We start from the raw sequence: 126210 nt of genomic DNA, 5'->3' as shown, positions 1-126210 counted from the left end.
GGAATTTACCAAAATGTAAAGAATTTCTGTAAATGACTTAAATTGTTATGTTATTTGTGTTTTATTAATAATACTAATGAAGTAGAAATATGCCTGCCTCTTCCAATTCCATAAGTTGCTGAGTAATCTCTTAATGATATCTTGTTACATCATTTGTGGTAATTACATCTTGACGATGTTTTTCATACGTCCTGTGTTGTTGAAACAACGTGATCTTCAAGCATTTGTCATGGTTTATATTGATTCATACAAGGATGCTACCCACTGAGGATGCAGAAATAAAAAGTGCATAAAAATAATAAAAAGAAATTACAAACTGTGTTTTGAAAAAGGAATAGAGCTTTGGAGTGAAATTTTTAGTGTAATTTAGGAGATGGAAAAGATTTTGCTTCCTTGTAATATCCCATGAGACAATTTAGGAAAATGTTTTTGAGTCTTCTAAACTGTTTTGGATTGTTGATGGAATGGCCTGTGACAGTGAGAGGCCACTGGTCATCCTGCTTGGTTGTGGAGAAAGTGTTGATGAATATTTGCCAATCCTTTTTTTTTTTGCTACACTTTGTCGTTGGGATGGTATGAAGTGTGGAAATGTATATTTAGTTCTTTACACATTCAAATTTTTTTCCATGTGAACCACTTGCTAAATTCACTTGAGCTTCTAATGCCTTTGTGAATGTGAAGAAAGTGTTATTCTCACTGGCTTATTAAAAAATGTCTTGCAAACGTAGATCTAAAAGTATATATATTAGCCTACATAAATTTGATGTATACTTTCTTAGATTTTATATACATTATTTTAAAATTATCTTAAGAATAACTATATAGATAATTATATATTCAGTGAAAGTTCTGAAAAACAATAATGATGATAGGATTTGCTAAGTTGGTCACTGTTTGTGGAGATCTAAGTCCTCATGTTTGGATTCTGGATTTTTAAGAGGAAGTGATAGTAAGGCAGGAGCCAGATTTGCGAGGAATCAAAGGTTGATTTGGTAAAGTTTGCTTCATCACTTGGGTAGGACTTCTATAAATCTATCTGGAGGATGAGGATTTAAACACATGTGTATGTCTCTGGAAAGTCACTGTTGACACATGATGTCTTCATGTGTGTTAAGGCACAGTTTGTTTAATGATTAGCACAGTTAATTAAATCACCATAGGCAATGTAAACTGTCAACCAAACAAAATACAATTAAATGGAGTGTGGTTTAAGTCCTCCAGTTAGATCATTGATTTAGCATCCTCTAATGATATTTATTGACCTATGAAGTACATTTGCATAGATACTGAATATGCAAGATATCAATCCATGTTTTATTTGCATAATCACAGTCAGTATTTTAAAGTATTGAGCAAGTAGTATATGTGAAGTTAAGCTATTCATAAAGTTATCTACTATATAGAAAACATCTATGAATGTTTTAGTAATATAATGGCCAGTAGACTTAGCTGGAACTGAGTAGCTCTTGGATGCTACTGATTATGTACAGAACTCATGTGTAGTTTATTTATTTGAGCTTGACCAATTTTGGCAATGGTACTTACTACTAATTAACTCTGTTCAGATTAATTGATTGTTCCCATTTGTGGTCTGGCTGATAGTCATAATTTTACATTAAATATGATCTTGTGATTTTTGTCACAAGAGGTGAATGACTTTTTAATCCATCCTAATCTATTGCCCAATTAACTTCTGCTTTTGGGGTTTTTTCTGTGCTTTAGTTTTCCTATTGTCATTGTACAAAGGGTATGTGTTTTGTCATCTTTCTTTCTTTTGTCTGTAGTAGTTTCTTCCACCCCCCCTCCCTTATAACTTAGTTTTTAATTTGTCATGCTATTTTTCAATGTACTTCTAAAGACTGGCTCTTGGTTCCTGACTTTAGGTCTTTGAGAAATTACAATTGCAGTGGTGCTTCTGTGTTGAAACAAGAAGTTCCTGGACATCTTAAGTGCTACTGTATCATCTCCATGTGTACAAAGAGTAGGGTTTGTGTCTTAAATGCTCTATTAGCTTAAAATATGTTTATTTTCTTCATAGTTTTTGGAGACTTAGCTTACAGTACTGTTTAACATAACTGAAAAAAACCAAAGTCTGATTGAATCATTACTTTTATTCCTGTTTGTTATGACTAGAATTTGTTATATATTTGTTCAAGTTTCTTGTGACATCTATCTCCCTTCTTTATCCTCACAGAACAGCAGAAACCGGGTGCATGTTAAAGTTTAGTTTATGTGCTGGGATTCTGCATGGTGCAAAGCATTTCATGGTCTTAATTGTTTTCTTGCCTTAAAAAAGGCATCCATGTGAACATTTTCCTTTTTCATAGGATCATTAAGGTTGGAAAAGACCTCTAAGATCATTGAGTCCAACTGTTAACCCAGAAGCACTGTGTTCTCCACTAAACCATGTCCCCACGTGCTACATCCATGTACCTTTTGAACACTGCCAGGGATGGTGATTCTACAACTTCCCTGGGATGCCTGTTTCAATGCCTGGCCACTCTTCTGGTGAAGAAATTTTTCCTAATGTCAAATCTAAGCCTTCCCTAGTGCCATTTGAGGCCGTTTCTTCTTGTGTTGTCATAGATTACCTGGAAGAAAAGACCAATCCCCAGACGACCACACCTTTTTTCAGGTAGTTTTTGAGAGCAGTAAGGTCCCACCTGAGTCTCCTCCATGCTAAAAAAACACAGCTCCCTCAGCCTCTTCTTGTAAGACTTGTGCTCTTTTTCTTCTGATGGTGTGTATGGAATAATGCTGGATTTTTGAAAACGTGGTGGAGAACTTCTAAAATATCATTTATAAAAAAAATAATAGAAACTGTCAGCTGAGTCTGTTGAATCTCAAAGATGCTTTGAAAGAATTTCCTTCTTTCAAAATGCTTGTCTTCTTAGACTGTTTTCTTTTGCAATCCGCTAAATCTATAAAAATGAATTTTAAAAGCTTTTTGAAATTCAGTCATTGAATATCACATCACTGGCTTATGGATTTTCATTTTCAACATGTTGTACATAGAGCTGGCCTTGAGGCTGTTGTTCTTTGCTGTTACTGTCGTCTTCTTCCATGACAGAAGTCCACTGAAACAGCTGATGTATCTAATGTGAAATCAGAGACTTGCATTTGGTTAGAATCACCAAAACACCTTCCCCCCCGCTCCCAAATAAAATCCTAGATTCTACTAAGTGTTCAACACAGATTATTTTGATAAAGCTAGGTATGCACAGTTTTATTGGCAGTCCAGAAGAACAGGAACTTCTAGCAGTGGAACGTAATGAAGTTTTACTTAGGTAATTGAAGTTAGAACTGTTGTACAAATTTGCTTAGCATTGAATTTTCTTTTTTTTTTTTGAACGATAGGTTTTGTTTTCTGCTGTTTATTTTGAATGGTTTTTGTTTCTCTCAGTATTAGAAGCTTTATAATTCTTATAATTGTTTATAAAGCTTTATAATTCTTTATCCTTTATGTTCTATTTCTTAGAACCTTTTTAGAATTATTTTTGACCCTGTAAGAATAGGTGTATTAATTCTCTAGAAAATGAAGTCCTGTTAATTTTTTTCTGTAATTGTGAGAGGGATAAGCTGTGTACATCCCTGTCTGTAACCTTGGCTGGCTGTTAGGTGCTAACACTGCTGCTCTCTCACTCTTCTTGCTTAATGGAACAGGGAAGGAAATAAGAAAAATGCTCATGGGTCAAGATAAATGCAGGGAGATTGTTTTCATTCTTCACTAACCTTGGTGGCTGCAGGTTTTTCACACTTTTCTTCCTAGTAACTGCTATGCAGCATTTTTTGTCGGTTCTTAAATGCACTATCACAGAAGCACTGCCAGCATCACTGATGGCTCAACTTTGGCAAGGGGTGAGTCCATTTCAGAGCTGGCTCTGTTTGTTATGGGGGCAGCCCCATGTCTCTTCCCATAGGGGCTCTGCCTTCAGCCTCCCCCAGTACCAAAACTTTGCCACATAAAGACACTACAGATGTTCAGTTTCATGCAGACTTTGGATGCCACTGAAGCTTAAAAGCTTGTTTGCATGGCTGTTGGACATGTTGGCTGCACAGTTGAACTTGACTGTAATGTAAGAGTTTCAGTCTTTGAATTATTTCAAAATGTGCTCCAAATGGGACTACATCATCATGTTCTAATCAAGTTTCCACTGCATTTGATCTGATCTGACAGCTATCCACCACTGGAAAATGGAGTTTTGTTTCCCAGTTCCCTTAGTTCCTGTTCTTTCCCTTGAGTTAGCTTTGATGCTTGTCACACGCTTTTCAAAAACAATTAGGCTTGTTTTTTCACTTGGTGAGTTTGATTGGTCCAACAAAGCATCTGATGCTTTTGTACATTCTCATAGTCAGGCGAGCAAGGCTCCCTTCTGCTGTGATGAGCTGTTAAAATGAATTTAGGTGTAATATATAACATCATCCCATCTGAAAGGTAGAGTGTAATATCTGTGTCATATGGCAAGAAGAGTGAACTTCATTACAATTTCTGTGTGCTTTTGAGGAGTCCTAGACTTGACATGGACTTGTCATGGCAATGCGTTAAAGAAATATAACGGGGATAAAAGTGGCATCATATTTTAGTATCAGAAAAACTTACTTCAATAAGCTTTGTTTCCTCCCAGCTTTGTCATTGTCAATTTTTAGTGCAACTGCAAGCATGTGGCACTGTTCCACTGCTGGATGCATGTAGGTGCAGAGAAGATGGCAGAAACTGAGTTGACTTTCGTGTATCTGTTGAAGTACATTGCATGTCATACCTGTTGAATGAAATCTGATTATGTTCATTCTATTCATGTTTTCCCTATTTATAAAAATAAAATTTGTTGTGCTGTATGTGTTCTTTGCAAAAAAAAATTAAAAGCCAATGTTTACTTTTTGTTTGGTAAAAGATTAGGTGAAGATGAAGCAAAATCTGTGACTTTGGATGTTTTCATTAAATATGAACTGAAGAATATAAATCCTGATGCTTGGGATTCACAGTTCAGAACAGTCATGACTGCTAGAAGTGGATCATACTTTTAGCTAAATAAATAAAAATATCAAGACAATGACAAAGAAATTTGCTTCTTTTGTTCCATTCTTCATTTGTAACTGCCCTGGTACATTCTTTGTCTAAGATCCTGATTGTTCCCACACATGCCATCTAGATTTTTTCACTGTCTTTTGTATTGATTGCTTTTATGTAAGTAAAGATTACAGTTCAGCTTCCTTCTTTAAAGCAATGAAACTCTGCATAACTTAGAGTGGATTACATGGTAGTTTTCATTTGCATCAGTTTAAAGAGACTGAGAAACCAAGTAACTGAGTTGTGTTCCTAGTTGGAATTTAGGAAGAAGATACCATTGGTTATCTGCAGTCTTTCACTTGAAAACTTGGCTTTAATGGCATAGAGGGAAGACTTCTGTTTTTCATTCTCTATTTACTGCTTGCCTGGCAGTATTGGGGAGTTAGAACTGGTGATGTGTAACAATTAACAGCACTGGTGTTTAGACATTTTGGAAAATTGAGTTTTCCAAAAGAGTAAAAATGAACACAGAGTCAACTTCAGATGTCTGCTAGCTAGGATCTGTTATTACCAAGAGGTGGAAACAGATCATACAGTACAGTGAGATTCTTGGTTGCATCTTGTTAGTGTGAAGATTAGTGACATTCTGAAATGAGGAGTTTCAGCTTTCTTCTGATGTGCACTTCTTGAAAGCTTTGTTGTGTCATAGGACAATCTACCTGGATATCAAAACTGTTGCTGTTTCCCACAGTATAGGTTACTGAAACCAATCAAAATATTTTGCCTTTTTTTGTGTTTGTATGGGTTTGTTGGTATATTTCTAGTTGAATTTTGTTTGTCAAAATGGGACACTTATGGTTAAGCATGAACTAGTTAAACAGCATTGTCTTGTTAATTTCTTTCCACAGTTTTAAAACCGTGAAATCATGGCTCATTCAAAGACGAGAGCCAATGATGGAAAAATCACATATCCTCCAGGAGTCAAAGAAATCTCTGATAAAATATCTAAAGAAGAGATGGTGAGAAGGCTAAAGGTTAGTAAGCAACTAATTGCTTGCAGATTAAAGTTTCTTGTAAAAGATGTTCAATAATCCTATTCATGTATTTTATATCTGGAAGGGTTTTTTTCCCCTTTGGGATTTACCTTTTCTATGCATAAAAGGAGAAAATAGTTTGCTCTTGTGCCTTCTCTTCTACCATGTTCTTGAAATTCCTTGTTCAAAAAAGGTTTAAATGCATTTAAAAATCACAAATAGAAATGAGCTGCCTTAATATAAAATGCTACTTAAATTTTATTTTAGCTACTATGCTAAGTCAGTACTTGCATTGTTTTCCAGTATTTTCCTCTCTAAAAGGGTGATAATTTTGGAAATAATTTGGATACCTGTCAGTACATTCTTTTTATGCCTTCATGCGCTTTGGTTTGTTTGTAAAAACCTTTATTCTCATTGTTTTAGCCTGTATCATGATGAAGGTAATTTTTGTTATACTTTAGTGTATAAACTTTGACTATACTTGCAGTCTTTGATGTATTTCTGTCTTGAATTTCTTGACCATTTTATTTGGCCTAAGCATACAGGAAAGTTGGACAGATTTGGAGGCTAATTTTGTTACTACAGTTCTGTATCTACCTATGTACTCTCGCTAAAAGGGAGGCCTGTATTGTGGAGAAGGAGTGTCTGCAGCTTGGGTCTGCCCTGTGAAACAGGAGGGAACAGATGTGGGATGGGAACCTGAAGTATTCTAACAGATGAAAGAGCTTAATTTGGAGTTTTCTGAAGAAATAGTTTTAAGTCAGTTGGAACTATGGGTAAATTAACAAAAACCAATAAAATCCCAAAACATGAGGGTTGCTTCTTGTCTTCCCCCCAGTAACTTGTCTAGGCTTTGGGATTTGGTTGATGGACTTCAGTGAGTGTATTGCGTTCTATGATACTGAATAAAAGACAACATTTATAACTTAACATATGATTCCTAAGAGAAGGAATTCTTTGTTAGCAGTTGCATTTTTTTTCAGCTTGTGGAAATGCAGCACCACAGTTCTTGCTAATCCTTTTTCTCCTGTAGTTTAATTTCATTTCTGTCTGTGAATGTCTAGTCCCTTCTGTCATCTCGATCTGTCTTGCAGAATAAGAGGACCTTCTAAGATGTCTTGTGTTTCTTGTTAGTTGTTTATTCTGGCTGTGAATTCATTGGTGCTCAGGCAGGGAAAAACCTGAAGTATTTCTTTTATAAGAGGTTGGATGTTCCATGCTACACCACAAGTGTACAGAACTTCAGTATAAACACAGTTGCAGGTGCTAAAGAACAGTAGTTGATAAATAAGTGAACTATTAGCCTCTTGATTTCTCTGACTGCCAAATTCATGCAATTATTAGGGAAAAACACTTTTCTGTGCACAAGCAGACATTCTGCTGTTTGTTGATAATGATATATTAATATAAATGCAAATTATTGAGAAATCTGAGAATAAAATGGAAAATATGCAGAGTGAATTTCTGTATTAGCATAACTTACGTTGGACATTTGATGCATTTTGAATTGATGCCCTCTTGAAGTTTGTAATAGATTTGGAAATGAGATAGAAACTAAATGGTGACAGTTGTGAACTAGCACTGAAGACAGAAAAAAGGTGATAAACTCTTGGAAATGATGAACAGTGTGAGAAAAGCATTTTTCCACATTTTTTTTTAATACACAAGAACCAAGTCATCATCTAATGAAATATTAATTTTAGACCAACAGTCTAATAATGCACTTCTCTGTCAGTTTCATACAAGTAAATTCCAAAGCTTGTTTCTGTGGAATGATGTAAAGTTGAATGGGTTAAGAAATATGTGCCACATCTGGAAGATGAAGCTCCAGGAGTATAAATTGTGGTGGTCTGGGTGTGATTTCGGGCTCTGGAGTCCTCTAACTTATTCCTTTGCAGGAACCTGGAAAACCATTCTAGAACAACTAGCTTGTTGTCATTTGTGTTTCCTTAAACACTGTGATGGGTTGCTCTGCAGACAGGATGACTGATCTTTGTTGGCCTGACTTGTACAGATGTTCATGTTATCAGGGAAAAAACATGAAAGGTTCATTTCCAAAGTAGAAAAAACCTATACTTGTTGCAAGAAGTATAAAAAGACAACTTTACATGGAAATGAAAAGAGGTCTGACTTGTAAATTAATTAGTGCGTGAGGGCACCAGTGCACTTCAGGTGGTTCATCTTGTGCCTGACTGGGGAGGACTTTTTTTTCTTGCAGTGGAAGTTGTGTCTGCCTAAGCTGCTGATCTTCTGTGCCTTTTTGTAAAGGATTCTCATATGTTTGAAAACTTCACAGCTTCTGTGATCCTAATTATGCAGAAGTTTGGAATTTTTTTGAGTTGGGCTTCTTGCTCCGTGGCCAGTTATAGTAAATTTTTTGGAGGGAGAAAAAAACCCAACCCAACAACAAACTATAGCAAAGTAATGTATTTTGCAGTAATGTATTTTGCAGTTAGAGGATTCTGGGACTTTACATTATTATTCTTTGAATAACATCTCTTCTTGCACTGAAGAAGTAGATGGGAGTTTTGGCTTTAATTCTCAGGATTGTGTAATTAAGGCTGTAGTATAATTTTGTTAATTTTACAAGAGCTGAACTCCTTAAAATAACTCTGCCTATGTGAGTCAGATAAGGAATTTGTTTTGTCAATAAATTTCTCTCCTTCAGAAAGTTTTTCAAATATAAGAGTTCTCACCAACTGACAGTTACTAAGTATAGCTTTTCCTGCATTTGTTTTATTCAGCATGTTAAATATTTGGTGTCCCAGACTCTTTTTTTTCCTCCATGACTTTAGTAACTGGATCCTCATAATCCTAGTGGTCATTTTAGTCTTATTGGACAACATGCTTGCTCCTGAGCTGCCTGGATTTATGTATGCGTTTGCTGAAAGTGTAGGCTCTGCTTCTGGACAGCACAGGGAATAAATAGAATTTTCCTCAGAGCAGTAATAGGCAAAAACCTGAAACTGGAAGAGAATAGGAGGAAAAAATCATTGTTGAATAGATGAGAGAGAAACAAATATTTTTAATAAAGTTTTGCCATTGTCTGAATTTTTAAGTATCAGTGTATTTTTAAGTAACAGTAACAAGCTGTAACAGTGAATGCTGTTGCAATTCTTCAATTGTCAGACTTGATTATATGGTTTCTCAAAAAGATTTGGGAAGTCTACAACTAGGCTTTCAGTATTTCTGCTGAGACTATGTGTTGGTTCAGTTGATAGAGGACTTGGCCAGGTCTTTCCTGTGCCCTGAAAAATGAAAACACTGATTGCTCAAGTACTACTGCATAGCTAATAATGCTTCTGACAGAAGTTTCAGAAAACCAGAAAAGTAACTTTTAGTAAGGATTCTGTTACACAAAGTATTTAATTTTATGTACTAATGTGTGTCTGTCTATTTAGATGGTTGTGAAAACTTTCATGGATATGGACCAGGATTCTGAAGAAGAAAAGGAGCTCTACCTAAATCTTGCTTTACATCTTGCTTCAGATTTTTTCCTCAAACATCCTGATAAGGATGTACGTTTGTTGGTAGCATGTTGTCTTGCTGATATTTTCAGAATTTATGCCCCTGAAGCTCCATACACTTCACCGGATAAACTGAAGGTAAATAAAATTAATCTCTTTTTCCACACCAGGGTTTTACACTCAGTGATTAATATAATTGGTCATGACTGCTTTTTGCTTCCTTTTATTTCTGGTTCAACCTAAACAGTTCAAGGTTTTCACTTGATTTTGGGATGGGATTGGTCAAGTCAGTTGTCCATGACATAAAGGGCTATATATTACATCTTCCAATAACTTGCAGAGTTTTGGATTTGTTTTGAAAAGAATTATTTTGTTGAACTGTTTTGGAGATTTGTAGGTTACTTTACTTTAGAAATATTGATTATATCTATAGCTTTTATCACAATCTCTTGCGAGATAGCTAATAGCTTCACTTGGGAAAATACCCCTGCATCTCCAATTAAACTACCAAGAGGCAGGTACTTGTATATTTATAGATAAAGGCTCTATTGAAACAAAGACAAAGTACTTTTGTACTGAGTTAAATGATATTTGATGTGACTTGGGGAATTCTGCAATTACAAACATCACTGATCCCACTAGATGGAGATGGTTGATAGAGAAATGTCAGGTTTGAAAAGGAAGTACAGATCTGACTAATTTGTTCCAGAAAGAAATAAATTTTATATTATTTTGTGGGTTCTTTTACTTTTTAAAGTAGAAATCTAACTTAGTTCCCAACTCTCAGAATCAAACTGTTTCCCTTGTGCAGTCAGAATCTACAATGATGAACTGGGTTTTGGGGGAAATCTGCAAAAAGCCAGGTGAAAGTAACACTGAAAAAAATGTGTGCATTTTTGTCTTCCTGATTTAGAAATGTGTGTGGTCTTTTTTGTTGAGTTTGGTTTGGTCTTTGTTTATTCCACAGTAGGGTAAAAAGATGGTTGTGGTGGATGGTCTATCTATTATCACTTAAGAGGAAATAACTCCATTTCTCCTCTAGTGGTTGTGCCAACAGTGCTTCCTAATTAGGGAAACAGTGCAGTTCCAACTGCTCTAGTACGTCTTTTGTTAATAGACATATTGGAGAGATATCTAGGGACTTTTCTTAGTTCTGTTTTCTTAATTCTGAATTAGTGTGTAATCAGAGATACAACATCTACTTCCTGTACTTATTGATTGCACCATCTTCATTCAACTGGAGATGAGTATTAGCTTTCTCTACTGTGCCGTATTTAAGTCTGGTGTCCTGATTCCTATTTCAGTTTTCAGTGTATGTTTTCATTTGCTTGTTAGGCTTAGAACTTTAATTTATCTTTCTGAGTTGGGCTAACGAAGTTCCTCCTTAGAGTAGTTGATTTACCAAATGCTGCTAAGCTTCAGATTTCGTAGTGTACAATATTGGAAGGTTTACAGTACTGATCTCATACCTGAAGTATCAGAATACTACAAACACTGCTGGGACAGAACTTGGAATGGATGAGGGACTTCCATTGCCAGCATTGAGTTCTGTAATCTGTGTGGATTTCAGAATTCAGTTTCTTGATGCAGTTTTTTAAACATATTTTGAGAAATAAAGACAAGCCAAGCAATAGTGACCTTGGCCTAGGGCTGCTGGGGTAGGTTTCTTGCAAACCCATTTCTTCTGAACTCAGCTTTTGTGGTTGCAGGACAAGCTCTGATAGAAATGTCGAAGAGTTCCCTCCACTTTATGACAGAGGTAAGAGGAAGAATGCTTCCTCTTGGGTTATATCTTGGCACTATTTTTACCCAGTATTTAATATCAAATCCATACTGCAGCTGAGTCTATTCTTGTATGTGTAACACCAAAGTTAAAAATGGCAAAGAGGAGTGCTGAAAAGGCTTAATTTCTTGAGAGGAAAAGACTTAAATCTTAAGTTTTTGCCCTTGCTTCAGACTCAGTGGATCTCTTTGTAACTTAGATATTGTGCAAATGGGATGCTGAGGAAAGGGATAAGAATCTCAGGTTTTCCTCTTTTATGTGTATCATCAGTGTAAATCTTAGATTCCTTGCTGATCATTGAAAGAGAGTTGATAACAGGGATGGAAAAAGGCCATGAGTAGAATGAAAACAGAGCTGGATTAGGTTTGTTCTGCTGCTCTGGTTAGGTTTGCAGAAAACTTCTAACTTTGAGCCCTCCTCAGTCCGTGTAAAGCCTAGAGCCCAAATCTAATTTTCTGGTGGGAAGATAATCTAATTATTTATATGTGTCAATTGAAAAGTACTTAAACAGAAGGACTGTCTACCTGTCTCTGCTGAAATGTAGATTTTAAAAAGGGTAAAATGGTAACAGAACTCCAGTTATCTGAAGGTGTTCTCTGGTGAGAGCCATGACTCTGATGATTACTGAAGCCATTATGTAGTTAATTGGCATCACGACAGCAATCCACAAAACAAAGAAAACCAACCGCCAAAAAAAACCCAACCAACCAACCAAAAAAAAAAAAACCCCACGAAACCAATAAAGAAATATTCCTAAAATTGAAGTGTGAGAACTTTTGTTTTTGAAGTCTGGATTCTAATGTAGACTTGCTTTATGCACTCTCATGTGAAAACCTATTGTCCAGTTGTGAAATTATTGTAATTTTTTGGCTGCAGCCAAAGTTTATTTTAGCCTGTGTTTTCAATTTATAAATGCATGTTCAAGTAGTATGTTGTGTGTGCTTAAAAAAGGGAACAATATGCTTAAAAAATGGAAAAATGTTTGGTCATAGTACATGAGATGTTAAAAATTAGTGAGTACTTCTGAGTTTAGTGTGTGTTGCTTTTTTTAAATAGGAATAGGAAAAAATAGTTTAGGATGCTTACTTTTTCAAACCATGCTGTTGTTTGAAGCATTCAGGTGTTGGACTTACTGTGCATGTATCCTATTCATTAATGTCTGTAGTTATATACAGCACAATGATGAGAACTTTCTTTTGGAAAGTTAGTAGGATCTTTGAATTAGATTCAGTAGATAAGTATTGCATACTGAGCTGTAGTTAAATGAACTGGTTAAATGAACTGATTGAGATTTACCTCTACAAGTAAAGTTTAACACAAAATAATTAACACAGAGCATGGGTTCTAAGATTAAGTAGTTTTTATGTTTGGCATTGGTCAGTCTGTCATGTGCCCCCTTTCTTCTTCAGTTCATTCTTATTCTTCCTGAGACTCAGTTTGTATGTCTTCTAAATTTTACAGAACCTTCCAGTGTTTTCTATAAGACAGCATTCCTTTTGGGTGAGGACTGATGGCCTAATAGTGTTCAGGCACTAATTTTTAAAGCAGGGGTTCTTCAGATGAGCTTTTGGATGGGAACGGAATGCTTCTGAGTGGTTGGAGACCATTAGATGTGTCCTTTGTGTCTTTTGGTTTAATTTTAGCTGAAGAGTCTAGATTGTGTGCTCTGTAAAGGATCCTGAAGTGTGAACCAGACAATGATCCTTCTCATCGTCCTAAACTCTTCAAAATCAGTTTCAAACCAAATTAAAACATGAATGTAGCTGTAGCTTTGAACAGTGTGTTTGCTGTGCTGTTTTGCCAAGAGTTGGTGATGTCACATGTAATCTAATTGATTTTATCTAGATCCACAGTAAGTGCTCAGCTTAATGATTAAGGCTGGATTTTGTGTTTGTAGTGTTGGGAGAAAAGAAACAATATTCTTGTTGTTTGTCTGTGTATTATTCTTGGGGGACTTAGGGGAAATGGTGATTTTGAAAGTGTTACAGAAATGCCTTATGGGCTATTTCTAGGATAGATTTTCAGGATTAAGCGTAAGGCTCTATTGTATTTATTATGGCAACTTTATACCTTTTGGAATTTATTTGATTTACACCTAGGTTGTTAGATGAAACATAGATATAGTTGAGGCTGTGAAGAGTGTTTCTTGTGATACTTATTTCTAAATATTTTGATTTAATGTAGTTGTAATTGTGAATTTCCAGGTGTTAATTATCTGAATGTGAAAAAAAATTTAAGAAGATACCTTCCTGTGTGTTTCTATTTAGTTAATAATTGACAATTTGTTCCTTGTAACCTGCTTCAATTTACTGTGTGAGACTTGTTCTGAAGGAGTCTTCTGGTGCTGAAAGTTGATAGAGGAAGCAGGAGTAACTTGGTTTATTAGTTTTTGCAAGAGGTGTTATCTGTGTCAGTATCTCGATGACTGAGAAATGCACAAACAATACAGAGTGAACATATAATATCTCTTAGGAAAGATGTAGTTCCCTACTGCTATTTTCTCCTTCTTTTGAAACTGATTGTAATATGAAGTAAAAATATTAAATTAATTGCCCTGCTGAATAATAAATTCTTGACTTCTGCAGCCAGACAGTTGTAGCTGTGTTTGTCGAGTGGTTTTTTTGAAAATGAAAAACATTTGTTTCCTTAGGAAAAGGTTACTTTCTCAACCCTTTAAAGAAATATGAAGTATTTTTAAATTACTCCTTGACATTTTCCTTGATGTTTTTGTAGATGATCTTTTTGATAATGAAATAATGTCTGTCATTTCAGCATATTTTGTAGTGACTAAATAATACAAGTCATTTTAAAAGGTAATTATTCTACATTGAAGGTTTAATTGCAGTTTATTGAATAACTAGCACTTCTTTCTTTTCAGGATATATTTATGTTCATAACAAGGCAACTTAAAGGTTTAGAAGATACAAAAAGCCCCCAGTTCAATCGATACTTTTATTTGCTTGAGGTAAGGTCCATAACTTATTTCATAATAATTGTTAAACATAATCTTTCAATTTAATCTTGTGTTAACTACTCCTTTTATTTTTTCCTGTTCCAACACAGAACATTGCTTGGGTCAAGTCTTATAACATATGCTTTGAATTAGAGGACAGCAATGAGATTTTTACACAGCTGTATAGAACACTGTTTTCAGTAATAAAGTAAGTATTTTCACCCCAGATTTCATGCTATATTATTGCATGATTGAGGTCAGCGAGTTCTAACTTTTAGCATTAATGAGTTTTGTAATTTAGTTTAGCTAAAGGTAGCAGAACTGTCAGCTTTTTCTGTTTTAATGAAACAAGACACGCTGCTCATCATGTTTTTTTCCTAAGAAAATTAGCTTTAGTTGCCACTTACTGCATTTATTCTGTTCTTGAAATTGAATGGTGTAATGTGGAATTCTAAGGAATTTGGAGGGTTATTGCTATGAAAACATGAGTCAGAAAGTAGCAGACACTGGAACGTACTGCTAGAGGTAGTCCAGTCTTTTCCCTTTGCTCAAACCAGGTCAGCTTGAGCAGATTGCCCAGAACTGTAGCCAGTTAGGTTTTGGGCATTTCCAAAGATGGAAAGGCTGTGCCATCTTTGGGCACCCTTCTAGTGCTCAATCACCCTTTTAAATGTCTGAATGGCATGTCTTGTATTTCACCCTGTGCCCACTGCCTTTTGTTCTGTGACTGGACGCCACTGGGCATGTGGTGTCAAGACAGTCTTGCCCTGTCTTCTCAACTCCCAACATGGGGTATTTAAATTTATCATTAAGTTCTTTCCTAAGCCATCTCTTCTCAAGGCTAAAAAAAAGATGTCAGCTCTCTCAGCCCCTCTTTCCCTGAGAGCAGCTCCAGGCCCTTAATCATCTTTATGAATCTTTGCTGGACTTAGTCCATGATGTGTGTGTCCCTTTTGTGCTGGGAAGCCCAGAACTGGACACAGCACTCCAAAGGAAGTCTCGCCAGTGCTGGGCAGAGCAGAGGGATGCTCTAATACACTCTTTTCGTGGTAGGGACAGATACAGTCTTACTGTAGTAATGAATGAGGAGAGCATGACATTTAAAAATGATGGTATATATAATGAAGGAATCAAAGTATTTTGATTTCTAAGAAAACTTGTGATTTGCTGATTTTCTTCCTTGCTGTTTGCCATCACCACAGGGAATATTCTGAACAGAAGTTTTACTTTACATAGATATTACACTGAGAATTCTTGTTTTTAATTTCAGCAACGGTCATAACCAAAAAGTACACATGCACATGGTTGATCTAATGAGCTCTATCATTTGTGAGGGAGATACTGTGTCACAGGAACTTTTGGATACAGTGTTAGTTAATCTAGTGCCAGCACATAAGGTAAGACTTAATGGCTTATGTTTTGGTTTTGTTCTATTGTTTTTTTTTTGTAATCATGATTTCTTAGATGTATGTGTTCAGATATGTGGATCTAATTGAAAGAATGGCTGTAGCAAATGTCTTGATATTATCTGGATTTCGTTTAGCAAACAAGTAATTTTAATAGACAGAAAATTCAGTCAAGTTTCATTGCTCTGGTATACTTTCCATAAGCAAAGTATCAGTAATCTAAAAGGTTGAATGTGGATTTGAATTTAAACACAGGTTTCTTTTATGTCCTATCAATGCTGGTAGCATGGAATAGAGAAGTTACATACATCCTTTGGAAAGTTTTTAATTCATGTAATGCTGTATCAACAGTTCAAACTAAGATGCTGCCCTAGTGGGAGGGAAAAGGTTGTTATGACTGCTGATTTGTAATTGGCTCTGTTGTATTTCAGAAATGTTGGCTTGGTCTTATTGTTATGTTTCTGATGCAGCCATAGAATCAAAACTATGTGCAGAAATGGTGGTTCAGGAAGAGCCCAAGGAATGGCTACCTTACCTTAACAAATCATGTCATGTTTAAAAAAAAGTCTCCTGTAGATGAACTAAAGGAAAAGCTTCAGAACTGTGCTCGTGTTGTGATACTTAAATGTTTGAAAAGCATGAAAGTCTGACTCCTTAGTTCAGGAATTTAGCTGTGACCTACTGAAATCTTATGGGCTACTCACTTGTAAGTTGTGCATGACAAAAAAAGATTGTGGGGGATTATCTAGGAAATGTATCCTTTAGCTGTATTTTGGACACTTCTAGTAGCTTTTTTTTTATTAAAATATGTTCAGGAAGGTGCTAACTGCAGTTAGAAACTGTAGTTTCTAGAAAGTGTAGGGTTAAGTGGTTATTAAGAGAGATACTTTGGAATGCCTCCTAGCGTGCCTTTACCACTAGCCATTAATTTCAGTAAATAAGTAGCACATAAATTATTTTTTACTGACAGTGAAAGACTAAATGCTTAATATAGGTCAGTAATTTTTTTTTGCCCCGCTGGATATGTTTTAGCTGTGTTCTTCAAGGAGTCTAATACTTTTGTGCCAGGACTAGACTGAAATTTGTGTGGCTAAAGTCCAGATTTATAAAGTAAAGCTTTGGAATACAAAATACAAAAGCAAGAATATGCAAAATACTTCAGTTTGTGTTCTCAGTTCTCAGTTATTAAGAATCTATTGTTTCATTGTGTCATCTGTGTTCAAATTGATTTGACTGTACTATTTTTGTTTCATGTTTAATAAACTGTCTTTGAGTTGAAGAATTTGTATCCTGTTAGGATGTCTGTAGCACTAAAACAATTCTGTTTCATAGTGGATTCAAAATTACTGACTGAATATTTTAATATGGGAAATATGTTTGGGGGTTTGCATTTTCTGCTGCTTTTCTTTTAATCAAAGTCTCTCTGTGGATAGGATGCTTGTTTATAGCCTGCTTTCTAACAAATAGATACCTAATGTCAGATTGTATTCTGAGTATATTTATTTTTTTCCATACTAATGGAAAGGAACTTCTCATATTTTTCTGTTGCATCTCAAAGTCTTCACATGGTGAATTTTTATTTAAAAATATTTAAAATTTGGGTCCTCTAACTACTTTGTGGCTACTGATGTCAAGTTGGAAAAGTGTAATAAATTCAGAGTTGAGAATTTTTTCGCTCTTCCTTTGAGCACAGAACTAGAAGGAGACCAAGGATAAGGTCCACCATAAAAAAGAACTGTGTCTTGGCTAACCTCCCTGTTCAACTGTGTGGGCGGTGGAAAAGGGAAATTGAATGATCAGACTGGTCACCAAAAATGGCATAAAGGCAGACATTGGTGTAATGGTCTGTAGGGAATTCCCAGATTTCCTAGGGACCAAAAAATATCTTTGATAGAGTGGAAGGAACATAGATCTTCTACTAGCTCAATTTGAAGATAATCAGATTGAGAGATTGTTGAAGACAATTATATCTATAGAAAGTGACACAGGCAAGTGGAGTATTTTTAATATGCCCAAAAGGAAGGTTATTTATGAGTGGGAGTTTTTAGTGGCCTTGTGAACTGAATGGGTGCATGGTGGAAAAGAGTTGTATTGGTAAAACAAGACTAAGCTCCTCAAATCTCAGTCTGTCTAATTTATCTAACCTGTGGTTTGTTAGTATGTGTTGGGAACAGAATGTTTATCCAGTGGCTGAAATTCAGCATTGGACAGCTTTAGGCAAAAATTACATTAATATTTTTAAGAGATGTAATAATTAGTTGAGCAGTTTACAAAAGATTAATTCAATACTGTTACTCCTTAAACTAAGACAGTATTTTTCCAAAGATGGGAAATAGTTATGGTCCGTGGTCCTGAAGTGTAAAAAGCAATGGTGCTCACAGGATGGCTGCAAAAACTCAGGCTTAAAGAGCATATACTGGACACATGATAGATTATCAAATGTCTGTACACCATAATTAGTAGTCACTGAAGTAGTGACAACTCCTCTAAACTACTCTATGTCCCTTGAGTTTGTCATCCATCTCACTTGGTCAGGATAAAAGCCATACTAATGTAAACCTGAATGAAAGCAGCTGACACCAATATCAGAAAAGAGGCATGCTGGAGTGTGCACAGGCTTGCTTGATTAGTACAGCTGTCAGATAAGCCAATAAAATGACAAACTTAACTTGTCTGACTGTGTGCTTAACTCTTAGTTTTGATGCTGAATTATGTTTTTCCTTTTGTAGTTTCTCTTCTAACAACTCAACTGAAATTCTTTTGATAGGATTATGTTAAGAGGGAATGAATTTAAGTGACCTAAACCCAGATAAGACCTAGAAGCAATGGAAGAGGTAGTTAGTATGAAAAGGCAAGAAAAATTAATAGCTTTCTTTCCCCCTTAATGATATTTTTGTATTATAATGCTTTTATGGCAGACCTGAAAACAATTTTGTGTTTGTGCAGTGTGTTAGAAGGCAAACTGTGCTTGATTTCCTTGGGTGTTTGCCAGTGTTCCATTTTCAGCCTCAGGACTGCTACAGGGAATCCCACATTGCACATCCCACGTGCTTTACATGCCCATGTTTTAGAAAAAGTTACATTGACAATTAAATTCTTAACTATCCCTACTAGGAATTTGCTTAATATTTAGTGTTATCTATCTTGACAACACCTCAGCTGAGCTTTTTCTTTGTCAGCTGTCCTTAATCTGTTTACCTTCCTGAGGAAAACAAGAGAATCTCTTGAAACTCTGTTAGGTGCTCTTGGATACTAATTCTGCTGCTGTGCTATTGATAATAACAATAAAACTGAAGATGCTTTTCAAATTCCAAGTAAATAATATGTGAAAAATATGCTTTTCAGGAATATTTGCACTAGATACAGACTTAACATTTGATTTTCCCCCCAAAACTACAAAATAAAGGCTGGATTGATGCTAGCTTAGTCATCTCCTGTAAATAAAATGTAAGGCACTTGCCTTTTCTTTTAAGGAGTGGGTAAAAATTATTTCACTCCCATATTTTTTTGATCTGTGTTAAATTGGTTATTGAGAGGTAACTGGAAAAAAGTAATTGAGAAAAAGTCAAGTTTGTATGAATTTCCATCACTTCCAACCCCCTTGTGCAAGAACAAATAATTTTGGCTCTGTGGCATACTCTGCTGGAGAATATTGTCTATATGAGCACAAAAATGTGTGTGCCGTACTGTCAGAGAGGTTGCCACTGCTTCTTCTGTCAAAAAATAGAAGTTTGGCATTCTAGAGAAAAGCAGGTATGAAAAATGAGTTGACAAAACTGTTACTGTTTTCCCAAAGTATAAAAACCTTGAAATACCAGCAAGAAATGGCTAAAAATCATGGTAGAAATTGAGACAAAGGAGAGAGCTTGTGGTTGACCAAGATAGCCTCTATTCAGATATTATTGCTTGAGGTCTCCCAAAGTTTTAAAAAATGTGAATGTTCTCCACTGTTTATTAACATTGTTTTCTGAAACAAAACTGGAAGTTTTGGGGGAAAAAGTCTGGTTCAGATGTTAAGTGTAACCTCAGTTTTCTTGCAGAAGATTTGTGTTCTGCCTTCTCAGGGATGGTTCTTTGGTTTCTGCTTATCAATCAATATTTTGGTTTTTTTTTCCTTCAAGATGTACTAATTGCTAATGATTATTTTAAACAATGTTGCCAACTGATGGCTTTTTTCCTACCCTGTTCAGGACTCTAAAAACCTTAGGCCTACTGGATGCTTACATGCTCCTAAAGCCATCCTGATTAAGATAATTGTCCCCATCATGAGGGCTTTCTTAAATCATTAAAAGGTCTTGAAATACATGTCAATTTTCTTTCCAAACACATGGAAATACTGTACAGATAATAATGGTAGAAGAGCGTATCTAAAAACAGAGAAGAAATTTGTCAAATTAGATGTTATCCTTGTAGAATTTCTCCTTCAAGAGAAGGAAGTTGAGGATATTTTTGTGACTGTTGAATTTGTCAGAAGGTTTAGTTCTGTAAAAGATCTTTGAACCTACTTGGTAAAGGCTGGGCTGCTCTTGTTTTCATTTCACCTAAGCAATGTCACTTTTGCTTGTTTCTGATTTCTTCCTGAAACTGGAAAATGAAGAGAAATGATATTGTTATTTTCAGATTTGATATTGTTATTTTCAGAAAGGGGGGCCTCTGGACCCATTTGTGGGTCATGACTATCGGCACTATTAAATCAAGTACATGAGGCATGAAAAAATAGCTAAATTTCCTTAGCCGCTTGTGCTCTAGACTATCTTTCCTCTTTAGAGCTTTTTTGGATAGATATTTGCATTACACTTCCTTCTTACTCAGGGTTGCAAATAGCCACTTCTAGCATTTATCTTGGGAAGCATTGAGCTTTGAAGTGAGCTGCTGTGCAAAAGATACAAGCTGAAACTGTAATTAATATGAAACAGAACAGTTCTGCCTGTTGGAACTCTCTTATGCTAGGTCTGCTGTTTAGACTTGTTTTATCCTAAACCAGATCTTGCTCATGATCCAGAGTTCCCTCTTACCCTGGTGAAAGTGGTTTTCTTTGTGTTGCTGGAGGTGAACTGTGAAGTCAAGGAGGATCAGAACAAGAATTACAAGTGGCATACGTTGCCTGTTACAGCCATTTGTGCCTTATTTGTGCCTTTTCTTTCCTGAACCATAACAATTTTGAATAACAGAAAACAAATTATTCCAGTGGAAATACCTTTTTTTTTTTTTTTAAACTTTTATTGTGACCATAAAGAACAATCCAGCATGCAGTGTTTTCTCTTTTCTGGGACATGGAACAACTGTACAGTTTTGTAATAAGATGAAAGTATTTTATATATTAAAGTACTTTTGCAGAATTGGAATTTTTAGTCACCTTCTCTATTGACTTTGAGTAAAACAGACGCTTCAGGCATGAGTCTTTGTAGTGTTTCAAGTTCACCTGACTTAATTCTATCAGTAGGCAAGTCAAAGACTTTTTTGTTTTATATTATCAGAAAATGTTAATCTGTTCCCACTGCTGTTTAGAAGCCTATAGTTCTATAGAGTTGTTTAAATTTCAGACTCATCTCTCTGTATCTTTGCAAATCCCCTCTTTCATTCAGCATACCCAAGTAAAGGAATACCCTGGGTTGTAGCATGACACCTTGTGTTTGCTTTTCATTGTACTACAAGAAATTTTCTTCGTTTTATGGTGAGAAATATTTTTAAAAAGCAACCACAAACTGCTCCTCTTTTAGTGTTGAATTATAAACTGAATATACTGGGTTTTCTTAAATTGCAAAGACGAATAAAAATTGTAGAAACTATTTTTCTAGAGTTTTTTTTAGCAATTAAAATACTGCATATTCTTGTGTATTGAAGACTTTTTTCTTCATTCTTCTGTGTGTTAATCATAAGGGCTGAGTTGCATTTTCTCCAGAAAATTTTTGAAAATTAATTCTTATATAGAAATTGGAGAAAGGACGTAACAACTAGAGCGTGGAGAATGTGTGCAGGGAAAGGGAGAAAACAATGATAGAGCAATAACCCATTTAGACAAATGGAAGGATAGGAATGTTGAAGAGGGGTTATGTTTTTTAAATTTCTTGTATTAGTTTAGTTTTTATTTTCCCATAAACTGAAATTCTAGGGGTTTTTTTCTTTGCTGTCTCAGACGACACACTATCTTTGCATGGTGTAGTGGAGAGGCTGTGGTGGTGATTCACAGGTGGCTGCTTGATGCAAGGGCAGAATTGCATTTTCTGTGCTCCTGTTCAGAGTCTCACTTCTGTGGTGACTCTAAATGCCTTTGTGTTGCTTTGTATCACTTTACTGGTTTTCGGGGAAACTGATAAGGAGGAGCAGTAAAATGCAGGCACTGAGTTCATTGAGCAACAGTTTTAGATGTGCAACTGAAAAGTAAGTCCTCATCTGCCTGGAGTTTTTTTTATTTTTCTCAGTAATATCCGTGAACACTACAAATCTTTGTTTGGAATAGCTTTGCTTTTACTATATTATTTTTATTACTAAAAATATAAAAAGAATGGGCTATTTCTGTAATGCATTTATCAGTACATGATGGCTTTAAATTCTTGGGTTTGTTTTCAGATAAATGCATGTGCTTATAACTCTTCTGAGTTTTTTGTTTGTTTGTTTTTCCCCCAGAATTTAAACAAGCAAGCCTATGATTTGGCAAAGGCTTTACTAAAGAGGACGGCTCAAGCAATTGAACCATACATTACTAATGTAAGTGAGGACTGCAAACAAACGTGGAAATCAATACTTTCTGTAACTGAGCAGTGTTATAAAAAGAATGAATTGCATGAAAAAATGAAAAGGGCTGAACAAGAACTTTTTACAGGTTGTCATTTTTCTTTGAGAGAATGATTGTATTAATGAAGCACTGCATAACCTGTCCTTTTGAGTCTAATTATTTACCATATATAAACTATTAAGTACTTAATACTTGAGATTTTGGAAATGCAATGGAGAATTTACTTCCAGCTGTCTTGGAAGACCTTGTAATTCAATCCTTAGAGTGACTGGAATACCAAGTGTATTTATATATATTGTTCTGATAAAAATACATAAGCACATTGTAAGCAAAATTTGTCTTTTAGTAAGGAGATAAGACAATTTAGAGTCAAGAGAATTGAAGATAGAGCAGAATTTTAGTGCTGTTATCACAGCAGTAGAAGAGGAAGCAGTCTAAGAATAGATAGTAAAGAAGAAAACTGAGTGAATTGAGGGTTGTAGCAGAGTTGAATGTAGACATCATGGACACTAATAGAAGATGGATGAGGGGAAGTAAAGATTAGAGAGGAGTATGCTCTAACTTGAGCTGCACAATAGGAAAAAGAATAACTCTGTTATTTTTTAAGCAGTTGAGGATTTAGCAAGTCTTACTGCATCTATCCAAAGCTTCAGGAGCTTGAAAACACTGGAAAACCTTAAATGCTTTCTGTTACTTTCAGACTTGCAACATTTAGAAAGTGAGCGCTTCCTAAGATTTTTAAAAATCCTCAATAAAAACTCTTACTCCAAACCTAGTGTTTGGGAAGGTGTTGGTGCATGGTAATGTGTTTTTAATTTTCTTCATCTGTAAGGTTAGATTGCAAACTGGGTGCCGTTTTCTGAGCTTTCAGGAAATCTGTACAGTAAGAATCTTCCTTCATAGGAAAAACGCTCGTGGAGTCCTTTCTTTCTCATGAGAGTTATTTTGTGGGTTTGAAAATTTTCTTTCTTGAGATACATTAAAAACACAGTATCAGTTAGTTTCCTAACCAGGATTATATACATTCAGGCAACTCTGTATCCTGAAAAGCAAAACAGTTCTTCAAGACAGTCTTTAACTTACAGTAAAATGCACATAATATATATATTCCTCTTTAGTTGCCTTTTACCTATCAGGGAGGATGTAGTTGAAAATAGTGTGGAAATATTTTCTTTCATGGGAAGTATGAAGTTTCCCTCAAATTTACCAAGAAGAAATATTTGCTTTACAGTTGCATTATGTTGCTTGTAAATACAAATTCTGGAACAATCAGTTATCAACTCCTGTGCTTTTACTTTCAACTCTTTAACGTGTCAGCTGTGTAGTGTAGTAATTAGCCAGTTGTTTCAGCCTTGCTTTAAATGTTAGAACACTTTTGAAATTATGGTTTTCGATAGTGGAATAACTCTGACTATAGTCCCACTATAAAAATATATGATGCACTGAAATTCCTTTAAAGTTGTGTTTCCTGAATTATTTTTAGGCCTGCTGGGGCGAACATCTTGTTTAATGTGTTTTCCTTTACATATAATACTTGATACAAGACAATGATATTTTAAGACTTCTGTTATGGAATTCTGATCTGTGTGTGCCACATTCCATCCTTTTTCTTTTAGAAGTGAAGTTAATGTAAGGTTAAAAGTGACTTAATGTTTTAGGATTTAGCATAGGATTTAGAAGAGTGTGTGTATACTCTCATTCTTGATTTGTAATCTGTTTTGTTTCCCAGTTCTTCAATCAAGTCCTCATGCTTGGTAAAACATCAATTAGTGACCTGTCAGAGCATGTATTTGATTTGATTTTGGAGTTATACAATATTGACAGTCATCTCTTGCTTTCTGTACTGCCACAGCTCGAATTCAAACTTAAGGTAAACACTTCCACCCTTTCTATATATTTGAAACATGTATGCTTTGACCATTATTGTTTTGGTTTTTTCCGTAACTGACAAGTTCTTCAAATTATTTGGCAAATAGAACTAATAACTATATGTAAAAATTATCTTCTCTGCATTGTTTAGAGGAAAACCCATACAGCTCCTCAGAAATGTAATTTAAATTGAAGTGTATTAACCTGCAGTGTGTGTGTGTGTATGTGTATATTTGGGATTTGGTTGCTAGATAGTTAGGGCTTGTATATTTCAAGCAATAACTCCATTTTTTTGGATGACTTGAGGGCTTGACCTGTTTTATTTCCAGGTTTACTTATTATTTATTGTGAAAGACCTCATATTTCAAATATATATACTAATAATTTTGTCCAAATTGTGGTTCTGTGACAGATGAAAGAAGACAGCTGGAATGCATCAGTATGTCTTGTAGCAATTGCTGCAATGTCGTATGATTTTTCAGGCTTGTTTCATGTGTCTGGAGAACAGCTGGTGCTAGCTCTATTTTAATGGGTATTTTTCTTTTTGACTTCCTTTTCAAAGTGTCTCCATCACTTGGACAAATGTGATATAACACATGAGTTGGTTCTCCCTTCATTTTGCACTACTTTTATTCTATGTGTCATTCCACAGTGTCTCTGTGAGGACTGTGATGATTAGATTAGTATTACTCTGTTTGTATGTGATCTGTTACTAAGCTTGAGGGGCTGATGTGCAATGGGCCTCTTGTAAGTTTGAATGTATTTATCACAGAGGACAGATTTTAGGTTTGTAGCATTTTTGCCCTCTTCTTATGGTAATATATATTATCACAGTGGCTTGTTCATGCCAATTACTTTGCCCTAATGTTTCTAGGCAGGCATGCTACACTTGCTGGATGAGGGGGTTTTTTAATGCCTTTGTCATTCTGTTCACATTTCTGAGAGAAATAGGGTTCAATTTACTGCTTGCTGTCTGTGTTTTCAAAGTAGACCTTTTTTCAGCCTTTAATTCCTGTTCCTACAGACAGCAAACAATTATCATTCTCACTTCAATAAAAATAGTACTTCTGCAGCTGAAGGTGTTATTCAGGATATTTGATCTTATCTGCTGCCATAATATATAATTGCAGTACCTTTCCCATCTGTAAGTCCAGTAAAATCTGCAGGTTCTTCAATTGTCGTCCTACTCCTTCATTGACTCATGTTTCATGATTTTCAATACTGATGTAATTCTTGAATCTTATTTTATTGGAATCAGTCTAGTAGCCAATGTCAACTTTTTATTTATTTGTTTTGTTTTGTTCCCTCTTTACCCAGGCCGGAAAAAATTCTTGTCTCTTTCTTCAGCTAGCTGATTTCAGCCCTAAGCATTTCCATGTTTTCTTTGAACTTCTTAATTTACAACACATTTTTTTCATGTTTGCATTTCTATTCTTTGTTTAGTGTGCTCTTTTCAGATGATGTACATGTATTTTGTTGCTTTCTGTCTCCTTCATCCTTAGTGCAGTTTTCTCACTGTGGTTTGAACCCTTAAAGGGTAAGTGGTTTATGTTTGATGTCTACAAGATCAAGTTTAACAATGTTTCCAGGAGATATGTAGGTTCTGATAGCCACATTCTTACCACTCTTATTCCTTGTTGGCTTCTTGAACTTAGTATAGTTTGTAGCTATGCAAAAGCACTGTAATCATTTGTTACTCCATGTGTGTGTTTTGATACTTCAGGCTACCAGAAAAAATAATACATGCCTATTTTTTCCCATTGGCTGTCAAATGACCCATGTTTTAAAGAAGAAAAAAAGCACCTCTCTTTGGAATAGGATACCCCTGGTTTAAAGTTTGAAATGCTGGAACCAGTTTCCCAGAGAACTTGTGGGTGCTTCACCTCTGGAACTGTTTAAGGCTGTGCTGGGTGGTGCTTTGAGCAACCTGGTCTAGTGGAAGGTGTTCCTGCCCACATCAGGGTGGTTGAAGGATGTCCGTAAAAGTTCCTTCAACCCAAATAATTTTATGGTTATAAATGAGTTGAGGGGTCTTTAAAATCTTTCTGTGGTGAGAAGAGTATTTTGAAGATAAGTGCTCTGAAATATGGTCAACCTGTGTTTTTTCTGAGATCAGCACAAGTTCATTCTACATGCAAACCTGACAGTGATGATTAAATACTTTCCACTCCAACAATAGCTTTAGCTTTATTCTGAACAGCAGCAGCTAGTGTCAAAATTTTTTAAAATTCAGTTCCAGGTAAATAGCTCATTAGTGTGTTGAGAATAAAGTGTGATTTCAATGAAACTCAGAGCGATTATGGTTGAAGACAGCCAGTTTTTTATTGCTTCAAATGAAAAGAAGCTAGACAGCAGTAACCCTGTTAAGTTTGATGAAACCTTGGTTTAGGTGGCTGGTAAAGGAAAAAATGTGCATGACAGTCCATACTGAAAACTGGGAGAGGGGAGTTGTCTTTTTCAATAAAGGTCAATTAAAATTAATGATACAATAGCCAAGAGCTTCAGTGAGTCCTGCATATCATTCAGAGCTGGACTCAGTGATTTTGTCTTTTCTGGATTTGGCACATAGTACTGTGTCTCTGTATGCCCAGTTAAGGTGCCTTGTCCTTCTGAGCTCGCTTACCATGGACTACTAGGTATTTAAGTTAAGGTTTGTACAGCATATTTAGATGAAATATATAGTGTCACTGGAACATCCAGTTTTTGTTCTATGAAATTATCTGATATGGCTCTTGAATACAGAGTTGTGGTTACAGAAGGCAAATATTCCAGTAGTGCTTAAGAGGTAGTGGGACGTTTAGTGTTTTCCAAGATCTCATATTGCTGCTTTGCTGCTTAGAAGATTTGTATTATTCCTTAGCAGATGATCATAGAATCATATAATACCAGGTTGAAAGGAACCTCAAGGATCATCTGGATAAAATTTTCTTGGCAAAAGCACAGTCTAGACAAAATGGCCCAGCACTCTGTCTAGCTGGATCTTAAAATGTCCTATATCAGGGAATCTACCATTTCCCTGAGGAGATTATTCCAATGGCTGATTGATCTAATGGTGAAAAACTTTCCTCTTGTGTCCAGTGTTGAAGGAAAGCTGTGATTGTCTGAACAACTGAGTTGTGGAGATGTGCCAGAATGATCTCATCTTGCATGCACTGAACACACAGAAGGGGACATAGTATTTTTACAAAGACAAATTGAATAATTTTCTCTATATTTTTGAAAATATGCATTTCTTTTTAGTTGGCTTCAAAAGCAGTAAGTGAAAACAAATTTTGGCCAGATGAAGTACACTCATGGCAGACTTACCTGAGAAAGATATCAAGTATCCTGGCTCACTTGCAAGCTGAAGTGCAAGCTTGGTTTCAGGTGTAAAACTGTCTAGTCCTGCATGAATTTGAATGGATTTCTCCTGGTATCAGCAATGTTATCTCTAGTTGCATATTCTGTACATGAAACAGACTTTCTATGTAATATCTTATTTCTTTGCTTCTAAACATTAAGCTTGACAAAAGGAGGCTCAAGGAGGATCCTCTCACTTACTCTACAACAACCAGAAAGGAGGTTGTAGCAAAGTTGGGGTGGTGGGGGTGTTGGTCTCTTCTACCAGGTAATAAGTGACAGAATCGGAGAAAATGGCCTCGAGTTGCACTATGGGAAACTTAGATTTGGTATTAGGAAAAATTTCTTCACTTAAAGACTTGTCAAGAATTGGAATAGGCTTCTTAGGGAAGCCTATTGGTGGAATCACTATCTCTGGAAGTTTTGAGAAGGGAAGTGGCTGTAATGATTTGTTCATAAACATGATGGTGCTTGATTAACTGTTGGGCTCAAGGATCTTAAAGATTTTAGTTTTTCAACCTTTATGACTCTATGATCCTATGGCTTTGTGGCATGCTTTGAAAATGAAGTGATGATGGTTTTCCCCTAACCATCAGGTGAGCTTCATTGAGCCATCTCCTCTGCCTTCCAGTTGATTTGTGCCTTGATGGGAGTTTGAGGATTTAAACAAAAATCTTTGAGTTTGTGACTCATTACCTGGCAGGATCCAAATCTCTTGCTCTTCATCTCCATGAAATTTTTTGTACTCTTTCTATCAGGAAGCCTTCTGGTTTATCTTCATGGGTTTAGGGTTGTAGACTTTCTCTTTCAGTAGGGGTAAAATCCAGGGACTTTTTCATCAGAGACCAAGTAAATTTTTGACCATGTGTAGAGAGGTTAAAAACTCTTAATATGAAACTTGTGAGAATGTTTAGGTGTCTCTGATACTGTTGAACCTACTCACTATTTGAGATGTAAACGATGTGGCCACCTAGTGTTCAAACACCTTGCCATTTTGGTACAACAGTGAAGGCACAGGTAAAGGCTTTCTCCCTGTGCCATTCCTCCTCCCCCCAGGTAGGCTGAGTAGAGCAGAAGGTTGAAAGGGGACGTGTGCTCAGCAATAAAAGGCCAGGGGAAGGAGGAGGAAAGGATTAGTGTTCATGCTGTTTGTCTTCCCAAGTGAGCCCTGTGTGAGACCCTGCTTTCCAGGAACTGCCAGGAGATCTCCCTGCCAGTGATAGGTAGTGAATGAATTCCTCTTTTTGCTCTGTTTGTACACATAGCTTTTTCTTTACCTCCTGAACTCTTGTTCACTTGATGTATGGGCCTTTTAACCTTCCTTCCCTTCCTCTGTCTGTTGGAGAGAAGGGACTTGGGTGAGTGTTTGGCTTTTGGCTGGGGTCAACCTGCCCTAGCGCTATAGATTTATGTAAATAAAAAGCTCCTGTGTTCTCAGGTGGCAGAACTCTGCTGTTAAGCTCTGTGAGAACTGTTGTGAAATCATGGTTGCATCTTACTAGTAATTTGCTTTTTGCCTGATTATGGAAAGGAGTCTGGGGAATTAACAGGAGAAGGAGCACTATATTAATTTAATTTAACCTCTTCTATGAGGGTCAATCATTTGTGCCTGATCTTGGCATTTTAAGGTGATGTGTTTAGAGATCTAGTACTGACACGGAAGCACTATGGGTTTGGGAAAGAGCTAAGTATGTATTATCGTATAGGTCAGCTTGTAGAAGAAACTGAAGGAAAGGAACTTTTTTCGAACTTCATACTTGAATTTTAGGAATTTCTGTTACAGAAAGCAAATAACATTTAAATGTTCAGAGAATGGAAAGGTCATGAATAGACTGTTTTGGAAATAATTGTCGTGGGGTTTAGGCTTTTATCTTACTGTTTTACTAAACCAATATGATGTAATGAATAAAATCAATAAAAGGCTGACTTCTTGTTTTACAGCTGCCTTTCTTCCTGGATATGGTAATTAAAATTTTCAAAAGTTTCAGGTTACGTGTCCACTTCTTATTCCCAAATCTCTCCAGGTCCTGAGTGCTGCCTATTCTTTTGGACTCAGTTGTGGTAACAATCTGACTGGCTTCAGCTGCTCTTACTGACAGACTCAAATGTCTAGGCCAAAGAGCAGCTGCCTGTGTGCTGGGACCATGTATGGGGAACTGAAAATATCCATGTTTGGTGCCAATTTGTATTGACAAGTCATGATGGAACACTATTAGAGTGCTGGATTTACTTAAGAGGGGAAAGATGTGACTCTTCAGAGTGTCTCATAGAATGGAGAAAGATTGAGATTTTTTTGGAGTTTGATGCCCTTTTTTTCATCCTCAAAAAAAGAGTGGAGATTAAAGTAGAATAAAGGAGAGATGCTGTAGCAGTAATGTATTCATTCAAAAAGAAGTACAGGTTTATTTTTGTTACCCTTTGGAGAGTATATAACCGTGTTTCAGGGAAGCCAACATCAGGGTAAAAAATTCAGAAAGGACCAAATAATTCTTTACCAAGGTCCATAATCACAAGTATTTCTTGTTTCTACAACAGGACTAGAAACACAAGTGGGTTGTCTTATAATTGGATTAGTGGCTGATACAGCAAAAGCTTCTTCTGCAACTAATTAATTAAGGATATTTTAGGGTTTTGTTGTTTTGTGCGTTTGTTTTGTTCTGTTTGGTTGTCATTTTTTTTCTCTATATTTCTAGCTGTATAATTAAGTAGTTGAATGTTTAGTGTGCTTCCAGCTCTTCCACCTGGCTCCTTCTTCCACATTCTGGAGTGTCTTGCTCTGAGTCTGTGTTGGTTCCCTAAAAAAATTCAGAGATGCTTAATATTTTAGCGTTTTGTTTAAGCAAGAGAGGATAGGATGTAAGTCATGAAGGCTGGACTAATGTTGCCCAAAAAAAGAAATTGCAATTTCTTAATCATGCCCCACAGAATATGTATTTGTAGTATAATGGGCTAAAACTCATTAAGAAAAAACTATTTTTTATTGCAGATTTAGAGAAGGTGGTGACAGTAATGTCAATGTAAATGTTAATTGGTAAAAAATTAGTCAAATGCAAAAAAGCATATTAATGGATTTGCTGTTGGCGCTTTGAATACTTAATACTAAAGTGTATTCAAAAGAATTAGTCTTTTGTAATGTAGTAATACATCACTGTTAGAAATTACTGCGTCCTTCACTTCCCTTGCTCTGTTACTTTAAGGATTTTACAAATGCTTTTACTGTTCTTAGGGTTTTGAATTAAGGACATGCTGGCAAATGTTTCAGCCCTTTTATGGTATTGAGTCAGGAGGAGTAGTTTGTCTCTAAAACTGTGGTGTCGTATAAAAGAATTCCAACAGCTATATTGTGCTCTTATTTCTTGTTCATGTTCAAAAGGGGATGCTGAACTAATAAGCATTCAGAGATGCTAGGAAAAAACCCCAGTACTTTACACAGTTCTTAACTTTTACCAGAAAAAAAACTGGAAATAATAAGGGATTAGTAATATCACCTAAGCAATAGTCTGGCCTAACTAATGTAAATTAATTTTAACTGCCCATTTTCAAGGAATTGTTGCACAAATTGAGTTTTTTCCCTTTTCTTTAATAAGCAAAGGAAAAAAAAAATATGACGAACAGTAAATACACGCTAATTGCACAAATGGTAACATACATTTCTGAAGTATGCATTGTGGTTCACATTCTGTGTGTTGAATTAAAGAAGGTAACGCAAAAGATAAAACAAGGCCTTCTCCAGTATATTTCCACTATCACTGTTAGTGCTCATTTTCAATATAAAACTATCTGTTGTACCTCAGCAGTTTTGAATATAGGCTCAAATACAGGACCACATCCTGTGGATCTCAGATCTTGGATACTTAATTTGATGTTCTCTAGAGACTTGTATCCTGGAAACTGCTATTTTTGACGAATATTTTTAATTAAGCAATTAAGCGCTGTTCTATAGAACTGTAAACCACACAAGCTTAGACTGACTTCTATAAGTTTTGTGTTGTGTCTGAACTTGTACAGGCACATATCAGATTTCCTAACAATCAGTAAACTGTAAGTAAGTGTTAAAAAGATGTATTTTTCACCAGGCTTCGTTCACAGCATTTTTTGTTTCAACATTGTTCTTCATTTTCAGTCTTTATTATTTTGTCTTCTCAAAAAATAAGGAAGTATCTTTGCCTCGAGGTAGACATTTGTATATAAGAGTAGTTTATTAATCTGTATTGTGAAATTTCTAGAAATATGTGTGTTGATATAAAAACTGTACAAAACAGAACTCTGTTTTTTGGGCTAGTTTTTCTTTTAACTTTAAGAAAAATCTGTTCATTTTCCAGAGCAATGACAACGAAGAACGTCTGCAGGTTGTAAAACTTCTAGCAAAAATGTTTGGGGCAAAGGATTCCGAGTTGGCATCTCAAAACAAACCACTTTGGCAGTGCTACCTGGGGAGGTATATTCTGGTTTAGTTTCCTGTCTAGGGAGGAAGTATATTCAATGAAGTCAAATGCATTTGATTTGGTTTTTTTTTAAAGTGACACATCTAAGCCTGAATTCCCTCCTGCTGCTTTATCTGAGATCTGGCAGATAATGCTAAAGCGATTTTACACATATCTTCCACATCTGTCATTCTGCAGAGTGAACATTTACAAATCATCACCTTAAATGCTCTTTTTTTTCAACTAGCTTTGTTGCCATTGTCAAGAAAAATGAATACTTTAATTTCTTCACAAGTGAAGCTATTCAATGATGGATTAAGTTTAAAACAGCATCAAAGGATGTTTTTAGTATTAGGTGATACTAAAACTGCTTTTGAGGCTTTTATGTACAGTCTTTGTGTATGAGTTTCAATTTTTTTTAATGGTAGGAGTACCTTAAAAAATAGGTGGTATTTATGATGCTGCAAACATACTTAGTTTTCTGTTTTTTGAAATATTCTGCCAGTTTGAGATAGAAAATACAGCTGAGCTTATAATTATGAGAAACTCAAGTCTGGCTACTATAAAGAAAATATTTTTGATTTGAGTAAAAGAGGATACATTCTAAAAGCTATTGCAAATGCCATCGTTTATGATGTAGCATTCAATCATCAAAAGCAGAGTTCTCAAAGAAATGCTAGTTTTAAGAATAGAAGAAACTTAATTGAAGCAAGGTATTTTGCATGAAAATATTTAGTTATTGAAAACATGAAATGTCATCAAAAATACCACATCTGATTGGGCCCAAAGGAAAATGCTTCATTGTGTTACAGTGTGATTATGTGTAGTTTGTTCACAATAACTGTTTTCTGCTAGTTATGGATCACATATATGCATTTACTACTTCTAAAGATTTTCACCAAGTTATAATATTCTAAAGATTTTCACAAAGCTATAATAGTTGTGTTATTGAAGTAAGCATTCATAAAAATCTCTTGATTTTTGAAAACATGACTAGCTTTTACTAAAGCAGGTATTCCTTAAAATCTATTTAAGATACCTATTTTGATGAACAAATATTTCAAAAGCAACAGTGTTGCTAAAATTACATTTTTAAGTTGTTTCATACCAAGGATTTTGAGGATAGCTTGAAAATGCATTTAATTTTGGAAGAGTTGTCTTCTAATTGCATCTAACTAATTCCATCAACAGTTTTATTATAAAATGACTTATATAATAATTAAAAATGTGAAAATACTAGTTTTCAAGCATTAAATTGAGTTCAGTCTTCCAAAAGGAAATCCAATTAAATGATCCATCTCAGAAGAAATTTGCAGCAGACTAAATGTGCATTTGTTTGTTGTCTGTCATGCAGTACAAGGAGGGGATGAATGTCACAGTCTTATAAAATTTTGAGTTTCTGATACATTTCTTGTGGTTAATTAGGTGTAGCATTACAGAAAAGGAATTAAAATATATCATACATCTTTCTAGTAATTTTTTGTCTGCCTGGGAGTTTTTAATGTGTACCAGGAGAAGATAATTCTTTTCATGTTCAGAACATGAATCAACAAATGAATATAAGAATTTTTTTTAAAGCTAAGACAGTGTACTTAATACTGTGAAGCTGGAGATGCTGTATGCATGTAACCATGCATGGGAAGCATAAAAAGCATTTTCAGAAGTATTTGATATTGTGTAGAAATTAACAGATTGCTTTGGTAGAAGTGGAATTTTTGTTGTAATGCCTTGTCTTGTTTCTAACTAGGTTTAATGATATCCACGTACCTATTCGCCTTGAGTGTGTCAAATTTGCCAGTCACTGCCTTATGAATCACCCCGATCTGGCAAAGGACTTAACAGGTATCAGTTTCATTATAACATTAAAATACCATTTTTAAGACTTCTGGAAGAGTCAAAAAGGCCAGCTGTAATCCCAAGTAATTCTGTCAGATTTTGTGCAGAACCTAATTGATTGTGGAGTTCTAAGTCAAAGTCCCTGCCTTCAGTGTTGCTTCTCAGGCTGAGGGGATTGTACACAAAGAATGCTTCCTCTAGGGAGATCTCTCTCCCTCTCATACAGTAGCATTCCCATTGCATTCCCAACTGCTGCTGAAGTTAAGCATGGGATCGGGTAAAGACAGCCTGCCTAACCTAATGTTCTTGGTGTTTATTAATTAGGGTGCATAGGGGAGACTTAAGTTCCACAAAGCTGAAATGTTTAAGTCTTATACAGTCACTGTCTAAAACATAACAGTCCTTATAACTGACCACAACTTCACAGTTCCACCTCCTTCAGATCAAACACAGCCTGAAATTCAGGAGCTCTGTAGGAAGAAGGCAACTGGCATCAATGGAAGCCTTTAGTATTTGCTGCTTCCCATGTCTTAATAAAAAAATGTGTAATTAATGAGAATTGGTTGGTTTGCTTTGTAGACTGTATCTTCCCCTGATCATCAGACTCCTGCATGTAGTTTTTTTGAGTCAATATCTTTGCCTAGTTGGTCTAAGGAGGGAGTTAAAAGGACTGTCAAGTGCATGGGATTGCTCTTCTGCTTGCTGAATATTTGTCAAATTGGACACAAATAGAGACAGGCTGGAGTCACCCTGTAGTTACAGCGTTATCCAGAGATTAGCTCAGTTAGTTGGAGCATGGAACACCATGGTCATAGGTTTGATCCCCATATGGACCCTAAGGGTTGGACTTGATGACCCTTGTGGGTCCCTTCCCAACTCAGAATATTTTGTGATTCTGAATTAAGCCAGTTTAAAAAACCCAAAAGTTCTGTGTCTTTCCTTAATAGAACGGTGAAAATATTTTCATTTTTAATTATCAGAATTGTATTTTCAATTTATTTTATTTTTACATTGCAGAAAGACTTTGTGCCCCCTCTAATGGTATCCTCTGGGAAATATAATTTTGCTTGCCCCTCCTCTCTCTCAACACAGTGCTTATCAAAGCAAAATAGTTTAAAAATTTCTGTGGCTCACTGGTATTGGAGACGAGAATTGTTTTGTGTAATGGCAGAGTTTTTCATTCTTTTTAGTTCATGTTCCTGTGAAACAATAGGTTTTTTAAAAAAGGCTTATTTGGATTTAAAATTTCATAGTCTTCATAACTGCAAAGCATTATTTTGAAATACATTCTTTTGACACTTGGGCTGATTACTGGTAATGTTAATGGCCAGTGTTTCAGATGAGACTTGAAAATTTTCACTGGTCATTGAATAGTCATGACAGAATAGTAACCTCTGGTTCTTTCATTCAAAATAAAGTTTGAATTTGCAAAGTTTCTTAAAGTTCTCAGCGTTGCACTGATGTATGCAGTGAACTGCGATCTTAACTTTTGTTAGAGTGTTCCTACCCTTCCGTGCTTCTAAAATAGCCTAAAATATAGCTAAAAAGATAAATGGACTTTGCCATTTTATTTGTCAGCTTTTTAAATTGACGATAGGTAGCTAACAAATTTGACATGTAAAAGCAGTTAGGTGTTGATAGTGTAAGATTATTGGTGTTAGTGAATGAGTAGCAGTGTACCAGAATAATCTAGAAAAATTGTTTAAGATGGATAAACTATGTGTCTAAATAAGCATTATAGTTTGAAGTATCTCTTGATTTGTCCCTGCTTACAATGCTTACATGGCTCATACTGTTGAGTATTCCTGGAGCAGGTGAACCTAGATTCCTTGTGGATAATACAGAAGTTGTGAGCAGGTGTGCAACTAATGTGCTCTAGGAGCCAAAGGGCGTGGAGTCTGCAAGAAGAGAGTAGCTTCTAGCCTGATGTAAGACTTTAAAATGTATATGGTGTGGTTAGCAAGTTCTCAAGCACTGTCTGTTCTACTCTACAGCTCCAGTCCTGCTTGGTTATGATAGTTGCTAATGTATACATAGTGTAACTACTATAAGAAATAATATTAAAAAAATACTAGCCACATAATTCTTATTTCAATAATGCCAGTAATATACATCTTTAATATTCTAAGCAAATATGAAGTTTTACTGACATTCCAGTTGGTCTTAGAAAAAATTATTGGTTTCTTACTGCTGATGCTTCAAACAGAATAAAATAATTGTTCTGTGTCTGTCTAGTGGGGAAAGTAGCTGAAGTTGTATACTTACATTTACTCATGTTTTCCCCCCAGAATATCTGAAAGTAAGGTCTCATGATCCTGAGGAGGCCATACGGCATGATGTTATAGTATCCATAGTTACTGCTGCTAAAAAAGATCTCTTGCTTGTCAATGATCACCTGCTAAATTTCGTCAGAGAAAGGACACTGGACAAGCGGGTAAGACATAATTAGCATTGATAATAGCTGTTTTATACTTCTAAACTGTAATACTCACCTTCTTTAAAATCAGCACTTCTAGAAAATGCTATACTGATTTTAAATTACAAATGAAAACCAATATATAAAGCAAAAAACCTTGATGAAATCTATTTAGTGAGGTACCTTCTTCCCATTGCTAAAATTCTACATGTTTCATTGTGCTGTATTTTATTTAAGATGATATGATTTAAATAATTAAATTGGCTGTGACACAACAATGTTGTTCCAGTTGTCTAGTCCAGTAAAACTTTTGAGTCAAAGAAAACCTTTGTAAAACATTCTAGCATTTTTCTTAAAAAATTTTTCAAGCAGATTTCAGAATGTATTGCATGTATTGTAAATTACCTGCTTTTAATTAGATCATTGAAAGACTGCAAATCAGGGTAGTAGCTTTCAAATTTGAATAGTCTTGAATTTTAGTTTAGATATATTGCATTATTTGGTAAAATTTATGAGGTTCGCTACTTAATTTAAAGCACAGTAAACACGTTTGATGATGGTGAACTTTAAAAATTAACACCTAATTTTTTTTTCATTTGTTGACATGCTTTTTCTTGTTTCAGCCATAACAGAAATGCAGATAGTGAGTATGGAGTGTGAGAAAGGGTGTTGGCTTAAATCAGTAATAATTCCAAATTCAAGAGGCATACTTCTATGATAGTTACTGGTGTTGACAGGTTTAGTGTAATAGATGTGATGCAACATACATCCTGATGAGAAACTGTTTCACTAAGAATTCAGTTCAGCTTTTTTGTGAATTAAATTATGTTATTTTGGTGTAGATTAGGAAATACCTAACAGAAGACTCTACAGTCTTTTCAGTTTTGAGTTTTGAACTGCTAAACTGGCTGCTATTTCTTTTTGTCAAGTGGAGAGTGAGGAAGGAAGCTATGATGGGACTGGCACAGATATACAAGAAATATTCATTGCAATCAGAAGCAGGAAAGGAAGCTGCAAAACAGATATCATGGATCAAAGATAAACTTCTGCATATATATTATCAAAACAGTATTGATGACCGGTAAGTTAATTGTAAAAGCTGGCGATATAGCGTCAAAGTGTTATAACTTGTTATGAAGATCTGTTTTTCCTTTGTGTTCCAGTGCTGATGAGAAGGAAGAATCTTGATAATCCTGTATGTTTTGATTTTGGTTTTATAGCTGCAGCCAAATGTTGACCTGTGTTGTTGTCTTCTCCTTTATTATTTCTTATTTTAAGGCCAAAAGTGGTTCTAAAGGATGTGAGAGGTCGGAATATTTCACAAGTCTTAGGTGTACTTTGCCACTGCTTCAGTAGAGGGGATCTTTGTTTAAATATCAATAATGTGTTAATTTTTATGTTAAAATTTAGGAAGTAAACCTGCTTGAATAATGTTGGTTTAGATTTGCATGTTGTTCCTGTATGTTTTAAAGATAGCATATGTAGTGACAATGGGCAAGCTATATCACACTGCAGAAATTTAGGTTTCTGTAGCAGAGAAGCTGTGAATTAGGGCCTTCTCCTGGACTTGTGGTGAAAGCAGTGCCTCTGTCACACCAGCTGTATCCTTGTATACAGTTGTTGGTATTGAACAAGAGATGGTTGCACATGGGTAACATGTTTGGGGACAAGTCTGCCTTGACTAATCAAGGTCATTGCGTTGGCTTTGGAAATGAGCCTTCACAGTGTGTTTGGATACTAATGGTGTTGCAAACCCATACAAGTCTTTCCAAAAATGTAAAACCTCAAAAAGTTACCTTCAAAAGTAGTTATTTCATGGTGCTGTGGAAATGGACTGACTGGATCCTTAAATCCAGTCTTACCTGTGGATATGTTTCTTAAACTTTTTAAACTAGCTGGATTTGGGTTTTGATCACCTGCTCCAAATGTGTATAAGGAGTATTGTTTTCTTTTCCAGCATAAATATACATGATTGTTTTTAATGATTTGCTCCATTCTATTAATACTGATCTCAGTATTGGACCTCAGTCTTGGACTTCTTGGTATTTAGGAGTAGCATGTGGGTTTGGTTTCTCTTTTTTTATTTTCTTCTCAGTCTTTTCTAGGTAACTGTCAGGCCCAAACCTCTCTCTCCTCTTTTTTTTCAAATAAGGATATTCATGTTACACAGAAGCTTTTAATAATTCCCTTGGGAATATACCTGCATTTATATTGCAGAAGCAAAAGTCATGGGATAAACTCAGCCTGTGGGGAAGGAGCCAGATAAGGGTGGAAGGAAGTCAGCTCCTTCTATTTGGTATCTGAATTCTCCTTCTGGGCTTCATGATTTTGTGTGATATAATCAACATGATATTTCTTTTTTTTAAGCATTATTATTAGTAGTAGCAGTATTATTTTAGGGCAATTAATTTGGGTCAGTTCATGAATTTATCCCAATACTGACTTGTAATGAAATTAAATTATAACATCTTATTGGGTTGGTAATTAGTATCTTTCTTGAATGGTTTGATTTCTTCTAGATTAATACATCTGACTTTGATAATTTTAGGAGATCTGTTAAATCTCTTAATGCCAGCATTAACATTGTGTTTTCTATAATGAAAAATTTCTGTTTAATTTATGCTGAATTATGTCAAATAACTTGAGCTTTAGGTTTTTGAATATCTCAATTATTTTTTTGCTATAACTGATGTCTAGATAGGGCTGAGAATTTTTGAATTGATGTTTCAACAATTCCAGGCTGTGTTCTTCCTGCACAGCTTAAATGTCTTAATCCTGTCTTTCAGGTTACTTGTTGAACGCATCTTTGCTCAGTATATGGTCCCTCATAACTTGGAAACAAACGAACGGATGAAGTGTTTGTATTACCTTTATGCAACACTGGATTCAAATGCTGTCAAGTATGTGCTGCTTTTTACTGCTTGCAAAATAGTTTTTAATAAGATGGTATTGTAAAGTAGCTCTGAATTGTTATCAGTAGCCTAAGTCAGTGGATAGAAATAGTTTATAAACTATTAGAAAAGAGAATGTAGAAATAGCATCTATTTTTCAAGTGAGATTTTGAAAAACCCCTAAACTTACAGGATGTTTTCTAACAAGATGCAGTACATTTCAACCATAAACAGCTAAAAAACATAGTGTTAAAAGATCTGGAAAGAAGCTTGAGGGCATGTCAGTCCTTTCATGTCTGCAAAGAGATAACACAGGTATGGTAGATCAGCCCTAAATCTTACCTGGCAACTTCTTAATTGATAAGCTACTTGTTGCAGCAGCCAAGTTGTCTTGAGAAGAACTTAAGTGTTTGTCTTTCCTGCTTTGTTATTATTGTGTTATGTGCCTCCTCCAGCTTAAAATGTGTACATGCACGTGAATTTGACTAATAGCTGTTAAACTGCTGTAATGTTCACAGTTGGATTGATTTTAGATAGTTTTACTTTGCTTTTCATGAAGTAGTACTCAGTCACTTGAAAATCAACTAGAGGGTCTTTTTTTCCTGTGAAAGAGACTAGAAAAGGCTTTGGATATGAATGAATGCCTTAAAAGATCCCAAAGCCTTTTGTAGTATTGGATCCCAAAGATCCAATACTACTGAATGCCTTAAAAGATCCCAAAGCCTTCCAATACTAAAAAAACTGATGTTTGAATCCCCTTAATTTCTTGTATTGCCTGTTCAAAGATATGGCAGTTATAGCAAACTAAAATTATTAATAGTATACTAAAAATAAAACCTTACTGTTCTAGTAATTTTTAGTGTATGCTAAATGAAAATGCATAATGGATCCTTTAAAGTTACTTGTTATTTCAGGCAACAAGTAACTTCTGAATTCTACAGTTCTTGTACTCATTTTAAAGACATAGCTTGTTCAGTTATTTATATCGAAATGATTTTTTTACTTGTGGATTCTGTAAGTTTTGTAAATGTGGCTGTGACTTCTATTTATACGGTTTACTATTCCTGGAAAGTGTGTTCATTTTCTATTCTGCTGAGTATCTTTCATGCATCTCTTATAAGCTTAATCATGTCCAGTTTTCACAATTTATTCATCTAGTAGCTGCTTCCTGTCTGCAAGAAAAACATTGTTTTGGTGATAAAAATCTTAAACATCTGCTTTAACCTACTTCTTGGTATGTTTTTAGAAGAGTCATTTCAGGCTTGTACAAATGGGTTCTTAATGGACCAGAGTTTAGTTACTTCCTCCTTCTTTGAAAGGCAGTGTACTTAAGCATCTGAAATGAAACTTTGTTTCAGTCTAATATGAGCAAGTACATTTTCCATGTTATCCTACTAGGAAATATTTAGCCTTTGGTCACTCAGTGAAAGTTCAGGTGAGAAGTACATTTCTGAGTCTAAAATTGAAAAGACTGTAAAGACTCATTTTGGCCAGTTGTGTTACTCCTTGGACAGATAATTTTGACAATTCTTTTAATTTTTTTCTATTTTTAGAGCATTGAATGAAATGTGGAAATGTCAAAATCTGCTACGACATCAAGTAAAGGATTTAGTTGACCTTATAAAACAACCCAAAGTGAGTTCAACTTATCTTTATTCCCCAGTGAATATGCAGTTTTAATTAATGTACTGTTTTTTAATTCCCTTTTTTTTTTGCTATCTCAAGCTTATTTGTAATAGCAGATAGAAAATACTGTGAAAGTCAACTGATACTCCATTAGACTACATTTGCTGAAGGAAATGTGTATACAAAGTGTTTGTAAAATTGAAGAGGGTATTATAGAAATTTCTAAAATGTTTTGCCGGTCATTTAATACTAAAATACTTTGTTTTAGTATTTGAGTTCCATCTTGCCAGGACTATTCTGGCTCTTGAAACAGGGTGAAACCAGCATATTATTTTTGACTGCCAAATCAAGTAATTAAGAATAAGTACCTATATAAACTCTCTTAAATTGTTATCTTACGTGTGATTAGTAACTTTGAAGAAATTGGAATATTTTTGTCCCAATAGGTTATTCATTCCTCTTCCCTCTCAGAAATTTCTTAAATATTGTACTGGAGATGCAAGACTACAATTTAATTTTTTGTTTACAGATTTTGCTCAGAAGGGAAAAATGAGAATTTATTGAGCATTAAAAGTGAATTTCCGTTTGTTTTAGTTACATCTATGTTCATACTCATGTTTGGGTAGGGGAATTATAAAACTAAATTCTTGATTTGCTTTGAAATATAATTAAAACTTGGCTTTAATGCTAGAAGTTTGATCTGATGCTTTTTTAACAGAAATAATATAGAGTAGAAAATGTTGCCATGCTCAAATTTCTATGTGCCTCTGTGTGTGATTTTTATTTTCAGTGTGTGTCTAGATTTGTACTGAGATAAATTTAATGATTATCCATTTGCTGGAATTGCCTGAACCAGGAAGAGTGGGTAGCTGTGTGGTTGGAATATCTAAAATATCTGATTAGAAATGCTAGTGTCTTGCTAATAAAAAGATACTGCAGTGAAATAAATAATTTTGACTTAGTGCATTGAAAACATGCTGTAATGTATTAAATTCTAAGTGCAGTAAAGGCTAGCACAACAATACTTCGTTATATTTTAGTGACTGTTTTGAAATGCTTTTCATATACTCTTTAATGTTCTTTGGTGTAGGTTAAACACATTGATGCATTTAATACCTGGGTTAGTTCCATGATATTTTCTAGTTTTCAGTTGAAAGTGAAATTTCAACTTTTGTTTTCAGAACTTGTAGAAGTTCTTTTTCAGTTGTAAAATATCAAATACGGATATTTACCAGGAAAGTTTTGATGCCAGCATAAGCATTGCATTCAAGACACAGTGCATGCTTTCGACATGTTTGCATTTGTCCATCTGGATTTTATCCTATTTTTTGCTCTTAAATGCTAGTTCTCTGCACTTAGGTATTCTCTTGAATAACAAGACTACGTGGGTGAATTTAGATGGCTTGTGATAGAGCAGAACAGGGAAGAGGGGTGTCTGAGGGGCAGCCGAACGCTGTTCTTTGAAGTGTTCGTTTGCTTTTATTTCTCAATACTAGAATAAATAAATAAAACTTTGTGTAAATTGACATACTAAATTAAGTGAAATTCCCTGATGCAAAATTGTTTTGCTGCCTGCAATGGCACCTCTGACTATCACATACAGTCCAAGTACTAATCTTGAGACAAATATTCATTAGCAATTCAGGGCTATGTAAACATTTATTTCTTTCAGGAAGCAAAACTGAGATCAAATAGTAACCTTTTAGAAAAGGAGTTTTTGTGTGCTTTTTGACTTCTAATTTCTTCTTGTAATCATTATAGCTTAGTTGTCGATTTGTTCTCCTGTGGTTGTTATCCCTGTGCCGAGTGTAGGCAATGTGAGAGCTCTCAACGATAAATGAGAATAGCACAAGAAATAGCGTACAGATGTTACCACAAAGAAACTTTGATTAGGTAGTAAGAAAAAAAAATTGCTGTAAGGGTGATCAAATATGGGAACAGGTAGCCCAGAGATACTGCAGAATCTTCATCCTTGTAAATATTTAAAATGCAACTAGGAGTTTGCCTGAAGCAAAACCTGATCCTGCTTTGAGTAGGCAGTTCAACTGTGTGACCTAAAGTTGTCATTGCCAACCTACATTATTCTGTAACTCTAAGTCTTTGAACTTCCCAGTCTACCTTTCTGTCATTTACTGAAACTCTGTGAGCATCCTCCTTATTTCCTCTTCAAGGCCTTCTCAGACAAAGCACTATTGAGGAGGCTGGAAATATGTTAAGGAAATTTTTATTGCTGTTGGTCATAATTTCTCCTGACTTGAGAGAAGGGACATCAAACTTACCTTTAAGACAAGTTACTTTTCTGAAGAGTGAAAGCATAAATCACAACTCCTCTTGTTTTCTCCTTCAGCAGTGGTGTACAGTGAAATAAAATACATAACCTTCCCTGTTCATATGTAGAAAAGTGGGTGAATGCTGTTTTGTGTCTATTGGAGTAATCTTCATTTGCTGCAGATTAATGCAAGAAGATTATGTAGATCAAGTGCCACAGCAAATTTTCTGAAATGTTTCTTAAACTTCTTTAATCTGTCAAAATTCAATAGAGTTATACTCCTGCAAGTTAATACTTCTGCCTCAGGTTATTTGACTTCTGGCTGAATTATTAGTAGTTTGCTCAATGTTTTTTGATGGGAGCTTTAGCCAGTACTTGAAGACTTGGGTAGTGTTAGGAGACCAGAACAATCAGGATGAAAGAAACTCCACAGTAGTTTTTGTTTTCCCCTGAGTCACAAGAGATTAAATATGGGAAGTTTGTGTCTGTTGACAGCATTACTTGAATCCTGTATATTATATCTGATTTCTGTCATTTATAAATTTTTTGTCTGAACATGTGAATTCAGCTGTGACAGCTAGGAGCCCTGAAAATGATGGTATTTTTCTGAGACTACACACTGCAGAAATAGCCCATTCATGCTGTTCATAAGCTATATGGTAGATTGAAAAGTAATAAAAGTATTTTATGTGATTGATCCGTTGTGATGATCTACCTTTTACTTCCTGTGTCTACATTGAATCTGCAGTGTTGGTTTTTAATTTCTAACACACTGATGTGTTAGCAGAATGGATGCTGACTTGTTAATGCTGTCTGGAATCTTCCTTATTCAATATTCAAATGTAAATAAATAATGTAAAATTTTTACTTAATCCATTTTTCTTTTGTGACTTGCAGACAGATGCCAGCAGTAAAGCTATATTCTCAAAAGTGATGGTTATAACAAGTAAGTCAGTAAAAGTATTTACAGTGTCTAAAAATTACAGTAGGACTATATTGCTTTCTTGCTTTAAAAATAATTTGGGGTAAGTTTATAAAAAATGTTTTGCAGCAGATAAAATGTTTTGCAGCAGATAAAATCTAAAGCAAATCATGATAAATGTGATGCAACAATATGCTTTTAAGAATGAAGGCAACTCTAAGCAGAATTTACTCTCTTACTGTAAGGAGACATCAGTCATGAAGCCTATCACATTGCATTTTGGCTGCATTGTGGACTAATTCAAGGTCTGGATGATCTAGGGTGTTAATATCTATTTTAACATGTATTATAGAGTATATATGCATAGATGTTAACTAAACTACTAAGTTACGTACTAACTTACCTCTCTTCTGAGGTTTTAGTATTGTAAATGTCATTGGAATGCAAGAGAGTTTGGATTTCACTAGAAAGCACTTCAAAAACTGAAGAACTTCTGTGTAAACTGAACTATTGACAAAGAAATACCCACCAACCCAAAAGCAACACTTTTTGTTCACCAGGCCCACAATGTCAATAGCATTAAAACTAGCATGAAGAAAAACTTGCTTTACAATTCTGAAAATTTGTTTTCAAATCCACCTTTTTTTCAAAAAATGCCATCTGTTCTGGCAAAAAATATAATACATAAGACTGCACATTTTTGAAAAAATACAGAGGGAAAAAATGAGCTGTGCTGCTTCATTGGTTATAATACTAATTTATTTTTCATCAGTTTGTATTTTTTCTCATACTTTTAGTTCTTGGTTTATTTTTTTAAAAAATCGATACAGCAAAACAAAATCACAGTAGAAACTTCTTTTGAACTAACCATTCTCTAGTGCTACACCGCATTCTGTACCAGCTTTTCTTAACACTGTCTGGACCAAAAAATATGAAGCATCGTAAATAGTAGACTAGTCCTTTGCTAATAAATTGCCTTGCTATAATATAAAACAGAAATATAAAATGAGGATGTTGTTGAAGAAATGCATTTTAAATGCCTTTTTATTTTTGGGATGTTTTAAGCTGTTGTAAAGCTTATGTTTCCTTAATGCATTTTAAATGCTCTTTTTTATTTTTGAATGTTTGTTGTAAAGCTTATGTTTAGTTAAGGGGTAATTTAGCAAAAATACTCATTTTGATGTTTTTCACACTTGTTGCATTGGGTGATCTGTATACAGAGTATATTTTGTTGTGGAGTTCAGGATTTACAGTATGAGGTCAGCTTCAGCTGTTAGTAATATTATTAGCAAGAGCAACTAGACTTGCTGAAAAATGAGAGAAGGGTGAGGAAAGCAATTAGCCAGAGGAAATGTGTAGAAATTTGTGTCCTCGTAGATATGTCTGCTTATTTTGAGGTGTTTTGTGTTTTGGGTTTTTTGTGGTTTTTCTTTTGGTTTGTTTGGGTTGGGTTTTGTGTGGTTTGTATGATGTTCCAAACTTCTGCAATTTACAATTCATAAATAGTGATTCTTTTTTTTTTTATTTAAAGGAAACCTTCCTGATCCAGGGAAAGCTCAAGATTTCATGAAAAAGTTCACACAAGTTCTAGAAGATGATGAAAAAATAAGAAGTCAGTTAGAAATGCTTGTTAGCCCAACGTGTTCTTGCAAACAGGCTGAAGGATGTGTGGTAAGAATTATTCTTAAAGTGTGAATATTTTTGGAATAGAATTGATTAGAAATTTAATCACAACTTGTATTTCAGAGAGAAATAACAAAGAAGCTGGGCAATCCAAAGCAACCAACAAATCCTTTCCTGGAAATGATAAAGTTTCTTCTTGAGAGAATTGCTCCTGTGCACATTGATACTGAATCCATCAGGTATTTTTTTGTGTGTGTTGTCAGCCATAGATCACAGAGTTTGAAACTGAGGTTTCTTTGTCTTTAAGCAGAAGCAGTAATAGGCTGGGTGGATGTGGCTTAAGGCTTGATGACCTGCAGCATTTTCTTCTGTTTCACTTTGTGTAGGGGTTTTTCTGTCCTTGTCCATAATGTAGTCACAGAAACAATTGCATTGTCATTCAGCATAGTTGGGATGACCTGTCAATAAAAGTGGATGTGTTGGTGACAGACGAAGTATGGTTTGTGACCAGCTGACTTATTTTAAAACAAATTTCTGTCCAGAATATTGAGCTGAAACTTTCTACCCAGAATATTAGCTCATAGTGACATAAACAGTAATGTAACTGAGTAAGTAAAGGTTATGATGATGAGGCAGCAAGACTTCAAGAAGAGTGAGCCAATGAAGTTATGGGGGGGATTGCTGAAATTATTTTTGCTGAAATGATTATTTAACTAACAGCAGTATTTGACATAAGCCTTACTGTCAAGAAAAATAGGTCTTATAAATTTGTCATCAGCTCTAAGCAGAATTGTTAAATGGTTATTATTTCTCCCCTCGGTTAGAGACTAACTATTATAAACAGTTATTTTCCATTAATTATTAATAATCTGTAGTGGGTTGTAACCTCAGCATAGTTTTTAATGAGTTTGTTGCTTGTAGTGCTCAAATTGTTTTCTTATTTTGGTCATCTTTCCCAAGTAATTTGTATATAGTTCTTAATTCATGATGGATAAATATTTTTAGTGTAATGCTTCGGAGGCTTTGATTTGGATAGGAGATGAGGGCAACCAGATTATGTGTGTAGTTGACATATTTGGTTTATAGTAGGCTTATGTTTTAAATAAGTTGCTTCAATGAGATTGTTTTCACAAGTTTAAGATGTAATCCTACATGGTGGAATTGCAGTAACTACAAGGCCATGTTTTGTTTTCCTCTTCAGTGCCCTTATCAAGCAAGTGAACAAGTCTATAGATGGAACAGCTGATGATGAAGATGAGGGTGTACCTACTGACCAGGCAATCAGAGCAGGTCTTGAATTGCTCAAGGCAAGTATAGTCCTGGTGGCCAGTGAGCATGGAAAACTTGGCAAACAACTTAGTTAAAATAAATTTTTAATTAGCACTTACTGCTTTTAGTCAAAAGCATGTGGTGCCTACCTGGAAGAAACTGGTTTGGTTTTTTGTGCTTTATGCTCATCTTGGCACATCAGTAAGGTTATTTTTTAAATGGTTTAGAAACTTTTCTGTAAGCCAAAAGTAGTTGCGTGTGAGACAGCAGCAGTGGAGTTTTGGTTATTAGAGCATGAATTCAGCAATTTGTAGACATGGTGCTGTTGTACATCAATGCAGCACTGTGGTTCCTCTGTGTGCCATCGAAGTTGGGGTTTTACCTATTTCAGCTATGAGTAATCTTGAGACTGAGCTAACATAGCAAAGACTGTCAAGTAGTCCAGGTGGGAGTTGATTTCAGAGGCCTAAAAATCTAAAGGACTCCCATACTGACGTTTTCAGAGTATTTTAGGTGAACTAAGGATGGAGTAGATTCACCTGAAAGGGTGAATCTCTTTATCCAGGTGTGAACATTTAGATAAAAGTGCAGATACCTAGTAGCACAAGAATGCATCTGAGTAAGAAAGATCATTTTGTGACGGAGTATATGCTTGAATGAAGGCTTCCAAGTCAGTATTTACATATTTGTATGAACTGGCGTGACGCATTTAAGGAAGAGGAGTAAGACTGCCCTAAACAAAGAGGTGTATACATCATCAGAATAATACAGAGAGGACAAATATAGGAGTCCAGCATTGGAAATGCCATGCAATGTAGTGGGAAGGAAGGTAACTTAGTTAAAATAGAAAACTGCATATAAAGAAATTTCTAGATTTTGAGGATTGTTTCTCTGCCATGAGTCAGAATATTATGTGGAACAAGGCTAATAATCAACAGCCACTTAAAAAGGAAGGGAAGACCAAATTTCAGGGAGGATCAATTGAGGGTTTCTTCATTTCATTTTTTTTAACATGGGAAGCCTGTCATACCTGAAAGCAACCAAGTCCAAGAATCTGAAGGAGAGGTACAGAATCTGATAAGTTAATCTGGAAAACTTGAGGGAGTAGAGGCCCTATTGAGTATGTCTGTGTTGCTATTTTAGAGATAGGAATTTCACTTCAGAGCAGAATCAGTTCTTCCCTTGAGGAAACAAACATGAAGTCTGGAGGCAAATAAGCTGGATTCCTTTCAGGGGAACAAAATTGAGATGGGCTTCAGAAGCGCATGTTGTGTTGCGTTGCCGAAAGTGGATTTAGTAATTCTAAAAATACTCTGAAGTAAAACTCCTGAAATATGAATATTGCTTCCTTAGCATCAGTTGCGTTTCTCTTAAGACCTGCTCCTGCTGTAACCCAGTACTTGCTAATGTAGATGTAGTCACTGAGAAGTACATGGTCAGAATAGTAGGAGAAGAAACTGAGATGGGGAAATAAATTAAATCTAATGAGGTCATGTATAAAGACAGAACTTTAGGAGCTACTAAATAAAAGAAGAGAAATGTGGATCATGAATCAAAACCAGGGAGAGTATTATAAATGTTCCAGTATGGCAGTGGAAAATGACTCTTGATGAAGTGTCCTAGTATAAGTGGACCTTTAAAAAATGTTAACATGGCTTTCATCATATTTTGGCAGGTACTTTCATTTACGCACCCTATCTCATTTCATTCGGCTGAAACTTTTGAATCTCTCCTTGCTTGCTTGAAAATGGATGATGAAAAAGTGGCAGAAGCTGCATTACAAATTTTCAAAAATACAGGAAGTAAAATTGAAGAAGACTTTCCTCACATACGATCGTAAGTTGTGTATCTTACTCTGAGCAGTGACCTTTACTCTACTGGATTTTGGAAGTTCTCACTCTTCCTTTCATCTGCTGTAGCATTATCCTGCATTCTTTTGGAAGAAAGTATTACTTCCAAAAAGACATTTTGAAAAACTAAATTGTAGTACTTTTTGAAGAATGGAAGTGAAATGAATATACCCAAAGTAGTGACAGCTGGTATGTCCCTGATACCACTATAATTTATATTGTTGCCCTTCAGAATTACTTATTCTTTCCTAGGTTATATATATATATGCAGTGTAAAAACATTCCTTGCAATTTAATGGTGATATGTAGGCCAAAAGATTTCCAAAAGAACATTTAGTACCTGTGCAGATATCAATGCCTATTTTACCACATAATACCAACAAAACCTAGGATTTTTTTTGCTTGAGAGTTATGTAATAATTTTTTTTTCTTCTTTTTTTGGAAGAAATTACCCAAACAAAAGCAACTAGTGCTTTTTGCAGAGGTGTTGTGATTTTTATATGTATATCTGTACTTCTTTGTTAGTTTGATGTTTTGGAAAATTTTCAATTTGTGAAATTACTTATCTCTTGGTCTGTTTGTCTATTTGTTTTGTTACACAACTGTTTAGTGCTTTGCTTCCAGTGTTGCACCATAAAGCTAAAAAGGGACCCCCTCGTCAAGCCAAGTATGCTATTCACTGCATCCATGCAATATTTTCCAGCAAAGAAACGCAGTTTGCACAGATATTTGAGGTAATATTAAAGATTTAAGTTACTTTTACTGATCTTTTTTATTGCATATGTAAACTAAGGGATGTAGTTGCAAGTTGTAGCAGATTTAGGAAATGTTTTTCCCCTTTCCTTTTGTTCTTACATGATTTTGGCCTGGAGAGTGATAGTAGAGGGTGTTCTTGTATCTCATGATTCATCATGTTTTAGGTTGTGTGTTTTAGGAGCTGGTAGAGTAAAACCAAGTGTTAGGCTGTGTACTAGAACCATGAACTATTTATAGAAAGAGGAACCATATGGTACTTCTTACCCCTGTTGAAAATGGTCAAAAGTATTTAAATGGTTGCAGAAATTAAGGAAAACTGAATTGTGGTACAGACTAAATGAATTTTATAATTGTAACTGCAAACGTACTTTTTAATTAGTGGCCCTCAGCCTCTTATCTTGAAGGCTGGATCATAGTCCATTATTGGAATTGCTAGCTTGAGATCTTGTTCTCCTACAAGAAAGTAGGCTTTTAAATCCATTGTTTCCTAAATGGTCATGCTTGAGCTGTCACTTTTTGAACTACCCAGAGGTGATAAATATTTTGTCTGTCATCTTGACCTTTCCTCTGACTTGAGAAAGACTTGATGGGTTAGTGAATGTATCTTTAGAATTAAATAATCAATAGTTCTTTTGAAATTGTATTTCTGAAATAGATATGGACAAGTCATTCCCACCCCTTCAGTAAGACACAGATTATATCAGTAATAGTTGAATTTGTTGTCTTTTTTTCTTAGCCACTGCATAAAAGTCTGGATCCAAGCAATTTTGAGCACCTCATTACGCCGTTGGTTACTATTGGCCATATAGCCATGCTTGCACCTGACCAATTTGCTGCCCCTTTGAAATCTTTGGTTGCTACTTTTATTGTTAAAGATTTGCTAATGAATGATAGGGTGAGTATTTTTAAAACTTTATATGAAGAGTATGCTTTTTCTGCAGTATCGTACTCAGCAAGTGCTTGGGAAAATATTTGACATGCTGGTTCTGCTTTTTGTATATAGTTGTCTTTTGATTTCCTCATGTAGTTTGACTGTCTTCAAAACCCATGGTACAGGAAAGGAGAGTTCTGCTGATTTGGGAATCTTACAAAAGTGATGACCTGCATAGCACAGCATTACATCATTTGTGATTTGGCCTTCATTAAAAAGGGGAAAATTGTTATGATTTCATTCTGTTTCTTATCTTGAGTGAGTTGTAATTTTTAGGAAGTATATTACATTTGAAATTAAAATACGCTATTTAAATGGAAGACTGAATTTAAATTTTTTGAACAATTTTGTATTGATTCTAAAGTGATTATGAAGTCAAAAAATGAACTTGTGCATTGCTTGATTTCTAAAACAGTAAAATGTGTGTGAGGTTCCAGTCTACTGGATATGGAAAAACTGTTATTTTCATGGCAATGGCTATTATGCCCTAAAGGAATAGTTTTCAGGTAACAGCAACAACCAGTGCCTTTATTAATCTTGAATTTGCTGATGCTTGGATAGTGAGGTATCTCACTTCTGCAGTGGTTACTTCTGTAAGGTAAAGGAGGCATAGAGCTGACCAGAGAGTGCTGTTGTATCCTTTCTAGAAGCAAACAGAAAGAGGAGGTTACAAGTTTCACTGAAGAGTAACAATACTGTAACAAATGTAACGTTTTGCTTAGCTTCCAGGAAAAAAGACAACAAAACTTTGGGTCCCAGATGAAGAAGTGTCTCCTGAAACCCTTGTTAAAGTGAGTGGCATTTACTATGTTTTCCTGTCTGCTTTGTTTATAATACTAAATAACAATTTGCTCTTGGGAGCATATTTTAAATTATAATTTTATGCATAAATTTACACATACGCATCATTAAGTTTTTATATAAGCTCTTTATAGGTGTAGTTTTGTTTTCTGACATTTGACTTTGAGGATAGCTGGATTACTTAAAGTAAAATTATTTTTTCCCCGTTTCTTCAGTGTAGGAGTTAAATACTATGGAAATTTTGTTAAAAGCCTTTCCTTTTTCTGTTGAATTTTTATGCCATTCCAAGAAACTTTCAGTGTTGTTTTGGAAGAAGAAAAATGGGGTTTGGATTTGTCAGTTTCTTCAAATGAATAAATCTGTTACATTATTTATTTTTCTATGTTTGCAGTGTGTATTAGAGAAAAACCTGGATTTAGGATAAAAGTAACTTTAAAATAGTGGGGGGTTTGTTTTGCTACTTTACTTTAAAATGTCATCTCAAGCTTTTTCTTATTTTGGAGTAAGTGTATTACATTTTCTGTACTATGTAAGAGATACTGTCAGTCAATTTTTCAGTGAATTAGAAATAGACTCACGATGTGGAAAATATATTCTATATCTGTATTTGGTTTTTAAATGCCCTTCAGAACAGGGATAGATTTTTGCTTTCACTTCTTTCAGAATGAATTGCTTGTCTTTTATAGTATGCTCTATATTATATCAGTTGTTTAGTTTCTAATGTCTTCTGAGTAGAGTGGCTCTTGTTTTAAAAAGTTATTTGCCTTCTCTCAAAATTGTTAAACAGTTCCTAGCAGACCTTCTTTTCTGCTAGGTTAGTGAGTACTTTGGTTTGCAGTTTGGTACAGAACACATTGCTGGAAAGGCTTGGCTTTTATTGAAGTTGATTTGTTGCTTTTAGTTTTTTGACTCCACAAAGGATATTTTTCATGTTTGTGCAACTCCATAGTTACACAATATACTCCAAAAATTGTTAAAAGAATGCACCTTTGTTTTAATTTAATGATGTGCTAATTTTAAATAGAGATGATTTCACTTGAGTGATTATACATGTAACTTGAAGTAAATATTAATTGTTTTTCTTAATTATTATAAACTATTTGTGAAGCTGTAATAAGTCTCTAAAACGTACTTTTATATTGATAAAACTTCTCATACATTTGGCTGTTTGGAAGGGAATTAACCTGCAGAAATTCTTAAGGCAATTTGCAGTTGAAGCCAAGCCTGAAAACTGTAAGAGTTTATTTGCAGGTGAAAACAGGCTATTGTGAAAATTGATTTGCAAATTTAATTATCCTTTATTACTACTGCAGAGCTTAAACTTAATGTATACTCCAGACATTGCCATTAGTTTATAAATGATTTCTCTCTTGATCGTGTACTTTTCTTCACTCTGGTTTTTCAAGCCTCTTTTTCCTTTTGTAGCATTATTATATATCTAGTGGGGATTTAAAAACTGGCAAGTTGGAGTATGAAAGTGGGAAGGACTGCTGAAAACTACATTTTAGTATTGTCCAGCCAGCAGATGTAGACTGACAGAGGATAACCTTAGTTTTGGGTGCTAAACCTTCTGTGAAAGGCTCTCTGCAGAGAAATGTTTCAGTACAGTATTAACTATGAATTGGATTAATGATTATATGAGTTAGACTGGAATTCCTATGCCGGGCAGTTGAGTTCTAAAGGAGTTGTCTCTCTTGGCAGTGAACTGCGGTGAGTACTGTGCACCATGCAGGGGGTTGAGACTTGTGTAGTAGCAGTGATATATCTTGTTTCCTTCCATATCACTGCAATATAAGGTTTTTAGTACTCTTTCTCTAACTATGCTTGAAGTGGGCTTTGTTTCATTTTTCACTACTGCACAAACTTGCAGCCTTTGTGCCTCTGAAACCTCAGGCAGTAGAAACCTTAGCCAGCTGCTGCCATAATGATGATGTAGTAGGAAGACAGTGTTGTGTTTGATATGGCTCTGTCTCATTTTTGCTTTCTTATCTTTTCATGTTGTGTAAAATAACTTTTCATCTCAGCGGAGAATTCTAGACTCGTGGAACACGAATTGAAGCAAGAACTGTGAATTGAAACAGTATTAACTATGAATTGGATTAATGATTATAAGAGTTAGACTGGAATTCCTATACTGGACACTTGAGTTCTAAAGCAATTCTCTCTTGGCAGTGACCTGTAATGAGTACTGTGCACCATGCAGGGGATTGAGACTTGGGTAGTAGCAGTGACATTTCTTGTTTCCTTCTATATCACTGGAATATAAAGTTTTTAATTTTAAAAAACTGTTTTAAAGTTTTAGCCAGCTGCTGCCATAATGGTGATGTAGTAGGAAGACTGTGTTGTGTTTGATATGGCTCTGTCTCGTTTTCGCTTTCTTATCTTTTCATGTTGTGTAAAAATAATTTTTCATCTCAGAGGAGAATTCTAGGCTCATGGAACATTAATTGAAACAAGAACTTCAGACTGAATATAAGGAAAGGCCTGAGAACAGTCTGACAATGCAACAGGTAGCAAGAAGTTGCAGGTTGCCAAGAGAGCATGTGCAGTCTTCATTCTTGGAGGGCTTTTGACACCACAGTGCCTAAAACTGAGAGCAGTGTGGTGTGATTTCATAGCTGACCTTCCTTTGAACCGGGGATTGAACTGTAGACATCCTAACACTCCTTCCAACTGGAATTATCCTTTAATAGCTACACAGTTTGGTTGCAAAGGGAGAAGTTAAAACATGACAGCAGTCCACGCTCATGTCATGTTTAACTTAGTCTTTGGGTAATCTGTAGTAGTGACTGGGGGAATTCTCATGCCCTATACTACTTTCATGGGAATGCTTAATTCTGCATGGTTGCTGGAATGTCACCATGCCATCATTAATATCAGCAAAGAAATAGGGAAACTAGTGGGGTCAGACAAAAATTCTGAAGGAGGCGGGACTAGGACTTGACTACATGGAAGGAAAACTAGAATAGGTTTGGATAATAAAATTGGGGAAAAGACATTATGGAGGGAATTACTAGAAGCAAAGATTGAAATTGAAATTGGTCAAGGGACAAGGTAGCTGTGTCTGTTCTCTGGCTGAATGTGTCATTTATTTGAAGATGAAAGAGAGCTCTCATATTTCCATCCTCCCAACAAATGGGAGGCACTAACAGTTACAGGTCCTGGTTATGATGTGAAGAAACTGAATTTGTGAGCTGTGAAAAGATCTGATGCCATTATTGTTATATTACAATTATTATATTGGGTTTGATGTTATTAAAAGCTTCTAGTGGATACTTAGAGCTGTTCCAGTGGAAGACCCTTTGAAAATGAGGACAAGACAAATTCTGCTCCTCAGACTCCATTTGCATTTTGAGTTCTGGAGTGACAGACATCCTACAGCTCACTGGTGTTACCCAATAAGGTGGAGCAAGTGGACTACAGTCCTAAAAACTAAACTCACATGCAAGTGATAGTCCTAGAACTGAGATCTGACGAGACCATTTTGGTCAGTTCATTGCAAGGAGCAGATCATTTATGCTATGATAAATTAAATTTGTTGATATTATGAATGTTTGTATAAAAGTTACTAGAGTTGCTTTTCCCACTAATGAGAATATTTGAAGTTACCATGTACGAAAAGTGTAAGTTTTCTAAAGCTTTTGGGTTTTGATCTTCAAAGTTCCGTATTTTGTTTTGGTTTTGGGGCTTTTTTGGGTGGTGGTTTTTTTGGTTTTTTTTTGTTTCCTTTTTTTCCCCCCAAAGGATATCTATGTGATTTAGACGAGCATTTTCATTATGCTGTAAGAAGATATTAATTCTTTTTCTTTGTTATCTCTGCTGTCATATGAAAGGAAAATGAAAGGATAAAGGAATTCAAATGCTAAAACAAACTAAATCTCCAAATTAATGTTTTATTTTCACTAAAGAAATGTGAAATTATTCAGTGTTTCATGATAGTTGCTGGATTCTGCATACTGGCAGAAGCTTTCCTCAAAACACTTGGTGTTTCCATTGGCAAAACCAAGTTATCCCTTCCTGACTTTGAGGCTTTTCTTTAAATAGCTGTGAAAAAAGCATTCTTTACCAGGGTAAGTTGTTGTAGTACAGATTGCTAATAGTCAAGATGTCTGTTAAATGTTTTTTCAAGTATATTTCTTAAATTTAACTCAAGTATGGCATAGGTAAATAGAGAATGTATAGGGCACAGGAATTAAACACCAAGGTCGTGGGTTCAGTCACCGTATGGGTCATTCACTGGACTTGTTGGTTCTTGTGGGTCCCTTCCAACACAGAATATTCTGTGAATTATGGGAATATATAGAGGTGAAAATGTGTTCTGCTTTTTGATCCAGTAACATTTTCTTAGTAAGTATAAACTAACTGTTTATCCTATTTCACAGTATTTAATGGATGTAAGCTCAATTAAGAAAATGTTTTCAAAGGACAAAATATGTGATTGCTTATAGAAGAAGCAGCTCAAACTTTAACTAAATGTATAATTTTTATTTGCTGTAATACATACTTGAGACTTTCAGTGAAAAGTTGCTGTCTAGTGAGAGTATGTCTGGTTCTTTTTCAGTATTTAAATGATGTTTTGCAGTCCTGACAGACTTATGTTTGTAGCAGCAAAAAGCACTTGGGAAAAAATACCATGTGATTAATTTAAAGATTATTTTAAAAATGAGGCTTATAATAGGATTTGAATTTTTGGTATCAATTTTTTTTTTCAGATTCAGGCCATCAAGATGATGGTTCGATGGTTGCTAGGAATGAAGAACAACCACAGCAAGTCAGGTACTTCTACTCTGAGACTGCTAACAACAATATTACACAGTGATGGAGACTTAACAGAGCAGGGGAAAATAAGGTATGTACCAGATGGTGATGTTTTCATGTCTGTGATGATGGGGTGAGGGGAGAGTTTTAATTGAAGTAGTTTGTAAACTACTCTGCTAGACTGCTTAACAATTTATACATTTCATTTCATAAGATGTGATAGTAAGCTTGGCTGGTTTCTACATAAGTTTGCTGAGTCTCAGGTTTTGTAACACTGTACACACAGCTGAATTTTAGGTTTTATATTCTTGCTTTTATTTATCCCTTCAATAGGCTATTACTCATATTGCAGGAATAAACTGTGCAACTTCCTCTTTCCCACTGAAAATTTGTTTTAATTTTTTATGCAGCTTGCTGTTCCTGGTGTACCAATTGCTGTGTATGCCAAATGCCAATAGGTGGGCTTTCTAATAAAGAATAATAGTGTGTTGTATAAACTAGGTGGAAATACTTAGTACACAAGGCACTTCTGCTTGGAGACAGGCTAATCTATCTTGAGGTCTCTAAAAGTGAAAGCAAGAAGGAAATGTGTAAACAGGATTAAATCTCAATAAATAATTTACCTTTTAGGTGACTGTTAGACCACTTGTTTTTCTGGGTGTCTTCTTAATCCTCTGTGGTAGGAAAAGTGGCAAGTTGTCAGCTGCTATTGCTTGCCAAACATTGAAAATTTATGTCTACAAAAGCCATTAAAGCCATGGGTAGGTTGTGCCAGTATGTTTAAAAAGGTTCTGATTTTCAGGTAGAGTTAATGTTATACAGTAGTTATGCAGATAGAACCATATTGTGTGTGCAAAATTGCAAACCTGAGAGCTGTCTAGTATATTATATTTGTAGCAACTGTGTAGTCTGTCCTAAAGTTCTTTGTAAACAATTGTTTTATAGTTTTAAGTTCTGTAATGTGACCATTCATGGCAGCTGCCAGGGAGTTGAGTGGCAGTAATTTAGCTTTTCAGCACAGCTACTTGGAGCACATGGTTGGCTTATGCAGTAGTTGGAGAATAGATCAGTTCTGTAGATCCTGTGTGTTTTCATGCTTGGAGTGATGATTCCTTACTGTGCATGTTTCAGAAATTTAATTTTCCCACTCCTTTTCTACTCAAAAAGTAATTATATAAAGTGGAAACTTTATGTAATGATGTGATCTGTTCTCCATTTTAAAATCAAGTTAATGGAGGGCTAGGGAGGGATCTTTTCAGGGTAGGGAGAAAGCTGCAGTGACATGTGATGTGGCTGTGGAGGTAACCCTTCAACCCCAGAGCCTGGAGCTCTGCCTGGGAATGGAAGATGAGCCAGTGGAGAGCTTATGGGCTAAGACTGACGAGCAGATTGCTCTGTGTAACATCATGGTGAGTGTCTGCTGTGGGACCCCTGACCAGGAAGAAGTGGATGAGGCCTTGAAACAGCTGAAAACAACGTAATGTGCGCAGTGTTTGGCCCTCATGAGGAAATTCAGCCTCTCTGATATCTGCTGCAAGGGCAGTGCATAACAATCCAGGGCAGCATCAATGACAACTTTTTGACACAACTGGTAGACGACCTGATGAGGAGAGGCTCTCTACTGGACCTCATACATGCCAGCAAGGAGGGGTTTACTGGGGATGTGAAAGTTGAAGGCAGCCTTGGCTATAATGACCCTAAAATGGTGAAGTTCAAAATCCTGAGGGCAAGGAGGAGGCTAGGAGGCAAGACTGGAGTGGGATTCAGGAGAACCGTCTTGGGACTCTACAAGAATGTGCTTGTAGGGTTCCATTGGATAAGGGCTGGAGGGAAGAGGGGCCTTAGAAAGCTAATTACCTAGTATTCAAAAATCATCCCTCAGTACTCAAGAGTGATCACAGCAGAAAAGCAGATGGATACTTCAGCAAACTGTACCTGGATGAGCAAGGTGCTCCTGGCAAAATTCAAACACAAAAAGAGGGATTGAGAGCAGCCCTGCAGAGTAGTACTTGGGGACACTGGTAGGTGAAAGGGTGGACATGAGCCAACAATGTGCGCTTACATCCCAGAAAACCAGCTGTGTCCTGGGCTGCATCAAAAGAAGCACGGCTAGCAGGTCAAGGGGGTTGATTCTGCCTCTTTACCTCACTCTGAGGGTGAGACCCTACACAAAGTACTGTATCCAGCTCTGGGGCTCTCAGCACAGGAAACACATGGACCTGCTGGAGTGTGTTCAGAGAAGGGTCTCAAAAACAATCAGAGGGCTGGAGCACTTCTATGAGGAAAGGCTGAGTGATTTGGAGTTGTTCAGCCTGGAGAAGAGAAGGGTCTGGGGTGACCTGGGGTGACCACAATAAGAAGGGTCTTATTGTGACCTCTCAGTACTTAAAGGAGCCTGTAGATAGAAGAATTTTTTTTTGTGGTAAGGGTGATGAAACACTGAAACATGATGCTCAGGGAGGTAATAGCTGCCCCATCCCTAGAAACATTCAAGGTCAAGTTGGACAGGCCTGCAAGTACTGCTCATTGCAGGGGGTTGGACTAGATGAGCTTTAACAATCCCTTCTGGCCCCAACTATTCTATGGTATGAGGTAAGCAGAAGGAGGAAGTAGAGATGGGTAATCTGGCAGGAATACAGGGAGCACCATCTGAGATACAGATAGGAAAGCCAAATCCCAACTGGGATGAAATCTAGTGAGAAGTGACAAAGGCAACCAGAAGAGCTTCTCTAAGTAAATAAGTGACAAAAGGAAGACTAGGGAGAATGTGCATCCACTGCTGAATGAGGCAAGAGCCCTGTTGACAGGACATGTAATAATTATTTGCAATTCTCAGTATTGCTTTTCAAAAAAGCTCCAAATGGGTAGAAGGACTAGTCTGTTGTCTCTGTGTGAGCCATACTGCCTACATTAACAATTACTCTCAAAACCTGAAGCAGAGGAGATGATGTTTCAGGCCTGTTAGTTCTGCAGGGAACTTGCTGACACTTCCTGACCTTTGTTCCTCACCCACTGAGTGCAATAAGGATATCTTCTTTCTGGCAATGCTTACTGTGTCCCTTCTGTGCAAACCTGATACTGCTCCTTCTGACTTGGAGTAGGCTTTGAAGAGAGTAAAACTGTCCATTCAGTACAGAACATAACCTTTTAGACTGTACTTGATATGAGGTCATTCTGTGTGAGTCAGTTTTAGTGTTCATGGCTTGAACTTGTCTTTTAGACAGTGTTTAATAATTTGCTAAACATAATTGAATTAAGTGAAAGTGGCAGGGCTCAGGAGCCTTTGATGCTGTTGAGGCCATCAGTCATGTTGTAATCTTCTTGGTGTTATTGCCCACATCAGCCCTAAAAGTGACTCTGCCCCTATGCCTCTTGAAGTCTACACAACTCTACCCTTCAGTGACACTGTAAGGGAATTTTTTTGGGTTTTTTTTTACTTCAAAGCACTGTTCAGCCTGGAGTGTCAGGTGAAGGCAAGGTCCCATTTGGACAACAAATCCCTTCTCTTGTTCATCCTTCGCACTTTGAAGTAGTAGGATTGATGACTTTCTTGAATTGCTTTTAAATCAACAACTGACTTCTTTGAGATTTTATCATGTTAAATTCACCAGTCTTGTATTTTTTTTAATATCGAATTTTATTGATAGTGTCTCAACTGTCCTTTCCAAGTCTTTCTTTTTAATTTTATAAGTCATAAAACTTATGACTTATAAAATTAAAAAGAACTCAAGATTGTACAACTTTTCTATTTGTGGTTAGGTAGAACAGCTAGGTCTAATCTTGCATGTTTTTGTAGTGGGATTTTGATTTTAGTCTATACTAAGCATAAAATAGGACTATTTCAGTATCAGAGGATGCTAACAGTTGCTGAAAGTACTGATATTAGATATGAACTTGAATTGAGATTTTCTTGAAATACCATTTGCATTTTTTCTTAAACTAATGCTCACCAAGAGAAAAATTAAAAACCTTTTGGAGCTTAGAATGTCATAGTTCTGTGCTGTAGAAAATTTGCCACACATCTGATATACAACATTTTCAGTGGTTGCATTCAAAAGACATTTTGCTATTCTCTTAAAATAGAATTCACTTGGTCATGTATTACAGTGTCTAATTAATCTTAATTGATTTTTGCCTGAAGCCTGAATTTTGAGCTAGGAAAGCTTGGCAACTCTGGGAACTAGAAATGGACTGGTTACTTCTTTGGCAGGACTCTCCTGCTGAGGGGGGAGCAGCAAGCTGAACAGAAGTATCTTACTGCTAGATGTGGTCTTTGAGGGGCAGTATGGACTGTCCTCACTCAATGCAAAGCTAGAATTGTTTCACATCTGTGTGTAACTTTTAGGAGGTTTGATGGAAAATTTTTATTGCCAGGTTGGGACCAGGTAATGGTAAGTGGGAATAGGCTATAAAATGTGTTGCCATGAAAATTACTTTGGGTTTGAAATTGCTTCTGCTAGCATAGGGGTGGCTCAGTTCACAGAAACTTCTTTCCTTTGAAGTACTTGTTGTTCAGTGATGCAAACTTATTAGATTTAGCTGAGTCAAATAATTACATATTTTTTTTTACTAATTAACCTTCACAATCCATGTGCTTGTTTTTCAGTAAACCTGACATGTCTCGCTTGAGGCTGGCTGCAGGGAATGCTATTGTGAAGTTGGCACAAGAACCTTGTTACCATGAAATCATCACCTTAGAACAATACCAGCTGTGTGCACTAGCCATAAATGTAAGGAAATTTGTTGGAGTTGTGGGTTATCAGCAGATGTATGAGTATATAGTTGTTTGTTCTGTATGTTATGTATATTTCTGCAAATCTGGTTTTGTGCAAAATATTCAGCCTTGGCATGAAATTATTTCTCCATTTCGTAATCCTGAAAACTTTGTGGATGAAAATTAGATCTGTAGTACTGGACTGTCCATTGGGGAAATACTGACTTAGAGTAGTCAAATGTTAGAATACTAATAAACTAAGATATGCAGTATGTATTTAAGTAATAACCCAGCTGCATTATAACATTACTAGAAGTAAAAATGAGATGATGCAAAGTATATTGAACTGTGGTGAAACAGTGATCTTGGTTTCTCAATACTTGGGTAGAATATATTTGGAATGCAGAGGTCTGTAAAAATAGTTAGCATCCTTCAAATATTAGAAGAAATAGGGATATATTCCTTAGCAGATGCTGGAATTTTCATCCTTAGCTTCTGCCTGTGAGCCCATAGTAAGGAAATAACTTCAAATGGTAAGTAGAGATATAGGGACCCTCTCTATTTCTGGGTTGTAGGCATGGCAAGTTGTACATACCCCAAGAGTAAGGTGGTCATGAAGGGACTTCTGTTGGTGTTATTTGTGTAGCTGCTGGTATTCTCCTGGCTTTCCAGAAGTCAAGAAATCCTCTGCAAGGAATCTTGTCCAGAAGATTTCTGCAGCAATAATAATACGCCATTTTAGATTTTAATTCCTGTGTCCAGCTAAAGCTTTAAAATCTGCAAACCATTTTGAATGTTGGAAGACTTTAAATTGGCATGTAATGTTAGAAAATATGGAGAATGGCTCCTGTGTGGATATTGTTTACTTTCATACAGAGTATCTTTTTTAGTTTCTAAAGTTGCTTGGAGTTGGTTACTGTTAGGCTAGAAAAATCATTCCTTTACCAGAGTAAGACAGTCCCTATTAGGCTTGTATATTGTTTTAACTATGTTTATGTGAATTTTAAGCTTCTCTGTTTCTATGAAAAGGAGCTCTTAGTCAGTTCCCAAATGCTATGAAAAACAAGGGAAATGGAACAAAGCTTTAAACTACTTAAGCAGATGAAATCTAGCAAAACTAAAGGAGGAATTCAGTGGTAATAACTGAAGGTCTTTACACCCAAACAAAGTCTGATACTTTTCAGCTTTCCTATTCCAAAACTGAACAGAAATGTTAGTCTTGTCTCAATATGAGTTATAAAGATTTTACAGTTCAGAACAAAATTAGTTGAGACAAAAATAGGCACTCGGTGTAATGACAAATAAGTTCTGTCTCTGCTCCGGAAAGGATACTCAAACTGGATAATGTCATGCCAGACTAGCCTTGCCAATGTAGTGTTTGCATGTTCTGTTTTCTTGTGAACCCAGTGATCAAAATCTGTTCATTCCTTCAGTCATTTTCCTCCTGTGGCAAATCTTTATTGCAAATAAACCTTGTAGCTCCTCTTAGAATTTTGCTTCGTTATTTTGATACTCTTTTCAGTATGTTAAAGTGCAGGCCCTTTGCCCTCCTCCATCTCTCACTTCTATCACTTATCTTCTGGCTATAACAGTCTTAACTGTTTGTGGATATTCTAACAGATGTGTCGTCACCTTTTTTGTGTCTAATGCTTACCTTCCCTGAATTTTCAAAAGGGAATTTTGAGAGATAAAATTCAAATTAGAACATAATAGGGTTCTCAACATTTATAAACCAGTTAGTATCACATTTTACTGTAGCATTATAGCATACTTTGGACTGGAATGAACCCATAAAGATCATCCCATTAAGCTCCCTTGCTGTGGTCAGGGACATGCTCCACTAGAACAGGTTGCTCAAAGCCCCATCCAGCCTGGCCCTGAACATCTCCCTGAATGATGGGGTGTCCACAAGTTCTCTGGGCAACCTGTTCCAGTGTCCTGCCACCCTCATGGTAAAAAAATCTTTTCCATATGTCCAATCTAAACCTCACCTTTTTCAGTTTAAAACCATTGCTCCAGAGCAGGACACAGCACTCTAGATGGGGGTCCCATGAGAGCAGAGTAGATGTTGAGAATTCCCTTTTTGACCCTGCTGGCCACTCTCCTTCTGATGCAGCCCAGGTCATGGTTGGCTTTCTGGGCTGTGATCTCATCTCCAGTTTTTCATCCACAAGTGACCCCAGTCCTCTGCAGGGCTGCTCTCAATCCTTTTGTCCCTCAGCCTGTATGGATACTGAGAATTGCCTGGAGCCAGGTGCAGGACCTTGCGCTTGGGACTCTTGAACCTCCTGATGTTCCCCTGGGCCCATCCTTAAGCCTAATAAGGTTCTTCTGGATGGCAGCTCTTCCCTCCAGTGCCAGCCCTCCCTCCAAACTGCACCACTTTGCTTGGTGTTATCCACAGGCTTGCTGAGGGTTGTTCTCAACTGATCTCCATTTGGACATTGATTTTTTTTTTTTGACTGCAATCCTTTGGACATGGCCATCCAGCCAGTTTCTTATCAGTTGAGTAGTCCATCTCTGAAACCCATATTGCTCCAATTCAGAGACAACAATGTTGTGTATAACTGTGTCAAAGCCCTTATAGAAATCCAGGTGGGTGACATCAGTTGCTCATCCCTTAGCCATTTGCACATTCACTTCATTGTAAAAGGTTACACCAGTCAAGCATGATTTGTGCTTTGTAAAGCCATGTTGGGTGTCTGCAATCCCCTCCCTGTGGTTATCCATATGCTTTGTCATTGCTTCCAGGAGAATCTGTTCCTTTGTAGTATCATTTCTGTCACGTTTCCTTCTTCATTTATTGTTATTTCTTTGCCTTTTGTGACTTTGTAGGTTGTTTTTTAGAATTTAGATTGTAGGCTCTGTCAGGTCAGGAATTCTGCCTTTCATTTTCACTGCAGCTCTTAATGGATTTTGAATACTTACAAATAACTTTTCTAGGTGTTTTTCAGGCCTTCTCCAATTTCCTTTCTCACTTTTCTCAGTGGAGATGCTCAGATGCAGAGTAGCTGTAATAGCTTTAATGATTTTTTCACTTAAAAGGGATACTGGTTTTTTTTTTTTGGAGATTCAGCATGTGCACATATGCATACATATATGTTAATGCTTAGAGTGGTTAGTATTAGAATCCATTTCTTGATGGTAGATACTGAATACTCTGAAAGTTTTTTTATTATTAACACTTTCAAGTCGAGCCACAAATCAGGTGACATCAAGGCCAACTCTAGTTTTGTGTTATTTAATTCACAGCAAAGATTCTCTAAGTGGGCAGATCAGAAAACAGATTAAACAACAGGAAAAATCTTACTTTTTAAGGCTTGTGATGGTTGCACAGGTTCTGCTGAGGTTCTGTGCTGGCACTTTTTTTTTCTGTCTGATGCTGCCTTTTTGTAATGTATAATGGCTGGAGTGCACAACACATAATTAAATTTTGTCACTAATTGCTGTGTGAAAGTGGCACTGGTAAACAGGGGCATTATGATGAAATGCATGTGGTTTTAGTAATTGTAAAATAAGTTGCATATTAAGTTTGGCCAATCTTACAAGCTTACCAGCAGCTGACTTCTGTGATCTCCAGAACAAATTTTGATGTCAACAGAGCTTCATATTGAGAGACAGTGAAAAGTAACTGAGGATAGTACTTCAGTGTTCAACAAGGTTTAAGATCAGATTTAAGATCTGATAAGCTTTGCTGTTGAAAATACAATTTAATTGTATTTAGAATAAGTCTTGTGGATTGCATAAGTTTCATTTGTTTAAAACAATCCCAAAGCTTTTTCAGTTTTCTTTGTTAACTCAAGGTGGTGTAATTGAGGAATCAGAGCTGTGTCTGAGTGGTACATGATGTTTTGCAAATATGTATTTTTTAATGCTTTTAAATGGTGAACTTCTGATGAATTTGCATTAAATTCAGAGGTGTAGGTATATAAAACTTAATTTATGGAGTTTGTGTATGCTGTTAAAAATAGCATACATTGGTTAAGTTTTGTCTCCTTCTTCTTAGTGTAAGAACTGAGTCAAATTTAAGGTTATTCCCAATATTAAAAGATAAAGGAATTGTAGTCATTCCAGTTGGCCACACAATACCATCAGTAGCAACCAACTGTACCTCCCTTGTCCTCAGAGACAAAGATGTTTCCCTGCTGGGACAGCAATTAGACATCCATCTCTTCTGAGCTTCCTAAAGGCTTTAGACTTAGGTGATACTGGGGAGGGAAAGGAGGGCTCTGTCTTAGCCTCCTGTAGGAGTGGATTTGCTGTAAGGAGAAAAGAGATGATGAGCAGGTCTCATGGTTTGGGTTTGTGGGCTTGGATTACTTCAACTCTGGCTGCAGCAGGTGTTTCAGGGCTTCAGTCCACAGAGAGGGAATATTGCTTGAAGCACAGGAAGGAGAAAATGGGGCTTGGTTGAAAAAAGTTTCTTCTCAATTTCATTTTTGGTGGAGGCAGAGGGAAGATTTTTTTTTTATATGTGATCTCTTTAGATGCCATTTGCAAATCTAGCAGAGCCAGTGTTTCCAGTGCCTAGGTTTTGGCTCTGCACTTCCAGTTGACTGATAACTGAAAACCCTCTTCAATCCTTTCTGACTTCAAAGCTGCCATTTGACTAAAATAGCTGCTTACTTCTGTTAACATTTTTTCTTTGTATTTAGATATAAATCTTTCCTCTTGACCTTTTTTTGGCAGGTTAAATGTGCCAAGCTATTTTGGTGATCTTGTTTACCTTAAGCTTTTCTGTATGTTTTCTTCAAAGTCTTTTCTACACGTGTTTCTGTTAAGCTTCCTTGTCCTGTGTTAGGAAATGGTTTGTCATGTCTTAAATAGTATATGTAGGTTATTTTCATACAAAAAAAAATTTAAACTTCATGCCTTTTTTGGGAACACATTGCTTAATAAGCTGTAGAACTACATTTGCTGCCTTCATATTGTTTTACTTCGTGTTGTTTGGCAGCTGTTAAACACAGATAATTTTCTTCCATGGTCAATTGTAGTGCATAGGTTTCCACAGTATAATGGAAATGCTTGGAACTCTCTTTGGTGTTTCACCTTGTCTGGTAATTCTGTTGAATTTTATTCAGTTTTTAATATTAATGTCTTGATGAAAATGTGTGAAATTATAGCAGCAAAATTGACATGGTGGTGGTTACTGGTGGATAAAATGTTTTTGTGCAGATCTTTGACATTGACTCTACAAAGCAAGTGACTCAACTGTGAACAATTTCAGTAACTCCATGCCTTACTGCTATGCTAAATTAGGCCTTGAGTCCTGAGTATGATATCTTCCTGCACAATTTTTGAACCTTAGCTCTGCTTTTGAGCTTAAAGGAAGCTTCAGCTGATTAATTCAATGAAATTGCTCTGACTTGGTATTTAAAAAAATTCTTGCAATTCCTATGTTTCAGTGGCTTCAAGGTCTAATTGGTTTTAGCATATTTACCTGAGCTTTCGTGCTTTGTTTTTCAGTTTATATTGCTTTAATAAAAGTTTACAGTTATCTTTTTTGGTTTTGCCTTTTTTTTTTTTTTTTAATAGGATGAATGTTACCAAGTGAGACAAATATTTGCTCAGAAACTTCACAAAGGCCTTTCTAGACTACGGCTGCCACTAGAATATATGGCTATTTGTGCACTGTGTGCAAAAGATCCTGTGAAAGAGAGAAGAGCTCATGCTAGGCAGTGCCTTGTGAAGAACATAAATGTCAGAAGGGAATATCTGAAGCAACATGCAGCAGTTAGTGGTAAGAGAATAGAAGTCACTTTTTGCTACAGGTGTTGTAGTTCAAATATAAATGTGAGTAGACTGAAAACATTGATAGTTGTCTGTTTTTATACACAGAATGACTGTAGATTTGATTTAGAGGTATCTGATGAAAACTGAAAGTTTCAGGTTTTCTTTTGTCCAGGTTTTATTTTGATTTTTTTTAACAGGCCACTGCTGAGGTCTTTGGGTTCTGTTAAAAATGTGCAAATGCTTATGCCTAAATATATTGGAAGTGAAGTAATTTTCCAAGGCAATTATGTGTGCTATTTGAACTTAATAATGTTAATAATGTTCTAAGTGAAGTGACAATGATTAATTTTACTTCAGCAATTACTAATAAGTAACTTGAATACATAAATGCTGTACTAAATAGACTGTCCTTGCACTGCTGTATTGAATAGCATCTTGTGTTATTCCTGCAAAGGGCTATATTTGTTGGCACTTCAGGATGAGTTGATGCAATGCTTTCTTCTCAGTGCCAGTGGTTGATCGTGAGAATGCTTTGGAAGTTATTATGGACTCATGTCAGCTATTTTTCTTTTATTAAGTCAGTCTTTTTGACTTAAAGCTACAGACATACAGTATTGCAATGCTGGTACAGGGTCATAGGAAAAAGTAGGCCTTTATGAAGAGCTATAGCATTTTTGAATGAGAGGTTTTGAAAGTTTTATTTCTTTGAAAGATTACTGATGGTTTGACTTTTGTGAAGTGAAGGGGATTTTTCCATCCTTTTAGCCTAAACCAGACCTGTTTTGTGAATCTCATCTCAGAGATGCTGTCAGATAACTGACTTCCTTCTATGTTTATGAATCACTTTATATTAGTTATATCAGTCAGTCTTTCACAGTCCCCTTAGACTGATCAGAGAGTAAGTCTACAGACAGATCCTTTTATGTATCATTAATTAAAGAAAAAAGTGGTACTTTTCTCCCACTCAATAACATGTAAAAGATAAAAAATAAATAGAACAAACACCTCTAAGTAATTTTAAGACTATTACTCTTGAAAGTTGAAATCTCTTTTTACGTATGTAGACAGAAAGCATAAGAATTATCATGTGTTTGAAACAGATGCTGCAAAGTTACTATCAAAAATCTCTGGAAGAAATTGAGGAACCTAGGTGTGTGTGATTTTCTTTATCCTGTAGGACCTCAAAGTGCACCTGATAAATTATTTTCTTGCTGAAATAATTGCATGATGCCTTTGATTCGACATATGTTATAATGAATGGGGAGTCTGGATTAAATATAGATTGCAGGATTTTTTGAGAATTACAATCTTAACTTCGTGCCATTCAGATTTACCAGTCTGAGCTTTCAGCAAATAAAATATCTTGAACTGTTTGTATCCTAAAATATCCATATTGCAGCAGTTCAGCCAGTGCTCATTTCTGGATATAACACAATATTTAAATGTGTGTCTCCCTCTGCCACTCTCTGTGCTGACCATGCGGTAACTCAGGGTGGTAATGACGGCAGTACCTCCTCTGGAAATCTGCATCGTTCCTTATTCCACCTATTTGTCTGAATCTATAAATGTGTGCTTTTGTGATACGTTTTGTCTCGAAAACTTCATACAGGTGAGGAGGATATCTCTTGGATATTTTGGGGGGATTTCAGCTTTTGTTGAAAATATGGTAAATTTCTGTTTCCCCCCTGCCTGAGGAAAACTTTCTAAGGACTGGTACCCGACAGTAAAACACCTCTTTCTTCCAGGCTGGCCTTTTATAGGCTGGCAGAAATTATTCTCAGCCCTCTTAAATTCTCTAAATTCTATTCGGAGTGGAAGCCACTCAAGAAGAGACTTATTTTGATTGTGTATCTTTTACTAGTTTCATCTGGGTAGAGACGTGTCTTGGATAGGAATTTTTATGTTCCCATGATGGGCTTTTACTTGAAAGTCAGTAAGCAGAAAAACTACAAGAGTAAAGATTAATTTTTTTTAAATGAGTGTTCTTCCTAAAAGTTCATAAAGGACTCTTGTGAAGGGTTTTGGCACGTTGTAGTTTTGTGTGCTGGTAGGAAAGGCACCCTACCTTTCAGCTAGGGTCTTCTTTCATTAGATAAAAGTTCTATTTTTTTTTCCTACTGTTTTTTGTCATGACAGGGTTAAATATAATATGTATCAATACTTTTTCTTTCCCTGTTTTGTCTGGAACTAGTTCATTTTATTTTCCAGACCCAGTTGGAATTATTGTTATAATTATATGAGAAATTGTCCAAGGCAGGAAGTTACTGAAAAACTGAGTTTATGAGCTCTTGATTAGCATTCTATTGAAGTTGCTAATTAGTACAAATAATAGTGGTTTGGTTTGTCTGGGGCATATCTCAGGCAAGCCAATTTTGCTAGTGTTCTGAAGTTTTAATTATATTCTTTTGCTTCCCTGCTATCTTTTTTTTTTTTTTTTGTTTAGTAATGTGAACAGCTGCTGGCTAAAATGCAGGACAGTGCTTGAAAAGAAAAAGGATGTTTTTAAAGTTAATAGTGCAGTGTCAATTGAAACACACTGAAAACTGCTTTTTAAAGTATGCTGGATTTCAATTACATAAATATGGCTTGAAATAGGAAGACATTGGGTGATTTTATAGATTATATATATCTTATGTAGACTGTGCATTACTCCTATTTATACAGATCTCTAAGAAGGGTATAGGTTAAGACTTGACGTATGCATGGCAGTTACTTTGTTAGTTTTGTAAAATCTGCAATAATGGTGTATTTTGTTTGATGTGCACAATATTTGTCAAGCACATGTCATATGAATACATATAATAGAGGTAAAACTGTTAGTGTTCTAATGTATTTTTAACTAGTTTCCAAATAATATTAGTGCATATAATGATTTACAGATGTTTGGACTTATTCATAACTGAATATGGTATAGGCAAAAGTTTACTGAAAGAAGATTTTCCAGACTTGGTCATGCACTTACTATCACAAAATGTGACTTTTCAAAAACTGAGCTGGGAATTTCCCTCTTCGCTTCACATGTACATTCAAGTCATGTCAATACTATGATATTGCATTTGCCATGAGCACTAAAGATCAGATGCTTGTGCCATAGCAATATACATGGAATAGCAGAATGCCTTCTTTTGACCATTGTCTTGCCTGTTGCACAGGGTGCAGGTTTAGTAACTTAGGTGTGCTGTGTGTTCTCTGGCTTCACTGAGGCATCAGGCTAAAGTCAGCAGTGCGGATGTTTGCTGAAAAATGTTTTTTTTTTACTTTTGGTATACAACTTGTCCATCTGTTGGCCATGCTCCTTGGGAGATGATCTCTGAGGTGCTGCAGTTCACGCTGCATGGTGTTGGTTGGGTCAGGGAGTTTGTTACCTTACATAACATGTATTTTGTGATCATAACTCTGAGAAGGCCATTGGCAACAACCCTTCCTTTTTGAATCCCCAAGGGAGATAGGCCTTCAGACTGTCATGATGGAGGAAAGACTTCCTTGCGGTCCTGCTTAGGATTCCAAAAGTCTCAGAATGCTAGAAAATACTTTGAATGCTTTAAATGTCACAGTAGAGTTGTGCTGCTCTGTTTAGATGGGATTGAGCCTTTCAAACTCAGTGCACTACTACTTTGTTACAGCTTTCATGTGACCTCTCACTCCTCTGGAAACAGACATTGTGTCAATTTGACTGCAAAATCCCTGCAGAAAACCTTTGTTCTCTTGACGGCAAGGCTGCACACTTCAGTGTCCAAAGAAATAGTCACAGCTTATCCTGTAGTTGTGCTGGTCTCACATCTTGCAGTCAACATGGATTTTGTGATCCATCCTCATGTCTGCTTTTCAAAGTCCTTCAGAATACAGGCTTTGAACTGAGGAAAGGATTGGGAGTAGGAGGTAACTGGAGCTGTATATCTCAAGGTAGCTAGAAAACAAGCAGCCCTGAGTTAGAGATACTTAAAATCTTAATTGTTGCACACCTGAAACATGTGCACATCAGCCATGAAATGAAACATCATAGAGAAATGATAGGCTCACATGTGTTTGTACCTTAATGCATGCTGACCTCAAGATTTGCCCTCTCCTCTTTGGTAGAAAAGCATACTTCTTGGTATGTAGTTTTTTAATGCATCTTTCTTCTGCTTTTCAGAGAAACTGTTGTCACTTCTACCCGAGTATGTTGTTCCTTATACTATCCATCTTCTAGCTCATGACCCAGATTATGTCAAAGTCCAGGACATCGAACAACTCAAGGACATTAAAGAGTAAGACCACATTTAATAGTGTTATTTCTAACGTTATGCTAAGTGGGATTTTAATTCGTTGTTGCACCCTGTTACATAGTCCAGTGTGCATAATGATGCCAGTTACTTGTGTAAAGTATTGAGAGAAATAGTATTGGTGCTTTTTTAGCGCTTTGTGATATTTTATAGAGAAACCCTTCACCTTCTGCTCATCTTCATTTCCTTTTGCCAAAAGAACTGTTTTCTCAGAGTTAGACTGGTTCAAATTCATAATACTAGTAAAAGCTGGACTTAATCATGTTCTCAAATGTGCTTTATAAAGGAATTTCTTTTGTACTTTGGTTCATGTGGGATACTGTATTTCTCCTGTAGGTGTCTGTGGTTCATACTGGAAATATTAATGGCTAAAAATGAAAACAACAGTCATGCCTTTATCAGAAAAATGGTAGAAAATATCAAACAGACTAAGGATGCTCAAGGACCGGATGATCAAAAAATGAATGAAGTAGGTGATACTTTTTATTGGAAATTGCATTTAATTCTGGCCTGCTAATGTGAAGGAGTTGCTTTTTGCTTATACACTAACTTCAAAATGTCTTTCAATAGAATTGTAAGTATGAAAAGATACTTACTGTAATGATTATATTTATTTTAGTTTAGATAGCAGTTATTTTCCTGTGCTTCAGTAATTCTTGCACATTTGCAAGGGAGTCATAATAGTTTTCAGTTCTTCTGTTTCTGTCTCAGTAAGATTACTAAACACTAACTTTAAATAGATACAAACTATAAAATTTACTGTTTAAATCATCCACTAAAGTGCTTTTTATTATTTCATTTCTACAGTGAAAGTGTAAATTTAATAGAGGAACAAAAATACATTCGAAATCACTGGTATTGTGTAGTGCATGTATCAAACCCTTTTTTTTGTGGTTTTAGCATCACATCATGTCCAGTTTTGTCCCTTTTCTGCTTTTTCCACAGAAATGTGTTTTGGGTAGTGGGTGGTTGGGATGTGTGTGCTCATTTGATTAATTTTGTCTTAGAAACTATGGCAAGCATTACTTTTGAGTGCAGAAAGACCATGAAAACCATCAGTCTTCAACTGTTAGACTCACAATGTTTTTGCTTTTACCATCTGTATTTCAGTATCCTGAGAGACACTGTTTAGGATCCAGGCTAGTGTTAAATATTTAATATGATTGCTTTTGAACTGTGATTTCTTGTGGTCCTGTGCATGAAAGATACCCTGGCTTTTGTCAAGATTTTCAATGAACTGGTTTTTAAATTTTATTATTTACAGAAACTATATACAGTCTGTGATGTGGCAATGAATATCATTATGTCAAAGAGTACAACATACAGTTTGGAATCCCCTAAAGACCCTGTACTTCCAGCCAGATATTTTACTCAACCTGACAAGGTACACTTTGGCATTTAATTTTTCTTGAGATAAGCCTGTTTAAATATTTGCTGGTTGTAATTCACAGTTGTTTTTCTTAAATATTTCTTGTAACTCCAGACTTCTCCCTCTTACATTGTAGTTGAAAATGTATATGTGTATATTTTCATAAATATATATATGTGTACACACCAATTTCTGTTCCCCCCTGCTCCCATATTACTGTTCTAGTTTAAAAATTCAAAAGCATCAATGATCTAAATTAAGTCTTTCAGTGCAATCTCCAGAATGTTTACCTCTTGTTTGCTGATTATTGCTGTAATTGGCCCCACCTCCTTTTTTTACAGAATTTCAGTAACACCAAAAATTATCTTCCTCCGGAAATGAAGTCTTTTTTCACCCCTGGAAAGGTAGGTATGGAAGGGGGGGGTTGAGGTTTTGTGCCGTGTTTGTGTTCTGGTTTGTCTTTTTTTTTGGAGTGACAGTTTTGTTTGCTTTCTTTGTGGGTTTTTTGGTTGTTTTGTTTTTTGAAGAACACTAGCATGGAACTAATTAAACGCTATGTTTAAGAGAACCGATTGTTTCTAGGTATAGAGAAGGAGACGGGTAAAAGGAAAACAGCTGCTGTCTGTACTGGGTGGTGGCAACAATAGGCAAAGCCTGTTGCCTTTAGAAGGAGAGGATCCAAAACCACCCCAATATAACCCATAATATTTGTCAAGTTGACAAAATGGTTAACCTTTTTAGACTGCAGAAGACTACAGTGTTGCATACAAAGTGGCAGCTATGGAAAACTCTAACAAATAATTTTAAAAATCACATCATTAATCTTTGGCAAAGCTGAATACCATTTTACAGTATCTTACAAGATAGCTGACTGATCTATAGTTCTGTTAATTTGTTCCTTCAGAATATGCATTCTATTGAATGGCAGTGTTCTTTCTTCACTAAAACTAAACCCAGGTACTCTTTAGGATAAAATTAATATCTGGTAAAGGAAGTGACAAACTGTGGTTTTCATCTGGATTAATGCATCCTGTTCTAGATGACAAAGAACATTAATTTGTTACCTTGTGAAAGAAAGAAATCTTCATTACCCTCAACTCTGCTAATGAAGCATTAGCTGTCAGATAGTAACTTAATAATAAGGGAGGAGTGCAAGCTAGGAAAGAAGCAGATTTCTCTTTGAGAAATTGAAAGTCAACATTTATGGATTAGAATAGATCATCATTGAAATTCTTTTGAATCCTAAGTTAACTTTTATATTATTCTAAATTTCTAGCACTGAGTACTCTAGCTCTTCTTGTGTTGTTTTGACACTTTGTAACAAACAGGAGAGGTGTATTTGACCACAAAATTTTTCAGTTTCTTCACTATCACAAGAGGAGCATGAAATGAAAGTTGGTCTGGGTAGTCTTCTTTTTGTGAGTGGAAGACTGGCTTGGGTGAATGTTAGTGGAGTGGATATAAACAGATAGCACTGAGGGCAGGAAGGCCTTGAGTGTAGATTCTGTGGAAGGGAAGAGCTCTTTGTGCAGGCCCTCTTAGTCCCTCCTCATCAGGAAGTCCAGTTCAGTGTGAATTTGAAATGCTCTTTGCTTTTGAGCTCTTTCAGCATACACTGATTAACATTTAGTTCTAAACTAATAAAAGTAAATTGTTAAGCTGGATTTAGTTCTCCAAGGTTTATTTTTGGAAAGCATATGCTATTTCTTTTTTTTTTGTGCTCAGTGCAGAATGAATCTTTCTAACTGTAAAATTCCCTCTGGCTATAAAAGTATAACCAGAACCTCCATGGTCTCTAGCTCTGAAAAAAGAAACACCCAAGGCTGATATGATATGCATGTTGAACTTTTTGTAGCTGTCACTAACTGCAGACATAGTTAGAATCTAATATTGAAGGAGAAGATGGATAATGAGAGATGCAGGGAATGGTCTTTAACTCAAAATTTTTGTACATGAGTGTTTGGCATTCTCTTTAGGAATAATTGAACTCTTTCAGCTCTCTCAAAAGTTAGTATGAGCTGGAGGCATTTGGCAAGTCTGAAAGATAATCCAGTTAAATTAATAACCTGATCCTGAATTAATAAAAGCCTAACATTTTTAAATCTGTGCAAGAAATATCAGAATTTTCTCCATGGTAGTTGGCTTTTGAGATTCTCATTTATACCCAGTTGAGACTAATGTGGTTGCCAGCAATGTCTCCTTTGCTGAAAGGGCCCTTGTGCTGCTATTTCTGCTTTGCTGCGCCAGGTGCTTTTCTGATGCAGATAGGGAGCTGGTTCAGGTAGATAAATCAGCAGAAAGCAAATGGCACACAGAGTGATGCAGTGCCTGACTGCATGGTCCAGTGAGCACACAGCACTACCAATGAGAGGAGGACAGAATCTAAGGCTAGAGAGAAGAATACCAGCTTTGATGGCAGCTACTTATTTGATTGCAGCTCCCTCAGCTTCCTTCTGGTGTCTGTTGTAGCCTTCATATGAAAATGTTTATCACTTTGTGTTAAAATTAACATAATGATTGCAGAAAGTGAAATCTGTGACTATTTTAAGCATAGTACATGTTAACAATATCTGAACGTGTAGCTTAAAATAAAGGAAATATATTTTTGGTTTCAGCCCAAAGCAGCCAATGTTCTTGGAGCAGTTAATAAGCCTCTTTCGTCAGCAGGCAAGCAGTCTCAATCCAAATCTTCACGAATGGAAACTGTAAGCAATGCCAGCAGCAGTTCAAATCCAAGCTCTCCAGGAAGGATCAAAGGGAGGTTGGTAGACAACAAAGGATCTTTGATATTTCAAATATTTGTAATGGAAACTTTGAATACTTCTATAATGTTTTCTAAGTAAAAGACAGAATTCTTTTATCTTACATTGAAGTAAACTTACATACCACATTGGTATAACTGAAGCCATGAGTATGGCTTTCTAACTCCAGAAATAAATTTTCTTAAAAAAACAAAAACAACAAAAACCAACCAAACAAAACCCCACCAAAAACAAACAAACAAACAAAAACCAAACAAAAAAAACTCCAAAACATCACAAAACAAAAAAAAACCAAACAAAAAATCCCCACAAAAACAAAACAAAAAACCCCCAAACCCCAGAATCAAATTACAAAATTACATCCAGAATTGGCTGAAGGAGAAAAGGAAAGCCTCATATGTTTTAATTTTTTGAGGGCAGAATTGGGGTTTTTTGGGGTGTGTTTTAGGTAGATAGCTGTGTGCCCCCCACACGTATGTATGTACACAGGTATGTGTGTGTACACACAGCTGCAGTCCCTGGGAACCTGGCTGTAATGCTACAAATACATCCCACCCAGGGAGAACTGGTAGACCATTGTAGTGGTCCTGCATGACTTCCTCCACAAGTCCTGCACTTTACTGGACTTTGCAGACGAATATTTTTGGATTTTAGGATAGTTTTGTGATGGAGAAGTGAGTGCATTGTAATGCTACATAAGTCATCTTCTAGTTATCTGTCTTTAAAATTATGGCTTATTTTGTGTCAGTTTTGTAGGTTATTCATCAGTTTATGTTTCTTACATTCATTTTTTTCTTTTAACTGAAAGTTATATTGTCACTAGTTTGTTTTTTTTTTCATGGGCAGTGAGAGATTGTATAGCCTCCGCTATTTGTATTCTTTCTACTGTTTCACATTCTTTCAAGACTTAGGAAATGTTATGTTTGAATTTAAGACTTCTCATTTGGTACTTCTGTGACTATTAAATATATAATATTAATTTTAAATGTAGTGCAGTGTTTTACAATAAATATTTCTCCATTGGAAAGTCTGCAGAAAGGCTTATTTCATACAAGTCATGCAGGTTCACATGCTGCACTGTATTACTGGCTAATGACAGGTTCTAGGACTCCAGATTCTTCTCTATATCCAGCAAAACAAATCTGAGATCAAATTTTAAAAAATGCTGCACTCACAGCATAACATGTTCTGTCATCTTCATGATCTCTCAATTCACTTAAGTTTAAGGGATTAGTGTTTTGGGTGGAGATGCCAAAGACAAAAAGAGATGGGAAGGATTCAGGATGCATGATATTTCCAGTTTAGTATGTCTGAATATGTACAGACAGATTTGCATCTTTTGAGAGGATGTATAAAACCTGAGCTTCCCATTACATCCCAGTTAATACAGATTGTACACCTGTAGGAGTGAGAGAACGTCTTTCACTCACTATGCAGTGCCCAGGCCAGGGAGTTGAGTTTGTGTATTTGAATACCACTTTTCATTTCCACATGCAGCATATTTCTTTTCATTAAAAAACGTGCACTGGTAAGATTTAAAAATCTTGCTTCTGCAGATGAAATGAAATGACTTGTGTATTGGCTTCTGTGCATTACCTTTTATCTGTGGGTCTCAGTGTTTTACATATGCAGGAGGCATTATTGTCCATGCTTACATTTGCAGAAACTGAAATAAAAATGAAATTACTGCTGCAAAAAGCAGAGGGAAATTTGAACTGCTGTTTTATTGCCTAAACCTCACCATAGGAAGATGTGTGTTCTTTGGCTGGTCTGTCTGTGAGAATCTTCGATGGCTATAGGAAAGTGTAGGCAATTGTATGCAAACACAGATTTACTCTTGCAACTCACACTCTTCTGTTTAAAAGGGCTGCTTATCTTTCCCGGTGAAAAAATGAAAATTGAATGTGGTTTTGATCCAGACATTTGTCTTGAGACTTAGATGGTGTGGCTTGTGATACTTGATATCTATAGTAGTACCCACAGCAAAAGGTTCCTTCTGCCAAATTGTTCTTGGTTTATTAATAGATCTTTTAAAATGAAAATTGTTTTTTTTTTTTTTTAATGATTGGCCAATGTATTATAATAATAAGGGAAATACATGTTTATTCATCCTAGGCTTGACAGTACTGAAATGGACCACAGTGAAAATGAAGAATTCACACTGGCTTCACCCTTACCAGGAAAGAAAACTGACAAAAGGGACGACTCTGATCTTGTAAGGGTGAGCTGTTAAGATTAATGTGTTGATATTTGAGATAATTAAAAAAATATGTTGAAACTGAGCTTATATTTTAAACTACTGGAAAATGTGTTTAGAGTTGGATATGAAAAAAAGTTCTGTTTCTCATAGAATCATATAGGTTGCAAAAGACCTTTAAAGGTCATCAAGTCCAGCCGTTAACTCAGAAGAGTAAAGTCCACCATGAAATCATGTCCCTGAGCTTACAGAAGCTTTGTCTTTATATATATATATATATATTTTTCATTAATAAGAAAGGTTCCTAATGAGGATGTAAAACATCTCACTCAGATGTAGTACTTTAATATGTAAAAGAAGTTGTAAGCAGGCTAAGTATTACCTTAAGCAGTATTTATACCGGTATCAGAGTACAGGAAAATAAACCACTGAAGAAAATTATAATTGTATTGTAATTCTAAAAGCAGGTCAAATAAAATAATAAGAATTTCCCTTACCACTAGTAAGTTTCACTTCTTTGTGCCTTAATAGCAGTTGACAGTCTGTAAATTTTGTAGTATTTGGGATATGCATGAGAAAGTAATAAGATCAGATTTGCTAGAATTGGATTTTCTAGGCTGCATTAAAGATGTCCTGTATCTGATGTCACTGCTGCTTTATTTCTTTTTACTGTCTCTGACATTTCTCTTCTCTCTCATTATGTCATTCTGGTGCATTTTTCTGGGTTGCTTGGGACATAAGCTACTGTTAAGTAAAAATTCCTGTACTTTTGTTTGTCTTGAAGTATACATAACTATCATATACTATGGGAAAAGCAAATCAGTTTATAACTAAATAAGAAAAATCTGGAATCTCTTGTCAAAAAAAACCCCAAAACCTTCTGTAAACCCTAAAGTCTGAGAGTCCAGACAGCTCCTGCATGCAGTCCATGTTTAGAAGCATTAGTTTGATCTGGTAACTATTGAGAAAGCTCAGTGATAAAGCAAATATAGGTCAGTGTCTTGGATACTTTTGAGAGCATCATTCCACTTCAAATCTGTAAGTGAGTTGCTCAAGATCATGGATTCAGAACTAATTTTTGGGTTTTTGGAGATGGGGAGCAGATTAGAGCAAGGATTACCTGAGAAGCAGGATTTTCATTGGGTAGCAGAAGGTCGATGTTCTAAAGGTATTGCTCTTCAGGATATTTGTCTAGATTAACACCTTAGATTAACAGATTAACACCTTAGTTCTAAGGCTGTGAGACACTGTTTAGCCCCAGGGACAAACTTTACTTTGAAAATTGGCAGCAGTTACTTACTGGCTCAGAGGAGTTGCAGTGATAGATGTGCATCTGCAAAAGCAAATAAAGTGGGGAATAATGAGAATGTCACTGAAGAAATTAGCTGACAGGAGATGTCATCATTGTTCAAACATTTTTCTTATTTTCTTCTAGGGTTATTTTTTTTCCTTTTTACCCTCATATTCTTCCTAGATTTTCTTCCTGCTTTTCTTGAAAGAAGTTTTTGGTTAAAATGGAGACATGAATGAATATGTAAGCCGACCTGTATCTTATGTGACAAGGCAGATGTACAGGGAAAAAAATCTTCATTTAGGTTTTAAATGATGTATCTCTGATTATGTAGATGAAATTTCAATGTGGCAAATACTAATAAATGTGTTGAAATACAGTAGTGTTACTATGAAACAAACATTGGTATGAAACAGAAATAGTGTAAATATTTGGACTTTTGGATAATTTCATTATGTGAAATGAAAAAGTCACCCATGAAATGGTGGATAGGTAATGTTTTCTGCTTTTATTTTTCTGAGGGTTGGTTGGGGCAATATAGTAGCTGATTATTGAAATCACTGTTTATGGCTCTTTACTGTGCTCTTTAGAGAACTAGAGCGTGGAGAGAAAAAAGAATAGTTTCTATTAATATATTTTCAAACCTTATGATTCAGAAGGCGTTCTACCTTTGTTGATATGTAGAGGGAAGGGCTGCCATCCAGTGGAACCTTGACAGGTTTGAGGATTGGGCCCAGGGGAACATCAGGAGGTTCAAGAGCTCCAAGTGTAAGGTCCTGCACCTGGCTTCAGGCAATTCACAGTATCCATACGGGCTGAGGGATGAAGGGATTGAGAGCAGCCCTGCAGAGAAGGACTCTCAGGGTCACTTGTGTATGAGAAATGAGACATGAGCCAGCCACGTGTGCTCACAGCCCAGAAAGCCAACCATGTCCTGGGCTGATCAAAAGGAGAGTGGCCAGTGGGGGCAAGGAGGGGATTCTTGATGTCTCGTGGGACCCTCATCTGGAGTGCTGTGTCCAGCTCTAGGTCCCCATTGGAAGACAGACATGGAGCTGTTAGAGCAGGTCCAGAGAAATGCCACAAGAATGATCAGAGGGCTGGAACACCTCTGCTAAGAGGAAAGGCTGGGAGACTTGGGATTGTTCAGCTTGAAGCAGAGAAGGCTCTGGGAAGACCTTATTGTGACCTTCCAATATGACAGGGGCATGTAAGAAAGATGGAGAAATACTTTTGACTTGTCCTGTAGTAATGGGACAAAGACAAGTCTTAAACTGAAAGAGGTGAGGTTTAGATTGGACATAAGAAAGGGATTGTTTACAGTGAGGGTGGTGGGACATTGGAACAGGTTGCCCAGATGAGTTGTGGATGGCCCATCATTGGAAATGTTCAGGGCCAGGTTGGATGGGGCTTTGAACAACCTGGTCTAGTAAAGGGGTCCCTGCCCACGGCAGGATGGTTGAGATGGCAGGTTGGAATGAGATGATCTTCAGAGGCCCCTTCTGACCCAAACTGTTTATTTTAAGGCTTGGGTGGGTTGTTTATTGCTCAGAGCAAATGTTGGTACAGCTCTGACAATAGTGATTTGGCAGCTAACACTAATTCCTGTGCTTCCTTCTACGGTTGTAAAGTCAGTTTGCCCACTGTACTAGTGCCTTGCCAGTGCCAGCACAGGAGCCAGGCATAAGCACCCTGCAGCTCACAACAAGAGCTGAAGGCACAAGCTGGCAATTCCCATCTTCTCTTTCTGTTTTCCTGTTAGATAGAAATGCGGTTATGGATGTTCTGTCCTACTGTGTTGGACACAACAGAGACTACAAATGAGGAAGGCCTTACACACTTCAGGGTTTTAACTACTCACCTTTCAAATAATCTTTCCCCATTGTCGGGTATTTTATATGTAGGTGTGTGTTTATATTTTTGCAAATGTTTTTGAAATGAATATGGTAAACAATCTGAGACAACTTGTGTAATTTGAAGACTCTGTCTTGTTGGAGGAAGCTTCTACATGTGACTGTTTAATATGGCAGCTTAATTTTTTAATTTAATGGTGCAATCTTGCCTTTTCAGTCAGAGATGGAGAAGCCTAGAGGAAGGAAGAAAGCCACTATCACAGATTCAGAAGAAAAGCTAAGCATAGATGACCTGAATAAAGTGGGTCAAGAGCAGAAGCTTAGAGGTAGTCAACGGGGAAGGAAGAGACCTGCAGTTGTATCAGAAGCTGATGAAACACAATGGCAAGAGGAAAAAAGGCTAAAAGAAGATGTGATAGAAAGTGAAGATGAACAGAATAGTCCACCAAAGAAAGGGAGAAGAGGACGCCCTACCAGAACAAATAATGGGGCAACACCAAAGGAAGAACCAGTGGCAAAGGCATCAAAAAGGAGCAAAAAAAAACAACCACCAGCAGCTGCAGTGGAAGAGGAGGAGGAGGAGGAAGAAAGGCAAACTGAAAACATTGAACAAAAACCAAAAGGCAGGCAAAATAGGACGTCAAAAAGAACACAGCAGAGGTAAGTCCATCTTCTTATAAGCTGTGTGTTTTTTGTCTTTGGACATTAGTTATAATTTGATGCTTTGCAATTTGGGTCTTCCTCAAAACAGAGCAGAACCATCTGAAACTAGTACAGTTGAATCAGCACAGTCTACGCCACAGAAAAGACGAGGAAGGTCATCACAAACACCACCAGCACAGCAAAAAAAAGTGTAAGTCCTCTAAATCTGTGTTTAGTGAAAATTAAGTAATGCCTCTGTGCCCCCAAGCAAACCTTTACTGAAAATACTTCAGAATGCTGTAGTTGACAGTTAAGAGAATAAATTGCTATTGTTATTTCTAAAATGTTTTCCTTAGCTGCTTCTCCTAGGGCATCTCACAACAGAGCAGGAGGCTGTAAGTAATTTTAATGTGCTCAGGTAGCATGTGTGTAGCTTTGCTTTTTCAGGAGAAAAGTCAAAGCATACAGAGGCCTTGAAGATAGGGCATTATTAGGACTTAAGGGAGAGGAAAGTGGCCTTGTTTGTTTCAGATAGCAGGGAAGAATCAAATTGTTACTTTGGTGAAACAGAATTGTGGAGAATTAAGTTTATTCTGATTCTCCTTAAATTAATGTTCACTTTCTAATTTGTGGCCTTCTTACTATCCACTTAAATAATTTTCATGCGGAAAAGATGTGTTGTGATCAGTGAGGGGTAGTAGCTTCTGAAAATTCTGAAGTGCATTAAGTTCCCAAATGAAGGTAAACTTGTCATTGGCTAGCTTCATTTTTTTGTGCCTGCTATAGGAAAATACAGGTATCTGTACTTTTCTGTACATATACAGATAATAATATGTAAGTAGAGGTGCACAAGGGGTTATTTGACCACTTGTCTCAAACTGCAGCTCATGGAGAATATTTACTTTTCTAAAACCTGATATAAATTCCTCGGGACACTACTTGGGGACATCTACTGTCTGACGCTGTTGTATGTCTCTGTTGTCTTTCTGGCTTATGGGCTTAGCATCACATTGCTCTTCCTCTGGCAGTGTAGTGTACTGACTTGTCTTATACCAGGGATCTTCCCTACAGGAGAACCTTGCCTGAACAAGCTTGTACCCACATTTCAAATTCTGGGCTCACTCTGGATCACATGATCTGGCATATTGCATGCAACACATCCTGACCTTTCCAGTTTCCCTGCCTCAGGTCAGACCTGTGCTTCTCCTTTACTCTGTAACCAGAAACACAGGACCAACACTGGCTGCTTACTCCAGAAGTCGCTACTACACGTGCAGTAGAACAAGAGCTGGAAACTGCTACTGCCATGCAGGGAAGACAAACCAACAAGTTATTGTTGGATGATGTGCTATGTGGCGTTTGTCAAACATTTCAATATTTAGTAAAAGGCATAACTCTTCTCTGTGAAGTTGGTATGTTTATTTACTCCATTTTAAGCTGACAGTAAACTATATCACTACCCACAATCAGTAACAAGCATAGCTCTCATTCACGTGTATGTACATTGTTCCTGTCAGCTGTCAGGGTTCAAAGTTGTTGGATCTATTCTAGATTTCATTTAAAAAATAAAAAGTGGGTTGTGTTTGTTTGTTTTATCAGACCACCCATATTTTGACTGTTCTTTTTCCAAATCTGCAAGAAAAAGGTGAGACAGTAGCCATTTCTCAGTCTTCAAAGTGCATTGTAGTCAAACCTTTCTCCCTCATCTACATCAGTTTTCACGGAAGGAAGTTGATAGACTGAGCCAGCATTGTGTTCTGCAAGATAAATATATTTATACCAAATGCTTAAAGCTTTCTGTGCTCCTTGGGAGTGGATTTGGCATAAGAATTTGGGATTTTATGTATGAGGTGATAATGTATCCTGTGGGTGGTAGTGTATAACCTATTTCTGATAGCAAATTGGGTTACCACTTGGCACACGTGAACAGACTTATTTTTGTGTCTGCTTCCTTTTCAATTCTGTTGCTTCTACCAGTCTTGGAGGACTTGAGTTGGGCTAATTTGTGTTAAGGGATGGCAAGTTGGTTGGTTTGGAAATACTTTAATTGCTATGTAATTGAGAGATTTTATTTTGTCTGAATTTTAGTGGTTCTCAGGATTGAAAATTCCTACCACTTTCATGATGTGATGGCATCAGAGTATGGTTGTTTTGGATCTGTGCCCCCACTGGAGATTGAAGTCTGTCTGTTGTGTGCCTGGAACTGAGTTTCTGGTTTCATTTCAGCCAAAACGTCACCAACTTTGGGTGCACCAGGGCTGCGCCTGCAGTAAATGGGATGATTCAGCGATTTGATTCTGAATTGTTCTACTGCATTGTGGGTGCAACTGTGGAGTTTTGGATACATTTATAGTTGACTTTTTTTTAAAGGCAAGGAGTATTGGCTAATTCTCATTTTAAGCAAATGGGTGCTTTCTGCTTGTGGCACAAATCCCATAACCAACATAGACAATTTAAGATATTGTTGACTGATTGTTCTTGATTATCCTGATTAAGGTATTGTTACACTGGTTAGCCCTAAGATAGCTTGGAGGATTTGCATTTTAGGTGTTAATTTCATGGGTAGCAATATGGGTTCTTCTAGGTCTGAAGAAACATAGATGCAGTTATTCAGATTTGTTGTGTAAGAAGTCTTGGAGAAGTAGTGTACATCTGTTCATGAAATTGAATAGAGAGAAAACTAACAAACAATATTCAGTCTCTGGCTGTTTGGCTTTTCCTATCCACTGGTTAGTGTTGTGTCAACCTATTTTGGCCTGTGTCATGGCACTGAAGAGAAAAATCTGCCACGTCTGTAGAGGCAAAATTGTTCAACTTTGTGCTCCTGGGCCTCTATTATGGAACAATTTTGTTTTCAAATGATGTTGTCCAACCTCCTAGTTTCACTTCAGTTCTGTGCATGGATGAACTAGACAGGTGTAGAAGACAGCAGCATTATATAACATGAAATGGTAAGGCTGCTGGTTTTGTGTTTGCGCTGTTATACAGATTATACATACATACTGCATATGTACGGGTGCTGTGAAGCTAATCTTTATTTTTCTTCTCATTGTAGCCGTGCAGGGCGTTCCAAACAAGCAGCCAGTAAAGAGAATGAGTCCAGTGAAGAGATGGATGTGTTTCAGAGTGGTTCACCTGTCAGTGATGATATTCCCCAGGAAGAAGTAATGGAAGAAGAGGAAGTTTCCACAATCAATGTAAGAGAAATGCCTGAGCTTTTCTTTGTGAGTCTTCGTGGGGTTCTCTGTGTATTGATGATCAGACAATAGCCTCTCTTCTTAGACTGACTTCTTGTTTTTAGAACTTAACCATCCTCCTTTAAAATGAATGGGGTGGTTTTCATCTGCCACTGTTGTGTAGTGGAGCTGCACTGTAGTGTCCCTAGAGAAGCTGCATTTCTTAGAAAATATAATTTTTTATCAAGTATCTTGAAGTTTCTGTCCTGTGTAGCCTTTCCTATCTGTATGCCAGAATTGTGTAACATCTAATGGGAATTATTTTCCAGGTAACTCCTGCAATTCTTCTCATCTAGATTTTAATAATGAATAAAGCTTCTTTATACAAAACAGACACACAGAATGAATAGTACTGGAAAATAAGCGTGGAGTTTTGGAACAGAATCCTAAACTGATCTCTTCCTCTTACCAGCATATGTTAAAATGAGTTCACTTTTATCTTTATTTCATACAAATACATTGACAATGTTAGTAGTCACACTAAAACTGAGAATGCCTTCACACTTTTGGATAAATCTGATGGTTGGAGCATCTGAGGGTATGAAAACCCTGAGAAAGGAAACGGCATTGTTGTGAATTCCATTAAGGATGCAGGCTCAGTAAATGAAGTTGATCATTGACTGAGACTTGTACTTGTGACAAAATGAGTAATGGATGACACTGCATATGGATACTCAAACATTATTGAGTGAGCCTGAGCATTTTTTCCATTATAAAATGTATTTGTTCTTGAATTTTTCAAAATTTTTCTGTAAAAAACGTTTAAAATATCTTTTCTCCAAATAGGTCCGTCGCAGAACTTCCAAAAGGGAAAGACGATGAGTGAGCATGTAGTTACCAGCCTTCCAGGTGAAAGCTTTGAAGAATGCTTTTAATATAAAGCTTGAGACTGAATGAAGCTGTTAGTGCACAAATGGGGTTGCTGAAGAGAAGACAAAACCTATTTTACTGCCCCTGCATTTGCAGTCCCTAGGTCACAAGCTTTAGCCACACACATGTTGATATCATTAACTGTGGATTTTTGTGAAGTGTAATGTGCGCTGGCTTTGTAGACATATGAACTAAAGAAGAAAACTGTAAATAGTTCTTTTTTTAATGTTTCTGACTTATAAAGTGCTTGTATAGCTTTTATCTGCGGCTTTAAACTGACAGTACCCCACTGTTTATTGGATCGATTGATTTAAAAAAAGAACAGAGTTGAAAATTGATCTCAAGCAATATCTGTCAGTGTTCGTATTTGTACTCTTGTTGACATTTAACTGTGAAAAACAAGTCAGTTGAACAAATAGTGCCACATTCTTTTGCCACTATTTGTCAAGGAGAAGAAGAAGAAGAAAAAACAGTCTTTGTTTCCTTCATGAATATAACCTAGTGTTTACCTTCAGGCACCTACCTATCATCAGAGGTGCTAAATTACTTTCTTTTACAGTTGAACAATATTGGATAGAATAATGCAAGAGATGCAGATTTTGAAAGAAGTTTTGTTTTACACCTCAGTATTGATGCCAGACTTTTCTGGACTTGTAGTGGCATTGAAAATTCAAAAAAGGATTTAAAATACTTTAATTTTAAAAGTGTGTTATTAAATAATGTACTGAATACCCTACCCATTTTATCATCCCCTATCAGTTTTTATTAATCTACTGTATCAATAAAATTCTGTAACTGAGTTTTTAATAGTCTAGTATGTTAATGTGTATAGATATTTCCTTCTGAACATGATGTTCACAAAGAGCAAATTATTACTACATTATAATATGAAATCTGATATATAAACATTAGTGAAAATACAGTTCTTATTACAATGTAAAGTTAATCACAAAGAGAAATTTTATTGATGCAGTGTGTCTTTATAAAGCTGTTCTTGAGAGCCAAGTGTTTTGTATTTTATAGTGAAGTTGCATGTTTATGAAAAATGTGCTGAAAATGGGATGTAATGTTTTTTTTGAAACTCGTATCTAGCAGTAGTATATGGTAGGTTGCCTCATGAGAGATCCTTTTATTGAGAGTTTATTGTACCTTTCTGTTTTGTTTTTGTTTTTTGAGCCAAATTTTTTTGGTATGAAGAGCTAAGTTTTTTGTTGAATAACCAGCTGTCAGTTATTACGGTCAAGGTATTCAAGATTTGAATGAAGCTCCATTTTTATTTTGCTACAATAGAGAGAGGTTGGTTTATGTTTTTGGGGGTTTTTTTGGTTTTTTTGTGGGGTTTTTTTTGGGGGGGGTTTTTTTTTTGGTTTTTTTTTTTTGTTATAATCTGTAAAAAAAAAAAAAAAACAACAAAAGAAACAAAATACATAGAGCAGTATCCTGTATACAGTTTAACAGTTTACAAACTGTCTTTGAACCAAAATATATCAGTTACTATACTCTGCTTAGCCAAGCACACATCATAATTTCAGGTGCTGTTCTCCCTCTGGTTCCCCACAGTTGACAACACATGAAAAATAAATTTCTAACCTTAGAAAATTTTATTTCATTGAATAATGGAGCATTTTCACATAATCCATCAATAAATAAGTTATTGTTGCAAGGTTGCCTGTAAAGATTATAGGAAAGGATAATACTAAACCAGAAATTCACCGATTTCCAAACTGTAAAATCACTAATAAAACAAGCAACCCTTAGAATTCTTTCATTATTCATTTTTTTGGTACCACTAGGAAAAAATATTATAAACAATTAGATTATTCTGCCTCATCTTAATTTTTCCCCTCTTCCAGTGTTCAGCTTTTCAACATTTATACCTATAGATACGGGGGAAATGCTGACTAGAAAGGCAGTTATGGTTGATTTGAATTGACTTTGAAATAGTTGGCACAACGGAACTGGCTTACTTATGCTTCAGCAGTGCAAATGCAAGTTGTTGAGGGTTTTTTATGGTATAAAATTATTGAAAGCTAGCTTTGTATTTTCCTCTTTGACAGAATTGCACTGAAAACATTTATGGAAGATGTACCTTTAAGTCAATTTTATACAAAAATATGAAAAAGTAATGCTGAAACCGCTGCAGACTCTTGAGGCTTTATGTGCATAAACATGGTTAGGTTAAACTTCATGGAATATTGATGCACCATTACTGATCATAATGTTTATTGTAAATTTAAACTATAATTTTGCAATTTAAATGTTGATTTCTTGGGTAATAATGTGTAAATCATTATTTCTTGAGAAATAGGCACAGCAAATATGTCATTCTTGTATTCAAACCTCTTCTAAGTTCATTCTCATCTCATATAAAGAAAATGAATATTTTATGTACTAACATTTTGAGATCTGCGTACATAGCTACAGTAGATTATAATTATGTATAAAAGATAAATTGCTAACATTCAGTTAGCATGCTCTTCTGCAATGATAATGTTAAGTTTATAAAAATGTACTGTATTACATTAAAAGATCAAATTGAACTCACTGTAACAAGTTCCAGTATGACATTTTTGTGAGATTACCAAAGTATCTTGCTGTATGTTGCAGCAAATAAATATTTTGTTACATTTCCTTTTTTTGCTGCAGTGCAACAGGAAACTTTCAGTGATCTGTAGTTCATGTGCAAAATCCAAACAGGGATTTTAATCTTTATACTAGTGTTTAAAAATAATTCACTGATTCCAGAAGCATGGTGGTTTTTTACCTGTCACAGACTGAGATAATGAATATTTAGGGCTAGCTGACCCACTAATAGGAAGGAAACATGAAAGTGTTTGAAGGTTCTAATGTGACTATACTTGTTTCACCTCAGATAATCAGGATTCTGTATTAACTATACTTGACTCTGCCAATTGACTTTATTTTCTAGCAAAATTGAACCCTTTTCAAATATTTTGACACTTGCTGTTTTGACATTTGGATCTCTGTGAACAAAAATATTAGTTTACAAAAATATACTAATATTAAAGACATTTTCACCAAAAATGAATATGCTCAGTTTGTGAGTAACTTGCAAAAAACTTAAGTCTTGAATCCTAAATACATTATTCTGGCATAGCATTTGTCATCTGATACTCTAGAAAAGGCACCACCAAACATGAGAGGGGTGTGTGCAGTTTTGCTGCTATTTTTTTGCGTGTGTAGGTTTTGACAGATTATCCAAGTCTGCTTTTGTGAATACACACAGTAGGTTTTGGATCCTGCAAGTTTACTTATCATTCATACTTATCCCTGTCAGTCTGTGGAGTTAATTCTTAAATGCAGTCATCCTGTGCAAATACAAGTACAAATCAAGAATGTTGTTTGAATATTCTCACAGTTGTGCACACAGAGGATACGAAGATCTTAAAACAGGACACCAGCAATAAGCAAAATTCTGAGTTTGTGGATGGAATAATTTTACAGACTTGCCTGTGTTTGAATATATATATTAGAATATAGATATAAATATATGTAGAGATGGGTACATCTCTGCCTCATCCAAGCAGGCGCAGTACATATTTTACGAATACTTTTTTAAAGAGACACATTCAGGTATGCCACTGTGTTTTGATCAAGGCCTCATGTCTGCAAACACACATGACTAAGATGAGTTCTAGATGGCCATACTGCTGCTCTGATGGTTATGTAATGACCAAAATGATAAAATTCACTTGACCAAGACCAGTCATCCATCAGGAGGAGTAGAAGAATCTGCATGCATTCTTTTTTCCTGTTGCGCTCACAGGTTGCCATTCCAGTCTTTGCATCTTTGTTGGATGTTACCTTTACAAAAGATGTTTACTAACTTAGGTGTAATATCCTAAAACTGGCTGAAATGATTTCTTTTCCACAGACAAGCAAACTTCCTGACGTGTCAGTAGGTTTGCCCCACATCCTCAGGATGCCCTCATTGCGTACAATACAGCTTCTGCTATTTTTTTGATCATGGAAAAGTAAGAAGCTGAATGTTGGCAATTGGTAAAGAAATACAGACAAAAAACTTCCACCCAATTTGCTTTAAAATTCATCAGATTCTGCTGTCTAAAAGATCCAGTCTCTTCAGTGGCCCCCAAGTGCCTCTGTATTTGTGTGGGCAGGATAAACATGGTCTTGTACAGTGTGTACAGTAGGAAAACATTTCATGCTTGCATTTTTTTAGTACCTCAGTACAGTCATGATGTGGTTTTTAGTAGCACTTTCATTTCTGTAATGAAGATCTATATTGTATATTCTTTTTGAAACAGCAGCATCATATCGACGTAAGAAGAAAGAAAGCCTCTAAATACAGATTTCTACCCCTGCAAATAGGTATATCAGTAATGATGCAGTGTGTTGGAATTACAGGTTCTTTGAAGGATGGATAACATAAGGTGTTTGATTTGGCTAGCTGTGTTTCCCATACTTGTATCCTACCTCACATATGTAGACACAAAGAAATGCAGTATTTTGCAAATCAAAGCAGTGGTGCTGAACACTGTCCCTGCTTACTTGGAAGTAATTTTGTTATTAAAAAAGAAATTTCAGGTCACAGATTTGTTAGTGGTTCTGAACAGATTCAGTGAGCTGATGGCTTCAGATCATATATTCTGTAATACTGTGCCAGTATTGTTTTTCATTATTTTTCTATAGGTAGAAGACAATTGCACAAGTTATGACATGCAGTGTAAGAGAACATGAGAACTTAGTAGCAATATCAATAGTGGTAACTTCAGTTGCTGTTACAGTGTATCCTAAAAAGCTTTTTCTTTACTATGTTGGGAAGACAAGCTGATAATGTAAAACAGCTTTCTTCTTGATCACAGCACCTTGAAATAGTCTGGTTTGTAACAGCTGGCTTTTTTGGTAGATATACTTTAAACTTGCAGGTTCCTGTGTTCTTTGTAGTATATTTCTATTTAGCAAAATCAAGTTCTTGTAAACTAAAGATATTTTGAAGAAGAGTTTTTAATCCTTGTTTAATAAAATAATAAGGTGTTCATTTTAAGCAAAGAGGTTTTTGGGGGTTGGCTTTTGTTGGGTATTTTTTATAGCCATACCTATAGATGCAGTAACATGTTACATGAGCGTGATGTGCATCGCCATTTTTCTGGAGTCTTTGACCTGCAAGACACTGAAAGGCAGTAGAAACTGCCTTTGTGTTTTCCCCAAAAGGCATTTACTCTCATCCTTCAATGACCATTTCAAAATATTAATAAATGATGGTTTAATTATCTTCTGCTATAATCTCTATGGTTTTGGTGATGAAAAAACAGCAGTGGAGCCAAGTGTGTGGTTAAGTAATAAGTGGGGTATTGGGGATTATTGATTTGAAAAGTGCTGGAGAGATCAGTACAGAGTAGGGAATCAGCACATAAATGAGGTAGGAGTGCAGTCTTTTGATACGAGATGATCTATGATAGGAGTGTTCTACTCAAGATGAAAGCTGAGATGGGGAAAACTAAGTTGGTGATCATGCTATTATCATTATTTATTTAAGAGAGGAGAACTGAAGCTATGTTGCTTTCTCTGATTTGGAGGAAAATGTGTAAGAACATGCATAGAATTGAGACTAATACCAGGAGTGTTTGTGGAAAGAGGGCAATGGCTACTGCTGAGGGCAAATGTCATTAATAAGGAATTTGGAATCGTTTGGCAAAAGAGGATTCTAACCTCCATAGGTAGGAAGTAGGGCAGCATTCATTTGTGTGCTAAACTAAAACTGGGGCAGAAGAGGTCAAGGTATAAGCCATTGGGAAACAAGAGCTTTCAAAGCTGCCTAATAGCAGCAGCCTGCACAGGTCCACATTGCAGATAGCAGCGTTTAAGCATTGGAATGATGTATCCAACAGCGCCTCACATTTAATCTTTCAATGTGACCTTTTTTCTCAGCAGCATTTTGTGAAACCCTGACTATCTGCTCTTCCTTACTAATATCAGTACTTTGTTAGCAGCCTGGGATGATTCTCCCCTTCCTTCACGTATGGATGTCCTCTTCTACAGGACAGCGTGAGTCCTATGCCCAGTCACTGCTGCTTTTCATTCCCTTCAGTGAGCCCCAGCTCGGCAGGTTTCTGAATCTTTCTGTTTGTGACACGGGCTCTTTGCTGAGTGGATACTTGGTCACTGAATGGCCTCCTCAGGAAAGCAGTCACAGCAACAAGCCCGACAGAGTTCAGGAGTGTATGGGTGACATTCTTGGTCATTAAGCTTATTTTTAGGTAGTCCTGTGAGAAGCAGGGAGTTTGAGCTGATGATCCTTATGGTTTCTTTCCAGCTCGAGATAATCTTTGTTTCTAAATGCAGCTGTTGTGCTGCATGTTTCACAGGCTTTGAGCTGTAAAGCAAAAGCAGCCCTTGGACTGCAGAGTGTATTGAAAAAGGTTTGGACAGGTTTGGCAATTCACAAGAGAATTAGTAGTAGTTGAAATGCTGCTACATTTTGTTACGTCATTTTCCCAACATCTGGTGAACCAAGCTCCTTCCAAGGTTATAGGTAATAGTACTTCAACAAAATTAGGAAGGTGTCTTCCAAAATCTGGCCTGTGTTATCCAGTGAAATGTTTCCCCTGAAACATAAAAAAAAAAGTAGCCAGCTATGTGTTTCCAAATCCACTTTGTTTTCAAAGTTAAAAGGAGGAATAATACAGAGAGATTCACTCTTTCTTGCTCCTGGTACTAGGGAAGAAGCAAGTCTTTGGTAGGACTGTGAAAGAAAATGAAGACTATTGCAGTAGAGAAGATCAAGTTTTGCCAAACCATTTTTTGTAGTCATGGAAAGAACAGGAAAAGTTACTCAGGAAATATGTATCACTTCAGCAACATTTAATGATTATATACTTGGGTGCTGTCTTGACAAGTGTGTGACTGTGGGCTATGGGATATTACAGTCATTCTCTGTGGGATCGTATTTATTCACTGTAAGGATCTAAAAATTAATTTTGTTTTCATCTGAAGCTGTTCAGTTACTTTTATTGTTTATCTTTCTATAACTGTTATTTAATATCTGGTCAGCATCCTTTACCTGTTTTCAACTTTTGCATTTAAACAAAATAAGGAAGTGAGAGATGGCCATGACACAGAATTGCTGTCATTTAGTGCTATCATATTTATTTCAAGTAAAATATTTGATGTAACATGAGAGCACTTTAAATCCATGCTTAATTCATTAATATGTTCAAAACTTGTGACTTTGTCATCTTAGTTTCTGTGCTACTATTTGATATTGAATTTGGAACATTGTTTTGTTTTGTGTTGTTTTCTGTTTATGCAAGAAAAACAAGTCCTTAATACTGTATATGTCCCTGCTTAGGACCACCATCCTATCTAACTTCAAGACTTAGGAGGACTTCTAAATAGTTGTTTAAGTAGCTGGATTGTCCCATTTTGTTATAAAGGTAAAAATTGCCTAAGTGTTCCTCAGTTAAAATTTCTGGGCCCTCCACTGAGACAGCTGGAGGGCTTCTCACAGTGGATCTCCTGTTTGAATGTCTTGATTCCATGTTCCTGTTAATGTGATGTTCCTGATAGCCATTACCTCTGCTAGATGTAGGGAGATACTAAACCTCACAATCTTTTCTCTAGTCTTTCAGCCACATTTTTCCATTCCTCTGTTGTGTTAATTTTAAAAGGAGTGGGAGTTTCATCTCTGCCAGGAAATTACTTCAAATCTTTAAATCGTTTTCTTGTGAGCCTCTTGCTTTTATGTGTAATTTGTCTGTCATGGTCTTGATATCAAAAGGCGTTTCAATGTTTTGTTGTTTTGGGTTTTTTAACCACATAAATTCAGACCTTTGGACATCTTCAACTGTTCACTTCCCCTGCAGGCATTCTGTCCAGGTGTTCTGCTATTTCTAGCCAGTGACTGTACAACAGGCTAGCAGTCTGTGTCCAGGCCTTCTGGGAGATACTTTTAAGAGGTCAGAGTGGTCAGAGTGGCTTCTGCCTGGACTCAGGTGACTTCTGGAACATTGAGGATCTACTGTATTCTGGTTATTCCCTGTACACCTGCATGCAGCCTCATCCATGCTCTTGCAAATCTGGATTTCACCATACAAATTCCATCCTGTGAGCTCTTAGGGGTCATCTGGCCCCCTGACATGACACAGCATAGTGGGATTTTTGAGAACCTTGTCCTGTGCTAGGCACTAGCCAACTACTGCTAAACTACCAGCTGCACTAAAAGGGGTGTAACATTTTCATGGGAGTGCAGGCCAATTCATTTGAGGAAAGCATTAGTTAGTTAGTGTATGCACAGTGAGTGAGCTTTGAGAGACACGAGCATTCGACTTGGGTTTTCTGTCATTTAATATCTGCTGCCGACACATTCCTGCAGCTGAGAGGTGCTGAAATGCTGAGTATGAGAGGAGTGAGACTCCAGAACATGGCAGCATTGTGTATGACAAGGGGAACTCTCCCACGTGCCAGAGAGAAATACAACCATGTAGGAACCGTTGTTATTAAAGTAGCTGATGTGTGTATTTGCTTCCTTTCTGCCAGTCTTGCTGTTAGTCTTCTGAAACATCTGATATTATAATTTTCTACAGAGCAGAAACCTAAATGCAACAGTTTTGTTATGTGTGCATTTGTAAGAAAGGTCAGATTGGGAGTATGTGCTGAAAAACCCAGGTGTTCCATGGTCTTGGCTTCTGTGCACAGCTGTGGCAATGTTTATTTGTAAGAACTCCAGTGCCTGTTGAGTTGTGCCTCTTTATTTTTCCTCTTACACATTAACATTCTTAATGTGCTGAAAAAGGTTTGAAAACAAGGTTTCAAGACTTAAGCATAGTATGTTGTTTTTCTTATTTGAACCCTGGTTCTTACTTTCCCTCATATGGTATAGAATGCTGTGGAAATAGTGACTACGAGGGGCAGAGCTACCAAACTAGGGAGAAGTCCTCATGGGAGAGTGGAGTTCACTGTTGCTCACACAACAGGCAGCCTCTGAGATCAATGAAACATTGGCAGTAGCCATGGAAAACTCCTCAGAAGGAAAGTGCCATGCACTAAAAAAATAAAATAATCGGCACATACTCTGTTATCTATTTGGGATTTTTGTATCTTTTATACCTTTCTGTTTCTTTTGATGTTTCTGCCATGTTCCTTCTACTTCTATACTGTTCCTTTGTGTTAGTCATGTCTAATGACACAAATACAATTAAGGAAAACCAAGTTTATCTTTTGGAGTTTTAATCAGTTTTTTTCTTAAGTTCTGCCTGCTTTGTCATCAGCAGGTGCTTTTTGCTATTTTTGTATGTTCCTGGGCCCACAAGGCTTTGATGAACAGCAGTGATAAAAAACAGGCCCTGAGAACAAAGGTTCATCCCCCCCCATCACTGGAACATGTACCTGTTTGCACAGATCTGCTGTGGCTGAGAGCCAGAGCTCTGCAAGAGGAAAACTCATAAATGAAAAATGATGCAATGGAGTAAGGGAGTAAATATACTTTTCAAACCCTATGAGAATATCACAGAAAAAAAAAAGAAGAGGAGATTCACATGATCTTTTTAAGTAATGCAGTGAACTTGATATTGGTAGTGTTTGGGTGACTTACTGAGAGAGTCTCTGTAAATAAAAAATCGAAAGTATTTCAGTCCTCTGCAAAGAGGAGTAAGTTCATTGAACACTGCATGGACAGTCATGTGATGACCAAGTCACACAACACTTTCTCTGCTGAAGGCAAACAGTATAAATTTGTGTTACTGAAAGAAAATGGGTAATGGGTCTAGATTCTGGCAATAGGGTATCAATTCTCTCAACTTAGTGAGCTTGTATCCAAGGGAGCCCTTTGCCCAGTCAGGATGCAGTGGAGCAAGAGGTCAGGGGAGGAACATGCAGTTACAGATACAGAACAGGCATTGGTCAAAATTATTTTGCCAGTCAAAGATTTAAATATGCAATAGTGGACGAAGATGTAATTCCTGGGATGGTAAGAAGCTGCAAGCTCAACTCCATCCTGGGCTGGTCCAGGTGGTAATCCATAAAGCGTCTCAATCCAGGCCATTTTTGAATTAGATGAGACAGGGAATGAATATTCTGGCTGCTCAGACTAAAACATGGGGGGTTTTTGTTCTCTTACACCTGTAGATAGCCCAGTTCTTGGCTTAGGAGGTATGAGTGGACTCAGACAGCAGTGGTTCAAGGATTACTCTGGCTCAAGGCTGGTAAGAACTGTCTGGGAGCTGTCCTGGGATGAGCTGTGTTTAATGCCTCTATCAGTGACCTGGAGGAGATGGCAGAGTGCTCACTTATCAGGTTCCCAGATGACAGGACGTGGAAGGGGGCAGTCAGCATGCTGGCATACAGACACCTAGAATCCTGGGGAAATGGGACCACCTCATGAAGTTGAATAAGAACCCATGAGAAATAAGCCCCACTATGAATAAGCCCCTGCACAGGAAGAGCCTTTGACCACGATGCAAGGCTGTGGACTGACTAGTTTGGGCAGCAGATCTGTTGAAAATCAGCTGGGGGAGTTGGTTTTAACACATCACAGTAGGATGTATAAATACGAGCGAAATGAGTGGGCGATTAGCAGGTGGTGATTATCCCCTCTACCCAGTAGTTAGTTATTAGACCACATCTGGATACTGTGCTCAAGTCTGGCACCCTGAGAACCTGATAAATTCCTGTGAGTTTGGTGGAGAGCTGCCACAATGGTCAGGCCCAGAGCACAGACATAGCTCTGGAAGGAGAGCAAAGAAGAGCAGCCTGCTGACACTGGCACAGAAGGTACCGAGATGATGGGCCCAGGCTTTTCACAGCAACACGTGGTGGGAAGAAGGGAGACAGAGTCAGACAGAACCTGGGTGTAAGGCTGGTTGCAAGGAGAAGCTTATAAAGACAAACTGACCAGAATGGGCTCAGTAAGACATGGGATCAGGTTGCCCAAGGAGAATATAGGCTCTCATGTAGATTTTTAAGAACCAGCTCTGCAAAGCTCTGAGCAACTTGGCCTCACCTCACGCCTGACCCTACTTTGAACTAGATTTTGGCCTACAGACCTTCTGAGGTCTCTTTCAGCCTGAATTATTGTATGACCCCTTTCCTGTAACAGCATAGCTTTTGAAGTGGGAATTATGAAATAGGACAAGTTTCCCTGACTTGACAAATTTAGGTCACTCTACTATATTCCACCTGCCATTTAGCATCACTGCTGGTGAGTGTTAACATAGCTTAGAAGATAACAAATACAAAATGAATAGATTGGTTATTCTCAATTTTTTAGATGTGAGATCAAAATATGCAGGCAGCTTGAAATCAGATTTTTACTTCTAGCTGATTTCTAGTTACCATTATCAGGAACATATGCATTGTTATGCTAATACAGTATGTATTATTGTCATTATTACAAGTCATGAATTCAAGGGCCTGTATGGCCATGGGCTTAATTCATGGCTCTCCTAATCCACTGAGTACTTTCAAATCTTAAGATACTGTGGTGGACTTTTGATCTGGATAAGTAAGGAACTACTTCAGCATAGTCAGGCTTGTTTGAAGAATTTTAAATTCTTTGGTATGGTAAGATGAATATTCCTCAGTGAACGACTGCCAGCACTGAAGACGGACTTGGGTTGCTAGAGACAGATTTGAGGAATTGCATATCTGTTGGGGCAGCGAACAGGTGCAGCAGTTTGTGCAGCAGTTTCTGGACCATGCTTTGGAATCTTGAGGGTGTTCTGAAAGTTTCTCCTAGGATTGACAGAGGACTCTCAGAGACATTTGAGGAGCATCAGTGTGCTGCTGCTGTGCTGCATGTGAGAATGCTGCAACCTTGAACGCGTCTGGCCTGTTCCTGAAGAAAGGGGCTCTGGGCTACTGTTCAGCTGACTCCCAGCTGATGCAGGCACAGGCCCTTGCAGTAGGTAGGGGCAGCCCTCCAGAAGCACTTCCTGGTGGAGAACATGGCTTCCCATAGCAGCAGTCAGTGCAGGACAGAGGCAGGGACCTCGCTGTGAGCAGCAGACACATGCCCTGCCATGGTGAGGATGTGCCACAGAGCACAGACTCCAGAAGCATTGGGTCAGTGGCCTGTGACATCAGCAGCCTCAGCGTGAGTCCAGCTCCACAGGGCTGGGGCTGAGGAATGCTGGGGACCTCTCATCAGGGCCAGGGACATGGCCTTTTGTACCTAGGAGGGGCCATGTTGACAATTAGCAGAGCTGTGGGAGGATGAAAGTGGTTGTGCATCATCAGTGATGGCAAGAAAGATTCACCAGATCTTCTCCAGGACCTCACACGCCCAAAGGCTCCTCTGTCCTGAGGTACAGGCAGTCTGTTGGGTGGGAAAGCAGGACTCCCACTATGGCAAAGGCTGGTGTCTTCCTGGGCCTGGAAGCACGGCTCCTGCTCCCCCTGCAGATCTGCTCCCAGGGAAGGGATTCATTCCAGCAGCAAACCAGAGGCTGGAGACTCCCTCCAGTGCATCTCTGTACCTCAGGAGGTAGCCCTGGGAGGAAGCAAATAATGCCAGCAATGGGAGACTGATCTGTCAGCTATCTGCTGACTCAATCTGCTATCTAGAGAGGCCTACTGTGGTCTTGGATTGTGCTTTTCCTTGTGGATACCAACAGTGTACCTTGGAGACTAAGAGTGACCTACCATCAAGTTGTCAGGTTCATTAGGTTATCAAACAAACAGAATTGGGGAAAAGAAGGGGCTGAAAAGGGCCAATTTTGAGAAAAGCAGAGCTTTATGGGGAAAATTCTGTGGCCTTTTCTGGGAAACTGAAACACTGCATGCCTCTCGAAAGTGCTGATACACTGAGACATACAGCATGATGAGCAAACAGCAGAAACTGAAGATCTGCATGCAGTTGCAGGGCTGTGATCCAGTTCAGAACACAGAGGTCTAGTGAGGTGGCTCACGTGACTGGAGTGCCACCATGGATGGATCAAAACTCTTCAAGGAGGTTGGAACAGGAGGATGAAGAGGGGGAGCTGCCCTGTACATGAGTGCAGTGTGGGTGCCTTGAGCTCTCTGTGGGATGGAGGAGGAGCCAGCTGAAGGTTTATGGGTCAGGATTAGCAGGCAGGCCAAGGGGAGACATTGTTGTGAGTGTCTGATACAGACTTCCTTCTCAAGAAGTGGACAACTTCAGACAACTGAAGCCTGGTCCCTGGGGGTACTTAAGCCTCCAGAGGTTCCTTGCTGCCTCCAGCTGTGGGTTTGTATTACACTCTGCTTTCCATGTAACTGCAATGAAAATACCAGGCATGGGAGCAAAGCCCTGAATAATTACATCAGGAGCTGAGTGTTATTGCTGCAGTTGAAGGAAGACACTCTGGATGATTTATCTCACTGTATGAGGACTAAAGACTATGGATATCTGTAGCTTGGCCATGCCTCATCTGCCATATTTTTCCTCTTTTAATGGGGATGGCAGTGTTTTGGCTACTGCAATGCACCTGGCTGTTTATAGCAGAGAGAGCAGGTTGGACCTTGACCTTTCTATCCTAGAAAGACAAAATTTTAGCCCCTAAATCTTGAACAGACACAATGCATTCCCTTCTCTCCTTTTTATCCTCCTGAACTGGACAAGTTAAAGAGCCTGATTGCAGAGCTGTTCTGCCAGCATGAACTGGAGAGAAAAGGGTAATGGAACAGCTTCCACCTTATTGCAAAAAGGTTTTATTTAACACATGGTTTGTTTTGTCACCCAGTTTTCTCCTATAGCACTAGTGACTCCCAAGTGTTATTAATGGGTAAACAGGGTATTTTATTAAGCAGACACAGTTCTGTAACCAGGACTGTTTCCATTAATGTGATATTCCTCAGGGATAAGTCTGCGTGTCCCTTCCTCATAGAACTTATCTACTGAAGAAAAAAACAAGCCAAAACAAACCCAATGGGCCTTTTCTTGTGTTCTGTATGTTATAGTTACTGGCAAGGATTTTAATTTTCCTTCCTGCAAGGATGGCTGGTTTCTTTTAGGATGTGGGAGATGCCCGTGTGTGTGATGTGAATAGCCAAAACCACGTCAAGCAGAGGAGTTCATGACTGGACTGGAATTCGTTGGGGAGAGAGGCTGAGATCAAGGAATGGAAAAGTGGCTGTCCTGGGAACTGTACTGTACAAAAGAAACAGACTGCCTCCAGGAGTGGCCAGAAATGGGTATCTAAGGGAGAATAAGAACAGGATAAAAATATACAGTAACTCCCCCAGACATCACTGTTGCTGTGAGCTATTTTCAGTCCAGAGGATTTCCTGAGCTAGTTGTGGTTTAACTGTTTAATAACTTTCAATGGATCTCTCTTACAAGTCCAGCTTCCCTTTCAGCCCACAAAACCTACACATGCAGGGTGCTCCCTGGCACAAGCAGCTACTGCGTGAACTGCTTCTGATGATGTGTTTCTGAATCCAGTTCCTGCTGCTTTCCTTGCCTAGTTCTGGTGGCAGAGGATGCTGAATGGTCAGCCCTTGACCATTCTCAATGATGCTCACTCTTAATTAATGTCATTCATGACACTGCTTCAGTTAGCTCTGGTTTGGGGTTTCTCGAAGAGTATAAGGAAGCCATTCCATGTCTTTCATTTAAAAAATGATAGCAAGGATAATGGAACTTTCCCAGTTCTGTTGTTTCTTTCTTACATGAGGAGACTGGCACCATCCCCAGTTTTGGTATAGTGATGGTTCTTCATTTCTTCTTATAATTTCTACCACAGAGTTTTCTTCTTTGAGCACTGAACTGCTGTTTTAATTAAAGCATTTACTAAAATGTCAAAGCTTTTCTCAGGAAGGGTAACAGTCAGTGGAGTGTATCTAGAAAATTCCCTAGCTATGGGGGAAATTTAATTCTTCCAGCAGGGACTGCAATCCTTTACCTTACCCAAATAAAGTTTAAATGGCAGAAAACATGAGGTGAGGGGACAGTACTTCCTTAAACCTTTGTTTCCTTTAAATGCTGTTTGCTCTTTGTCTCAGGGAGCTGAGACCTCTTGCTTAGAGTCATGAACACCGCACTGGCCCCAGTGTGACAGAAGCTGTAGGTGAGACAATACTTAATTATCCAAACCCAGGACAGAATTTCTTCATCTGAAATTGTTCAGTTTCCCCTTAACATGTATTCTCGTTAACCTCCTTCAACCCATTAAATACTCCCAAATTTCTCAGTGGCTCTATTACCTTGCTTACATGCAAATTTTTATAAAATGTTGCATGTCAAAGTTTACTTAGGCCTTGAGAAATGTCTGTCATGACAGCTGCATTTGCCACTTGACTATCAGCCTGGAATTTCTGTAGGTAACTGCTTCTATTTTTTTCTGCTATTAAAAAATTACCAGTTTTGCAATCCAACCCTTTACACACACCAAAATCAGTAAGACAGTTTTTTTTTTTGTTGTTTACAGCAGGATGAGAAAACTATTCAAGATCAATTTGTAATTCACTGGAACAGTGGTCTGTTTCATACTCAAGGAAAGGGTGTCGTTTCTCAGTTGTATGACCAGTATAGTATTTGATGAACTTAGTAGCTGATAATTAGTTAGCAGCACATATAGAATGACCATAATACTCTGTTAGTCTGCTACTAAACAGTCAAAAAACCCCAACTGTGTGGGCTTGTAACACTTGAAGAGGAAAGACCTCACTGGTAGTGACACTCTGTTAGCAGGAGATCCCCAGTGCTTACAAATTGCTTGTTTTTTTGTGGTTGGCTTCTTCAAAATTTATGGTCAGCCCTGCAACATTTGATTCTTTAACTTGTGTTTCACTTAGCCCGTCATCTGTTTACACTTCTTTCTCTCTGTTCCATGTTGTGTTGGTACTTAATGTGAATGAGCTTCATATCCTTAATTTTATGTTTTCTTGAGTAAATATATATTTCTAAAGGTTCTTCAGAAACAGGCCTGAATGACTTAGGAAGCAGCTGAATGTGATCAGCAATGAAAAAGGTGCCAACCTTCCCACACACAGATTTCACATTGCTGTGAACAATGCCTGAACGTGTCCATGATTCTGTTAGGAAAGATAGGAAAGATTATGTCATCCTGGCTTTTTTCTTGCTTACATTGGTACAGATGTGCACATCAGACTTCGAGAGACTGGGAAACTTCATGCTGTGATCAGTGACAGAAAGACAGAGTCATAATGGCTCAAAATGTTTTGGTAGTTTCTCTAAGGTTGAATCAGACCCTCACACTGGGATACCCTGTGGCATATAGTGAGAGGGATCCCAGGAGCCATGTCATGGTACCCTGATTTGGGGAGCTGCAGGCCAGCCTGGGGTGTCCCACTCACAGCTGCTGTCCTGAGATGGCAGCAGAAGGTCACTCCCAAGCAAGGGAGAGGTGCAGGAGGACTTGTCTACCCCTTACCCCTTCCTCGCCTGAACAAGAGCCCCTTTGGGTCGGGCTCTGGACAGGCACAGGCAGAGGTGCTGGGGTGATCGCTCTGCACTCGCTGCCTGAGCAGGTGTTCCCCATCTCTTCTGGGGGAAAGGGGTTCTGGGCCAGGCAGATACATTCCCCTGCAGCCTGGGTCTGGCCTGCAGACCCCAGCTGGTCTCTGCCAAGTTGACCCATCCGTGCTGTAACTGCACTGAAAATTATCTGCTTCTCAAGATTTATATATTTTAATTAGCATGGTCTGATGTGTGATGTGTGGGTATAAATGAGCACATTCTGAAAGCAGTTTCTGCTACTGCTTTGAACCTCTGTGTCCATAAATCCAAGACTGTCAACATGAATTAGATTTAATGCTGTTTCCAAAGTGTTGTTTTATATTCATGTTGATGCTGTACATGTATTGGATCATTTTTTTAATCTAGGAAATTAATATTATTGTTGTGAGCAACAAATAGGCTGTTTGAAAAGGCTAAGGCTGAATTATCAGTGTGGCCAGTGGGCGTTAACAGGAACTGCTCTCTTTGTTATTTTAATCCAGTGACATTGCTGATAAGGGGCTTTGAGTTAGGAGAAGAAAGCAGGTTCGGTGCCTCTGCTTTATAGGCAGGCATTTTCTCTGAGCTGTGCATTATGGATCATAATAAACAGTTTAAAAGCACAATATGCAGACAAGACAAAAATATCCAATCATCTGATAATAATTTGGATTGCAGTGCAGTAATTTAAAACTTGTATATTTTCAGTAAAGAATAGATGTAGATGCTATAGAATGTATAGGAAAAAAAGGAACTACAGGGCCAGTTAGGGTATGTGCATATAATGGCTTTAAATAGATAAACAGTGTGGCAAATAATTTGAATGCTGGTCGATAGAATAAGGGCCCAGGGAGGTGTGGAAGAAAGCTGAAGGGAGCAAAAATTTCTAGATACTCCTGTAAGAAGCTGATGAAAGAAGAAGGATTACTTAAAATAATTTAAATATTGACTTGTGCTCTGGGTAATTTCAATTTGACTTATTGGAAGTTCCTTTTTTATCCAGATTTTAGTCAAATCCATCCATGTACATTGTTATGCTGAAGAAAGATTATTTTCTCAAAGACAATGTTTACAGTTTGCAAGATGATCAAACAGATGGTTTAAATTTGTTCTGATACTCTGTGTTTTTTCACAGTCTCTTTGTAAGTTAAATAAACTTGAAAATGATCAGTGTCATTTCCCAGACAAGATAGCTGCTTGAGGACATGCTTGTCTTCTCTCTCCGAAAAGATAATCTTCATCTTCAGTAAATAGCAATGACTCTGGTTCCCTGCTTTCCAGGACTTTTCCTTCTCTCTCTGCTCTCCAAAATGAGCCCATGACCTCACTGCCTCATATCATAGCTTCTAAAAGAGATCCTTCATTATCCATTGTCCGTGGACATTGTCCATGTCCTTTTCTGTTCCTTGTTCTGTTCCTGTTAGTCACCCTGACTGATCCAGTATAGATCCTGTCTTGCATGACAAGAGGGAGCTGGGAAAAAGCAGGGCAGCATGAAAGAGGTGATATTCCCAGTGTGCCAGAAGTGATATTCCCAGCGTGCAGCTATTCAGAAGTGCAGACATTTCCTTTTAGCATCCCTCCAATTGTTCAAAGTTTCCTTTGCCTTGCTGGCAAAGCACCCACTGAAGCTTACATGACAGCCATGTGGGTTGTCTTCCAGCGGGCTGAACGTGTCACTGTTTGTCCTGTGTGTTAAGGCTGACGCTGCTTTCTGAACTAGCTCCACGTTGCTCGGACCGGCTGTTTCAGTCCTCAGTAGCAGGCAGAGCAGCAGCGCTGGTCTGCCTCTTACCCAGTAAATGCAGTCAACAAAGATCTTTTGATGTGCTCAGGGAAGCCTTGATAACCAAGGAGCTCTAGAAATTGTATTTCTGCATGACAAAACAACAAGGGAATAAAGTTATTTCTTCCTTTTCCTCCCCTCCCCCCATTTTGCTACTAGGCTTCAAATTCAGCCTCTGTTTGCTGTGCACATTGCTGGCACTGTTTTAATGATGTATGTCTGTTGCCTTTGTGAAGGACGAGAATCAACCCCTGGATCTACCTTAGCAAAGAGTTTGGCAAGGTGCTGGACTAATTCCTTTCCATATTTAATTTAAGCAGAGCAGAATTAGATTGTAATTGGACACCTTTGAACTCTTCTTCGTAGTTGTTGTCTCTAAATCATTGTTAGTATAGCCAAATAGTCCTTCAGACCAATGTAAAGACCAGCCAAGAATATAAATCTAGTGGCTTTTTATCTTCTTTGCCTGGCATGGAAATGCAGTGTTAGAAAAGCATATAACTACGCAGAACCTGAAACTTCCCCTTTCTTTCCTGTCCACATCTTCTATTTCTTTTTTTCCAAGAAAAGGGATTGCTACTGGTATAGAGATCAGGGTTTTTTTTCTTCTTCTTCCTCTCCACATTTTAATTTCTGACTGAATGAGAATCTTTGTTCTTTTCTCATACATATACTACTGACAAGTAGAATTAAATAGCATTGACATAGAAATTTCTTTGCTGCTTTTAGCAGCAGCAGAACAGTCAAAATGGTAGATCTTGTATTTGTCCCTCTTCTTTCTTTAGAAAAGGCCTCAGCAATCAGATCCTCCTGAGCCAAGGTAAATTTGAGTGGTCAGTTTTAATGAGACCAGGGTAGCAGCAGGTAACCACAGTAAGTCTACTGTGAACTTATTTATCTCATGCTAAATTATAATTTGCTGTTAGCTCTGTGTAAAGCCCACGGCTGTGGGCATAGCTGACACCATGGTTAGTAGGCTAACACCAGGAAAAGTTAGTAGGCAATTTTTTTTTTCATTTTAGTATACTGTTTGCAGTGAGAAAATCAGGGTACATTCTTTGTAAGCACCTTTTTTTTTTTTAATGGTGTATTTTTTACAAACTTGTGTGCATCTATTATCTATGAATTCAGGCTCTGAAAGCAGGTTTGGACATAATACTGTCTGCTCATGGAGACAGCAGGGTCTGGAAGGGCTGTGAGGAAAAGGAAATACTGGGTTGTAACCATCTATTCTTTAGGTTATATTCTAGTGTATTTTTCTGTCTCCCTGAATGAACAATATAGTTAATCTTTCAGGCAGCATGGATGATGTAAAACTCACAGTACTCATTTTAGTGAAATCCCTGTTACACTAGCCTGGATTTCCAGATGAAAAATCATGTTTCCAGGTCACAAATACAGTTCTAGTGCCCACATAGATAGAAGAAAATTATCCAGTGAAAATGTAATTTCATCCAGAGAGGGAATGAAAACAAATAGATGCAAATTTAAATCACAGAATTATAGAATTCTAAGGCTTGGAAGGGACCTTAAAGATCATTCCATTCCAACGCCCCTGCCATAGGGAGGGACACTTCTCAATTCAGCAGGTTGCTCAAGGCCTTAGTCAACCTGGCCTCAAACACTGCCAGGGTTGGGGCATTCACAGCTTCTCTGGGCAACCAGTTCCAGTGTCTCACCACAGTAAAAAAATGTCTTCCTAATATCTATCTTAAATTTCCCCTCTTTCAGTTTGTATCCGTTACTCCTTGTCCTGTCACTACAGCTCCTGATGATGAGTCCCTCTCCAGCTTCCCTATAGGACCCTTCAGGTACTGGAAGGTTGCTGTGAGGTCTCCTTGCAACTTTCTCTTCTGCAGGCTGAACAGCCCCAACTTTTCCAGCCATATATTTTGGTGTTTCAGCTAGCCTATTCCTCTCAGCAATAAGCAGAAACCTCACAGTACTCATGAGGTAAGTGAAGGGAAAAGATCCAGGCCCACAGCCTAGCCCAAGACTCTCTTGCTTTCTGGAAGGGTATGGCCTGCCAGAGCTCCCTGGCAAAGGTGAGCCCTGCAGGGATCATGCCCTGTGTGCACATCTCCTGGGCTATAACGTGCTAGATCTCCCAACACGTGTGTGCGCTGTCTCTTTTGTTCAACACCCAACACCCCCAGTTTTGTTCTGTAACAAGTAACTTGTCACCGGGGCTCCATTACTCTCTTGGGTGAGACCTCCAGTGGGAATTTATTATTTACATTTCTGTGCTCTGAGATGGGGCACTGGGAAACGCGCAGTAGCGGATGAGGGTTTCTGGTGTAATCTGAGGTGACAGGAGAGGGAAGGCGTGTGGGGACAGCCATTAGCTAGACCTCTAGTTAAAGAAATGTTTGTTGGAGCTGAGTTTTTTCCTCCCATGTTTACAAATGATCAAGGGATCTGCTAAATGTATTCAAAGACCTATATAGGGATGGAAATTAAGCAGAATTTGAATGAAAAACCTCCTAGAAATGGACATTTTAGCATTTTTTTGTCAGGTAAATGTTCAAGAGCCTAATGTTAGTCTAGAGCAGGTTTGGTGCTGCTGAAGGTTCCTGAAGAGCAGCAGGATTTTAGGCAAGGTGAGGACACTGCGTGAGGGGAATGCAGACAAAGGGCACAGCACTAGCGTCAGGAGAAGAGAAAGGGGGAAATCCCAGAAAGAAGTGTAAGCTGTGGATTGAGGGTATGGACGGACAACTTCACGTGATTAAGGTGCATTCGAGGTAAAACAGCAAATCTCTGGATAAAAGCAGCTCGGATTGCTCTGTGGCTGAAAACAGCGCTTTGCTGGGGCTGCTTTCAGGGGGCTGCTGGCCGCAGCGGACATCGCCGGTGCCGAGGAGACAACGACGACGCTGGCCAGGGAGGCGGCAGCTCCGTGTGGCTGCAGGCCGCTGCGCTGTTTTTATTCTCAAGGGAAAGGGAAAAGAGGAAGCGGGGGCGCGGCGCCGGCCCTGAGCACGGCTCGGGCCCTGAGGGAGCCGGGCCCGCCCGCTGCAGCGCCTCGCCGGGCGGGGTAACTCGGACTAAAAATCCCCTCTGGAGCTGCCGAACCACCCAGTACCTGGCACATTGCATTAGAGTTAATGGCTCTGTTTTTTAGAGCTGTTCTGCTGTCCTTAATAACGTTAAGGGGAGGGGTACTGTAGAGTGAGTGATGTTTGTTTCCATTGTGTTTCCTCAGACAAATAACATGCTCACAACTGATTGGAAAAACATAACCTTGAATGAGAATTTATATATACACACATACACACACACACAAAGGGGAATTTGCAGGTAAATTAGTTTATACTACAAAGATGTTACCCATTATAGTTATACACAATATCACGTCTCTATTTGTCATTATAACATCCAAGCACATGATTTCCGTGAAAAAAATAAATCAAAACCCAAAAGCTGTTGCTGTAAATTGCTTCTAGTTGCTCTTCAAAGTAGAAGCCTTTTTCATTATTTTTTTTCCTCCTGTTTACTGGCTTATATTTTTCTCCTCTTTTTTTTTTTCTCCTCTTTTCTCTTAATACCATAGGGGAAAAAATGTCAGAAGTTATATGACTTTCCAAGAGCTGCTTTTCACACTAGAAAGAAAACCTATTAAGTACAGTGTTTCCCAAGAAAATGTTATGAGCAACTATGCTTCAGAAAATGAGCAGCCCAACCAGGGCTTGGAAAGAGCTTGTCCATTCTTCAGATTGTCCTTCCCACTGCGACTGAAACCTCAGTTTCAGCTTTACACCACAGAAATACACTCCCTGATTTTGGCAAGGAAGTCACCCTTCCATTGTATACACACTGGTAAGACAATGTTCCTCAGTGTTGAGATATCAAGGAAGTTGTTGAGATATCAAGGAAGTTGTTGAGATACCAAGGAAGAGCCATAAAAATGGTCCAATGTCTAGGAAAGGCACCTTATGGTCCATGACCTACAGAGCAAAACGTAATGCTGCTTTTTGGAATGATGAAAGATGTAAACATGGACGTTTATGTGTTTGCAGGGTTTTTTTTTCTCAATTTTGGTGATGTAGCTGAAAGTTAATGTACCTCCCACAGTCTGAGTGTTGCCAGGAAGTGAGACACACGAAGGAGTGAAATCACCCATATGAAGTACATGAGCAGGGCACAATTTCTCTATTTGTGCCAGTGGCATGGCTTGAGAAGGTTGCTAATGGTTTTCATATTATGTAATTACTCCCTTGAACAGGATATCAAGGGGAGAGAGAAGAGCTAATTACCGTGACTTCGTCTGCCCAATTTCCTCCCTGGTTAAATAGGGTTGACAAATGCTTTGCATGGAGATTAAAGCTACTTTGTCCTAGAAAATCGTAATTAGGGCTGATCATCTAGTTCTGTAGAAGCTCTAGTCAGCCTGGTGGTGTCTCCAAAGAGCCCAGTGGCTGGCAGAACCCTGCACATAGTGATAAATCTGACAGGCGTTTTAGCTGGTTGAAAATAAACCCCAACAATGGCTAGATGTTTAGCTGGTTAAAAAACAATGGCCAGACATTGGTTGCTTCTTCAGCTGTCAGAAGTATTCTGGAGAAGGCAATATTTTTATATTAGTTTTCTACCTTTCTGGCCTATTTTGCCAATGAATTTAAGAAAGATGGAAGTGAATGCGGAATAAATCTCTAGGGTCAGAAGTTAGCTTTTCCCAAGCAGTACTACATAAAAGAAAAATGAAAATATCTTTTTGTCCCCCCATTTTTTATAAAGGAAGCATTAGAGTCAGTGCTGGGCTCACCCATGACGGCAGGTGGTGTTGGAAAGGAGCTGCCCCCAGGCCTGTACATGGCATGGGGCTGCATTCCTCATCCCAACACCTGTGCTCTGTGAGCTGCCTTCCAGCACTGCAACAGGCTTTTCATGAAGGACCCCTCAAATTCTAGTCTTTAGTAAGCCTGTGATCCAGGAGGAAGATTAGTTTATAATTTAAAGCCTCCCAGGTAAAGCTTAGCTTATCTCTATCCAGGTATGTGCCACAGCAGAGCTCTGGGGCACGGCACTCACCAGGGAGTCCTGTGCAGACAGGATTGCCCATTTCTTTTGGGCTAGGGCCGACTTTCCTCTTCTTTTCTTAGCAGCAGCTATGAATGGCCTGGTTGAATTGGTCTCTGCCTTTCAGACAAACATTTAACAGAAGAACATCTGCACCTGCCCAATGTCATCTTTCTCTTAAAAGATGTCTGGAGTCTTCTGTTCTCTTGTACAGGGCTGCATCACAGGATGACTGTCAGCAGAGAAGACACCCACACTGTGTAGAAGGCTTGGGTAAGAGAGGAGAGATGAGAGGACTGGCAAACCTGACAGCAGTCACAAACTGCAAATGCATTTCCCACATCTCCAATACTTTAAAGCTGGGGTCTGGGCTCAAGTGTGTCAGCAACAGCCTCATCACCACCAAATACTGAGTTCAGTGGTGATGAGGCTGTGAACAATACAGTGTTCAGTGTACACTGAACATACAGTGTTCAGTGTGCTCTTGCATAGGTAACAGCGGTGCTCCATGGCACTGCTTTGCTGGAACTTCCTATGTCCTCTCAGAGGTGCTTCTCAGCAGAATTGGACTCCTTTTTCCACAGCAAATGTGTCTCTGCTGGTCCCAGACACATGACCTCGTATTTGTATGCATTGATTCTCAATTAAATTTGAGAATCAGCTGCTTCTGTCCACCTCTGGCTTTGAGCAAGATGAGAGCACAGGATAGGCCTAATGCCCATTGATTAAAAAAAAAAAAAAAGTAAAATCATTATCACTTTTAAACTAGATTGCAGTGGCTCCTGAACTCACTAGGAATAAAGTCCACTTTAAAAATCAAGCTCCTGTGGAAGCTAAAACGAGCACTTTGGATGGCTCCTTTGTATCGAGTCTATCTTCTCAGTATAAAAGTCAAGAAAAGAAGTAGGAGTTATGTTTTAGGCTTCCATGCAGAAAGACAAGGAGTACAATCTCTCTCATTTTCCTTCTGATTAGGTTGTTCTGTTCAAGATGTGATGTGAAGCCAACTTAGGGCAAAGAAATTTCATTTCTCAGAGAGATGAGAACACAGAGGAAGGATCATCAGAGTGGCAAGGTACCGAGTGATATGTATCAAGTATCAAATAGAACACAGGCTCCTCTACCTTCTGTGTGCTATTGCTGCCAAAGTGAAATGGGATCGTGTTGAAACACTGAAATACACTGACCCTTTAAGCCCCAAATCATATCCTGAGGAGGTTGAGCTCTACACCTCAGACACACATAGGAGTTCTCCTCAGCACACCAGGGCTCGGGGTTTTAAAGTGAAGCATGGTGTAATTGTAAGATCAGCCCATTTCCTTAAGGAATACAGGTCTTTGCTATCTTGTTATGGAACCAAAAGAGTTGATGTAATGCTATTCATTAATGAAGTTCAAGGGTGAAAAAGGGCAATAGGGATGGGATGATACCAAGAAATAACATGAGCAGCAGATGTGACCTTCCAAGCCAGCAGGGCTAACTGGGCGAGAGCTTGCAGGGGCACAACAATGTTCATGTTAGATGAGGCTTTTCTTCAGACTGCTGAAGAGCTGTTTACTTGTTCTGCTGATTGCCTCTGGCCAATTTTAATCCTGAGAGTATGCCCGCCGTGTTCTCTGCTTTGATCTCTTTCCTTCTGACTCAAAACGCAAAGATGTTATTAAGATAAATTGTTAAAGACAGCTCTGGAACTGGGTGGGAAATGCTGATCATCATTTCCCCTGGAGATAAAGTAATCCCCATGCTCAATCAATTCAGAGTAAGTAACAGCCCCGAACAACTCCTTTGAAACATGGGAAAACAATGGTGCTCTATGAATTGATTGCATTTGGCCTAATTATAGAAGACCTTTGAGTAGGAGTACTTAGAAATAAACTGGAGAGAGTGCTAGAAATGTGCAGTGCTGAACAGGCACATAAGAGTACATGGCTACATGGGCTGAGTAACCTCTGTGCTGTAACATTAAATACCCTCTCTCTGTGCAGGCTTGGCTTCATAAACTGCCATAAGCAAAGGAGTGGAAGTACTCCTTGAAAAAAAAAGCTGTAAATTCTAGTAAAGAAAAACACATGAGAGAATCTGAATCACATGGCACTGTTTCCATTTGAGAGCAGCCCTCAGGAATTGTTTGGTTTGGGGCAAAATAAATGAAAGTTGCAGTTTGGGCTTTTTGTGCTTTTAGTGTCTCTGTGCTGAGTTGGTAGACCTTTATGGGAGCACCTAAGTTAAACTTGTTAACTTGAGCAATTTGAGATGACAAATGCCCTAAAAACAGAAGATAAGTTGAAGAATTATTGTGAAGAGGGAGAAGATAAATAGCATCAGAGTATTTAGGTGATAATTTCATTAAGATAACTCTTAGTATACAGCTATAATGCAAACCACACCTGTAACAACTACACTCCTCAGTAATTTCTGCTTCTAGAATAATCACTAAGAGAAGCAATCACATGTTGACATAATCTCTCATAAATGGTATAGTAAAGAATTGCTAAAGGTATACAACCTTTTGCAAAGATCAGTAAAAATCTGAGATACAAAATAATTAATGTGCAGTTGTTGTGAATTTTATAATTAATGAAAGATCATGAACATTTAACATTGCCTGCAACCTGAAGGATGCACATCAGCAGCATAAAGCACCGAGGTACATTGCAGAAAACAGGATGGGGTAGTATCTCAGTGCTTAGAGCGGTGTTCATAACTCTCCACTAGCCTGGCAGGGAGGCTGACCATGTTAAAAAAAATTTGTGAGGTGTTTTTTTTTTTTTTTTCTGGTTGTGTTTTGTTCCCTGTGGTAACTCCAAGACTTCACTTGCACTTGCAGGCCTAATGAGGAGTTGCTTTTCAAATATCAGTAGGTAGATAACTTAAGCATCTTTTGACAATTTTTGCCATAGGGAGCAGTGAGGATTAATTGTGAATATAGGCATCTCTGCATTTTTGTTTTAGGGCAAAATAAAATGACAGTGTGATTGGGAGCTGGGATCAGTCAGCATAGGGGCAGTCAAAGGTTTAAGAAAATCCTCCCTGGAAGTCCATTAAATTTAACGTGTTTGTGACCTTGAACCTTCAGTTAAACAAAGCTGAATTTTTGTTGGCTCCCAAGTTCTATTCAGCCTGGTCTAAAAGGAAGAATAAGTGAAGTGAGCACAAATAGCACGTGTTTCTGAGGCACAGGAGTTGCTCTAAGCGTGTCATAGGGAGCTGCACAGCAGGAGCTTTTTGAAGCTGACTTGAAGCTGGCAAGGTCAGGACCAAATGAAGAGAAATAAAAGAGCTACAGCATGAAGTATTATAAGTTTTTTTCCTGGTTCGTTTTTTTTTTTTTTCCTAGGTTTCTCCCAGAAGAATGCTGATAAAAAGCACAGCATCCCAGTGCTCACTTCCAGAGTATGATTGAATTTCAGTTGAAAATGGGATCAAAGAAGGTAGGGCAGCTTCCTTCTTGCAGCTCATCCAGCCATATATGCAGTGCTTGCTTCAGGTGACTGTTCACTGGGATCTGGCATTCAGGCCTGATGCAGCATTTCAGTGCAAGTTAAAAGGGTCTGTGTCAGAAATGACAAAATTGGCTTGGAGGTGAGTTTTGTGGATTATAAAATAGTAGTGTACATTTAAATGGCATATTTTGTCTATAGCTGTTGAACTGCTTTGGCATAATGGCTTAAGGGACAATACTGCCTCAATTTAGCAGGAGAAACAAATTACCAGTGACTTCCCCAAGGTCATGTGAGGAACTGCTGAAAAACTGGGAATAGAACCCAATTAAACTGACTCCTAGGTCTATGGTCCCATTTATGGCCCAGTATTAAGCCAGGTCCTGCTCATCCAGGCAGAGAGAGAAACATTTCCCTGTATGCTCTTGCCTGGGCTTAAGTACATAGAAAAGCCAGCAACCAGCAAAAGAAATCTTACAGATTTTCCCTTCTCTAAAGCAGACTGGCTTTCATCAAGGTAGGAAGGAAACGGTAGAGTCTCCAGTTAGCTGGGTCAGGATAGATACCGTTGTTGGTTAGGAGAAGTCAGTTATTTCCATGTGAGATGGAAGTGACTGCAAAGTTGACCCAAGTTCCCTTCTCTGACTGTGAGGCACTGTGACTATGTGATTGAGCTTTTCAAGGATGAACTACATTTGTAGGCTCCCATGCACCCAAACTCTGTGTAGCCTTGTAGCTCACTATTTACTGTACTCGTGGTAACACACATTGCTGTTGTTTGTAACAGCCCAGAGGGTCTGCAGGAGCTCTGTAAGGCCTTAGGACTTATGGCTTTGTCTGGGCTTGTCTTGGCCTGTCTGGGATTTTGCTTTACATTGTTTAGCTGGAGCAGAAATTTCCAGCTGTAACCAGGTGACTATTACACAATTAGTTCTGCTTTTGCTTAGCTTTGTGTGATTTAACCATAATTTTAATTTAGCTGAGATTAACAAGCAGTTATTTTTTGTGGAATGAAGAATGCAGGGCCCTAGCAAAATAATGTGGAGTAGAGGACTATAAAGGTGGTATCATGGCACAGGTCTCAAAAGGAAAGCTACTGGATGCACTGCAGAGTAGATCTGAGATGTCAGTAGAGTGCATGGGGTGATACTTGAGCCCCCAGAGCTATAAACAACACATAAATGGTCAATGAGTAATGGTTAAATAAAGGCAGACCTGACAAGTGGGTGAAACTGCTTTTAGGAGTAAGAAACAGAAAGGATCCAGTGTATATACAAATCTTATATATGGTGAGAGGCCAGCCACCTTAGGATCAAGGTGGGCAGTGGCAAGTGAGTGTAAAGTGGAGAAGGCATATAGGTACTATGAGATTTGTGTTCCAGTTTTTGTTTATTGAGACTTAATAGTATTCTCTTTTTTTTTTTTTCTGAAATAAACAGATCAAGATTAATATTGTGTGATTGCAAGTTAAGGAAATCAAGTTAAAGATTGCAAGTTAAAAATTCAGTGACAGTAACAGTTGGCTTTGCTCCTAAGTTGTGTCTTTTTGGCCATGCCAGGACTTTTGAACAAAGTACGTCCAAATGCCTTCCTAAAATGTGATCATCACACATTGAGAGATCTAAGCAAAAAGCTGTGGGGATGAAATAGCTCAGAAATTCCCTAAAGTCAATGCTATGTGTTTTCTTTAGCCATTAATTTATAAGAAAATAAAATGCTTATTTGAACTGTAGGAAGTGAAACAATGTGATAAAATTCTGAAAAGGCATCCCTATGATTTAGCTGTTTCAGTCAAATATGAATCTTTTACTCAGGATGTTTGCTATCAGTACATCAATAAGATTTGGGAAAGTTGTTTACACCATGTGTTTTTGAAGGAAAGGAAAGTGAATGGATCACTGGTTATTAAGAAAAAAGCTGAGAAGTTGTTTGTTAGTGATTCATCCATTTCATACAGTAAGTATTTCATTCAGTTATTTCATGAGGCTTTATTCAAAGTGTGTTGTGTTTTGGTTTGCCTTGTCACATGGATATGCTACAAGAAACTTGCAATAAAACAAGATTTGTTGTTATTTTTAGAATTAGAAATATTTTAGAAAAATATGAAATAATTTTTTTAAAGAAAAATTAGAAATCTATTTTAGAATGAGATTCAAATCATATGCTTTTGTAATGAGGTTTGGCACATGTACTGTGACTTTATTTTCCCTGAGCAAATATGAATATTAACATACCTTATCATAAAACAAGCCTCTAATTAAAAAAACATTGTATGCCATTTACAACAATCTGGTGGTTTTATTAGAATATATCCTGATTTTCTAGTTTAGTTTAAATATACTTTTTGAAAAATTTTCTAGTACATCAGTCAAATTTGCTGATAGTGAAATTTTCACTTGATGAATTTTAATGACAAATTTCTCTCAATGTAAAGATATCTCAAAATTAAACTTTGGTTCTGATTCTCATAGCGCAGCTGTTGGCTATCAAGTAATTTTCCATTAAGATACAGCCTGTATCCTGCACAGTTACACTGTGAAATAAGCAGTTTGAGTACCCGAGTACTTTGAGAAATAGAGTTCTGGATTGATGTCTGATGTCAAACTTGTAAAGATCCTGTAATATGAGGTTTTTTTTTCTCCACATCAAATATTCCCCTTGTAAGCATCTTGGGTTTTGAGCTGCAGCTCAGATTTCTTCCCTGAATTATGATACTTGGTTTGCAAGTTTGTACTGCAGTACTGAGACTTTGGCCCAGAAAGTAGGACAAGCAGTGATGGGAGATTTGGATTTACCAACAGCATATGACTTGTTTGCAAATTCTGGGATTGGGTAAATTACCTTAAAAGCCCATGAAGATTAAAAAACAAGGTGAGACAGTGGCCATCCATCCTCATTAGGTACTGCTGATGCTGCATGGCAAAATTTTATTAGGAGCTCTGTAGTGGCTGGTTGTACCAACGTCCCTTGCATGAAGTGACCTGTGTCTTTTGTTCCTGCCTGCCTCTGAACTACTTGTCTGATTGCCTTTGGAAACTGAGTTTATAAACTCTTACCTGGCTCCCGTGTGCTGGCCTACAGAGTGTAGCTGGAAATGAGGACATCATTTGAGGAGTTTCAATTTATATTTCTCTGTCCTGCTGCCCTGAAGGTTTATGTGGCCTGCAAACATCTTCATGTCTGAAGATTATCTGTACAACATCTGACATCTTGCTTTATGCAGAGGAAAAAATATGAACGCTTTACTGCTAAGCAGAGATTACAAGAGGCAACTTTGTATTAACCTATTATGCTGAGGATCCATGTGTGTACTCTTGAAAAAAACTTTTATATACTCCGCTTATCTTAGCAAGAGCATTAAATTGTTTCTGGATTTTTTGCTGTACTTCCCATTTGTTACAAAAACCTACAGGTGATCAAGTAATGATAGAAAATGTAACTTAATAGAAGTATTAAAGCTGTGTACAAGATAAAAAAAAAATTGCATTTTATCTTCCCTGCTGCCCTTGATGGCATCTCCTGTGTTGGATCCTAGCTCCCTCCCTCAGACAGTGTCTGCCACTATGTCACCTCTCATTCTTGCTGAGCCACAGAACAGTTCTGTTGGAGGACAGGGGTTGAATCTCCTCAAAGGGCTGCCCACACTTCAGCCTCACCTCACAAGATCGAAGGGCCTTCCTCCAGTAATTGGTACTCACCATAACGGTGACTGCTCTGTGACTTGGGAATCCTGCTCCAAACTTGACAGTGCCTCTCAGGGCTCACAGGGCACTCAAGGCAGCCCTTACCTGCAGGCTACAATAAACCTCATTGGAGCCTCTAGCCCACTCCATACAGATACAACTGTGAGGTGAGGTGCCCACAGCATGGGGACTGCAATCCATAACCATCCCAGACAGGAATGTAGCTTTGAGGTAATGGGAAATCAGAGCCAAAACAACTGAGCTTCTTATTGCTGTGGCATTGTCTGAATCCCTTCTTCCACAAGCTGACTTTGCTCTTTAAATTCCCATTTCCCTTTCTCCTATCCCTGCCCCTCCTTCTGCCTTTATATTGGGAATATAAACAGCTTCTGTCCTGGTTCTTGTCAGTGATAGGAAGAGAGTTTCTCTTTTTTTATGGGCCAGATGCAGTAGGACCATAAGGAAAAAGAGAAGGCTGCCTCTTCTGTTTGTTTTGAGCATCCCATGACAGCCTAGGATTGACTAAACTGTTGCTTGTTTCTTGCTGTGTGCATCTGTCTGTGTGTGTGTGGGTAACATTTTTTCTGATCTGCCTTGAAAATGGCAAAGGCTGGCAGCTTGTCTTGGTCTCAAAGAGAAGCTGCCTCCTCCTCCAGAATGCTCTTGCTTTTTGTGAAGGAATGTGGGCCTCTGTGCTTGCCTGCCTTGTGAATTACCTGGAATACACGGTCGATGGATAGTACCTGTCAGCACATTTCACCAGACAGCTCCAGAGGGGAAAAAAAGATTTTAAATAATCATCTCTCTCCCCTGTGCATCAGGGAAGAGCAATAAAAAATTGGAGATAAAAGACTATTGAAGCCTTAGGACATTTCATCTCTTTTCCTTGGGGAAAATGCAGGTCTCTTTCCTATAGTAAACACATTTCAAGCTGTTCACTTTTAAATTTATTTAGTGACAATACTTCTGAGGCTTCCCTGGAGAGGTTATTTTGTAATTTAATAGATGCCACTGTTGGGGATTTTTTTTTTGTTCTAATTTTCTAAGCACTCAGTGGTTTTCTTCTTTAAAGCACATTACAGACATTAAATAATCTGCAGACAGTTACTGAGAGGTAGCTAAGCCATCACCTCTCTCAGCCTGAGCCTTTCTGTTAATAACTCTGTGGGAACTCCATTCAACTTAACATATATTTCTGCAGTTAAATCAGAATTTGTAGTATGGTAAAATAGCAGGCCAGGCACAGATTTTTTGTTTGTTTGTTTTATTTTTAACTGTGCCACTTACTCATCATTTCAGGTGTTTCCTAATATTCAGCCTTAATGATGTTTTTGTTTTGCTGTCTGCATCACATTGTTTTTAGCTCTACCCCAAACAACAATTCTTTCTTTGCCTGTTGAGGTACACAAAGTGTGCACGGATGGTTCTTTTAACATTGCCTTGTCTTTGCAGGGCTCAGCTCCCTCTCCTGGTGCTATCATGCTTACCCTCCTTCTAGGCCATCTTCTGCACTGACATGAAACTCATCTGGCACCTCCAAGGACCAGCTTGTGGTTGCACCTGTGTTTCTTCTCTTCTCCCCGCAGCAATAAAAGCTGCTTCATTGCCCAAAACCCCTAGAAAAAATACTGCTGACTCTCCTACGTGCCACTCCACGTAGAATGACAGCTCCATTGCACCTTGGAACCTCTGTGCCTAAATACTGGAAAAACTTATTAGAAGGCCAGAGGTCTCTGGAGATGACAACAGTGCCCAATAACATCCTTATGGGAAGGAAAAGTGTACAAAGACCCTGTATTATGGACGGTCAATAAATTGAATGCCTTTAGTTAGCCTGTTGCCCAGAGTGTTCTAGAGCTGGCTCAGGGCCCTGTTCAGGTTGCCTTGGTGAGCCTGTGTCCTTGAGCCCTCAGCCTGGCTGCTGGGCCACAGGCAAGGAGGCTGAGGTGGATGTTGACCTGCCTTCTGAGAGTGCCTCTGCATTCTGCATGAACCTAGAGCCAGTGCCAATGCAGAATTTAAAACAGGTTGGACAGAACCAAGTTTTTCAGGTCATAAAAGCAGGGAGGCTGCCCTGAGAGTCACATGGTGTCCCTGTTTCACCCCTTTGCCTGCTTAAACAGAGCCACAGACAAAAACTTTTATTCCACTTGGCTGCTTATGTTGGAGGGCATATATATTTGCACTGGATTTTGATATGGAGATGTTATAAACCAGGACTTGACCAGGATTGTGGCTCTCTCTGTTCAAGCAGCAGTTAGAGGGCTGCATGCTCTCAGGCAAGAATTGCCTGTGCTGTGCTGGTGTGAATTGCCCTACATTTCTGCTGCCTGGCAGTGTGTACACAGCTAAAAATAGCACCAGCCTTTTAACCGTCACACTGCACACCCAGCACTTACCTGGCAGTAGGCAAACACGGGCACACAGAACCAGGAAATTCATAGCAGTGATCAAAAGAGCAGTTGTCTGTTTTGTTCTCCTCGTAATTCCTCCTGTGGATTGGGCTGTCATTTTAAATGCAGCAAGTGCCTGTGTATTCAGCTCATACCACTCCAGATGGCAAGTTCACCTGTTTTATAGCTTTGTATTGCAGGGCAGTGCCTAAAACTGTTGCCTTTTTAATAGTTAACTCTGTGACAGAGTTACATACCGCCTAAACCCCAGTAAATGGCTTAAAAAGTATTTTAAAAAGTATTTGTTATAGCACCATGGCTTTGTAATGCTCTAGTCCACCTCCTGTTTTCACTTGGGTTAGCCCGCACAATGCAGAGCCGTATGTTATCCTGACACATCTGGCAGAGCAGATCAGAGTTTAGTCTGATGTTAAATTTCAGGTCAGTCAGGAAACAGAGTTTCAGTCACTGTCATTGACATATTTAAGTCAAAGTTTGAAAGGAAAACCTTCTTTATATTTGTGTATTACTCGCTAATTTTCTCTGCAGAATACCACATAATGAAATACTGCTCCCCAGCTTACTGGCTGTAAAACTGGCATTCCACTTTTGGGGTGATGATCTCGGAGGAAGGCCTGTATCCTGCACAGTTTCACTGATAGCACATGTCTTCCCCTGGCACCTCCTCTGGGAGGTTTGCACTCCATTTCAGATTTGTCAGCAAGACTAATGCCAGCCCTCCTAAGCATCATGAGTCCAGAGACAGGATGTTCCCCTGACAAAATCCCTAAGTCATGCTACATTACCTGTTGTAAATAGACTCCAGAAGATACTCCATAGTTTGTGAGTGTGGATCTCTGTCCTGGGAGAATGTGATAATATGGGATAGTTTATTGAAGTGTTAGAAGTAAGTGGACAGTGGAAGGTGCACCTCCCTGTACAAAGCTGAAATGCACAACTGGGTAAAGACCCTGTGTTATTAGCAATGTCGGGCATTTTAACATTGCATCCCCTCATTTGGAGTACTCTGAACTCTTGCTTCCATCCTTTGTCTTTACTACTCTCAAAATCTGTGCAACAAGGCAACAATCCCTTTTGGAGTAATTGGTTTACTTCAGTTGTTTACATTAGCAAACCTAATGAAAGCAAAAACACTGTAAGCAATATTAAAATGGTCACAAATAATTGGGGTTTTTTTGGTGTTATTGTGATCTAGAGCAGGCAAATAGTTCCTAGAGATATAAATCAAGGCATTGTAGCAAAAGTAGCAGAAAATGTATAGGCAGGTGATCATTTGATTAAAATGCATGATATTATAAAACATAGCAAACTGTTCTGTTAGCATTCAGTCTGTATAAATTTTACAATTAACTTTGTAATGTAAACAGGAAAATTGCAGTGTTTTGAATTTCCATTGAAAGGTGCCAGAACCAGCAACCTATCTGTTGCTCTGTGGTGCAGGGTTAGAAGGAGAATACCTGATATTTTTCTGTCTCAGGGGACTTTGAATATGCTTGCAGAATACACTGTGGAAACAAACATTTCCCCCGGCTATTTGACCTGGTTGTGTCTCTTACTCTCTGGCATTTTGTTAAGATGTTTTTAAGGATGTATTTCTAAAGTATGCCTGCCTTGAGAAGAGCTGCTTTGCTTTTTCAGTCCTTTAATTTTCTTCCCTTTGCTTGGCACTCCTGGGAGGGAATAAAAGGGTTGAAATAACCACTACTTGTATTGAGTTTAGTTTTACAAGTACTGTTATAACTGAATTATCTGGCCATCCAGCCAGAAAGACTAGAAAAGGCATTAATATGTCTCTCTAATACATCAGCTGGGACTGCTGAACTTCCTAAAGCAAGCACTACAGATGCATGACTGGGTCATATCTGTTTATTGTGTCTGGTTTATCCTTTCCTAAGATAAACTTCCTACACCAGTCAGTCTATTTTCAAATAAAAGTGTCCTCCTGTTGTTCTCCCTACCACCTACCTCACCATGTGGTCTAACCTTTAATCATAAAACCCAAAGTGAGTTAACTTAAATAGGAGAGGTAAGAGTCAGTCTTCAAACATGGACCATACCAAAGCTTGAACATCACAAAGACAGATGTTTAAAAGACTCAACAAAATGAGATCTAAATGGACACTTTTGCTAATGGGATGATAGCTAGTAAAGGCTGAGAGGTGAAGTTTACATTTGCACAGCATGCATGTAGGTACACAGGTTGTGGTAATTGGGAGTGGGGTTGTGGCTGAACCTCATCCCCAATGGGCTGCAGCTGTGCAGGGCAGGTGAGCAGCATTGGAGGTGATGAGCCATGACGTACTGAGGTGCACTGACCAATCAGGAAAGGGCACACAGGTGCTGTGCATTAACATGAGGTTATAAAAGGTTGGGCTAAAGAACAAGATGGGTAGATGCTTGCAGCCTTCTGAAGTGGTGTGGAGTTCCTCTGTATGGGCAGACACCTGAAGCCTTCTGATATGGTATAGTGTTATTCTGTATGGGTTGAAGCTTTCTGAAAAAAAATTGTATGGTTATGCTCTGTGTATAGTGGCTGTCTCAACTGGGACATATGCTGTGGTGTATGCTGCAACACATGCAGCTGGAATGTTCCTATGAATCCTTAGAACTTTTGTTTTCCACAACTGTGGATTGCAAAATAATGGATTTGATAAGAACTCTAAAACCATTACCTAAATGCCCATCCCCTCCACAGTACATCAACATACAGAGCATTTCTGTAGTACACAACAAAGTGACTCAATCAATATCCTGCAGGATGAACCTTGTCCCTAGAAGAAAAGGGACAGGGTTGCTCTGCCATGACTCATGTCCTTACAGCTGATTTTCTTTGTGCCTTCTTCCTGGCCCAGGAATTACTTACGAAGGGAATGGAAAAAGAGGAAGGGACCAAAAACCGTAACACCTCTAGTACAAAAACTCCCAAATTTCATGTGCTAAGTGAATGTATCATTAAAACAGCAGAGTATTGCCATATGAGGCATGCATCTTCAAGCACTGGGTTAATAATGTTGCTATTAAATTTAGTAGTGCAGCTTAAATTTAAGAACTAGATTTGCTCAGAAGGTCAGTATAAATAATTTAGACTAAATATTCTAATTCAAGTAGTCATAAGAAAAGTATTTAGTAATTTTTTTTAAACTACACAGCATTTTTATATTTGTTGCTATGTTAATCCCTCATAAACCTATTTTCATTAACATTCTTTTTTTTTTGAATGCTAAGATTATTGCAAATGAAGGTCACAACAAAAGTTTTATGCAACACAAAATTTCAAAGCAACCCTGATGATTACTGCCAAAGCCTTAGTGCACACATGCCAATTAAAATATTTAGCAAGACTGCTGGAACAATGTCCTCAGAGTCTGACTAAGTGGACCTCAACATTTCATGTATAGGCAACAAGAATATCTCAGGGGCTTCCCCATGGCTTGTGTGCAAGTAGCTAGGAAGAAGTTTGAGAAAGACGAGAAAAGAGTGACAGTTTCACATAGCATAAAGCTGCCAAGCTCCTAGTGGACATGGTTACTTTGGAGCATTTGCCTCCCCAGAAGGTGAGTGTTCTGTTTAGGGTAAACAGTTGTGTTTTCATTAATTTCAAGCTCTTTGTATCCCTCAGCTTTAAGAGTTACCAAATGACTCAGTGAATTCTCTGCAACTCCATGCTTCACCTGGAATTGTGTGGGGGGGTGGCATTGTTCAGGAAGAAAATGCATTTCATTTCCTCATTACTGGATGGCCATGTACATATAGACAGATAGTTGGAGAGGTGTCTTTTCTACATGGAAAAATTAGACACATTTAAATAGACTATTAAAATCAGTTTTGTTAGAGTAACACAGCCCTCCTAGATGCACGTAGATGAGATAACACCTGGCTAGTACTGATTTTTGGATGTCAGTGATGGGATGAAACAGGTAGTTTCCTGTCTTGCAGCATAGTGCATGTATGAATTGATTTTTGTAAACTGCGTTGAAAATTGAACAAGTAGTACAAACATATCATTCATGTGCCTTTTCCTGAGAGAATTAAAAACATAAAAAACTTGCTCTAAGACCAAAGCTATAGTAGTTATAGAGCTTTTTAGCTTCTTAAGTGGAAAAAAGATGGGTTTATTGTTTTAATATTAAAATTATTCAGAGAGTTAATTGTTGGATTCAATGATCTTAGAGGCCTTCTCCAACCCTAAATGCATCTATGATTCTATGTAAGCTGGTTCTCAGTTCTTGAACAGACTGAGGCATCCCTGAGATTAACAAGCTGGTGGTCTTTAATAAGTGCATGTTTTTTGATGGAGCAGGGACACGTATGTAAGTTGTGAGGGAGAAAATGCAGTGATTTCCTTTTGTTGTGTGTGCAGTGCTTTTGTTCCTCCTTGCTCTGGGTGTGCTCCTGAGCCTATAGGCATCAGGTTGTGGTGCTTTTATGTATGAGATATCCCATATTTCTAGTGGGGGAGAAAGAGAAACAAGGATAAGAAGTTTTTGGTGAAGGTAAAATATCATGGCCCTATCCAAGTACAAGTGTTTTTTCTTTATTTTAAAAATCTCCTCTATCCTGCGTTGATGGCTCAAGGCTTTGGCACGAAGGCCGCTTGCTGACCTTGGACAGATGCAGGATAAGAGAGGAGTTAAATGACCTGCCTGCAGTCAGAAAGCAGAGTGTCTCATTCTCAAAAAGTTCCTGTTCTTCAGTCTCAAGACTATTTCTCTTTCCCAAAGGCAGTTGCCTTGTTGCCTAGGCAAGAGATATTTTTGATGTTTACTGTTTTGATGTTTACTGAGATATACTTTGATGTTTACTGTTTGGAAAAAGAGGTTTTCAATGTGTACTTAGGCTTCTGGATTCTGCTGATGCTTTCTAATGGCTCTGTGACATGTGTGGAGGACAATCAAAGTTGTTACTACTAGGCTAAACTGCAATATATGGAACATTTTCAGACCAACATACTTAGAAAAGATGGAAAATCATTGTCTTGAGATTGTAATTTCTAAGATCTGGAATAATATTTCCTATGGGTAAAACTCTGCAGAGTAAATGTATCTCCCAACTACCTCATAATGCCACAGGAGATTCAGTTCTAGACACTTATTTATTTATAAATATTTATTCCTCCAATATTAGATATTTCAATCTTTGTAACGTAATATTATTAATATATTATAACTGTTATATAGTATAACTATTAGTTATATAGTCCAATAATATGGCGATATATTTATTACAAATGCAATATCCCAGTGACAGATTAAATTTTGCATTCTCAGGGATGTAACTTTACTATGTGCTAATATTGTAGTGCTGAAAATTTACTATCCAAAGCAAACAGCTTTCTGAGTACTTCTGAAGCATGGTCAGCAGTCTTTAGTCTTTCTGTTTAACTCTGGTTTTTAAAATTTGTGCAGTCCCTAATCTGGGGAGTTTAAATAGACCAGGATCCTTTGGAAGTAAATCTCTGGGCAGCCTCCCAGACAACAAGGTAAAGTTGGGCAATGCTCATTTCTTTTGTTAACATGGAGATGTGCCAAGAAGGCAGTGATTCATTCTTTTACCCCAAACATTGTGTTGGTTGTGTTTCTTTCATTCAGTTGTGAAATAAAATCTCCTCTTCCTACAAAGTAGCACTAGCTCAACATTCAGGAAAAGTGGACAGAATAGTCAATGAATGCAGTAAATGGCTTCATTTCCATCAATATTTTGAAAGTATTTTGTAAAGACTGGTAAAATTGTTTGGTTTATGGGTTGGTTTTTAAAGTTGCTGTTGTCAGTAGAGATCAGAGTGAGAAAACAAGTATAGACTGGCTTGAACCACAGAATCTGAAACAGAAAAACAGCCTTGAAAGTTTTGATTGTTTATATTTAGGGCTCCACATCATCCAGTTGTAGTGAGGGAGAGCAGACACCTGCTTGGATTTCCTGCCAGATTTCCTTAAATATGAGAATAATTTTATCTCTGGGCGTTTGGTTTGGGCCCATTTGCAGTTCCCAGAGTATACAGCTGTGGAAGAGCTGTGACAGAAAGGCAAGGGTTACATGGAGGAGTAATTATTCGCAGCTACTTTGCAGGAATAGACAGGATGTTGGTAAGGTTGCTTAGCAGCTGTGTTCCCACAGTCCAAGCTCTGCTGTGTTTCCACTGAGGATCCAATGTGCTTTCTGTTAAAGTAAAGCTGTTTGTGGTGTAGGGAGATATATTTAAAGAGAGAAGAACTTACTGGGCTTTTCTTATAATTAAAGCACAGTCACTGTCTACTTACTGCTATTGCTAATACTCAAATTGAAAGCTGAGTTGACCATGTTAGCCTGCTTTTGAACCAGTGCTTGTTACAAGAGACTGTGTCTCTCTTTTTGTTCTCACTGGAAGTCTTTCAGTCTTATAGCCTTGCTGGGAAGACTGATGGCCAGTTCTGGGCCACCACATGCACAGATGTGACTAGAGGTGAGGCTCCTGGCAATATCCACCTGAGTGAAGCATTTGCTGCTCTCTGTTGACCAATGCTCCTCATGATTCCTGCTTGACAGCTAGCCCACAGAGATCCTAAGCAGAGATGTCTGTAGTGGATTCTGTCCCTGGCAGCCCATCCCATCCCTTCTGATTCTCCCTGCTGCTACTTGTCTAGCAGCTGTTCAACAGCCGTAGTTCACAGGTACTGAGACAATTGGCACTGATCTAAACTGCCAGTCTGTAAAATGAAATTACATGTGACAGGAGCTGTTTCAGAAACTGTGCTGGTGCCCAGGCAGCTGTGGGGCTGGAATACATGCTGTCCACCCTGCAGCAGCTAAACTATGCAGCAGGATGGGAACCTCCAAGAAAGGAATGAAGCAGATAACTGGGACAGAGATAGGCTTCAGTCTCTGTGTTTTAAAACAGAATTGGCAATACCAGCAAGAATTTTAGTGGTGGAAAGCCCTGTATTAAAACCAGATGTCACTATAGAACCTCACACATAAGCAGTATATAGGCTGAGAGTTAGAAAAAAGTCAGTGGTGAAGCCACCAGCAAAAGTAAGGTTGTGTCTCCAGTTTTTCTTGCATAGCTTTTCAAAGTTTGATACGTAACAGTTTTCTCTTTGTTTAAAATAAGCTTTGTTCCCACGTTGGCTCAGTGTATGTGCGTGAGGACAACTTCAGTAGGCGTGGAGAAGTCACAGAAAGGCAGCAGGGAGAAATGGACAGGTAAAACTCTCACTCTTATTAATGACATTTTTCTACCGTGCAATTCTAGCAATAAAGGTAATGGTTATCCTTCTTCTGTTGCCTGGCATAATGGGCTCTGGGGTGTACAGAGTAAACAATAGTTCTCTAAGGGGCCTGGATACAGCTCATCCACAGCCTCGATTACTGCTCTGAATATTGCATATCCTCTTGTGTGGCATTGTATCTCAGTGTTCCTGTGCTGGCTGTGCATCACCTGGGCTTTTCCTCTTTATTTTGCCTCACACCATGCACTAGAGAATAGGTCTTACACATCAGAAAGTGATGTGAGAAATGGTGTCACCTCTTTCTTCAAATATTAAGAAAAGCCAAACCAGTGAACTACCTTTAAATTGTGTAGGATGTAATTGCTCCCTCCAGCACTTTTAGCTGTCTCATCTTCTACTATTGCTTGTAATCCATGCATGCTCTGGCCTGTGGGAGCTGGAGAGGCTGGGGATAGGAGCACGGGCAGTGGATGCCTCTGTGTCTGTGTCATTGAACTCTCAAACGATGAGAGACATAGAGCAGAGAGGGCTGCCTGTGCCTGCGATGTGCAGAGGAAAAGACAGGTCTGATTAAAGATCTACCCATCCATTGCAGCACTCCAGTTGTACAAGTTCATGCCGCCACATTTTCATGATGGCAACTATGTCATAGTCCTCCTGCTTTTCAGTGCTTTAACAGAAGATCTGCTTTTCCTCTGTGATCTCAGGTGCATGATCTCAGACATCAGCCACTACTGACTTGCTTTCAAGATGCTTGCCTTAATTTTCTGGTTTTGGATTAATATTTAATGCCAAGACATCTTTTATTAATTTACTATGTATACAAGTGGCTGTAAACAACTTCAGCATTTTTCCCATTTCTGGAGAATTTGATGCTATTCTATTATGGAAAAACTCTCCACTCTTCATCAGTGTTAACAGTCAGATTTCACTCTAATATTGTTTTGACATGTTTCAATTTTTCCTTGCTAAAGGAAAATATTTACTTGTCTATTATTAGCCATAAAGTCAAGGTTTTTCTGTTCACAGAAATAAATTGCTTATTGTCATTGCGATTCTTTTTTTCTAAAGCCTGAGGAAAACAACTTGTAATGGAAATTAGCAATGGCTATTACTGAAGAGGCGAACAAAACATTTTCTTTTTATTATCTGTCCTATTAATAGTTTCCAAGAAAAATCAGGTGAAAAAGTAGCAAAAGTAGATAAAAATCAAGTCATATTTTAATCTTTGTCAGTCTCTTGTAATGATGAACCAGAAGAGAACCTAATTATGCAGTTACATGTCTTAAATAGTCTTGCTATTGCAGATAATTACATTTGCAACATGCCTTGAAATTGTTAGTGGAGTTATGGAGCTGATTCTAAAATAAA

General features: G+C 37.6%; 1 protein-coding gene across 6 annotated transcripts; it reads left to right on the top strand.

Annotated features, from left to right (window-relative positions):
* Window positions 1-5895: 5895 nt before the first annotated feature.
* Window positions 5896-87941, top strand: PDS5B (PDS5 cohesin associated factor B). 6 transcript variants are annotated; one of them, XM_005426364.2, is made up of 34 exons: window positions 5896-6042; window positions 9444-9647; window positions 14171-14257; window positions 14356-14453; window positions 15516-15642; window positions 22279-22359; window positions 24117-24257; window positions 31918-32033; window positions 33767-33861; window positions 36144-36289; window positions 37201-37352; window positions 39058-39171; window positions 40716-40797; window positions 43955-44003; window positions 45511-45650; window positions 45726-45841; window positions 46804-46909; window positions 48547-48707; window positions 49332-49455; window positions 50214-50372; window positions 51131-51199; window positions 55922-56058; window positions 60574-60697; window positions 66217-66421; window positions 70547-70661; window positions 71013-71145; window positions 71941-72060; window positions 72387-72449; window positions 74661-74806; window positions 76923-77022; window positions 80366-80808; window positions 80900-81001; window positions 83846-83987; window positions 84813-87941. In XM_005426364.2, exons 1-34 carry the CDS (start codon window positions 5935-5937, stop codon window positions 84846-84848), a joined length of 4341 nt encoding a protein of 1446 aa, XP_005426421.1. In that variant the 5' UTR covers window positions 5896-5934; the 3' UTR covers window positions 84849-87941. The 6 variants fall into 6 exon arrangements, with proteins under 6 accessions (XP_005426421.1, XP_005426420.1, XP_030917276.1 ...); XM_005426363.2 differs by having other exon boundaries at window positions 76923-77028; XM_031061416.1 differs by lacking the exon at window positions 84813-87941 and adding an exon at window position 81819 and having other exon boundaries at window positions 76923-77028; window positions 80900-80999; window positions 83846-83958.
* The last annotated feature ends 38269 nt before the right edge of the window (window positions 87942-126210 follow it).

This window comes from Geospiza fortis, unplaced genomic scaffold, assembly GCF_000277835.1.
Source record: "Geospiza fortis unplaced genomic scaffold, GeoFor_1.0 scaffold181, whole genome shotgun sequence".
NCBI lineage: Eukaryota > Metazoa > Chordata > Aves > Passeriformes > Thraupidae > Geospiza > Geospiza fortis.
The sequence above is the reverse complement of the archived record's forward strand: the minus strand, read 5'-3'. Positions and strand labels throughout refer to the sequence as shown.

Excerpts from the sequence above, each read along its gene's own strand:
- PDS5B (XM_005426363.2), top strand. The coding sequence starts at position 5,935 with ATGGCTCATTCAAAGACGAGAGCCAATGATGGAAAAATCACATATCCT. Across the intron at positions 33,862-36,143 it reads TCTGGCAAAGGACTTAACAG|AATATCTGAAAGTAAGGTCT; the intron begins GTATCAGTTTCA and ends TTTTCCCCCCAG. Across the intron at positions 74,807-76,922 it reads CCAGGAAGGATCAAAGGGAG|GCTTGACAGTACTGAAATGG; the intron begins GTTGGTAGACAA and ends TATTCATCCTAG.